A 144179-nucleotide genomic window follows, 5' to 3' on the forward strand; every position below is an offset into this window, starting at 1 on the left:
ATGCATTTTTCTTTTTATACAGATGGTAATTTTCCAATAACAGCGTTTGTGATGCCAATCACTTGAAATTTGGCTTCAACATCTTTTCCAGGGACAAAAATTATTAATCCCCTACTGAACCCACAGACTACTGCACTTTGCTGGATCTTTATCTCTTTCAGAACACCAACTGAAAATCTGAGTTAGAAAAACAAAAGATAGACAGCCTAGAAGCAAATGATTTTATGAAAATTGAGAATATAAATTACAGTGAAAAATCTTGGCTACAAACTCAGATTTTAATTTGTAGTAATTAAAAACTGAAAAGCAAAAATATGTGCTGTCTACTAGACTCTCAATTAGTAGTAAGGCCTTATTACCATCCTGCTTCTGTTACAAATTTTGTTTAGTTTCTAAAATAAGACGTTTTATACAAAACCTATTATTTAGCAATTTATATCCAAGATAGAAAAATATTTAAAATTTATAATGAAAATTTAGTCATTTATACTTTATATAGTAGTAGTATGTAGAGAAAATGGAAACTTTAGAGTTTTATCATTGAAACCCTTTTTGGGTATGAATTTTCTGTTTATCCTCAACACCAGCATGTATCTATCTGTGAGCTGTTATTTACATAACAAATACCTTGTGGTCACTTGAGGAGAATTTGGTTTTGTAGAGGTAGTTAAGTGGGTAGGAGATATGTTTTATTAAAAAAAAAATAGTCTTTTGGTCTGGGAACAAATTTAAGTGGTGTGGGAAAGGTCAACAATTACTATAGTACAAAGCATAGAGAGATATAAACTATATTGTCTCAGGTATTTTGCATATGTAGGTGTGATTCTGTTAGCATGTATAGGTCTTGTGTGCATAAAAGTTATTCTAAAGAATGCAGTCAAAGTATGCAGTTTTCCCAGTGATGTAAACTTATGAGAGTTGGTTTTTTGCATGCAAAATGGGAGTAATTGTACATCCCATTATTAAATCTGCCAAGCAGAGAAAATGCATGGTTGAAAGTTGTTCAGTGAAAGTCCATTAAAATGTAGAAAATTCAAAAGAAATGAAAAAGCTTGAAATATACAAGTCTTTTCTTTTAGATCTCATAGAGTGGAAAGAGTTTCCAAGAAAGTAAGTGTGTATGTCCTTATTCCATAGTCTGCTATGATTGTTAAAGCTAAAATCAGTGAAGTAGTGTTGGTAATAAAAGAAAATATTCAGAGAAAAATAATTAAACAAAATTGAAGCCATTCCAGAAAAAGATAACATCAACAAAATCAGAAGAAAGAGAATAACTCTTCTTGGTTTGGGTGTATTTAACTTGTACCACCTGTGAAACATTGAACAAGTAGGAAAAGCAGCAGATACATTCACAAAAGAACCAACAACAATAATATAACCTCCATAAGGGGCAATTAATGAGTTAAGACTGTTTAGGGGATTGGTGAACTCTATTGAGAGACTAGCCCTCAAAATGAGCTTTAAAAATCCTATTCCATGAGGGAGTCAAATATTTAACTTGGATTGTTGACGTTACCCACTGAGAGGGTATAATCTTTCTGAAATTATAATTTGCCTGAACAATAAACTATTGGAAAGGACAAAAAAGTGAAATGAGTAATATTGTGTTACTTCTTTTCTGCCTTCCCTATGATTTTATTTTGTCCTTATATTTAGTTTTTACTTTTTTAATGTATCGGTTTAGTCTAAGTGTATTATATTAAGCCTCTCAGGTTGGCAGTGATTTTGAATATTTAGACTAGATATTGAGCCAAGCCACGATTCCTAGTTTCACATAAATTCTAGATTCAGCATTACAGAATATAAGGAAAAATTTGATCTGCATTAATATAGACTATTCCATGACTAATTTTCAAATTAAGAGTCAAATGATACTTTTAATAAATAAAATACTCTGATAAATTTACCTTAACTCAATTGTCTTACATAAGATAATTTCACATTTGCTCTTGCAGTTTATAGAATTTGCAATATTATCATTGTCTCTTTTGGTAAGTAAACAAATATATTCATCCAATTACTATGAAATATATATATGTATTACATGTACATGTCTGCTTGTTAATTCATTGTATGGCCAAATTTTGGTTTCTCTTTCCTACTATCAATAACGATTCGATTGCCTGAGATAGTTATTAGCAGTAATAGTACTCACAAGATGCTGCTTTTGCTTATTCTGAGACTTGCTTGTGAGTTTTTGATTAAACACTTTGCCTGCAGGAGAAAATGACAGTGACATACCTCAGCTCAGGTTGTTAAAGCAGGAATTTTCCAATGAATATATATATATATATATATATATATATATATATATATATATATATCTTTTAATTTCTCCCAGATAGGTTTCAAGAAAATATTTTATGATTTGAACAATATTTAAGTTTCTAGCTTCTTTGATTTTGGCACTGGCTCTTCTGAATAACAAATTTCAATTACATTTTCCCAATAGCTAATGTGTCTAATCGTAATTTCCTAGAATTTTGTTCTTGGATTTTGTCATTTTTATTTAAAATGTAATTTTCAGATTGCAAGCTGTTAACGAAACATACAGTTGTCACATGAGTGGCATGGTCGGATGCTTTGCATTTGATTCTTAATTGCTTGTCCCCTGAGCACTTTACTGTTCTACAAGCAATGCTCATGTATACTGCATGATGCTGTGTGACCTTGCCTCCAAAATTATCTCTGACTGGCCAGTAAAAATGCCTATACCTGTGTTGGGCAGAAGAGAGGTAGGCGGAGCTAAGGCTCACAGGCTTAGAGACAGAAGGATCATGGGGGAGGGGAGGAAGAAGGAAGCAGCAGTTGTCATAGGTAAAGCATGAACTAGAAACACGTGAGCATGAGGAGCTCGCTCTGAGGATCAGTGTGATGGAGACAAACACCCTCGATCGAAACATGTGCAAATATTGATGGGATTTGGGCTGGCACTAGAAAAACATAACTTAAGGGGTTAGCTTCTGCCCAGGTCCTGTGTGTAGGCATATTAAAACTCTAGCTGGTTTCTGTGCTACTTATTTATATTATAATAGTTTAAACAACCTAACCACTATAATAATTAAATGTATTAATAGTAAATATTAATAACTATTCTACAACAACCTTTATCATGTTTCTTCTTTTTGTCCACATCATAAGTAATTCGGCTACATATATAAACACTGAGAAAGTCATGCAAGTCCAACAGTATTAACAAGGGAATATTCTTATTCGCATTTTAAGATGTTTGAATATTTTTACATGGCACTATGTGAGTCCACTGATAACTGTTGTTTCTTGAGAAACCTGGAGTAGGAAATTTCAGAAAATAACCCTGCAGAAGCAAACCTGTTCTTCAAAGGAAATCATACAGATATTTTCTGATGATGTTAGCAGAAGTCTTTTGTCCTTGCCAGACTTTTTCACTGAAAGTTAACATATTAAAGTTCCATGCCCGATTCCTTATAACGCAATCATTAGTTCTAGCCAAAATGGAAGGAAGGGGAAACTACTTCCTGGAGAAAGAAATCCTAGGGTATTTGTGAACACAAATTGAACAATCTACAGGGATCAATAGCCATAACAGTAAAAGGCTTAGATTTCAGGTCGTTATACTTCAACCATTAATCTTCATGTTCATTCAATAGCTTTTCTTTTTATTCTGAGATTATAGTTTAACTACGCCATTTCTCCCTTAAATATTCCCCTCTCAAACTCTCCCCTATCCGCTCCCTGCTTTACTTCAAATTCATAATCTCTTTTTAAAACTAATTCTTATTCCATGCACATATGTATATGTGTGGTTGTTTGATTAAGAATGAGCCTCATGGTTACATGAATATTTTTATATACATGCTTACATGTATGTTAGGGATTGGCATTAGTTGAAGAGGCTAGGAGGTGTGCCCTTGTAGTAGGAAGCATGACCTTATAGTAGGTATGGTTTTTTAAGGAGTGTGTCATTGGGCGTGGGCTTTGGAGTTGGACCAGTGTCTCTTTCTTCCTTCTGACTGAAATCTGGGTGTAGAGCTCTCAGATCCTTCTGCAGCATCATGTCTTCCCGGGTGCCACCATGCTTGTTGCCATGCTGAGGATGGACTAAACCTCATAAACTATATCAAAGGCCTAGTTAGGTCTTTTTCTTTATAAGAGTTGTCATGGTCATGGTGTCTCTTCACAGCATTAGGACATTAACTATGACAATTAAGACAATATGTATACACACACACACACACACACACACACTTTTCCTTGGGGAAAGCTAACTCTCCCATTCCCAGATATCCTCAGTTGCCTAGAGTTCCTTGCACATGGCTGAGGCCCCATGGGCTTTTCCCCCTTCCTCTTTGACATGGTTGTTGGCGTCATCATTGTTCAGATCACACTGGAACAGTTATGCGGTTGAGATTTTATGGGTGTAGCTCCTGACCTTACTAAGAGACACAATCTCACAACAAACTACTTGATCCTCTGATATTTAAAGTCTTTCCACGTCTCTTCTGCAGTGTCCCCTGGGCCTTAAATGGAGGTACGTTGTGTAGATGTCTCGATTGGGAGTGGGCTGTATCCCCCTGCATTTTGAACAGCTGTGATTTTCTGTAGTAGTCTCTGTAATGTAGCCATATGTAGCAGATGCGCAGCTTGGTCATCATGTGGGTCTCTAATGATGGGAGTTGGGGCTGTCTCTTTGTTTCTCCTAGCTGGCCTGCCTTATCGAACTCCAATGAGAGAGGATGGTTTTAGTTCTTGAGGGCCTTCTGCTCTCTGAGAAGATGGAGAGGGGGAGGGGGTATGAGGGTGGGACCGGGAGGAGAGGAGGGGGGCACTGTAATGGCTATAAAGTGATTAAATAAATATCAAATAAAAAAATCACCACTTTGATAGCAAATGCCATTGAGATTTGGCTAAAAACGACTTACTTACTAATTTTCGACTAAATAATACTCATTGACAGTTGATTAATCCTGGAATTTCTAGAAAATGTTGATTAAACATGGTCATTTCCATGGCATAGTATTACCGAATCATACATTATTTTATTATTAGATAATATACAGTGTGTCAATTTTGGTTCCTTCGGTATTACAGAGTAATATTACTTTCTTTTCAAAACTGTCAGTATAATATCCACTTATAATGAATGATTACAAAAATATAAACCTAACATCTTTCCTCTTTCAGGCATCAGAGAGAAAAAGGATAAGATAGACCCATGTAGTCAGATACCACAAAGAAAGAGAGCATTTGAAATAAAAATGAGAAAAGAGAAGAGTGTGTACAAACTAACATATCAGAAGAAAACAAGAGAGAAAGTGGCTTGAGAAATAAAAATAAAAAGCAATAATAATCATAGTTTCATACATTAGTCTTCATATTAGGGAGAAAAATCAGGCTCTGAGTAAATCATTTTAACACATTAAGCAAAACAAACAAATAAATAAATAAATAAACCTATTTTAATGAAACAGATAGTGAAAAAGAATTCTTCCACCAGACCTTCTGAGGGTCTATAAGCATAGTATTAGATTTAGTTTTCCTTTACTCTGTAGTGATTTTTGTAATGTATCATTATTGGAGACCTTTTTGCATGTAATATGTTTTTATTAGAGACAAGGTCTACGCAAGTAGCCCAGAAGGGCCTGGAATTTACTATACAGATCAGACAAGTTTAGAGTATACAGAGATTTCCACAAATCTCCCTCTTATGGGTTGGAATTAAAGATATTAATACTCTGAAATAATGAAGAACCCGTTCATATCTCATAGGAACTTGCATAGTGTGCAAGAACACACATTTAATCTCTGTGGCTGGAATATAGACACGTCCATAGTACACACCTTTAATCCCAAACAATGACATCTAATTGATGGGGCAGACAGCATGATACATCTGAGAAAACATTGACAGAATTAGTTAGAAATAAGATACATCCAACTCTCAAGCGAACAGGACAGGGAAGAGAGTTGGGCTAGCGCAGTGCGGTTTAATTCAGTTGAGCTTTGTTGAATTCATGAAATTCCATTCAGTTCCAGTCAGGGCAGTTCAGTTCTTGGAGTTCAGAGGCAGTTTTTGCAAGCTGAGCAATTCAGTCAGAAGCTGAAAGAAGCCAATTTGAAGCAGTCATCTTGGAGAGGAGACAGAAGAGTTGGGTTGAAGCAGCTAGCCAGATTTCCGAAAGAGATAGAAAGGGTGAGTTTATTCATCTGTAAATCTCTGAGACTGAAACGTTTTAGGCCTGGGTTAGCAGAGGTTGGTAGCTGAAGCCTTCAAGGTCTGGGCTTGCAGAAGATTAGATTTCTGAAGGTTAGGCCTAGGGATCGTTAGATAGGAATGCTCTGGGCTGAGCCCAAGACATGTATTTGTGAAACTTGGATATGGCTCTCCTCTCTCTCCATCATCTGTGAAATGAAAACAGTATTTACAATGGAGGGTATTTCAGTGCTCATCTCTAACTCAGAGAAACCACTAACAATTCTAAAAATACCTGTCTTCTGTTTTCTAGCATGTCATACAGTTGGATCTCGACCTTCTTATTTGGACATTGGGCCTTGGCCAAGTCCTTTCTTCGCCTGTAATTTTTAGCAGTTAAACTCTCCTCTGGTTGGATATGATTCCTTGTACTTATTTGGAACTTGAAACTTCACAATTTCTTGGATCTTTAAGTACATGTCTTTCACCACTGTGGTGGGAAATGTTACAGTTACATATTTAATTTGGGTTTTTTTTTTTCGTTCTTTTATTTTATTATTTAAGCTCCTAAGCTCCCTATCTTACTTTCCTTTTTTTTTTCCCTGAAGCACAAATTATATATTTTGAAGGCATTTCAGTTTTTGTTTTGTTTTGTTCTGGTACTTTCTCTAATCTAACATGTAAAATTCTGGGTTTGGATCCAGTGATTTTCTTAAACCTTATAAATCAGAATTTTGCTTGCTTGTTTGTTTGTTTATTGCTTAGTTTTTTCTTCTTTTTATTATTTGAGGTGTGTAGTAATATTGGATTGTATACTGCTTATATTTAAGGTTATGGTATTAGTCTTTTGTTACTGTTTTAAGTCAAAGATGTTTTTATATAAAGACCTTTTTTTTGTTGTTGTTGCCTTCATACACTCCAAGGCCACTTAGAGCACCTCTCTTCTTAGTGCCATTTTCTGCTCCTTGAGTAACACACACCATGTCTTTTACTGGAAATCTTACATTGATACATTGTTTCCTTTGGTTACTGTTGCTTGCCACTCAGTTCCTCAACATCTGGCAAGTTTAGGGGCTCATTGTTGCTGCGCACATGGCAGTGTGCCCAACAAACCTTAGGCAACTGGAAGGATCTGTTTTCCAGACTTGGGTCTATGAAATTACCCTCACTCTGCAGTTCCCTGGGGTTTGTTCCTGTTTTGTAATCTGCTATATATTCCATGCGAGTACCCTGTTTTGTAGTCAAATAACAGGGTAAAGACAAAGAAAACTCAACCGTGAAGCTCTTTGTCTCATGTGCATGGGAGGACTTGTCACAGAGCTCCTGAATTCAAAGAAACTCATCTCCATCGTGGCCAAGCCATTCCTTGGGGTGTGACAGAGAAAACACAAAATGTAGCAAGTGTGTATGACTATGAAACTCAATTCCACGAACCCCAGACCCCAGAAGAAAAAAAAGACAATTCATTTGTCTCTGTTTTCTCTTCCCTATACCTCTGGCTACTGGTGATGCTGACTCTAAGCTTTATGATACTAGTTAAAAAAAAAAAAAAAGAAAAAAAAACCTTCAACCCTCTTCAGTAGGTCAGTGATATTTCAAAGTCTGTTCTTCCCCATTTGGCTTATTTCTATGAGACATAGATATTTTTATAACTTTATTTTTAATGTATGTATGAGTGTTTGGTCTGCATGTATGCTTTTGCACCATGGAGTGAAGGGCCCATGGAGGCCAATATAGGGCAGCAGATACCTTGTGACATGGCTGAAAGCTACCATGAGGGTGTAGGAATTCAAACTTGGGTCTTCTGGAGGAGCAGCCAGCACTCTTGGCAACTTAGCCATGTCTGCAGATATGGGAATGGTTGTCTTATGAACACTGCATTGGAGATATTTGTCTTCACATAAATTTTTGAAGTCTTATTATACAAATATAGAGAATGCTGTTGATTACCTAATCATTGATTTCAGTTTGATATTCAAATTCTTAAAATTGAAATTTTGACACTTTATGAATAAAGTTTTGTTTAATCTTGTTACAGTGGTTTTTTCTTTCTTCTTCTTCTTTTGTTTGTTTGTTTGTTTGATTGGTTGGTTGGTTGGTTTAGTTTGGTTTTGGTTTTTCAAGACAGAGTTTCTCTGTGTAGCCTTAACTGTCCTGGACTTGCTTTGTAGACCAGTCTGGCCTCAAACTCACAGAGATCCACCTGCCTTTGCCTCCTTTTTACTATTTTTAACCTCGTATTTTAAATATAATTTTCTAATATTAGTGTCCATATATCTTTTTATTTCTTTTAAATATCTGGCTTCAATATAGACATTTTCTTCCTATCTGCTTTGTGGCATACACAACAATGCATTGCTCAGTCTCTTCAAAAGGACCAATTACCTGTATGAGGAATATTGTTGGACAATAATGTCCACCTTTATGTACCTGCCATAACTTCTTGAGCTCATATCATATTATTCTCAGGGAAATCTCTAATCTGGTAGCATTATAGGTATGAAGATGTTTAAAGGTTACTAAAAGTACATCACTTTTATTAGTTATTAAAGAGTGATTAAAAGGATGGATTTCTTTCACATTCACTTTGTATTATCTTCCTCACTAACTTTACATCTATCTTATCCCTTCTCCAGTAAAATGAAAAAAATGATTGTATATTTTGTATCTGAAATCATTGCTCAATGTTATAAGGTTTGATATAAAGTGATTCTTTTCGTTGCAATCTAAGTAGTTGGAAATTTCATTATTTTCATTTCACTGTGGATTTTACATTCACTGAGATGTGTTTTCCACACATTTCCAAGTAGCGTAGTTTATTTTTGGCTTTCCTTTCGTTATTAATACTTAGCACTTTGTAAGAAGAAATATGTTATAAAGCAATAAAATTGTATGTCTTGAATGTGAGAGAAATAAAAGTTTTGTTAGTTTACTAGTAGCATATATGTATGCCACTATGTATACTATATATAGTGATATAAATAATACGATATATACATATATACTTATATGTATATAAAGATTAACACACCCTTGCATGTGTGTGTTTAATTAAAGGGTGATAAAAGAAGTGTGAGAAGCATCACTTCTGTGAATGACTGAATGTGTGTCAGGAACAAACTTGCCTTTAAAAAGTAGGCTGAGTTTGAAGATCAACTGAGTATCTATCTATCTATCTATCTATCTATCTATCTATCTATCTATCTATCTAGTATGCATAAATATATGAGAAAAAAAGAAAACATAGCATGGTGAACTCGAGTCCTCATTTCTGGAGCTGAGAAACTTGTAGCTTCTTGCTTACAAGATTTGAAACTCTAAATCTTTAGGTTTTAGATGCTGGAGTTTGCCGCAATTTTCCCCTTCCAATATTATCCAACTTTCAGATTAATACTAAGCTAAGAACAGGATTTCTTGCATTCTAGTTTAAACAGGTCATATTATGGAATCTCAGAAATTATATAATCTAAATGTTACATTCCCATAATAAATATGGTCTTATAGCACCCACATATAATCTTTCTTTTATTCTTTTTTTTTCTTCTTCCCATGTACCACAATATACAGTTGTTTGTTTTTATCTGGAGGAACTTTGACAACTACACTTATATTATACTTAATGTGTGATATAGTCAGCAGAGATAGCATGTATTACCACATGAAAACTAAATCTTATCTGCGATTACATATTCTTCACAAATGTTATTTCTCATTGTACAGAACTCATGAATTTGCTAAAATAAATTTTCAGATAACTCGTCACAAAGTTAATGCACTTTAAACGTGGAGCAATTCTCATATACTTCAGGTGAACCGCTTGCAACGTCAGGACCAGCATCTTAGGGAGTCATATTTCCTCTCTGTGAGTTGATGCAAGAATGCTGTGACATATAAGAAAAAAAAAAAACTAGGGGATGAGATTTTCAAACAGGAGAGCCACAGAGCAAAAACCAAGATTCCCAGAAATAACTACATGATTTCTTTTCAGAGAATTGAAATGAATGTGGACAAAAAGACCCCCACAGATGAATTCACTTAGAATGAAAGCAGTAATCCAGCCTCTGTCTGTTACTTTCTGAGCTGTATAACACAAATCCGTTCATTTTACGTTCTTTTTTTTTTTTTTTTTTTTTTTAGTGGCACATCCACCTCTGATTTTGATGGAAATGTTTGCAGCGAGCCAGTTATCTCACAAGAAAACAAAACAAAACAAGTCAGGTTTTTTAACTGAAGAGATGAACTACAAAAAGCTTTGGCCATAGAGGCGAACGAAGGAAGCGGGTAGAACCAGAGACCCGTGGCTGAGATGTCACAGGCTCAGTTTCACTACGTATCTGTAGTGTTTGGACACAGGCGGTACAGTGGGAACCGGAGCCCTTCGCTGCTGGCAGAAACCTACTGTTGGGGCGGGGGGGGGAACCATGGCTAGACTGTTTCGTGTTTTTTTTTTAAGGGAAAGATAATAATAAAAGTAAAGCCAACTGTCTTAGATAACTCCCTGAAAAGGGTTCATGCACAGGAAACACTTAAGCATGCCGTTGTCATCATGATTCATCGAAGGGAAACAGGTCTAAGCCAAAAACGAAATCATCTCAAAAGACAAAATAATGAAAAGTTGATGGGAAAACGCACGCACTTGGTCACTGGCAATATCCAGTGCTACAACCACTTTGGAAAAGAGTCTAAAATGTTCTTCTATAATTATGTCTACACCTTCCCCAGGAGGCTACCCCTCCAATCATGGGTATTTACACAAGAACAATGAAAACATGTGTCTATAAAATATGTGTATAAGAATGTCCACAGCAACTTTACTCGTAACAGTCCAAACTGGACACATTCCACATGACTGTCAAGAGGTGAATGCATACGTATATAAGTTTAGTAAACTTAAGAAATTGAAAACCGTATAGAAATGGTAGCGACATGCAACATGTTGAGCTTCAGAGATTTATGTTATATGAAAGAGTCCATATGTCTGTCTGTCTGTCTGTCTGTCTGTCTGTCTGTCTGTCTGTCTCTCTCTCTCTCTCTCTCTCTCTCTCTCTCTCTCTCTCTCTCTCTCTCTCTCGTTTGCATGGCAAGTGCATACTTTCTGAATAAAGGCAACTCAGTTTCATCATTCAGTGCATGTGTAGCAGGAGACTGCAAAAAACAGAATATTAAAAACCTGATTGTTAATATTCTATGGCAATTTGACTAGCTAAAGAATATCATAGGAATTGAAAGAACATTATTTCTGCCCATTTCTATTAGCGTACATCCGCTAGAGAACCTTCTAGAAGAAAGATGAGATGAGCATTCCACATGCACAAGCTGTAGTAATTACTCTCTCCAATAATACCCAGTCTATTGAGCGCTTGAGTGGAGCACAAAGGTAAAGCAAGGTTAATAAGATCTAGAGCTGGGATATCCAGATTTTTCTGGATTCTAATATCATAACTCAGTTATTTTGCATTTTTGCCAAATTGGCACTTTTATCATTGGCTTGCTGACTCGCAGGCTTTTGAATTCAGATTGACTCATACCACTGACTTAGGTCTGCAGACTTCTGTATGTGTGAGAGCTCGGCCTCTGTAATTATGTGACTCCACATCCATAATTCTCTCTCTCTCCCTCTCCCTCCCTTTCTCTTTCCCTCTCTCTCTCTCTCCCTCTCTCCTTCCTTACACCCCTTGTTCTGTGTAGAAAACAGTCTTCCATCCATTATTCTTTTTTTTACAGAATCTCTTGGACGGTGATAACACTTCTAACATTATTAATTTTATAGAATAACCAGATGTATGCTTTTCTGAAACTGAGCAAGTGCAGGGAAGATAGCTCAGTTTTTAAAGTGTTATTGTTACAATAATGATCCTGAATTCTTTGCCTGAAGAAAAAAAATGGCAGCAGCAATGAACACTGAGACTGTAGATACTGGGGAGGTAGGTAAAGGTGGATATCTGGGGCTCATTGCCCAACAGGTTAACTTAGACAAAATTGTGAGTTCCACACAATGAAAGATGTTGTCCACAAGACAAAATATGGTACATAAGGATAAGGGTGTTCTCTCATCTCCATATGTACCTCTATATACAGATTAACACACACACATATACATACAAAACCACATACAAACACACTAGAGCAAACTTAAAGTTATAGTTTCTCTAAGTGAAATTTAATTAATGTGAATATTTATGCTCTTAGAGTTTTCTATTTTATAATTTATCTGAAAGTGTTTTGTGTAAATGGAGTTATAGAATTTTTACTTATTAAAATATATTATGTAGATGAGGTTTCAGAAGTATGTTGACGATAATACACTATTTTAACATCTCTCCTAGATAATTATTTCAAAAAGAGAAATCAGAGACTTCTATTTAAAAAATAAGCAGTATTTAACTTGTATACCTTTCCAGGAACTCTGGACTTTCTTTTTTTCATAGGAATATGTCTCAGTAGTTTATATGTATTTCTTTTAACACTGATGCTCAGAAAAATTAATAATTTGTTTTAGAACACATGGCTAATCATGATATTTATTTTAGTGAACATGTCTGGTTTTGAGGAAATTATAGTTTCCTCTAAAAAGCATGGGAGCATATTCACCATGTGCTGTCTATTTATCCACATATTTTAGTACACAATCATTAGTACTGAGAAAGTACACGTGAGTGGCTTCACCACAGTCTTACAGTTTAAATGAAGTTTGCCTTGCTTCATTTAAAAAGGGAGAAAGATAGAAATCCCTTTTTGAAAACTGTCTGTGCTGTAATACACAGTGCCTGCTGTTTTTCACATTCACACTCAGCATTGCTCCAAGTTGTTTGATTGGTGCTGTCTCAATCTAAAGTCTCCAAGTGCCCTGCGACTTTTCATTCCGACAAGTGAAAGCTGGGAGTTGTCAGAAACACCTAGGTCTATGCATCAGTTGAAGAAGCAGCGTCCAGTGCTCAGGTGGAACAGAGGTTAGCTTATTTTATTTTCTGTCACATATACATAAAATATTCTCCTTGGATGAAAGGCAGAATCAGGCAGTCAACTATGATAGCTAGAAGGAGTTTACAAGAAGAAATCTTTTGTGAGTGCAGCTGCATAGCAACAAGGATATTTCTGTTTCTGAAGCTAACAGAGTGCTTCACACATGCTTTGTTACTGCTTGTTCTGAATTAGACAAGTTTTTATTTTCCTCTACAACAAAATACTACTCATCAAGAATAAAATATTTCAATGTAACAACATTTTACTGAAAATTTCAATTAGTCACTTTTACTCATTCTGCAATAAATAGTCTAACATAGCCTGCCATTTGAAAAGCTTCTTCATGTTAGTTAAAAAAAAAAACAACAACAACAACAAAAAAAAAACATTTGTTACTTAAATCCAAACACTTAATCATCTTTGCATGGTGTCTGGTGTTTCAGTTCTATGTATGTATTTGGCACAAGTAATTCATAACAATATAATATCTATATCACATATATGTCTTTCAAATGGATCTCAATGTCCTAGAATAACATTGTTTTTTGTATTATGACCACTCTCCTACTGAAATACGATTTGAAGATAGCAGTTTTCAAAATGATATATCAAGACTAATGTGTGAAATCTTCCTATGATGATTGAAAACTTGGCCTAAAGAATATTTATTTATATTCTTTGATAAAAGTAGACTAGCAATTGACATGACCATGATTTGATCAACTAACAATATAATTTGTATAACTTATTTATCCTAAACAGCTTGCAATAGCACTTTCAAAGCATTGGAAGTAAACCTTTTATTATAATTGAGTTATATGGGTACAATATCTTAAATTAGAGTATATATATATATATATATATATATATATATATATATATATAATGTGTGTGAATAATGATCTTTTTAAATTTTTTATTTAAGTAATTTATTCAGATTACATCTCAATTGTTATCCCCTCACTTGTACTTTCCCATTTCCCCCTCCCTCCCTCTTTCATCCTATTCCCCTTTCCTAGGTCTGTGACAGAAGGGGACCTTGTGCCCCACTATGAGATCACAGCCTATCAAGTCTCTTCTTGTTAGCCTGCTTACTCTTCCTCTGAGTGTCACCAGGTTTCCCAATCAAGGGGAACTGGTCAAATAGGGGACACCAGAGTTCATGTCCGAGTCAATCCCTGTCTCTACATAGTTGTGGAGAATATGCTATCCATTGGCTAGATCTGGACAGGGGTTTTAGGTTTACTGCATGCATTTTCCTTGGTTGGTCAGTAGTTTGTTTGAGCTGACATGCTTGGGTCCAGATTTGCCAGCCTTAATGGTCTTTTTGTAGGTTTCTAGGAACCTCTGGATCCTTCTATTTCCCCATTTTTCTTACCACTCTCACCTAGAGTCCCAATAAAAAGTCCCAGTATCTATCCCAATCTCTTGCTGGGTGAAGACTTTCAGGGGACATCTCTGTTGGGCTAGAGTCTAATTATAAGTGAGTATATACTATGTGTATCTTTTTGGGTCTGGGTTAACTCACTCAGGAATAATAATCTTACATTTGAATTCTATACCACTGTATCTAGAATTAAACTTACTTTGCATCTATATACAAAATTTTTATGTCAGTGAATTAAAAATAACCTTGTGAGAGACAATTGAGACACTAAGTTGAGGAGTAGATTCACTAATCTACCTTTTGTTCTGTCTTCCCTATATATTTCTATATGTTAGCAAACTGTCTCTGTCATCTTCTCATTTGGAAAGCTACTAACCTGCACTCCTGGCATACTCAGGTAATCAAGGTTATTCCTTCTCAAGTCTCTGATGGAGTTGAAGACCAGGTAGCTTAGTTTTATAATGAAGCTTAGTTGTTTAGGGGTTACACTGTTGTTAGGTCTAGATAGATATTTTAAGTTGATAATTATAGGATGTGATGGAGATTGATTTACATTCAGAATTTTCAGATGCATCAAGATAGGAAAGATGTTTTCTTCAAGGCTGTCAAGTACAAATAGCTAAGACACTAAGAATGTAACATTTATAAAATTCCTAATTGTGTCATGGTTATTCTTGCAATAGGTAGTTTATTGTATATATTAGTAATAAAATAAATGAACACATAAAAATAAAATATTTAATAAAAAGTAAAAATTAAAGTTTATTATAAGTACTTATAGTAAAAATAAAATCAATGTTTGCAATGCTTTTCTAAAAAATAAAATATTACCTAGAACTAATTAGATATATAAAAGACAATCAATTTGTGATGCTTAGATGTGAAATAGTATTTGTATTATACTTTTTTGTATTTGTATTACATAATTATCACAGTCACACATTTTCAAAGTAGGGTTGTCTTTCATGTTCTTTAAGACTCTTGAGAATTCTTGTGTGTGTCATTGGTTCATGGAAGATGTGCACACCATGAATCTTTAAAATATCACTTGTATTTTCCTTCATTTGATGTTGCTTATAATGTCAGGTATACTTGTATCATCTGGTCATACATAATAACATGATATTTTTCTTTGTTTTTTTTTTGAGGCAAGTTTCTATGCAGTTTTGTTAGAACTATAGTCTCTGTGTAGCTGAGGATGGTAACCATTTATTTTCATATTCTCTTGGGTAAATTCACTGAACGTGAGAATTATAAATCTGCCTTTACCATGTTGACTAGTTTAACAAATTAATAAATGTTATTAAACGTCTTTCTTTGTAAATTTTGAAATATTTACAAATTTGAAATATTGTAAATTATGAAATTAAAGCATTTAATAAAAATATTAGAAATTATCAAGATAGAATATTAGAATTTCTATATACTATAGAATATAATATTAGAATCTATGTATATTATAGATAAATAGATACACAGTTTCATATATATGTGTGTATGTGTGTGTGTGTGTGCGTGTGTGTGTGTGTGTGTGGTGTGTGTGTGTGTGTGTGTGCGTGTGTGTGTGTGTGTGTGTGTGTGTGTGTGTGTTTTGCCAGCAGTTGAAATCACTACCTCAGGAGGTCTCTGTGAGGCTGCCTCCAGACAGGTTTTAATGCCCACGTTGAATGTGGATGTGGACAGCTCTATCTTATGGAGAGGTAGCACACACTGAATATAAAAGAGAAGATGGAGAAAGTGTTGGCACCAATATTTATCTCTCTATGTATCCTGACTGTGAGCATAAGGTAGCCAGCCATCTCAGGCTCTGGTTGTAGTGCCTTTCTTTCCAGAACAGAATGTATTCTCAAACCTGAACTAAAGTAAACTCTCACTTCCTTTCTTTGTTCCATATGTTTAGTTGTCAAGGATTTTTGTCACACTCAAAAAAACAACTACAGTATTTCAGATCTAATATAACATGATTCATTCAACTTTTATCCTTGCTTCTTTCTTTAAATTTGTTTTCTTTAAAATTTTTTATTATTAATAAAACATTTTTTAGTTTTACATATACATTTATATTTTTAACATGTTTTATTTTTTACATATATAATTATCCTATTACACATATATACAATAAACTACCTATAGTAAGAAGAATCATGGCACAATCAGGAATTATATAAATGTTACTTTCTTAGTGTTTTGGCTATTTGTATTTGACAGCTTTGAAGAAAACATCTTTCATATCTTGGTGTGTCTAAAATTCTGAATATAAATCAATATCTATCATATCTTGTTATTATCAACTTAAAACACCTATCTAGACTTAAAAACATCTTAACGCCTAAACAACTAAGTGTCATTGTAAAACTAAGCTACCTGGTCTTCGACTCCTTCAGAGACATGAGAAGGAATAAATTTGATTATCTGAGTATGCCAGGAGTGCAGGTTAGTAGCTTTCCAAAAGAGAAGATGACAGAGATAGTTTGAAACCTGAATAGTTATCCAAAACTCTCTATAATGTTGGAGCATCATCTTCAGCCTTCTGGCCCAATATATCTGACAGACATATTTGTGAGGCAGGAGCTATTGAAGACTTGCTTAACCTGTCCTTGCTTCTTATTATCTAAATTTAATGAAGGTCTTTTTTTAAGATCATGTACCATTGCTTGCTTATCAAACTATTAAAATTGAATTACACCAGTATGATGTTAGTAGATTTTTATGAAATACTGTTACAATAAGTAAATGAATAATAGGCAAGTAATATATTTGTCTTTCTTACATGTTAGTTATCCACAAACCATTAGCTCGCCATTTCAGTATGGAAGAGCAGCCACTATTTTCTTTTTAAAATTCAGACTATCTTAATTTATGCCCTTATGTATTTCTCAGCCTTTATGAGCAGGTCTATGATCACAGTTTGGAGAAATTTCCATGTCTATATTTGGCTATGTGCTATACTTGCATAAATTGTTTTTCTGGATATTTTCTTACATAGACTCTTAACACTCAGGACAAACTATCTTCAGTGGTGTTATCTCATCCAGCTAGCTCAATTTGACCCATTTTTCCAAACTCAGTATTTTTATGTTTTTCATATATTCTTAAATTAATGATGACAAAAACTTAAAAAAAATAACTAAAACTAAAATTGTAATCAGAATAGAGAATGCTGAAAAATCATAATAACAACAGTAGTATGAAGGACTTTTCTAAAAATGCTTCCTCTGTACCCACATAGCTCTCCGTGGTGTGTGCCAATAGGTGTGTGTGTGTGTGTGTGTGTGTGTGTGTGTGTGTGTGTCTGTCTGTCTGTCTGTCTGTGTTCATTTAATTTTAATAATTCCACTAATCTATTGTATTAAGCTCATATTCATTTTAAACTGGCAATTCAACATAAGCTTGCTTAAGTCTATAAAAGTTTCATATGGAATTTGTATAAATTACAATGTTATGCTTTTGAATGCCTTGTAAAAGAATTGCTCACATCTTTTCATAAGATATACGTTTTTATGTTTCCTCTTTGAAACATAGGAGTACAGAAAAAATTTTACTTAACCAGGCTGCATCCTGCTCAGAAGGGTGTCTTGGCAGGATGCTAATGCTTTCAACTTTTATAAAGTGCAGTAGACAGGCGATAGTTGGTATGATTTACAGTGGGAATTGATTTTGTCATCAAGGGATGCCTTTGTCAGCTATCATTGAATTGTTCTGGACACTAAGAATGCTCTCTTAGATTGTATACTTTGGTCAACTTCATACTAATAGGGGGAGTTCTGGATTTAGCCTTGTCGTAGGTAAATAAGGATTTAACCATAAATCAGGCAATAATTAAAAGAGCAGTAGATTGAATCTGAGTCATGTAGGGATGTGTAATAGTCTGTAGTAAGACTTTTTCTAAAGTACAGTAGACTGAGGGTAGCCTCTTACTTAAAGAGTTCTCAAAGCATAGGTCCAGGTCAACATTGTCAATGCTTAGAAACTTTCCACACCTCTATTTAACTTTCATTACATTTGACACATGTTTCTCCAGCACTGTAAGCTGGGGTTTCAGAAGCACCCCAATATTGTTAAAACATAATTGCAATCCTTAAAGCTGGACAGTTTAAAAATAAAGATTAAATTAAATATCACCACACATACAAAGAAGGATACTTAGAAAGGCAATGTAATTCCATAGACGCACATGTTACTTATTTGTATTATTTTATATGTCTTTTCCTTTGGCACTTTTCTTCTTATTTCCTGGAAATTTAGCCTCACCATGCTTCGACTAGTAATTTTAGAAACACATTATTTATCATAATGAGATTTTGTTCCTTAGCAAAAATTTTCTATGAAAGCGTCTTTCCTACTTTTTTCAGCTTAAAGGCTATGAACTAATTGTATGGGAAATTGATTATTCAAGTAGAATTTCCTTAAAGTATCAGTGAAAAGATTTGTGTTTAATTTATTTTTCATAAACCCATGCTAGTATCTTAGTAAATATCATTATGAGCTATGAAGTGAAATTCTCTTTTATGTGAATACTTTGAGGTTGCTTAGTTTATTACCACTAAACAATAAATCAAAGATATATTAAATAAATATGCTTACCATTGTTTTTCATTACTTGAAGGAAAATAAATAATGTTTTGTTGTGTCTTTTAATGAAATTTTCTGGAATGAAAAACTTGCATGCACAGCATACAATCTACAGGCTTCCAAATAAAGGAATGACCTTACAGAATGCTCATAATAACTTTGCAGAAAAATGCCAATGATCTCCTGACTGAATGAATGCCTTTTTATAAATGGGATGACCACTTGAAATATTTTAAAACAGTCATGGTATTATTTTACCACCCTCCCAACTTAAGACTATTTTAAATTTTTATCCATATTTTATAAACATAAACGGACACCTGAATTTGAGGTCTTTTATAATGTTATTATTTTTTTTTTTTGCAGTCCTTAAGTGAAGCTAAAATGTGGTTAAACTAATAAGACACTTATATGATGGAGAATAAGTATGTTATATCACAAAAGTACATTTGTACCTGGATTACCTAGTTGTGAAAATATGTTATAGTGGAGAACTCCAATTACTTAAGCAGTAGAAGGATACTGTGATGTTCATTATTGAGAGTCAACTTGGCAGATCTAGAAGTAAGTATAAAATACTCCTCTGGCATACCTCCACCTGTGGAGGATTACCTAGGTTAGGTCAGGTCCCTCTAGCATAGGAGGATTATCCTTTGTTAGTTAATGTGGTGAGACCTATCTAAATTGTGGGTAGGACAACTCCCTGAACATGTGTAAAATGGGAAAAGTAAGCAAAGCACTCACTTGATCCCACTTTGCTTTCCAACTTTGTTAAGTTGTGTTAAGTTCCTCCTGTCTGGTTTGAACTATTCTGCTTGCGCTCTCTCTCTCTCTTTCTCTCTCTCTCTCTCTCTCTCTCTCTCTCTCTCTCTCTCTCTCTCTCTCTCTCTCTCTCTGAAATGTTTCTGTGAAATTATTTTATCACTGCAACAGAGCAGAAGTTAAGGCATCCCACTTACAATTATTAATCAAGCATGGGCCTCAAATAGGAAAATCAAGTATTATTACTCAGCGATGTTAGAGCTGAAACAGTGATTGTACTGTGTTGTTGTATCAAGTCATTCTAAATCCAGTGCCTTAAACTTAATGGAAGTAAGAAAACAGAGTCATCAATCAGCTGTACTTCTAAAATCCTCCCCTTCCTCTTATGCTAAAATCCCTGAGCCTTGAGGAGAGGGATTTGATGAAGACATCCCATTTATAACTAAGGGCTCCAAAGTCTATCACTCTCTGCACAGTGCCCAGTTGTGGTGCTCCATGTTAACTTTCATCTACTGCAAGAAAAAATTTCCCTGATAGTTATGAGTGAGGAATTCATCTTTAAGAAACAGTTTTCCAGACACAACAGGACTGGTACACTCATATGTGGCAGCATGCATAGAGTCTATACAAGTTCAAACATAACAAGGCTCCAAATTGAGAGGAAGAAGTGGAAATGGGCTTCTATCCCTAAGAAAATAAAAATAAGTTTCTGGGTTTTTTTTTTCTGGTGAAGTATTACTAGATACATTAACCACACTCCAGGTATATGTATTTAACATTTACATACACACAAAAAACCCTGTATATTTGAGAGGATTATTTTTGCATTTTTTGACTTATTGCCTTTGTTTTGATTTTTTAATGTGACAAAGAGAATATGAATTTGGGTGGGTAAGGAGGTGGTAGGAACCTGGAAGGAGTTAGTGGAAAGAAAAAATAGTCAAATATATTATATAAACAATATTCACATAAACAATGAAAAGAAAAATAGGGAATGTTTGCAGGAAAAAAGGAAAAGCAGATGAACTGAACTCAGAGTATTGAGTAAATATGTTTTATTGATTTAGATAACAGCTATGTCTAATTATAATACTACTGACAGTAACGCCAGGGATCTGCTGTAGGCGGCTATACACCAACGTCTTGGCTCTCACAGCTGCTGCACCTTGAAAGCAAGAAAACGGGCAGGTGTCACTATAGTAATCTTTCCTGGCTGAGGATTATTAAAACAGCCCTTTGTATAATTTTAATTAAAAATGTAAGTGTGGAAAAAGTAAATCTGTTAAATTGGACACACTTGACCTCCATGTACTGCTATAAGAACATTTCCATGAGTTCAGTCAGTAGCATAGAAATTGCACTAATTTATCTCCATAATAGGAGGAAAGTCCGAAATTCAGGTGCTGGCAGATTTTGTTCCTATATTATGGTTTACGGTATCCTTCCTGTTTCCATCCTCACATGGTGAGAGTACCTTGGCCCCATAATAGCATAATCTTATCTATGGCATTTGTACTTTTATGATCTACTGACTTTTCCATAGGTCCCACCTCCAAATACAATTGTCATGAATGTTATGAAACGTGAATACACAACCATGACATAGAATTCTGGACCTTACTGGTGTTAGGGGACATCTTATTCCTCCACATGAGAGGCACACTCACTCTTTCCACATAGCTACTAATGCCTTGGTTACTTCCAGAATGAGCTCCAACTCCAAAGCTCAGAGCCTCTGCTAAAAGCATCTGTGTGAGAACATTGAAATTCAAAGCCACATCACCAGTATCTGTAACTTCTTATCCTATGCCTTTGATGATTAGGGTTTCAGCATGTGGTTTTGGTGGCTGATTCAAGCGACCTCACCACAGAATTTATCTCCTCTACATGGTGGCAGATAACAACTAGTCGGACATCTGTTCTTTCTAAACATGTCTTAACTTAAAATAACAAATTTTAAGTATATGAACTAATCATTTAGCGAATAGGGTGTTAGTTTGCAATGGACTCATCTTAATTTGTCGGAGTAACAGTTGTGAAGTATACGTTGCAAGGATCCATTTCTTGCTTACAATTTAGGACACGAGTGCATTGTGAATGGGGGATTTTCAGGAAGACACATCAGTTCCTGGGATTCGGAGAACACTTGTCCTTGACTATAGCATACTCTGTGGGATTTGAGTTATTTAAAGTGTAATCACGGTTTGAATTTGTATTTTATTATTGTATGTTGAACAAATGCTTACATTGCACAGGAGAGTAATTCAAATACAATTCAGTAAATCTTTCCATGTTCTCACCTGATCTTCATATAGTGTTATAAGGAGATTGATGTAGGCAAAGTAACGCAGGGCCACTTGAGTTAATTTTGTTAAAAAAAAATACCCCAAAGAAGTCAGACTTTAAAAACTAACATTCTTCAAAAATTCAGTCTTCATTACTTTTGTTAATAATCTAATAATGAAGCAAGTAGACTTTATATGTGTTTTGATAAAATAACATATTAATTAATTAAGCTGTATTTTATTACATAACATTGGTAGTAAAAATGTGAAAGGCCTGGAAAACTACAATGCTTGAATGTAAATTCCATTTTTTTGTGTATGGAAAAACAAAGAAACTGAGATGATTACTTGAAAGATGGATCATATACATGCTATTCATGTATAAAACAAATACTTTAAAAATCTCTGAATATGTGTTTTTTCATGCTGTATTTTCTGTCATTCAAAGTCATTATTTTATACAAAAATTCTTGTTTTAAAATTTTACTCTCAAAATTTCCTCTACTTTCTTTTTGATCTCTGTATAATACAAAGTGAAAAATCTAGTATAAACTAGCAATTCTAGTTAACCTTCTCTTTCTAATTTAAGATCTATCCTTTTTTTTTTTTTTGCTCTCTCCCTAATAAGTGGCAGTACTAAATGGATGAGATGGATGAGTCAGTTAGACTTTCAGATTGTGGGGACAAGCCATTACAGGCTTTAATACCCCATGAGTTAGTAAACAACATAAGGAATATATGCATACAAATTTGAGTCAGGTAATTTTTATGAGTACTATAGATAACAGGAATTCTCACATTTAAGTATAACATCAACTATCTCTCAGTTAAAAAAAAAATCAGAAGAATGTTTTCCAAAACAATGGATTGAACTGTATGTATGGGGTGACATTTTCTTATAGGCGCCAACAAGATCAAATATTGAGCACTTCATAGGACCCACTTCAGAGAGCTGTTGATGAACCTTGAGTTATTTGCCTTCTATCCACTCACCTTCTGTCCTTATTCCAGGGTAACTACTCTTCTCTGTAAATCTGTCATCCATTCAATGTGACATATGCAAAATGCTAAGGGATAACTGTATATTTTCAAAAGGGGAGCTGAATTTGAAAATATGTTTGGATAATTAACACACTCAATTCACTTATATTTTATGTGTATTTGATGTTCTGTAGAAAGTCATGCATTATGCAAATGAACGTGTTTGTTTTATTATTATGGTTTACTAAAGGAGGAAACTTATTGTAAATAGAACCAATTTAAGAAGTGATGTTGGAGACAGGAAACATCATTTCACTTTATTTTCCTTGTTTAATACTCTCGACTCTGGTTTCCCAATATAAGAACAGCATTATCAGATGCATACTGCAGATAATCGTGAGATATTCTTGATTCTCACAATATCTTATCTAATTAATTTTCTCTTGAAATTTTTGTTCTAAATTTTAGTGCAAAATTTTTATCTAAAATCCATACATTCAAGTCAATACTGTGTTACCAATATCACACAAGTGTATACATGCTTACATTCAAACATGCACATATGCTCATATGCATATAAATCAAAGATTGGTAGCCACGAATTTAATGAATGTTTTCTGTTTATCTATCATCTATCTACTTATTTATCATACATCCACCATCTTTCTACCTATCACCTAACATTTCCTGGTATTAATGGGGAGTTATTGACAAGACTGCTACCAGGATTTCAAATTTTTACTTATATTCATATTTTTAGATAAAATTGCATACATTTATACATAACCTCTATACAGACTTTTATATCCTCTCCATATTAGATATGATGTAAATGCTTTATAAATAATTGTTAACTCCATTATTTATAATAATGACAAGAATAATATCTGCGTAGTGTTTTTACAGATATAAAGTTTGAAATTACTTTCAGTTTTTATTTGGTTGAATTAATTGTATATATGTGCATTTATGCATATATAATTAAACTTAACAATTATAGCTACAGAACACAATCTTATATTTTTCAACTACAGAAGAAAACTTTGAGAATAATTGGGGCTGTGAAGTTAGATCCATTAGTAAAATATTTTTCATGTAAGTATGATTACCTGAGGCCATATCTCCATTACTCATGTTAAAAAAACAGGGGACAGACAGAAATATGTATCTGTAGCCAATTCAATGGAAAAGTAAAGACACAGAGATTTCTGGGATACATCAATGTTGTTTGCAAGATATTCTAGATAGATAAGTGGGCTTTAGGTTCAGTGAGAGTTATTATCTGAAGAAATAACCTAGACGTCAATGTCTGACAATCTCGTGCTTTTAACCTGCATACACACATGAACTCACAAATTAATATTCACAAATACATGATTCATAACCAAACATGTATAAGAATCTAACTCAACCAATTCTGCTCCCAAACTTGAAGATTTGTGCTTCCTAACAATGAAATGATACGGTCTCTTCTGCAATCAGATCTAGGGCAGCAGCATCTATTGATAACGAGAAATAGTAAAACTCCCCACTTAGTTCCTTCCCAATACTTTTGTGTATCAACATCTTTTAGATGACACATTGGTGGAGGGTTAGAGAGAAGCATACCTCTGGTCTAGCCAACCAGCCGAGCATAATTATCAAGACTCCGACTGCAGTGAGAGACAATAAGATGATAAGGTGGACAGTTCCTGCAGAATCAGGCCTGAGATTAACCTCTGGCCTCTCAGGCCACGGGCGCACGCGCACACGCACGCACACACACACACACACACACACACACACACACACACACACCCCATGTTGGACAATGACATTTCACCAGCAGGAAAATTAATTAAGTTCAGGGCTTTGGGTTGTCTGTTATGGGGACAGAATTGATTACACCATAAAATAAAAAATGCAAGCCTCTCAAGGCTTGTAACTTCCTTACTTTGCACAGCCAATGACATTGCTGCCCTTGCCTTTTTATGGGTAAAACAGAAAACCTACAAAAGCCTCATCAACACAAAGGATGTTGCAGTGTTTTCTTCCTAAGCCAGGTGCACAGACTTTATTTATGTAATTTTTTCCTTGTTTTGGCTGTGGAATGACAGCTTTAATTTTCTTCAAAAGAGAAATAAGGGACTGAACAGAGACATGGTGACAGAGGAAGGTGGCTAATTTGTAGGCAGTTACTGTTACAGAGGTGAGGATAATCTGAATTCCAACGAAAGTGAAACAATTGTGGAGAGTATTGACAAATAACTAATAATCATTGGCATCAGTTTTATGACTTAAGAAGAATGGCATTACTTAAAGTAGCTAACTGCTCTAGAAAGACTATCATTTTGAAAATGAAGAAACAAACAAACAAAAGTTAAGTGTCTGAACTTTGTGATTTCTAAAAATAATTAGATTTTCAGGTGTGAAAATATCCACAGAGTTACTTAACATGCCAACACCAGTGACAGTTTCTTTTTAGAATAGTTAACTTTCAAATAAACAAGTTTTAGATCTGATGAGGTATAAAACTCATTAGCAAAGGTTACAAACACTTAGGCTTTTGATTATTTGAATTAGTGTTTATATACTGGATGATTAATTATACTATTTTTGGGGATTAAAACCATAAAACTTCCTTTTTATTTGAGATGAAGTAGAAAATCTCAGAATATTAGAACTAACTAAGGCTCAAGAAAAACAGAGCATTAGGGGGCTGGAGAGATGGCTCAGGGGTTAGGAGCACTGACTACTCTACTCTTCCAAAGGTCCTGAGTTCAATTCCCAGCAACCACATGGTGGCTCACTACCACCTATAATGTGATTTGATGCATACTGTATACATAATAAATAAATCTTTTAAAAAAACCAGAGCATTAAATACCATTAAACAGGATACTTTCCAGGGGTAGAAATATATCTTGCTGCATTGGTACAATAAAGTGGCAGAAATTAACAGTAATTTTTACTGATTTTTGTTCTTAAGACTGAAAATTAAAATCACAAAATTAATGCTAAACATATTTCTTAATTCACATAGATCTTTTCTGCAATGTGTTTTATTTGAACCAAGATGAATAGGCCTCTTTCAAATAACTTGGAACGGGCAATGTCAGATTTGCTATGACCTTGAGTATCTGCGTTTGAGATTAATAGCTTTTGGGAGAGCAAAGGAATGACATTGAGTATATCAACCCCACTCCAGGGAAGGCCTCTTCCTCAGGAGCAGCAGGCCAACACATATTGGACCCATGGCTTTCTGTGTTTCTTTTGTTGTTGTTTTGTTTTTAAGATAGAATAAAAACATGAAGTTGATTGGGTAGGGTAGGGTGAGGATCTGGTTGGAGTTGCGTAAAAAAAAAAAAAGAATTTAATCAAATATATTGTATGAAATCCTCAAAATATAAAAATTCGAATATATAAATAAAACCACGCAATTCCCAGAATCATTACTTAAAACAGCAATGGACAAGAAATTTTGTATCTTAGAAATATAAGGAAGAGGGTTGTCTGAACAATTTAAATGAAGAATGGCTTGCACTATTCTCCTTAGAGGAGAAGCCCCCTGGGTCTAGACAACCAAGGACTGGAGGGATGACACATGGCCACCACCACCCGGAACCATGTACTCAGAGGTACTCTTTTCAAAATTGGATTGACGCTTAGCAGTTTTACTGAAGGCAGATAGAAGAAATTCTAATATATGTTATTAACATTGTTTTATAGCTTCTAAAAAGTTGAATTCATTAATTTAAAAAATGCAGTGGCAATTTAGCCACCACTAAGCTACATTCTCTATCCAAAGAGTTTACTTTTTTGTAGTAATCTCTAAATTTAGTTACAGCAGTTAAAAGGAAGATTTTTTTTTTTTGTGTGCCTCAATTCATCTCTCACTTTGACTGCTCTTGTGGATGATTTGCTGACCAGCTTAATTGGAACAAGAACTTAGTACACATTATCCATCAACCAGGGTAGAAACCCAAATGTGTGTTGTCCCAGCCTTCCCTGGGATGGAGAGATGCCCCTTCTCCATTAATGATCAATTCAATAGAATGATTTTGTGTTATTTGAGTGTTTGAAGTTTTATTTTGCTTTTAAATGTACTATGTTTTTTTTAAAAGTAATATAGCATATACTCCAATATCTATATTAAGAAATGGTGCTGTATACATGAAACACACAGGAGTTTGGCATTTGATTATTTTGTCTTCTCGTGTAATAATTTACACATAAATCAACTCATTCATATGAAAGGCGTGTCTCCTATAAACTCTCTGTTAATGAGTTTACATGGATCTGTAGCATAGTGCAAGCTAACTATCAATTAACTATAATTCTAATATAAACATTTGGCTAAATTATGACAGATTGACAAAATAAGTCTCTTCTGCTTGAATCTGTTTAATCGACTTCTGAAATCGTTCAAAAGAACGTGGGTGTAGCAAATAGTAAACTCACAGACAACAAATAGATAAAGTCTTTCTTCCCAAAGTGAAAAGTCCTGTTAGTTTGAGCCCTAGATTTTCTACTGTGGTGCTGTAGCTTAGCATTTGAAGGCATAGGGTGGCAAACTGATTATTAGCTACTTTGAAACATATGTGAAATATTTATTGTAAACTCTTTTTTATAGTTCAAAAATAGTGTTTAATTTAAACATGATTTTTAAAAATATTTTCTGCCTTCATATTTATAATATTTCTCTACTAAAATTTTTGCCAGTATTCCTATGATAATGTCTCACAATTAATAAAAGTCAATCTCCATAAGTCAGACCATGAGCCTCTGCGATTACGACTTCCACTCACTATGAGTTTTAGGCAGGACATAACTAGCCCAATAGCTTTAGTATAAAAATGGTATTTAATTCAAAAATCTGCTGCAGAGAACCAAGGTAAACAATTTTATTTTCCATTTTTGTTACTGGCCTTAATTACTGTGAAATTCTCCTCAAAACAGTAAAACTAAAACAAAAACAAACTCAAGTTTACATAATTCACTTTGCATTTTATTATATCCCATGTTTATTGCTGGAAGGCACTACTTATAGATACTTTGATTTCATAGATATTTTTTATTTCAAATTATATCATAAGCATTTTTAACAACTCAATAATTTGTTGGTTTTGCTACTTGTACTTGATAGTAGTCAAGACTGAGACTAGTTAATGCTACCTTCTCATCAAATTAGTTTTTGACCACAAGAGAAATGCTTCTCTGTCCTGTCTGGCTTTAATGGTCAACTTGAGGTAACCTAGAATCATGGGAGAAGGCGGTCCATGTGAGGGATTGCCCAGATTCTATTGCCCTGTGGGTATGTGGGGGTGTCAGTATGATTGTTTAGTGGTATATGAGGACCTAGTCCACTGTGGCCCTTCCCATTTCCTGTGCATGTCATGTGACCTGCAAAATAAATGTAGCCAACAACAGCCCAGTTTAATTGGCAACATGGAACAGAAGGAATTCCACTGGGGCCCATCAACGTGTGAAGAGTACTGGTAGTCATGGCTTCCCTAAGAACGAGAATAAGTTTCTTAGAGGAATGGGCTCACCAACAGGCTGTGCAATCTAACATGGTCAGTCCTGGACACATGAACGTATGAACAACACCCAATACACTCAGTATGTTCTATGTTGTGAATAAGTATATCTAATAATAATACTTCAGGAAAAGATCGAGGATTAGGTGGGGGGAAGGGAGGCATGTAAAAATTGGAAGGAAGGAAGACAGACCAGGAATGATTTTGGAGCAATGCTCATGTATGAAGTTCCAAACAAAATAAAATCTAAGAAAAAAAAAGAGAGAGAACAAAAATAAAAGAGAAAGAACAAAAGAAAGAAAAAAGGAATAACAAAAGAAGGAAGAGAAGAAAGGAAGAAAGAAAGCAAGCAAACAGGCAAGCAAGCAAGAAAGAAAACAGGAGTTTTAAAGCAAGGCAGCAAAAAGTGTCCTTCCATACTTTCCACTTCATGTTCTACCTTGAGTTTCTGCCCGGACTTTCCCCAACAATAGACTATGACATGTCAGCCAAAATAAACCCTCTCCTCCATTGAGCTGTGTTTAGTCATGTTCTTTGTCACAGAGTAAAACAAGGATAGCGCATAATATTTCTTTTTAGCTACCTGGATAGCCAAGAAGCTTTTTCCGACATTTTTCTTGGAGGCAGTAGCTGTGGCACTTGAGGTCCAGTGCTCAGGATTACCATAACTCGTAAATGCCTCGGGTGTGTCTACCGCTTGAGAAACAGCGTACAGTTCTTGTATGTTTTTCATTCCAGCATCTGGGGATTTTCCTTGTTCTGCTGTAAGACGTGCACTGCACATCCAAAGCTAGCTGTGTTCTCAAGGTGTTTTCTATCAGGCACTTTCTTGGCGTGTTCGCTTTTTCCGTGCTAATGGAACGGAAATCTATGTATACTTTGTGTTTTGGCAATATAATAAAAAGCAATGCTGAACTTTTAACTTTCAGTGAAAGCATACGTCTTTGAAAGGATATATGGAAATAAAATTTTAAAGTAAAATATTAGAACAAGGATATTTTTTAGCTTTCAAATATGTTTTGAGTCAATAGACATATCAAAACCTCAATAAAATGAAAAGTGTTTGCACAATATCTTTAAACTTATAGATTATTAAAGCCATTACAACTGTAAAAAGATTTCCATGAAATAAAAAAATAATTTCTAAGTAATGTAACACAAAATAAAACCTGCTTTTCTGTTTATGCAGCTGTGAGGGATAAGAAATTTTCCAAAAAAAAGAAATATTGTTGTTTGTTTGCTTCACAAGATTTTACATTCATTTATAAATGCGAGGTTGAGTAAGTAGGAATTTACTATCAAAACAGTGAAACGTCAGATACACATGCTCAATTATTGAAATGTTCTAGCTGCTCTTTTGAACATTGTCACATCGCTTCCCAGATATGCACTGTTTACTCAAGTATGGGCTCAGAGTCCATCCTTCACTTCTGAATGTGCCAAACTGACCCAAACCCTGCACTTGGATTGTTTAGTCTGTGTAGGGTGGGTATAACACATTCCTACTAAAGATCCATAGTATCCGTGTGTCTTATACCAACAGGAAGCTTCATGAACTGTTAGTGCTGAACTTTACCTTTAACTTTGTTGCAAAGTCATTCATTCTAAACTCATTTCAAATCAGTTCTACAAGCTAATTGCATCTGTTTTCCCAATTATATATCACACATTTGCTGAAATCTAACATTTTATTGGCCAATATAAAGAATAACTTTGTTTCTAAGAGAAAGAAGAAGAGTTTTTGCTTGAGACAAAAAAAAAAAAAAAAGATAATAACCCACCAAACTTCGTATAAGATTTAGAAATGGGAATATAAAACTGAGTGTAAGGAATCTTTACAAACCCCATATGGCCACAGATGGACATGATGTTTTTTCAAGACTATTTCTCCTTCTATAAAGCTTTCAGAATTATTAGTATTAATAAATGTAAGAAAGCATAAATCATTTTTAGAGCTCTAGTGTGCTATTTCATATTGTTGTGTAACCTTCTGACCCACTTAAAATGAACACGTAGGGAATCTATTTTAATAGCCTCTTCCTGTAGGCTTGAGGGATTTGATCAGGAGCACTGATCTTAAAACAAAAGTGTAGTTGGGTATTTCAACTCATTTCAAGATCTCTGTGCCAGAAAGTTTCATGTTGTATTGGCATCTCCTAGGAATACCAGTGAAGAAACAATACGGAGAGGTAAGAGAAGAGAAATATTTGTTCAACACTGCATGTTGGAACGAAGTGCAACATCATTTACAGTGGGTTTCCTCATCCCAAAGTGACAGGGTGCCATAAATCACTAATTCCTCAATTTTGAGAAAGAAGATGGAATATGGGATAAGGTCATGTTCAGTTCAGGGTATGAAAACCAAAGCGATGTGCAGGTTGAACTTTACATATTATTTTACCAACTCTCAGAAGAAGTTCAACGTGAGTATATTATTGTTGATTTCCTTTTAAAGAGATAGGAAATGAAAAACATTTTGCTGAGTCTCTAAGATATTATTGCACGACCTAGGTTAGTTTTATTTTTTGTTATTATATATAAAATATTGGTCAATTATTTTTGTTCCAAAATGAACACTTCAGCAAATAAATGTTGATAACATTTTAACATTTTCTAGTCTCCATAGTATAATGCTTCTTTTAAATCTATTTTGACAATGTCAACTTTATGCTCCCAATTTTTGTTTTAATTTTAAAACCACTTAAAAGCATGACTGGAATATGCATGTGAAAACACATGTACACATATACGTTTATATACATGAACATATATACTTATTTTGTATAGTGTGTGTGTGTGTGTGTGTGTGTGTGTGTGTGTGTGTGTGTGTAGATACTTTTAAAGCTGGCATAGTCAGTCTGTATAATAGGACCCTGGGGGAATCTAGCAGCTGTTTTCAAACAGAGAGATTGCTGTGCTAAAGAATGAAAATACATGTGTTTGAAAAGGAGTTCTTTTCTTGTTGTGATCCCAATGGGTCTCTTTTACCATCAATAAACCTCATATTTCTCTCACTACACCTAGGCAAATTATCACACAGTGGGCCACGGACAAGCATAGAGATGAACTGTCTGATAAAGAAAAATAACAACCATCACCTTATATTTCAGGTGGTGTTTAATTACCCAAAATGTCTTCCAAAATGTCCAGAAGGCTGGGGATTGGTGTTGGTTCTCTGAAAGAGCTGACATTTCACTTTTAGGTTTAGTATCCCAACAGACATTAGCAAGCCTACTGAATAGCATTATTGGATCTTTAAGAATTATAATGTCTGTTCAAGACATTTTTTCCCAATAGAATCCTTACTGTATTTTTAATTCACTTAGTGAAAAATATTTATTGTTCACTTCCTATGTTTAAACCTGCTAATCAATTCAAACGTGGCAGTGGAATTGATATTTCCTGCCTATAATGGAACTGAAAGACATGTGAAAGAGATGGATGAATTAAAATTTCAGTAGGCTAAAACCAAGAGCCTTCATCAATAAATATAAAGTGCAACACGAGAAAGAGAGGTTTAAGTGTAGGAGTCCAACAGAAGGAAATAAATATATCACTGTTATTTATGACAAAAGCTAGCTTGGAAGACAGAGCTTGCTAACCCTGCATCAAAGAAAGGAGCTTGTTTTCCCAAGCACAGACAGAGCTGGAAAACCACAAGTTTCCTCTACTGAAGTTATCCCTGTAAAATTTATAACATGGATGGACCCCCAGATTCTAAAGGAGGAAGAGCTAAGTTCAATGTCTGGCTCTTTTCCCCCCTCAATCTCTAATCAAAAACCTCACTTTTCTACCCATAAGGGAAAAATGGATAACTTGGGGAGAAAAGAGCCTTGAAGTGTTTTTCTAATAAATTCCCGCACACAGAAATAAGAAGAGTTATTATAAACAGCAGTTTACAATGGGACTTGACTGAGAATTAAGACACGGATGGCAGAGTCTCCCTGGGGACACCCGACCTGACCACTCCTTTATGAATCCACAATTTTCATTATGAAGAAAGCCTTTTTTTTTTTTTTTCGGAAGCAACTGGGACTTGATATCAAATCACTTCCCAAGAACAGCATGGAATAAAATACGATAAATAATCCTTATAACAAAAAAATACCCTAAGACTTATTTTAGCACATATTGAATTATCATTGTCATACTTCTCTTTGAGGATTTGTTATCAAATTTAAAAAGAAAAGAATTGAAGTGGAGAAAAAACCACTTCTCTTCTAGTTTTCTTATAGAGGAAATGTTCAGTTCACTCATACTCTACAGAAACTGATATAACTATATAGTTTTTCAACTTAGTAAGGACATTTTTTAGATTAATAAAAGCATACTTAAGCCTGAGTATGCTCGAACTCTTTTAATCCTCTAAATCTTTTAATCGTGTGTAAACCATGAAATAATGAAGCCACGGAAAAGGTATCTCTTTTCTTTGTTTAGTATGTATATCTCAATGTCTATATTTTAGAATAAAGTTTAATAAAACATGAATGTTATCACTTAGACTTTCATAGACAATTTTGTTGAAACCTCTGAAAAGACCACATCAAGCAGTCTCAAAGCAATAGAAAAGCAGGCCTTGGTTTAACTAAGTGTGGTTTTCAGTTTTGTGAGAATTGTAGACAAAGTTCAGCCACAAGCCTTTCTCAATAATCTCATGGTGGAGAGCAACTAACTACATTTGTGAATTTTTTAAAAAGAAAGCATGCGGTACACTTACAACTATGATGAAGAATGTTTTGTTCCTACCTATCCCTTGATTGTCAGGTTGCAAGCTTCAGTTTCATCATTTTGTGGCACACTATCAAATGAAAAATCAACAAAGATGCTGGAAATGTCCAGCAGCTATTTCTCCAACATTCTTGATTTTTCTTCGCATGAGCACTACTACATATTTAATTTGACTAAAACAGTCTCTAAGGCCACCATACTCATGTTTTATTTTCTTCTGTGTTTTATTTTGGATGTTTTCCTTTGCATTTCAGGAGATTCGGTGCTCAATTGGGTCAGGAATATAGGACATTTTATGATGGCTCACTTGAACATATTGAAAGCCTGAGAAATAATGCATTTTTTAAAACTTGGGAGTTTATACTGAGCAAGTAGTTTAATTTTGAAACATGTTTTATATGCAGCAAATTACAGACAATACATATGGGAATATATTAAATAATTTTAGAATGCCATTTAAAGCAATAGTGAGTGAAAATCATTAGAGAATTATTTTCTTGCCACTGTCCTAACTGTGTGCTGTTATAGTCAAATAGTAAGGACAGAAATATGGAGGTACAATTAGAATTCTTAGCTACCAATTTCAAGGTGGGCTGAAGAGTTCCAGCACTGGTTTAAAATGAAGGTAAAAGTAGATAAAGTAGATTACTTTGTTTACTTAGAATCCTAAGTCTACAATCTTTCTCCCATGAATCATGATTTTAGGACAGAAATCTTCTAAGAGTATGAAGGTTTCTTTTTAAACTGGAGCCAGTGAGTTTAACTTTCAACTTTGAAAATGTAAATTAATTCATAATTAAGACATTTAAAATACAGGGTCGGAGAGATGGCTCAGTGGATACAGCACTCACTAGAGTTCATGTTCCCAAAATTCACTTAAAAAAAGCAGGCAGGTATGGCTGTCCTTTGTAATCTAAGTAAGCATCTCTCTGGAGACAATGACAGGAGAACTCATAAAACAGGCTGGCAGGCTGGACTACTCTAAATTCTAAGTCCAATCAAGAGTCCCTTCTTGAAAAAAACAAATTGTTGAGTGAATGACATAAACAGTAGACTGCAAATTGGGACTCCATATGCATATCACACACCCTCCACACAATTTTATATCACATGTGCACATATATACATGCATGCATCCGATACACACACCTGCAAATAAATAAGAAAATATAAATTTAACAAAGCGAAATAAAAGAACACCTCAGTAAAAAAAAAATCCCAGCTTTTTATGAGAATACAGTTCCCAGGAGGAGCATTGCCCCCAATTGAGTCATGCTATAACCTAGAAAAGATAAATGCATGTAATTTTGCATTTCTTACTTATGTTCTATGAATGAACTTACGAAAGTGATGAAGAATGAATCAGCATCTGTAATTAGTTCACATTCACCCACTTGCTCTCTGAAGCACAAAGAGAACTAGTGGGCTTACAGTTAATTAATCATCCGACTACTCCAATACTGCTGCGTTGGAGCCATGGAAATATTTGTTCACTGGCTAATAGGTTAGAATTTGCAAAATTTCAGTGGTTACAGTTACGATTAGAAAACTCATATAAACACTGTACATCCAACTTCAGAAACAACGATAGCATTGTATGATATTGACTATGTGTCATAGAAAAAGTTAAATGATATTATGGAATATGTATATCACCAGCAGACAGATTTCTTGGAATAATTATTTGCAGACCTGGTGTTACTTCTGTATGGAAGAAAATAGTATCTGTTATATTTTTCTTAAATTACAAGTTTCAAAACACTTCTGGTAATTAGCATAAATGGAGGCAAATTCTTTGAGAAATTCAGAAAAAATACATTCAAATTATTGGTCTTGTCATAATTATCATTTCATACTTAAGTTTGCACAGTTAAAATATTTAGACCATTTATTACGCTGAATATACTAGGAATTACATGATATGCACTAGAGGAGGGGGAGTTAAAATTAGATTATGCATTTTCCTCAATAATGATTTTTTAAAATGGAGCAAAAATCTTACAACAACACACACACACACATACACGCACACGCACATGTACACACACACACCACATTTGCTGTCCCTATAATTTCCTCCTCTCTTTTATCATTCTTCTAATTTTCTTCTTGGTTTAGTCAGAAAATAAGGAAAAAATCTGCAAAAAGATAAGAGAAACATTATCCATGGACTTCCTCTCCGTGAACTCATACATAGATTTATTATACAAAATGATGACACTGTGCTCTAACTCAGACGATGTAATTGGGCACAAGCCAAGAATGGAACTTTCGGATTCTTCTTTTATTGGGAATTTTGTCAACTTGTCTGAGCCAAGTAAAAGATAAGAATTTGTTTGGGTTAGCACATCAAGAAAATGTAGTTCCCTTTGTCAGAACAGTAGTATATAGTTTTTATTCCTAGCATCAGAGACTCTTTGGAGAATGAGGTAGTGCCCGCTGATGTGGGGAAACACTTCAAGCAGAACCTGTTTCAAATGAATGCTTCCTTTTGGAGCGAGGTCTCAGGACATGCCCTTAGGTTCCTCTTGACTCTTCATGTTCCAACATGCCACTTTAACTCAGGCAGGTTCAACCAATCACATCTGTCACCCATTCCTAGGGTTGAATGAGTCTAGCTCTGCTGGCCACCTGAATCTAATTAGGCCAATCAGAAACATCTACATTCCCCAACCTGTAACAAAGAGCAGGTGAGTTCCCTGTTGGTACGGAGTTTTATGCACAAGTCATAGCTACTGGTGACTATGTCCAGTGGAAAAAGAGTAAAATAGAGAGTTGACATGGCAAAGAGGAGTGGATTCTCACACCCAGGATTTCAGAACAGGCTTGGTTGGCTTGAGTCTCCACAATATGATGTCATCTCAGGAACTCTCATGTTGATTGTCAGCAAGGTGCCTTCAACTGATTTGGTAGCAAACCTGACCTACTAAATAAAAATAGCAACTCCCTTGGGTAACAGATTTATTTATTTTGCATAACTGATTCAATCATTTTATACTTGAAAGAAATAAAATTAAAGGGCATGCAAAGTTATATGTTCCCTGAAACCTGAAAATAATCTATGGGCAGTTAAATATATCTGGTTATTATTCTTGGAACATGTTCCATGCCAGCTGAACTTGCTATTATTATATAATTCAGTGATGATAAGAAAGGAACTAGACTTTCTAGGAATTTCACATTTAGATTGGTTTTGTTAGGCTTAGTTTGAGAGATTTGATGTTCCAAGGATGATGTATTATCTTTAAATACACATATAAACATTAATTTGTTTGTTTCATTTACAATTCCAAACAGGCTTATGTGATTGCTTTTACTTTTTCTACAGAATTAAACATATTTATCTTATGAAACAAAATGGATTTAAAGGATTTATGTAAGGTTTAATTTACATTTTACAATTTACAATTTAGTGATCAATTTCTTCTTTTTTTTTTTAACTAAACTTCTTTCTGTAACATCCACGTTATGTAATGTGAAAATACTGTCCATGATACTGCAACATTAGAGTTGAATATAGCTGGTTTACAATATATCTACATTTCATTGAAAACCCACTTCCAATTCCTTCTTCACATGAAAGACCTATATCAAGTTAATATATTCTGGGAGTTATAGAATAAAAATGACACAAGATGGAGTTAAACTTTGGCGCACGCAAACACTGACCAGGTTTTTTGTCTCTACTTTTTTGCATTTATATCAGGCCTTGCTATATTTAGTAGTGACATTTAATGTTTGGATTAACAATATTGTTTCTGGCCACACAGCTGCCCTGAGGAGGACAAAGAAACAGGAACACATCGCTCTCATCCTCGCCAGACAAGTGACCTGAAGCATTATTTTTATTGGGATAGATTCAAGATTGTTCTCAACCTCATAAGATTTGCCTTGTTCCACTCTGACTTACAAATCTACATTCTTTCCTCTCATTTATTTAACTTTTTCTGAGCTCTGTTGAGTACCCTTTTCTAATTCTCCCATGGGTGTTTATTTAATGCTGATGTTCTAGCTTTCCTTATTCTACAGCAATAGATAAATAAACTCCATCTGTCTAGATGCAGAACAAGTGGTTGGCATTGCAGGAACTGGATCTTTAACTCTGAGAGTTGTAATGGGTAATTAATGTACATCTTTAAGAAAACACAAATTTTCTGGTAAAATAGCTCCCCAATAACCTACTCTACAATTATAGTGACAGAGAAAGAAAGGGGTTTAAGGGACTAAATACTAAAAAAATAAATTACTATTAGCCATTACTAAATGATTAATTCACCGTTATTATAGTTAACAATTTTCCAGATGTTCCATAGGAAAATTAGTCTATTTTGTTAGTCTATTTTGTTAGATACTACACAGGTCTATTTCAACTACTTTTTGCTTCCTATTCCGTTGCGCTCAAGTTTAGATATGTATTGTTTATTGTTTAACAATGATCACTTAAAAATCTTTGCCTTCTTTCAATTTCACTAAATTGTTTTGCAGAGAATATTATCCGATATATATTAAAATGGTCATCATTTTAAGGTTCTTATCACTTTGTATTTGTACCTTATCAGTTCTTTTTTTATTATACCACATTTCTATTATATACACACACATATATATTATATATGTATATATAATGTCATATATTATGTCATATATATGTGTGTCATGTATATATTACACACACACATATATGTCATCCCATTTCACTTTTTAGTTTTATGTTTTATTTTGTCTATCATTAGTATTTTAAAATATAATTTATTTTATTTTATTTTAGATGATCACTTTGGTAAGACACTATAGAAGGAAGAAAATAGATGAATAAGGAGACATTATTAGTGCATAGTTTAAGGTATATAGTAGGAAGACTTTAATCTCATAGTCACTGTGTGTGAGTGTGCATATGTATGCGTGTGTTGGAGAAACCAGATGGTATTTAAAAGAATGCTTACTATATGGGACATAAGTAATTACAAGATGTAAAAATAGAGTAAAAAAAAAAAGTTCTCTGGTGCTCCTGATTTAATCCCCTCCCCAGGGTAGGGAGACCAGATTGGCATACAGAGGAAGGGGAAGCAGGCTATGTTAATTAAGACCTGATAGGATATGGTCAAAAAGTGGAGGAGGAGGCTTCCCAACCCTGACCCCAGTGTCAGAGGTCCAGGGGAGGGGCAAAGGGTGGAAGGGGGAGGGGAGGGGCAAAGGGTGGAAGAGGGGGGAGGGTAGGAACAATCCAAAGGATAACAATCAGGTTGATGCCAGAGGTTTTGCTAGAGGGTTTTTTTTCCTTTTCTTTTCTTTCTTTTTTTTTCTTTTCTTTTTTCTTTCTTTCTTTCTTTCTTTTTTTTTTTTTTTGTGGATGGAGAGCCAATGGAAGGAATTTTGGCTTTGTACATTGTCAGGAACTTATTTTGCATGCATGATTCTGCGATCAAGATGTAATTTTTGGTCATGAGAAATTATCTTTTATAGAATGTTAACTGTGGGAATGAATCATGTAATACTGACAAATATTGAGGAAGTGAGAAGGAAATAGACATAAATAGTATAGGAAAGTAATTGTAAAAGTGGGCACAGGGGTGGGAGTAAGTATGTCTACCTCTTAAGGGATAGACATCCCACCACAAGGCAATCCATGTAAGAACAGTATTCTATATTGAGTTACACATGTTCTGTTTTAAACAATACAATAATTAGAGTCCGGATCAAGGTAATGATTTGAAGCAGCAATTATCAGCCACTATTACGCACGTAATTGCTGACAGAGCCTCTCAGAGTTGTACATTCTTGAACACTGTCCTTGGAGATTGCTAGTGCAAGTAGTATACTATGTAGACTAGTTCGAAATCCTTGCTTTACACTCATGCCTAGTCATTATATATGAAACTGGGAGGGAGGGAGGAATGGGAGAATACAAGGGAGGGGATAACCATTGAGATGTAATATGAATAAATTAATAAAATAAAATTTAAAAAAAGAAAAAAGTTAAAAGTGTCATTGACAGAAAATTAATTACTAAAAATATCTATTGTTATTCAGGTTTTTTTTTTTTAGTGTGTAGGGATGGGATAAAAAATCATGGTACATATGTGGAGGTTATCCCACACCTCTCGGGAGTGTATTCTCCTTTTCTGTTTGAGTTCTGGGGAGTGAACTACTGTCTCCAGATTTGTCTGGCATCCATACTAGTGCACTGAATGATCTCACCAGGGCCAGTCCTTATTCAGGTACTTTAATTGTCATAAGTGTGATAGCATTTGTAATTACTGATCCTGTGCATTTCCTTTTCATCTTTATATTTTTATGATTCAGTGAACATCTCCCACAACAACAGTAAACATAAGAGAAATTGCTAAGGTGTTCATCTCTCCACTTTCCTAATGCTTTTAGACATTTGGAGTCTTATGTATCACCACAAACATATTTTATATGTGTGTATATATACACACAGAGAGACTATGTTAATATATAAGACTAGATTAGTGGTTGAAGGCACATGTTTCTAATTATGTATATGTTATACACAAGGGGTATGTTTTCCACTTAGAAAACCACTAGGTGGCATTACAAACTGTACTGCTTAATAATGAATTGATTAAACACATAATAAAATTTTGTTGTAAAGCACCTGTTTATAATTTCTGTCAGACACTCTGAGACAGAAACACTTTGCTTTTATTTTGGATAGTAATCATGTAGGACTTGAGTTAAAATTAGTATTCATAGAAAGTTTTATAGAAAATCTATAAAGTCGTTGAAGTATGTCATAAGACTGAAGGACAACATTTGAGAGCCATTACTCTTATATTCTTACTCTCCTGAGACACCTTTAAATTCTCATAGGCTTTATAGTTCAAAAGCACACCTGTTTTTAATGTACACTGCCAAAAAACAGGATAACAATGAAAGCAGCTTAAACAATAAAACCTTTAGAACACTTTAAATAAAAGTTGGTGTGGTTAATTTGAGGGTAATATGTTACAGGAAAATTGGTTGGGTTTCTTTTTTTGCCACTTATACTTAACTTTTCACTTAGTCTCATACATAGCGGATTTATGATCTATCTCATCAGTCTGCGAAATGAATATGTACATTATTGAAAGTCCTTATGAAAGGAGATGGGAAAGAAGCTTTAGAAAATGGAGAGAAAGGCAGGAATATATGTTTGTGAAATGTATATGTTAAAGACATAATGGAAATGGCAGAATCACACTTCTCTGCTTTGGAATTACATTGTTGTTGTTGTTGTTGTTGTTGTTGTTGTTGTTGTTGTTGTTGTTGTTCTTCTTCTTCTTCTTCTTCTTCTTCTTCTTCTTCCTCTTCCTCTTCTTCTTCTTCTTCCTCTTCCTCTTCCTCTTCTTCTTCCTCAGTTGGAATTACAGGTGAGAGGGACAGATCAGGTGTCAGCTCTGCTCACTGGCCAAAATGCAATGGGAAAATTCTTTACTTTTAATCTGCTAGTATAATCAGAAAGTTGTGTTAGACATTCTTCTAATTACATGAATGTGTTATGCCTGGTTATATTAATTGTTGCTAGTAATAAATGCTGCCTAAATGTTGCCTATCTCATGTTGTCAGAAATTATGTGTTTATTAAGTATGAATAAGAATTCAGACCTAACGTTAGTTTTAACAACTGTATTCACATAGTATGCAATAAACACAATCCTACCGTAGTACCATTCTTCTTTGTCTTAAGTGACACACTGGAAATTAAAGAGAATTAAGAGGTATGGATAGGTGGTAGATTACAACCATTTCTCAGAGAGGGAATAGAGGAGATGATAATTGGGTGAACATTCATTTGTTATAAGGTTAGTAACCAATTCAGGAGACACACTAGTAATATACTATAGCAAATGAAATGTACTTCATTGCTCAAGGACAGAGCAAGCTCTTTTCTATTTAAACACAAGTGCCAATGTTAATATTCTTGATAGGATATGCTGGCAGAGAACAGTCAGAACACAAACTGTAAAATTAAATGAACTATCATGAAAGACATACATTAAAAAGTATTGCATTATAAATTTGAATTCAAAATCTAACCTGAAGAACTTAAATTCACCTTGGTGGGGCTGAAACGGTGGTTCAGCTATTAACAGCATGTACTGAATTGTGTAGGAACTGAGTTTGGTTTCTAACACCCACATTGACAACTCACAACTGCTGGTAGCATGAGGTGCTTGAACTCTAATGCCTCAGGCCTCTTTGGTAGCACCTGCTCTTATGTGCACATACTCACACACAGACCCATATAGTTTAAAAAAATCAAATAAAGTCACTTCAGAATTTATGAAATTGATAATCATAGGATTTAGAATAGACATTCTCAGGCTATTTAAAATATTCGTCTGGTATGCCTGAGGAGTGGCAACAGTGAGAACAGGAGCCTAGGAGTAAAAGCATATTGAAAACCATGAGAGATATGGACCTCTGAGCTCATACTGATAGCTGCAGAGGAAATTATATGTGCTTGAATTCTTAACACAAATTGAGACAGAACAGTAAATGAGACAGAATCTGGTATCGTAGGCAATTAGACAGTTTTGAAATATCTCTCTCCTCTCTTCTCTTTACTTTTCTGTCTCTCCCCCCCCACTCTCCACACCAAGAATATCTCTCTCTTACAAACTTTACACACAGGCCTCTATTTAACCAGCTGATATATTTTTTATTTTGATAAAATGGACAAGTTTTGAGTAACATATGCTAGAAAGAATCGGGGGATAAGAAGAGAAGAAAAAAAAACACAAAAATATGTATTTTGATATAAGCAATACCAGGCTTTTTTTTTAAAAGTACATAGTTAATATTGGCACCAAATATAGCTATTTTTATCCATTCTCAATATTCATTTCTTTTAGTGAGTGTTTCATTTAAATTTTTCCATAATATACATTTTCATCATCTTATTTCTCATTCTAAAACTCTGTCCAGATTCTTGCCATTTCTTGATCCGTATCCATGAGGATTCTATCCCAAAACAAAACAAATCAAACAAAAGAAACAATAAGAAAAAATACAAAGACAAAATTAAACAACAACAACAACAAAAAAAACAAGTACACAAGAGAGGGAGGTGGTCTATTTTGTCTTGGTCAAGTACAGCATGGCATGAGACCTACCCTGGAGTATACTTGGCATGTTTTGTCACCTCACGAAGGGCAGACATGGGGCGTTCCCCATCCCAATGTAAGAATTCACTCTAACACCGTAACTAGATAAATATCTGATAAGAAAATCGTAAGCCAGTCAAACTTAGAAATATAAAGCAAAAATACTTGACAACATATTTACAATTTTATTCTGTGACATGCTTGAATAATTATATACTGTGACAAAGTGAGACCTATTCAAAAATATGTGACTTTCAACAATTAAAATCAGCTAACGTGATCCACAAGAACAATGATATAAAAGTACTAATATATAATCACGCAGTTGGCTATAAAAAGGAATTTTTACAAACCTACCCCTTCTCATAACAAAAATCTTCCTTGATACAAGGATAGATCACAACTTCCTTTTCCTGCCAGGCTAACAGGCCAGGCTAAGGGTAACATCATAATGGAGGGCGAGAAACCAAAGTTCTCACTGATATCATAAAACGGTCAAGACACCCCTGCCACCACTCCTTTTCAATGCTGAAAGGAGAACTCCAAAGCGGTAAATGAAAGAATACATCCAGATTGGACAGAATAAATAATATTGTCTATAATTGTACAAGTGTGACAGTCTGACAGAAAGTGTAAAGAACGGACACACATACGAAGAGCAGTTCTATAACTGGTCAACTGCAGAAAAATGGAAAGATAAAAAAATTCACGAAAACATTGATTATTTTCTCTAAATAGACATGAACGATGGCCATAACTCAACCCTCAAGATGGGATTATAGTTAGTTCAGGAATTATTCTGAGACGCCGGTCTGTTTCCCTGTCATCTTACTATCGTAGACCCTCTCTATCCACATTATTGCTCTCTGGAGTTCCCCTTACTTGTTGTCAAGCTCAATCTGAAAATACTAGTTTTTATTTTGCCTCAAGACAGATCACTCTCACACAACTTTTATTGTATCATATTGTTAGTTATTTTTTCTCATATATCTTTCGTTAAAATAGATTTTTCTTACATAATATATTTTTATAATGATTCCCCTTACTCGGCACTTCCTGGTTCCTCCCCACCACCTCTTTCATATGGATGCACCCCACTTTCCACCCTCATCCTCTCATTGGAAAACAAACAGCCTTCTACGGGGAAATAATAAAATATAATAAGACAAAACAAAAAGAACCACGGGAATAGGACAAAACAAACAAAGAGAAAGCGAAGAGCCTAAGAAAAGGCAAAAGAGACAGAGACCCATTCAGAAATCCCCTAAATACGATGAACTGGAAGGTATAGTTGATATTCATAAGACCGATTAGGTAAACAACAAAATAAATTTAAGGCAGACATATCAGGATAACACCCGACTTCTCAATAGGGGAGCGAAGCTGGAATGAGAGCGTCCTTTGGAAGAAAGGACACAGGGAGCGAATACAATGAGACCCAGCTAAAATTAACAGCTGTGTAATAGCTAGTCCTGGGATTGGGTTACATCTAATTGAGATGCCCTCCAAAGGGCTCCCATAGGGACCCTCTCATTCAGCTTCGCTCCCTTATTGAGAAGTCAGGTGTTATTCTGATGTCTGCCTTAAATTTATTTTGATTGTTTACCCTTGAATCCTATAGTATTTGGTTTTTCGGTATGCTTACTGTTCTGTTATGTGCTTAGGGAATTTTTTTTTTATGGTACAATCTATTTGGGTTTTTTGTATGCTTCTTGTATTTTCATAGGCATCTCCTTCTTTAGGTTAGGGAAATTTTCTTCTATGATTTTGTTTAAAGTATTCTTTGTGCTTTTGACCTGGGCTTCTTATCCTTCCTCTAGTCTGACTATTCTTAGTTTTAGTCTTTCTAAGGTTTTCCTGACTTTTTGGATTTTTTGAGCCAAATATCTGGTTTTTTTAGATTTAATATTTTTTGACCCTTCTATCATATCTTCAAGGCCTGAGATTCTTTCTCCCATCTCTTTACTTTCATGGTGAAGCTCCCCTCTGTAGTTCTTGTTCAAGTTCGTAAATTTTTCACTTCCGGAATGTCCTCTGTTTGTGTTTCTTTATACTTTCTTTTTCCATATTTGAGTCTTGAACAGTTTTATTCCTTGCCTTCAACTGTTTCTGTTTTCTTGGGCTTCTTTAGGGGATTTCTTCCCTATTTTCTCCAGTGTTTTATTAGTGTTTTCCTATGTTTCCTTATTGGAGGAAATAATTAATATGTAATCAACAATTAATTAATTAATTCCTTGGTATTTTTTGTTTGGGTTTCTAAATATTTTATTTAGAAAAAATTAGGTTTTCTTTCTTGATCTTATTTCTCCTACAGTTTTTGGACTGCTTTATTCTTTTCTACTGCTTGTGTTTTCATAGATTACTTTAAGGGAAATATACATTTCTTCTTTAAAGATGTCTATGATATCTATGAAGGATATTTTAAAGTCTATATCTTGTGCTTAAGCTTTGTTACAATACTCAGGGCCTACTGTGCTGGATTGCTGGGTTCTTGTGGAGACATATTGTTGTATTGTACTTGCTACTGTTGATTGTATTTTTAAGGTTCAGTCTAGGAATCTGTGCTTGAGAAGATTCTAATTCTAGATTCTAGGTCAGATTCTTGTTTGTTTGTTTGTTTGTTTGTTTGTGTCCACATATCTGATTCTCAAAAGAGTGGTGAGTGTGTGTTGCCTGAAGTTCCACTGGGATTCTAATAGTGTGGTAACTGGGAGTTCAGGGTAAAATGTATTTTCTATGTATTGGGAACTGACACAAAAGAATAGGGTTTTTCTTGGGGTATGACGAGGTCCACATGAGAGAGGAGAGTCCTGTGGTCAACTAGGATATACTTAGTTTCCTGGGGATGGGGACAGAAATTAAGGAAAGGCCACAATAGATAGTCTGCTACAGAGCTGATGATAAGACTGTCAAATTGGATATGGAGGAGAAGAAGAAAAGATCTGACTCTTACCCGCTTACTAAGCTGCCTGTCCTACATGCTTCTCATGCAGCATGGCCTAGAAGGTTCTCAGAAAATATCTGCTGGATTTGGGGATGAGTATGGAGAGTGGGTTGGAGAAGAAGGGTTTGTGATCTGATGAAGTTGGGGCAGAGAGGAAGGGCAGGCAGCAGCAAGAAGTCTGCTAGATCTGACGATGAGAGCGTGGGGATGCATTGGAGGAGAGCAGGGTAGGGGAAGATTTGCAGTTAGCCTGACTGCCTCTCTGGCAGGAGTGGCCTGTGGGTTCCCAGGGAATTCCTGCTGGGGCTGAGGAATAAAGGAATAGGATGAGTTAGGGAAGGAGGTTTGAATGGGAAGATCCATGTGATCCACTAGCAGTGGGTGCAAAGAGGATGAGATCACAGAGGGATTTCATCCAAGGAGCTGGGGATGAGACTGGGTATTGGGTTAGAGGAATGGACGCAAAGGCAAAAGTGTGCAGTCAGCATACCTGCTGCTCTGTCCAGAGTGATTTCATGATCCTTAAGAGCTCCAGCCTGAAAATTATATAAGTTTCATTAATGAGAAGATTTGTGGGTTTTTACAATAACTCATCAAAAGCAAATCTGTTTGCTACTTCAATTGGTCTTTGGTAAGGAGGAAAAATCTGCCCACCATGCAATGGAACTTATAGTTATATGGATGGCATGAAATAGACTTGATTTCTTACTCTGTGTAATGGGTAAAAGACATGTTTTTCTCACAAGTCAAATTAGGTTAGGTTTATTAAGTTACTCGTTTTAATTTCATTAGTTTCATGTTGATTTGAATAGACATTGTGGCAGAACTAATGTTACCATTTACCACTTACTGTTTACCACTACAACAAAGAATTGTGTAGTTTGTTCAGTGTAGCCATAGCTGAGGTAGTAGATACGTTCAGGATCCTCTATACTAGACGCGCAACTTGTTTTGATTTTGCATCTGTTTTGAGACAAGGTATCCCTATATAGCCCTAGAGCTTGTTATGGAAAGCAGCCTGGCCTCAAACTCAAAAGATCTGCCTGCTGCTGCCTCCAATGTGCTGGAACTAAAGACTTTTTAGCATTTCACTCAGTTAGGTTTTTATAATTAGCTTATGATAGTGACTGTGCCATGACCAAGTTTGTAAGACTAACATAGACTTAATCCCAACTATCCAACCATAGAGTATGAAATATAATATTGTGAAGTTAACATTTAAGGATATTTATTTGTTGTTTTTATCATGATGGTTCATTAAGTTTTGAAGACTAACATCTTTCTTTTTATTGTATGTGCTTGGTTTGCTTTTCCAACACAAGTAAAAGTGAACTGTGGAAAAATGAGCATAAATTCTGTCCATAGGATGAATTTTATGTTTTTAAACTGGCTTTTTAAATGTAAAAATAAATACTATTTTATCTTGCTATTGATGAAACAATTATGTTGTGTGTTAGATTTCAAAGTAAAAAGAACAAGATGGCTTTAAAGAAAATAATTCTATTTCATATAAAAATAAATCCCTTGGTAACATTTTCTATCCAGGTAATATTGTGACCACAGTTTTAAATTCTGTCAAAGTTTTTTACAACTTGGTTCAGTTAAAATGATTATTTCTGTTACAGCTCCTCTGTTATACTTATAAAACTTTATTAGTTGCCAAATAAAAATTGAACATATTGAAGATGTAAAATTTAATGATTTGGGATGTATTTGCCTTGTGAAATAGAAACAGAAAGTAGATACTCAAGGCTTATTCTCCACCTTTGTGCTCTGCGCCTTGGACAGCCTGCGGCAGCCTCAGAACACCACCTACGCCCTGCCACTCTGTGGGTTCACGCATGCGTGCGTTCCCATGCTAGAATCCACATATAAAAGAAACAACACCTAATGTCTCTCTCTGTGTCTGTATTTACTTATGCTATCCTCCAATTTCATGATTATTGTCAAAACTGTCACACGTTCCTTTCTTGATAGCTTTCATTGCAGTGTTTTCTCCCTGCTTTTCCAAGAATGAACATTTGAAATGATTATTTGGATTGGTGCGAACTGTTCTGTGGTGAACATGGATGTTCTGATCCCATTTCCAATTGCCATTCTTTTTGTTGTTTTTGTTGATCCACTTTTTTGTTTGTTTGTTTGTGTGCTTGTTTTGTGTGAATGGTACACGCATTTTTTTTTCCTGGCAACAAACAATTCAAACTTTTCATCAAACACCTTTTATTCTTTGCTAAATTCAATTTCATTTATTTACATATTATTATGTCTCTGTCTGTCTGCTGTTGTCTTTGTCTCTGTCTCTGTCTCTCCCTCTCCCTCTCTCTCTCTCTCTCCCTCCCTCCCTCTGTCTCTCTGTCTCTCTCTCTCTCTCTCTCTCTCTCTCTCTCTCTATCTCCCTCTCTCCCTCCCTCCCTCCCTCCCTCCCTCCCTCTCTCTCCCTCTCCCTCTCCCTCTCCCTCTCCCTCTCCCTCTCCCTCTCCCTCTCCCTCTCCCTCTCTCTCTCTCTCTCTCTCTCTCTCTCTCTCTCTCTCTCTCTCTCTCTCCCTCTCCCTCTCCCTCTCCCTCTCCCTCTCCCTCTCTCTCTCTCTCTCTCTCTCTCTCTCTCTCTGATATGGAGAATGTGTGTTCCACAGTGACTGTGTAATGATAGTTTGCCACAGTCCCTTTCCTCTGCATAGGTTCTTGGTATTGAACTGCGGTCATCAAGCTTAATGGAGAGTACCTTTCCGTCCTGAGACATAATGTTGACACATATTTTATTTATATTTCCACTCTGACCTAAATGATCTAATATCTAGTAGGATTCCAGTTTGTATTAAATGATTAGTCATATTAAGCACACATTTTGCCATTCACTCTTTGTGCATATGGCTTGGGAAAGTGAGTTTTCAGTATTTACTTATTATGTATTAATAGTTTTTGCTGTTGAGTTTTGTGGTTTCAACACATATTTTCGTCTGTTATTTTTACTTTTTTGATGATTTCGTCTTATAAATATATATTGATTTATTTTCAAGGCATGGTAGTACACACTCTCTGTTTGTTTGCTTGTTTGATTTTATTTTTTTATTCTTCTCTTATGGAATACACCTTGGTCAGATTTAATTGTATTTACAGAAATGCTTTTGTTGTTCTTAATATCATTGATTTATCACTTATATTTATTGCACTACTTCGTTACTACCTGATGAAAAATCACGAGCAACAGCAAGGATATTTCTCCATTTTTTATCTAGGAATTTATAGCCTCAGCATGGTAATGGAAGTATAATCTATTTGAGTTAGACTTTACAAACTTCAAATTAGCTCTGCATAGACTTACTATGATTCCAGGAACTGCCTTCTGAAGAGGATTTTCTTTCACCGTTCAATATTGCTATTGAATGGTCCCAGAGTCAGCACGTTTTGCTCCTATAAATATGTGTGTATTTTGTAGTCTCTATTGCTTCACTTATATATTCATCTGTTTTTCAATCACTTTAACTATATAATTTGCAGTGTGGTTAGAGATTAGGGAATAAAATGACTTGCTTTGTGCTGCCTTTAGTTAAAATTAGTGTTCTTTTTTAAGATCTTTCTTGGTTGTACAGAAGTTTTAGTTTCTATATTTGTCAAATTCTAGTTTCATTAAATAAGTCAATTGAAATTTTATAAAATTTGAAATAAAAACTGTTATAACAATGGGTTCGTTCCTTAGGATAATATAACAATTGTGAATATATGTATTCAATTGTTTTATGTATATACACACAAAATTAGATAAATCAGTTAAAAATATATGAATGCTAACTGAATTAAAGGGAGTAGTTGTGGATGATATTAGAAAAAATTGTATTCCACTGCATAGTAAACAACATCTCATAAAAAGAGGGGATAGTATGTTTAATTTCATCGTAATCCAAATGGGCAACACTTTGCTAGAACATTCTATGCAACATAACATAAAAAAAAATATGGAACATGCATTTAATTTCTGAGTGTCAATTGTACCTAAGAATTTGCAAAAACTTACATTTACCTTGACATTTTGGACAGTCTTTTACATGAAAGAACCTTAGGTAAAAAAAAAAAAAAAAACCAAAGATAACATATATATGGCTTCATAAAATAATTTATAATAATTATGATTTTCAATTATTACAATATAACTCATTAGGCATGGATAGATGCATGTTATTCCAAAATAGATCATATCATTTCTCTGCCTGGACACATGTTTTAACTTCCACTTGGTCATATCTTTAGTCATCACTGATAAACTGTCAACAGAACAAAATTTACTTTTACAATAATTTTTCTCATCAAATCCACAACCCAACTTTTAAGAATACTGAAGTTTCAAGGGCATATCTTGCCAAAGCATAAAACCCTGTTCTCTGGCTGGTAGATATTACAGTTTCAAGGGCACTAGACAGAAAGAAAATCTGCAAGCCAGCCTGGGTAGATCGTCATGTCCCAAGCAGTGTATTATCAACTTTTAATAGTCAGGATGCTAATTGTCATTAGATTCAAGAAAAATCTCCAGGCCAAAGCCACTGAAGTTATTATTCAATTTCTAGCATAATACAATGTTTATATCTTATATATTTGTAGAAATTATTTATACATCTAATGTTAGTAATTTTTGTTCCTTGGTCATATGACACCACAGTGGCCCCATATGAGTTAACATTTTCTAAAGAAAGGGACGTCTTAATGTTTTATTCTTTTATCATTTATCAATACCTTCTTTGTCCATCACTAAAAAAAAAGGGGACTTTAATTTGATCTGCTGCCAACTTCTCTAGCCCACCGAATATTGTTTACCTGTTTAAGTTTTTATTTTGTTTTGATTATCTTGTTCTTTAGTCAGGAACAACCAGGGGCAGATGTGCCAAAGATTACCAAGTCAAAGCCTCATAGTAGGCCTCGCATAATTATTTGAGTCACAACCTCCAAGGTATAAGGAAGACCTTCAAGTAGGTCCAGAAAAGGATATCTCCCTGAAAGCGGTAGGGGTATTACAGTGAGTACATTCCTGGGCAAGCTTAGAAACAGTACTCTGGGGAAAGGGTGCCAATGCTTCATAAGAAAAATTCCATCAATCCAACATCCACAAGATGTACAAATAATAAAATCTCCCTAAGCATGCAACACATAGAGATCAAGCCCAAAACGTGAGGGACCATAGCACAGTTATTGCATCCCTAGGCTCCTATTTGTTGGCTCTTTGGCCAACAGCTGGACTGAGTTTCTGACTTTCACTGTTCCCATTAGCTATGGCTGTGCTAAGAGTGTTCATTAAGCATCTAGAGTAAAGGCTGATTATATGAGGTAATATATATAATATATAATTGTATATTATATACTATATAATATATGCATGTATATTATATAATATTATATATTATGTACGTATATATTTTATAGTCTTCAAAATTAATATATGATTGTCCTAAGAAAGGCTGAATGCACGTGGTGATGCCTAAGAAGCTGTTGTTAACCTAAGTTTGACCCTACACATCATATTTTCTTAGAAGTAATAATATTGGTAATTGATGTTACTGAGTTAATTCTAGCATGTGCAGCTCAGAGACCAGATATACAGAATAGGGTCAGTTGTGTCTGCATGTGTGTATATAAAGTTGGGTGTACACTTGCATTTAATGTGAGTATGTTAATGTGTGCACATGTGTGCTCATTTTTTAAAATTTCTTCCCTTATAGGTCAGTGATTGATGTCTTAATATTAAAAATTAAGAGGCAGTTGATTTTTATTTTGTCTTAATTTTAATAGAGATGAACCTAGTTGAATGTGTTGACAGTGTTAGGCTTTGGAGAAAGTATGAGTAACCTGTAATATTTATGTACACAGGATACTGTTGCCTTAAAAGAAATAATTCTCTATCCCTAGGTTGTTCTGGCAACTCATATCTCAAGATAAGCACACTGCATAGCCAAAACACTAAGAATATAACATTTATATGAATCTTGATTGTGTCATGGTTATTCTTGCTATAGGTAGTTTATTGTATATATGTGGAAAATATAAATGTATATGTAAAAAATAAAAAATTTAGAAAAAGAAAAATATTGTTAAGCATAAAAAAACCAAATTCTATAGTAAACTGAAAATATCATATTAAGTGTATAATAGACAATGAGAGATTATCAAGTAATTAAACATTGCTATAGAAAGTAAAGTGTCTTAGAATCTCTTATTGAGGAGGTTAATTTTAGGTTAGATTCTAAAAGTGATTGTCTAGAAATACTCTTTGCATAAAAATCCATAAGAATCTTTTCTTTTTTGGAAGTAATACTCTCCACTCACTTTTTCTCAAAAGCATATTTTTAATGTCATCTCCAGTGGGACTAGTGTTAAAAGTTTACAAATTATTCTGTCAATCAGTGGACACCTGGAAGAGAGTGAGAACTCAATGCTGTAAGATTTAGAGCATGAAGATAAACACTCTAAATGTACTTTGTTGAAAAATATAAACTCCAGCATTTAAAATGTTATTTCTATTGAAAGCAAAATTTAAATAAAGTAATATTTTTGCATGTGTTTGGTTCCTTGTCTAAGTAAAGAAGGTTAATATATTCTTGTTCTGTTCTCTCTTCCTCCTTTATAATGTTACAAGAATGTGTCTGCAGAAGTTTTTCTGTAGTCATGCCATTACCATTGAATTCACGTAATATAAATAATGGAAATAATTTAAGCTTATGTCATTGTTCCAATCTATTAAGAAAATGATAAAACTTACTCAATTAGCTTTTCATTCCATGAGGTTAATCAAAGCAACTTAGATCTATGCTTATAAAACGGCCATATGCAAAATGATTCAACATTCAAAGTAGAGGGAAAATCTTGACATGCCAGAACATACATCTACGGATCTCAGTGTCTTCATCTCCAGGGTATTTTATGAGAAAAATACTAGAGTAGATAAAAAATAACTCGTTTGAGTCATCTGGTAGCTATTGGACATTAAGTCTCATAGATATTGAACCTATTAAGAAGGGCAGTATTTCTTTGTTACCTCTAAATATAACACTACATGGTCTGATATTATTTAATGTACTCAATTAGTCATCAACTATAAAACTTTGATCTGTTTTTTTTTTTTTTTTTTTTTTTTTTTTTTTTTTTTTTTTTTTGCTTTTTCGAGACAGGGTTTCTCTGTGTAGCCTTGGCTGTCCTGGACTCGCTTTGTAGACCAGGCTGGCCTCGAACTTACAGTGATTCGCCTGCCTCTGCCTCCCGAGTGCTGGGATTAAAGGCGTGCGCCACCACCACCCGGCAAAACTTTGATCTGTTGATCAGCCACTGCTACTAACTAAGAAAAATTTTCCAATATGGGTTCTATATTAATAAAAAGCTACCATTATCTATATATAAATACTATTATTACCTATTTCTAGTAGCATACACATTCTCAAACGTTGATATTCTCTCATGTTTTTCATTAACTCTTGATTATTATTTGATTCAGAAACTTTCCTTCTGTCCGAGTGCTGATAGGTACTTCTCTGGAGATATTCATCTCTGTCATAGACAGTATCTTACTCTCCATCACAAAGTCACTTCAAAAATGGCATTCCTGCTTCTTTGATTGATTTTTGTTTGTTGGTTTTGATTTCTTGATATTTGATTGTAATGAGTCTTTTTACAAGAACATTTAATGCTATCTAATGCTCCTAAAAGTTCATTAGTACTTTGAATACATGATGATAACCTTAATAATGAATTGACATAGTATTCATTTGAACAACAACAACAAAAAAAAACAGAAAAAAAAAACGGGTTAAGCATTGTCCTGGGTATCAAATGACATTAAGCTTGCAGTGCATCAGTGAACTGAGTTAAAAAAAAAAACAAAAACAAAAACAAAAAACAAAAAACAATCCCCTGAACGTGAGCAGCAGCATACAAGAACCTGGGGGCTTTGTGGAACCAGCATGGAAAGAAGAGTCTCTTGTTTCACACATTTCAGTTTTCTTGAACAGTTTTATCTTCTTGTTGCCACTGCTCATGGCAAAAGACACTAAATTCTTCAGGTTTGAACACAAGGTTGTAGAAGCAACTCCATAAGCCGAAAACTGGAGCTTCATCACTGGTCCATGTCACTCAGAGACTGAAGGCCCGAGGAAGAACTAACAATATTTTACAGCCAGAGCAGAGAGATTTCCCTTCTGGTTTATGAGTTGACCTAGGGAATATATTCTTATAGCCATTTATTTTCTCTTCGTTCTGCTACTCTGGAGGAACCTAACTCAATGGCATATTGCACCATGCATTGTATAGTATCTTGATATTATTTCCTGAGGAAAGAACCAAATTGAGACTTTTAAAAAGTGATTTGATTAGCAATTTTCAATTTAGTAGAAATAAAATTCTGTCTACAACACTGTTCTCCTTCTTTTATTAGTGTATTAAGATTTTTGTACAATGAATTTTGATCATATTGCCCCCTAACCATCAACTCTTACCAACTCTAGTGTCCTCCCTGTCTACCCAACTTCATGTCCTTTTCAACAAAGACTTATTATAGGTACATGAATTTCAGAATCATATTTTCATTATCTCCCTGCTTTACAGTGGAGCCAGTAATAACTGGTACTTCCTGTTAAATATTTTAATCATCCTAGAAGGTCAGAGTAAGGAGCATGTAGAAATTATTTGAATGAAAAGAGCATATTAAACAGGACATCAGTAGCATAAATGGTTCACAGTCGTTTTTTTTTTTAGCAGAACTGATGACACAGTGAAATTGGATACACATTGCTAATGCTCTTTTTAGTATAAAAGAAAGAGACTGAATAGCAAAACACTGCAAAGTTTAGAAAGTAAGAATGTAGCATTATTAGTCACCAGTCGTTTCAACTGTATTGCATTAAGTAGTGTGTTAATAGAACAGCAAGGAAGAGATTTCAGATGCAGTGAAGGAAGCTCTGTTAATGACCCTGACAGAAGAAAACAACGAGGAGGAGTAAGAATAAAGTTTTAATTAAAAACACTAAGAATGTAACATTTAGATAATTCCTGATTGTGTCATGGTTCTTCTTGCTTTAGGTAGTTTATTGTATATATGTATATGTATATGTAATATGAATATATCTAAACAATTAAAAATATTTATTTAATAAAAAAACAAGGTTAGACAGCTTAAAAAACACAATAGAGTCCAAGTTTCGATAATGTTTATTTATCTATCAATGAACCAATGACTTAAAATAGAGAAGGTGCATGCCTGGAATTTAACAGAGCTTAAAAGAAGAAAGACTTGTAAATTTGCCTTTATCTGTATTTACAGCCCATACAGGTGCATTCTTATTTATTTATTTATTTATTTATTTATTTATTTATTTATTTATTTTGTGCTTTGAGGTGTGTGTGTGTGTGTGTGTGTGTGTGTGTGTGTGTGTGTGTGTGTGACATAGCATGCATGGATATCAGACAAGGAAATTACCAGAGTTGATTCTCTTTACTTTATGTATTCTGAGCCAATTCAGTTAATCATACCTGGCACTAAAAACATTTAGCCACATAACAAGTTCACTAGCCATGAGTGCACATTATATAAAAAGAAATTATGGTCAAATATAGCCATCAATCTTTTTGGTAGTATTTGCCTTTCAAGTCATGTTCATATTAAAAAATTGTCCACAATTTAAATTATTTAAATATGTATATAAATTAATTTCTATATTTAATGAGTATCTTTTAGATCATGATAATAGATAATAAAAAAAGCATACATTGAACTTGTTGTATTCCAACTTTTGTTGTTTTTGCTATGATAATAGTGATGTAATAGTTAAGAAAGAATACACTATTCAAAATTTAAAAACACTTACCAATTCAATAATTTCTATTTGCTGTTATTCATTAAATTCCTCTTATTTATATAATTGTATGGACATAATTATAAAACTTTGCAAATATGTGCTAATTTAATTGAAAACTATAATCTGTATTCAAAATGCATCAGTGATTGTTTTTTGTTTGTTGCTGTGTCCAGTGCAGAAACTGTCTTTTGTTTATCAAAATTTTAAAATAGAATCACCATAAAACACTCTGATTGACTTTAAATAATTCAGTTACTTGATTCAATCGTGTGAGTTTCCAGCTTGTTTTTTAGACTTTCTTTTTTTGTTGTTGTTATGCATTGAATTTACTACTTGCATATACATTTTCTAATCGATGTGTTCATGGTTGGAGACAAAATAATTATTTCCACTGTGTTCTATTCTTACATCTCTGTATTAACAATTTTACTTATTTTTTAACCGTTTTCTAACATTTCACCTTTAAGATTTCCACTATTATTTTCTTTACCTCACCATCACCAAATTCTATCTTCATTTCCTATTTGAATTTACATGCTATTCACAATGTATTCAAAGACTATTTTAACTCATTTCTTTGCAAATCGTTTAAATTATATGTTCTTCAGTTTTGGTATAGAAATTTCTAATTCTCTTTGTTTTAGCATCCTTTAAATGGAGGTGGATACACATCATATCCCTAGCTATGGATCTATTCCTAATTGTTAGCTACTAGGAGAGAGAGAAACAGTTTCCTCTAAAAGTATACGTTCTGGTAAGTAGATGGGGAATGGAGGTGGAACAGACAGAGGTGGGGGGTGTGAATACGAGGAAACACATATGGAACCTGAAACTACCAAAGAACTAACAAAAATTATATAATAAAAGTTTATTTTGTATACATTATTATAAACCTGTATTTTATTTTATGAGTTGTGTTATTATATCATCGTATGGTGAACAATATTTGCTTTTCCTCACTAAACAGTAAAAGTGGAGTAGATCCTTTATATGAGTTTTGCTCATTTTATAAGTTGGTATTAATATCCACACTCTTAAGTGCACAATTTAAGGAATGAATTGGTTCCCGTACATGAAATTATTTCATTCTTATTTCACTTAAATAATGGCTGGAATATATTTCTGTCTACAGAAGACATACACAAAAGTAAATTCTTGGAAAAAATGAAGTGTGATTTTCTGTTACACAGACCGTTAGTGTAACATGTAAATATCGATTTGTGAACTAATAAGAAACAATATTGTATTTTGTCCCCCATGCATTTGAGAGTGTGGCCCTAGTATATCAAAATGCAGACTAATAGTACCACAGCCAACATCTGATGTACATCTGTCTATTGATCTGTATGTCTACTTCACATTCAATCAAAACTGAAAAATTCTTTATTCATAATATTACCAAAAAATCACAAGCAATATTTTGTTCACATATCACTGGCAGTAATGCAATCATTGAGTCTTTTATATGTAGAGGCAAGCTTATGAAGTACAGTCATTGAGTTGCAATGTGCTAATCTAAAAGTGCTCTCACTGTGAACCATGCAGAGAATCAGTAATAGGAATCAGATGTTTCTCTCACACATAAAGATCTATGCTTTTCAGTTTAATCTTTGACAAAAATCTCACCCAAAAAGCTTGCTTCCATTTTTCATGCTTTACAGCATGTCATTGTCTGTTTCTATAGCAACCTTCTAACATGGTGGTTATCATACCATTGTTGTAATTAGGTAATAACTCTTTCTCTTCACTGAATTGTAGTCACCTTTAAGGAATACTTTGTTTGAACTATTATGGTTCTTCAATTACAGTAGAGTCATCAACAAGTAGTTGATGAATGTATTATGCCAATAAGGGTCCATTATAAAAAGGGCACTTAGAGCAATGTGTTTTCAACTGAATTGATTATATTGTGATAACACAAGTGTAGGGTTAATGCTGGCTTATTCCGTTCTCTTTTAAGTAATTCCTATGCATTATTTTCCTTGGTTGTTGATATTTTGTGCTAACATTATTTTTATTCCATTTCTATTTAATTATACCTAAGTGATATTGCTAGTGACTGTTCTTTATTATTTAAAAATGACTATTGCGTATTACTTTAAAAAACACTTAAGGGGCTGGAGAGATGGCTCAGAGGTTAAGAGCACTGTCCGCTCTTCCAGAGGTCATGAGTTCAATTCCCACCAACCACATGGTGGCTCACAACCATCTATAATGAGATCTGGTGCACAGTCACACATGCAGGCAGAACATTGTATACATAATAAATAAATTTTTTAAAAACCACTTTAAATATCTGCCAATTAAATTAGAACTGACCCTCTGCCCATGTGTTCACTGAATTTACATCATATGAGAATGATGCAGAACCCCGACCAAGAGAAAATAATGGATCCTCCATCTCTGCCAATATTTCAAGCATACTTCAGATATTTTCAAGAAAAGGTACAGTGTAAAGGCTCAGAAAAATGCTATATGTTGGATGAGCAAATAATTGAGAGTTCTTGACTTAAGCCTTATAATCTGATATCTACTAATGAAGGTGGGCTTACACACTCTGCTCCAATTGTGTGGCAGCCCTTGATTTCCAAACAGTGGAAAGTAGATAAGCAAATGAAGGGCAATTATCAATTTCATGTTTGGGATATTTTGCTTCTAAGTATTCCTTACTATGTGTGTTCTATTATTAAAAAGGGAAAAAAAGACAAATTCATCCTGGAAAATTGTTAGCATGAAAATACCAAAGACATAAAATATTGGAAAAAGATTCATGAAGAAGGGTACGAACACCAGCCTGTAGGAGTGAAGCTTACATTATATTAAGAAAATTAAAAATAGATAGCAATTACTATCATTATTGTAGGTTATTCTGTGAAAACACTAAATCGTGTTTCTACTGTCTGTATAAGATGAAGTAATTCTGCAGGTAAATTTGTCTTGACTACAAGCTATAATTGTAGATTATTTTTGTGTTTGAAATTATAGGTTTAATGTAGAAATGGGTCATTTCCATAAAAATGCTGAAAATTGCAGACTTTACTAACAGGTTCTTATCAGAAATCTCTGATGAGGAAGAAGAAAATTCAGACTATCAGATAGCTACAAGTCACTATTTAGTCAGTACTTTAGGGAAATTCATAATATAGACACTACACCTCGTGGAGATAGAAACTGGCAATACTTAGGTACACTCAGAAACTAATTCACACTCAGGTTTACTTATACTTTGCACCTGACTCTTCTTTAAACTGTAACTTGACTTGATAGGCATAAAAAGTAGCTGTAAAATCGGTCCCTCCGTTCTAAGTGTTTATGCACAGTAAACACAAGCTATTGCTTAGTTTCCACATAGAATTAAACGTTTCTTGATTATTTAAATTTTTCTAGAAAATGAAAATTTAAAGACATAAAAATTCAATAATTTGTACAAGTAAAAATAGGTATGTAGTTAAAAATTAAGGATCACTTTATAAAATCTAGTATTTTCATATTTGAGATTGCATGCCCTTTTTCTGAGATTTGACTCAATTAAACATTAAAACATAATGCTTAAGACATTAAAACATATATTTGGCTGCTGTAAAAGTTCAAATCTCTAAAGAGCACACTTCTTCCACATTACTCTTTTATTTATTCAATCACCATGACTACTCGCATTCAAGTGTTCACACCTGCATGTGAATCAATGCCAGTTTCTAAGATGTTTTGGTTTTCTTAACATCTTCATGGGGGGGGCGGTGGCGGTGGGGGGGGCGGCAGAGGGTGGGGGCGAGGGGGCAGGGGGAAAAGCGGGGGGGGGGGGGCGGGGGGCGGGACAAAAAAAATCACGTTCCAGTTTTGGTTGACCTTAAACCGTACTTTACATGAATTCTATCATCGGATATCTATATTATATTCTTTCCACTTATCTATTTCAGTCTCTGTGGTTCATAGCGTCCTGTAATCTCACAGAGATGAGTTGAACGGGCACAGAAACGGGCGGAATTTTTCCCGTGACTCATGCTTGTCGGCTGGTCGTATTCTAGCAAAGCATGGCATTCCATTTCTGACGTCTTACACTAGGAGGCTGAGTAATGTCCTCATGATACATTCCTGAACTGTTTAAGTAATCAAGTTTGCTGCTTTAAGTTTTATCTGAGACTAATGCACTGAAATGTGAGTTATGAGTCCTCAATTGAAAGTCTTGCTGCATTATGATACTTAATTTTCTGTCCATAAAGGTTATATGCAACCTTGTAAAAATGTGTGTGTATGAACACATGACTACTAGCTAAAATTACTGGATTCTTGTCTGATTTAACTTAAAAAGAAAGTGGAATGTGGAGTAATAATTAAATTTATAAGTGACACCATAAAGAAAATATATGATTTTTTAAAAAAGAATGAAATTTAATTGATATATAAAATAAAAAATGTGTGGTATTTGGAAGTGCATTTTAATTGCATGAATGCCCGATTATTTAAGTCTGGAACTACTGTTCATTATTCTTTTTATATTTCTAGATTTGGTTATCATATGATATGAGATTATTTTTCAAATTTCACAAATTATTCACAAATACGCTTATTCACATGTGGTTACAAGCTGTAACATCAGATGAGTCCTGATATTTGCTTTATTGTCTCTTTCCTTTTTATTAATGTTTGAAGAATAGCCAGCTGTTGTGTTTAAACAAAGGCATCTACTGCAATTATATACCTTGCAAACATTGTACTGGTCCTAAGACAGCCACTGCAGATGATGATGTTTTGGTGTTTACGAAGTTTGGCCGCTTGGGACACAGCCTAGAGTTCCCGACAGCTTGTGTATCATTGCTGCCGAAAACCCCAGTGACAGACAGTACAAGAGGAGGGAACAGGCATGGAAGTGCCAATCAGAATTGCCAAATCTAAATTCCATTAAGTTGAAAACATCCTTACTTTTATTTGTTGTCTGTGATTTATTCAAGAAGATACAGATTAAGTAATCACTGAAGAAGTCAGGAGAACAGCTTTCCAGATTTGTGTGTGCTTTAGAAGGCAGTAATATGTGGTAGGGATATAATAAATTCTTGAGAATAGCTTTCTTTATAAAATTTATCACCATGAGAAAATAGCATTTCTGAATAAAAACATAAGCTGGAAAAATGTGGTAGACAGATGCTGGGATAAATTTATCATGCTCCTAATAATAGATGTTCAGTTTATAACCTCTCCTTACATAATGCATTCTTTTATCAATTGTGATTTTCAACATAAAAGTGAGTTAGTCTAGATGGAAGCTACACATTTTTTCTTTTCTCTCTACATGAAAAAAAAGTTTGACTGCAATGTAACCATTGTTCACTTTTCTGAGAAAGTACACAGCATCATTGAAAACTAAGCAGGATGCTATGACAATTACATGTTCTGCTGGCTAATTTTATGTCAATTCGACACAAGCTTGAGTCATTTAGGAAAAGGGACTCTGAATTGAGAAAAGGCCTCTACTTTTGTTCATGTACCCAACCCCCTGCCCTGAGCTCCTGCCATGGACCCCTTTCACTCATTGACTTATAAGCTGTAAGGTTAAATAAATTCTTTTCTCCCTAAATTTCTTTTGGACATGTAGCTTTACTACAGTAGGAAAAAAACAAAGCTCTGAGACACCTGTCCTGCCTACCATTTGATTTATTTAATGGTCAAAATATTGTATTTGCCACAAAAGAATGTAGTTATGAAAGGATACTATAAATTTCTATTAATCTAATTTATTTTGAAATTTTTAACATTCTTTCTACAATGTGGCTTTTAGTATAAAATTAAGATTGTCAGTCTTGATGGCACGTCTTTATTCACTGAGCCGTTCGGCCAGTCCCACTTAATTTAGTTTTAAACTGCAGGTTCTGCTTAAGGCAAATGTGCACAATTGTCGCTATTCATCAATACCCCTTAAAAATGCTTTTCTGAATAACTGAATTTTGTGTTTGATGAGCATGAGATGTTTCAGTATCACAGTGCTGAAATATATAGCTTTACTTCTTTCGATTTATATTTTATTAGATGCTTCGTTGCTTATGTTAATAAGATACATTCAAAACAATAATTTTATCTTTAAAACCTTTTTTGTAAGCTAAATAATGTTGTAGATATTAAACAATAGTTTATTAATACAATTTACGTTTTTCATACTTTATAACATCATTTTTATAGGCTTTAAGGTTAAATTTTATGTTTTATGCATAAGATATGTAATGAAACGGTTTGTGGGTTTTGTTTCAGAGGTACAATACAATTCTGTAATACATGCACACACTGAGGAACAATTATCACAACTGAAGTCAATTAACATTTCCAACCATTGATTCCTCACTTATTGCCGGCCTTTCACAGATCCCGCATGAGGTTTAGTACTTAAGACACGGATGTGGCTACACAGTGTAAGGCTTTTGCTGGGGCAGTCCTTCAGCTAAACTCTGACTTAGCAGGACTTCTCTGCAATTGCATCTCTCTAAGTGGTTCTCACAGCATGCTCCCCAGCTCTGTCCTGTCTCCCTTCTGTCTTCCCTCTGTGGTTTTTTTTTTTTAAGTGTGATACGATTTTACCATTTATTAAAGGCAAAAACAAATTTACATCCTAATGGGATGGATATTTTTTTATACAAATTACTAACTCGTGGCCAAACATTTGTTACTGCAGGCCATAGAGTCTCTTCAGTGAATTTCAGAGTTAACCAATATTAATTTAATTTTAGAAACTGTTTTTTTTTTCAGTGCTCGGAGTACTATGAATATCCCCCACCACAGGTCCCTTTCTGTCAGAGGTCTAGGGGAGCAGAATAGGGAGAAAGGAGGGGGCAGGGGGAGAACAGGAAGATACAAGTGAGGGGATGACAATCCGGATGTAATCTGAATAAAAATATTTTTTTAAAAAGTCAAGTCAAGTTAATCAGCACATCCACCATCTTCCTTCTGTGTTTTTCTGCACTTGGTACATATCACTGTAGCAAATTAAAAGTACAATAAGCTTTAATGGTTCAAATCCTCTAAAATTTCTGCTCAAGCTAATAAGCCATAGTTCTTAAAGATAAGGGCTTTTCTTTTTATTAAAGAATACGTACTATTCATCAACTTTAAGCACATTGTGATATCAATAAAATAAATCAAATTTAATATAGAATTTCTTTAATCCCTATTGAAAAACAAAATGAATGCCAAGCATAAAGGCAGAATGATGATGACTGAACGTTCGTTTTATGCTACTTGTTTTCTTGGATGTTATTTCAGTCATTCTTTTATTGATTTCCTCGATGATTTATCCACATTCTCATAATTTCAAAAGCCTAATTGCTCCTGAAATCAGATGGCCTAATAAGTAAATGTTTTTTAATTCCTAAAAATTACCAATTTTAATAACTTGAATAAATTTGCACATGCGTTTAGGGCTCATCCATGCGTGTACATTTGCTTGCAGGTATGTGGGAGCACATGTATGTGCAGACGTGTAAACATTTGCATGGGAAAGCATGTGGTCGAGTCATTCTAGGCTGTTCTGTATCTTATATACTGAGGCTGAGTCTTTTGGTTGCATCCAGAGGTCATCAGTATGGGTAGTCTAGTTAGTCAGTTTGGTCCAAGGTTTCTTTGGCTTTGTCTGCTATATGGAAGAATTACATCACATCATATGGAAAAATTACAGGGAGACTACCACATCCACCTAGAATTTAAATAGGTGCTGGAATTCCAAATGATGCTCTTCACCTCTGAATGTCAACCTTTTACCCACTGTCTGCTGAGCCATCTCCCTGTCCAGATATCTTCTCTTCCAAGTAAAATCCAACAAATACATATAACATTCTTTTAATTACTATTTTTAATTACTTTCATTCTAATAGAAGATCTACTTTCAAATCTGTCTATTTAGAAATCAGTTGATAAGGACGAGATATGGTAGGTATTGATTTACATTCAAAATCTTAGATACAGCAAGATAGGAGAGATGTTTTCTTCAAGGCTGCCAAATACAAATAGCCAAAACACTGTGGATGTGACATTTATATAATTCCTTAATGTTTCATGGTTCTTCTTGCTGTAGGTAGTTTATTTTATACGTGTGTAATAATATAAATGTACATATCAAAAAAGAAAAATTAAAAAATAAACAAATAATAAAAATCGAAATCAATTTAAATTTTTTAAATGATAATGGTCTAGCTGTAATTTAAAATGAAAAATCCTCCTCAAAAGCATTGTCTTACACATTACACAATGCTACTTTTGTTGGGCTTTTTAAAGGCACAGGTGGTTTTTTTATTCCTTTCTTTATCGTCTTATTTTTTCTGTTGTGTTATATGATTCATGGTTGCAGAAAATTAAAACAGAACAAGAATGAAACATCCCCTTCCTATTTGTTAGTTGTCTTCTCATGCTTATTTTAGTGCTATCACACCATGTGTATGGGTATTTGTTCTGTCAGTCTATAGGACACTTACACCATTCTTCTCAAGCAGTTTTTATGAAAACTTTATGGAATTTTCTAACTACAAATTTCAGAATATAAGGAGTTTTTATATACATAAAAACAATTTATAGAATATCCTCAGTGGCAACTGTTACTTCAAGGTTCTAGGTTAAAAAAAATCTATACTGGAACTTCTTTGCACAGGTAAAAATATCACAAAGTGGTCGCATATGCCTTTAATCCCAGCACTCAGGAGGTAGAGCCAGGTGGATCGCTGTGAGTTCAAACCCAGCCTGGTCTATAAGGCAAGTCTAGGACAGCCAAGGCTACCCAAAGAACCTCTGTGTCAAAAAACAAAAACAAAACAAAACAAAATCACAAAAAAGTCTATTCAGCTGTTAAAAATCCATAGAATGATCATTTTCAAAGCTTGTCTAAGTCTTTTGGGTTTGTGTTCCATGTTTCCCTGTTGGCCACAGTGAAGGTAAGAGTTTTCATTACACATATCCTGCTTATTTCCTGGGACTAAGAATATTGGCATGTGCAAATCTCTAAATATATGTTCGCCTTTTTCATGCTTTAATCTTCACAGATCTCAATAAGGGTTTATTTTATAATGAGAAGTCTAAAGTGATATATTTATTCTGATAAGCCTTTCAGATATGCTATAAAGGGGCAAATAAATAAATTATTACTAGCAGTATTAATAACTCCATAGGAAAAATCAAGAAGAGCCTAAGAATTAAATGCTTTGAGTACTACTCTCACAACAAATTTCCTTTAAAATTTTATCCCTTATAGCCCTTTTTTCCTCAGTGAATAATCTTTTGTATGCATTTTTCTTTTCTTTCTATTCTATATTAAAGAGTAGTTATTTTTACTTCATGCATATACACTTTAATTAAAAAACCAGGGATCAGAGAGGATGATTAATATTCAATAAATAGGATAATAAAATCAGATTCTTTTTCTTTTCTTTCTTTCTTTCTTTCTTTCTTTCTTTCTTTCTTTCTTTCTTTCTTTCTTTCTTTCTTTCTTGAGTCAGGGTCTCTCTGTTTAGCTCTGGCTATCCTGGAACTCACTTCGTAGACCAGGCTGGCATCGAACTACTAGTGATCCACCAGCCTCTGTCTCCTGAGTGCTGGGTTAGAGGCAAAATCAGATTTCTAAAATTTGAGTCTGATCGATATGCAAACTATTGCCTGTACTATTCTTAACAACTTATTTAATACTCCTTAATGGTTTCCCCATATCAAGTATTCAAAATAGCATTGTTATGCCAGAATAACATGGTGAGGTTTAATCTAGTACTCCTAAGTCCTTACAGTGTCCCAAAAGATAAATTTCATTTCCAATTCTCTCTTTTGACATTGGCAGCTACTCTTTCTGTGAAGAGATTATAACTTGACCTTGACTATTGTTCATACCAAGTCTAATACTCTATTCCACCTACACAGCCTAATATTTTCTAATAATCAGAGCCAGATTTTGCCATCAGATAACCTTTGGTAAAAACTAATGAAGTCCTTCATCAACTTCACAGATTGAGGAAATTTATTACCCTTTTTAAATACAATATTCCTTGTATCTCAGTACAAGGATATTGGTTGTAACTACACAGCTGTCATTTTTTAATTTGTGTCAACATTTTTTTTTGCAAACCCATGAAAATGCAAGCTCTAAAACATATTGATGACTGTTTTCCTCTCTAACACAACAAATGGGGTCCATTTTTCCAAATTTATATCATATTAATATGTACGTTGTGACGCAGCCTATGATAATGTAAATCCTAAAAGAAACACTTTTTTAGTGTAATAAGATTAATCCAAAGATGTTCCATATAAACTACTCCAATTATGTTTCATTCTTTTACATTTGTAGCCTACTGTAATTTAAAAAATATTGAGTCTGTTTTTTTATTGTTTGATTAATGTATAGAGGGGTTTTTAATTTTTCACAAACCTAATCTTTAACATAACAGGCCTTTCCTTTTTTTCTATTTTTCATTTTCTATACTTATTAAATTTTCACAAATAATATATTTTGTCTAGAGTTTTCCCTCCCTTTTCTCTTCCCAGTACCTTCCCATATCTTTCCTAATCTAGGTCTGATCTCTTCCTCTCATTAGAATAAAAACAGGCTTCTATGGGATAATAATAAACAAATAAACAGATAGATAAACTAAAACTAAAACTAACACAGCGCAATTGGACAAAACAATCAAACAGAAGCTGAAAAGGGGCAAGAGAAGGCACACACACACACACAAAAAACCCCTGAGATTCATTTGGGCACTCAGGACCCCATAGAAACACCAAGCTGGAAGCATAACACAAAGGCTTGGTGCAGGTCTGCGCAGGCCCTGTGCATGCTACTTCTGTCTTTGTGGGTTAATATGAGATTTGCTCATATTAAACTAGCAGAACCTGTAGACAGGACACCATGGTAGATGACAGAGTTTGTGGAAGGTTTGGTGTTTAACTTGTGTATCTGTCTGTCTGTGTGTGTGTGTGTGTGTGTGTGTGTGTGTGTGTGTGTGTGTGTGCGCGTGTTATGCCAAGTAGCTCCTTGGCTACTTGGAGGCACTGACAAATAGGGATAAAGTCTGGTGTATGGGCACCAGTTCAACTTCTCAATGTTCAGTCAGTTGTGTAGATGTTGTCTTCAGCAATGGAGCCTTGCAGCTGATTTGTGGAGAACAACTTATATTCTTGGGAACCACTTGGATGGTACGGGGATTCCCATAGAATCCATTTGGCAAAAAACTCAATTACAAGTTACCCAATCCCAGGACTGGAAGTTTCATTTGATGACAAGAGATAGCCTTTTGGGCTCTGTGTTCCCCGTTATTTGACAATTTTATTTAGATCATCATAATATATGTATATGTATATCCTTGTGTTGAGATACAAGGAATACTGTATTCAAAAAGGGTAGTTAGTTTCCTCAATCTGTGAAGTTGATGAAGGACTTCATTAGTTTTTATCAAAGGCTATCTGATGGCAAGAAGTTTCTAATATATTAGGTGTGCATAATACCCCTCAATTGGCCATTAACTTTAGTTGTCTAACCCTGTAGTTCCTCCTGTACCCCCTCTTTCTTCTCAGCCCCGACTTGATCATCCTATTCACACCTCCATCATCCATAACTATCCATTCTATTTTCCTTTCCTAAGGATACTTATCTATACCCTATGTCCATTGCCCTTTCCCTAAGACCTGTACTCTATGAGTTGAAGCTAGTTATCATTGATTTAACAGCTTATATCCACATAAGGAAATACATAGCATATTCCTATTTCTGGGTCTGGGTTAAGTCACTCAGGATGATGTTTCTGGTCCCATCCATAGCCCTGAAAATTTCATGATTTCATGTTTTTAAGGGCTAAGTAATACTCCACTGAGTAAATGTACTACATTTTTCTTTACTCATTCTTCTGTCGACAGACATGTAGGTTTTTTCCAAGTTCTGGTCATCAGGAATAGAGCAGTAATGAACATGGTTAAGCAAGTGTTTCTGTGGTAAGATTAAGTGGCCTTTGGATGCGTATGTATGTTCAAGAGTGGCATAGATGGAACTTGATGTAAATTAATTCCCACTTTCCTGAGGAACTTCCACACTGACTTCCATAGTGCTGCCAAATGAGAAACCTCCTTCCTATAGACTGTCTTACAGTGTACTGGATGAGCTATGCAATCTGAAAAGAGAGATAGCAATCAATATTCCTATCCAGCTAAAGGCTTCTTTATCACAATGATCAGAATGGCAATATATTACCAAAGGCAAATAGTGAGACATATCTTGGGGTAACTAACAGCCTCATAGTTGAACTTATGGTCCATATCTGGCATGGTAAACCTAGACCACTACTGTGTGCCAGTGAGATCTTTACAGAGAGTTACAACTGGTTTAAATACAGATCACAACTGATAGTGTGGAGCTTATCTTCAATTGATATATTTATAATAAAATTCCTACACCTAAACTCTAGGAAACTCAGGAAGAGGTGTAAGAAAGATTATAAGAGATACAGGACCAGGGTATCCCAATTCAAGAAAGTCTCTTCTGTAAACAAACCAAAATGAAACAAAGTAAAAATGCCAGGGAATAGGGCATGGATTTGGATTGAGTTGGAAGATGAAACGGGAGGTGAATATGATCAAAATAAGTTGTATGAAATAACAAACAATTATAAAGATATATTTTTTTTAAAAATCTGGTTTCTACCAGTGGTCAGGTTCTGGACTAAAGGTTTTCATCTTATTTTCCAAGGACTAAAACAGACAAACAGATTCACAAAACAAGAATGCCAACTGTAGTCAAAGAAAAGTGATAATATAGATCAGACATACATGGTCCATGTTGGCAGTGAATAAGAATGTTTTTAAGGACTTCAATTCTTTTCTTTTCTCTTTATATGGGTCAAGAAAAAATAAATAAAAACTAGGTTATGAGAGGCGCAGTTTGTTAGTTCGCTATTCTGATTGACACTAAGTTAAATCATGATTTTTTTCTACTGGAAATCTCCCTTCCAATAATGCATTTGATATTTAATCATATGTGTTTCAAATTATATATAGGTATAGGTGGTAAATAGGCAATCCTTTCTAAAAGTTCACTTGGAAGTTTGCTTTATTGTGCAGTACTCAAAATGACCCTACGTTAGTTAGTTTCTCTCTCCTACCTTTGCACCGAGACATACATGAAAGAAAATTGATTTAGAATTTGTCTAAGATCAATCATCATTAAATGGAAGTAAAATTTGCTCCAGTGTTTATAGAGATGTGTACAAGCAGCTGGATCAAAAGGGGAATCCTAGATTGCTAATAGGTTGCCAGATGCATTGTTCAAAGTGGAGTGGACGTGCCTGGTTTTTGCAAGTAAAGGTCTTTAGTTGCTAGGTGACTGTTAGAAGGGTGTTTGCAAAGCCCATGCCAAATGGAGTGCTCTGTTGCTAAACTGTTCTCTGTGCTTGCCTACCCACAGTTGTGACCATTTACCCACAAGCTAAAAGAATAGGCATGAGAAAATAATGACTATGCTACCATGACCTTAGTCATCAGAGTTACCAACCATGAGACTTAGGAAAATTATCAGTTTGTTCTTCCATGTCCTGCAAAAGTATGTTTAACTGTCACAAAAAATTATTCATGTGCACTTGGTTTCAAGGGAAACTCCACATCATATATTTTTAGTTTTCTAAATTCTCCAGCAAGTAGGAGGAAGGAATGCATAATTATCATTCTAAATACTTACCCTCCTCTTGCAGATTTCCACTTTAAACTTACAAGACAAGCTTCAGCATGCTTTTTAATCACAGATTCAGAAACTGTCTAGAAGATTTGGGGGTTGCACAGTATGTATGTACTATGTGGAGAGAGAAAATCATATTAGGAATAAAAATATCTAAACACCACAGTACCTGTTTTAAAAGTAAGTTTCATCCCTAATTTTCTATTTTTACTTCTGTATTTTTTTTTAAAAGTTTACTTAATTGTGTTGAGTTCAAGCTTCTTGAGGCCTGTTTCTCAAATAGGCATGATGTTGTCAACAATTGCCTCAAAATTACAGAATGAGGTCTAGGTGTATGATCTACATCTGAGAGAGCTTAGAATGCAGAGAGAGAGAGAGTGTAGACTATTGATTTTTTTTGAGCCTCTTTAAATGTAAAAGAAGTCTCTTAAACTGAAGAGTTTTGTCCTGGAGGGAGTAGTAGCAAGCCTCCAAAGGATCACAAAATTTACCCACCAAATGGACCCTCCCTGATACTATATAAGCTGTAAATAATTGCAAGAGGAGAGAACTCTCTTGCAGTGTAGCAGCTGCCAAGTTGTGCAGGCGAAGTCGGGGATACAGCTTTTGTGAGTGATCGCCCATGTCACACACGCTTTTTGGTGATGCAGCTATTCAAGTCACTCTTGCTCCCATAAGGACCACAAATGGGCTCACTGCTTCACGGAGCTGGACTTGTTCGGAATCATTTGTTTGCTTTCTCATTACCCTCTCTCTGCCTGGGGTCAATAGAAATAGTATTTACAGGAAGTTGTGCAATGGTAAGTGCTGATAGAAGAAAGACCCAAAGAATGATCTTTGAGACACTCAAACAAATGTTAGAATTCCTACGGAACACTGTATGAGAATTATTGTATTTCGGATGACTAGGGACTGGGAAATGACCCGGAAACAAAACACAAAAGCAGTGGGATGGGAGAGGCAGGTAAGAAGTGTGACAGCATAGATTCCAAATGGAAGTAGAGATTCCAAATGTCCTTAGGGGAAAAGTGATCAGCCATGCAACATGCTGGTTGCTATCATTAACATCAATGCTGACTTCAATAAACAAGTCCAAAATCAGCGTTACATATATGGTATACAATGCAGTCTTCTAGGCATGTTAGATATATTAAACCCAACCCACGTAACAATACCAGAAGGTAACAACTACGTGTCTCTCAATTTGTAAATTAGTATTCTAAACCCCACAGGGATTAAGTGGCATGTCCAAAAACCACTGTGCTGCCTCACGTTTTGTCAACCTGACATAAGCCAGTGTCAGGGAAGCACAAGGGTTAATTGGAAAAATGCCTCCATTGGAGTAGCTTCTAGATTAGCTTTTAGACATGTCTGTGGGAGCATTTTCTTGGGTAGGGATTGGTGTGGAAAGGCATAGTTCACTGTGGGCAGTGCCACCCCTTGGCAGATTGTAATGGGGCATATAAGAAAGAAAACTGAGCAAGGATACAGAAGCAAGCCAATGAGTGACATTTCTCTACAGCCTCTGCTTTGGGGCCTGCCCTGGGTTTCCTGCCTTGAGTATCTCCACTGAATGCCCTTCATGCAGGGCTACAACAATAAGCGCCATGTAGCCGGGTCAGAATATGTGAGAAGAGATGGGAAGAGGTTTATAGTAAAGGTGTGGCCCAGTGGCAGTGGAGACCCCAACATTATGCAAATACAAATCCCATGAGGATGACCATCAAGGGACAGGCAACAGCTTAGAGTAGAGTAAGTCTGATACAAGTTGTATCCTGCAGATAACAGAGTTGTGCTAAGGCCTTTTGGAAATCAAAGGATTACATACAGGTCACAGATATCAAGAACTGAACTCCAAACTGTTGGTCTTTGGCTTCGATTTGATTTGATTGTGACTGTGCCAGAGTTCTTCTCTCATGAAATAAGAAAATATTTGACCTATTTTATGATTTTACAAGAGCCCACAGTTAAGAAAACTTTGAACTTTTAAAGAGACTTCAGATATTTTAAAGAGACTGAGCATATGCCTGTAATTGCAATACTCAGGGAGGCAGAGACAAGCAGATCTCTATGATTTCAGTCTGGTCTACAAACTGAGCCTAAAATAGCCAAGGCTCACAGAAAAAAACATGTCAGAGAGACAGAGAGAGAGAGAGAGAGAGAGAGAGAGAGAGAGAGAGAGAGAGAGAGAGAGAGAGAGAGATATTTTTAAAGACTGAGACTTTTAAAGTTACATTCTTTTATATCTAATAAAGTTATATTATAAATTATATTTTGATATTTTATTAGCATTAAAATGACAGCCTGTGAACAAATAAAAAAACAAAATCTTTTAGTTGAATAGTGATGTGTTTTGTATGTCAACTTGACAAGGAGTCTGTTGTGCTGTTTAGTTATTTTTGCCAACTTGACACAAGCCAGCGTCATCTGGAAGAGAGAACACTAGAATAGATAACAGGCAAGTGTGACAAGAATTGTCCTGACCAGTAATTGATTTAGAAGCTCTCAATCTACTTGAGGTGGTGCCATCCTTGGGCAGTGGGTCATAGGACACAGAAGAAAGCCAAGTTTGTTGGCATAGAGAAGCAATCCGTTAAGAAGCACTTTTTCATTGCCTCTACAATTACTATTTCTGGGATCCTGCTTTGAGTTCCTGTCCTGACTTTTCCTTCACATGTGACTACCACTGTAAACTGAAATAAACCCTCTTCTTCTCAGATTGTTTTTGGTCATGATGTTTTCACACAACAGAAACCTAAGTAAGGCATTCACACAGCTTTTAGAGGTGTCAGGAAGTACATGCAGGATAGCTGCCTCCAGAGTCTACGGGCACTCCTTTATTATTTTTCAGTGTTTTAGCAATGAAAGCATTTCTGTATTCTTTCCCATGAATGTATAATGAGCTTGGCCAGTGACTATTTTAGACTAGAATGTGTTTGTTGTTCATAGGAATTTACTTGTTCAGGACCATCATATTCAATTAATATATCTTAAACATTAATAGCTTGCATGAAATCACTAAGTGTGTCTATCCCATAGAGAGTTTTGAATACAAAACTGTACCCCTATAGTGCTTTCTAACCACAAGGATGTCCAGAATTCCATTATAGTCACATATTAGAATTGTGATTTTTCTGACATATTACTCTGACTAGGACACAAATTGAGTTGTTGGGGAAAGTTTCAGCCCACCTGTTTCTAATTAAGAGATGGCAACAGCTGCTAAGTCCTTTGTCTATGTTACAAGGGCTCTGGAGACCATGTCATATTTTTATCCTCTGAGTTACTCCAGAACCAGTCAGGAGGGAGTGTCTTCAGCCAGCTTGCAACAGAGTCTCCTAGCAGGGAATCACACCCTTCAACAGAGCCCAAACCATAATTGAGATTTCCTGGCAAAGTCCTTCTGTGGAGACTCAAACCCTGAGAAACCCTGCAGGAGAGAATTTCCATTGATTTCAGATGTTCTTAATTCTCTGTAAAAGTTGAGAGAAGGTAGTTAAATTGGCTAGTATGTTAAGGCAGTCTCCTATGAGATGGGATCAATTGTTGGTAGGGAAATAACCTATGCTGTATTTTTTAAGTGAAAGAAAGTATCTGTCCTTCATGCCACTTTAGATGCCTGTGACGAAACAGAGAGACATTCAGGCAGGAGTGCGGAAATTCTTTTTTTTTTTTTTTTCTGTGAGTTTGTTTTAGTGTAGCAAATCTGAGCTCTTTTGGGTGATAGAAACAGACACAGAAAGATTGGGAATCAGACACCCTAAAATTATTCAGTGGGAACTGTGTGATGCAATTTGACAGTGTGTCAGTACTGCCTACGGTAAGATCTGTATTTACAAGCAGAGTTCGCCGGGTTTGTTGCAGGGGGAGACTTGTAACAAATCCAGTACTAGATGCCCTTAGCAAGAATTGCATTCACTCATCTCCCTTCGTAAATATTCTCTGAAAGATTTTAAATCAGAGTAAAGAACTATAGTAATCTTTGAATAGAAAGCTGAACTAAATTATTAAATAGAGTCCAGAAGATTTTTTTTTGAAATACTGGAAATATCATCAGGAGGGCTAGGAGCTTATAGTATGTCTGTTTCAAAAAACTCATGAAGGAGAAAAACATACTCCGAAGCCACACAGGTTTGTGCAATAAACACTTAATATAAGATGAACAGAACATTTTTAAGAACAAGAAATAAAAGACCCCACCATAGCCAAATAATCATGAGTATTAGAAGCAACAGTGAGGACCACATGCAGCTGATGTGCAGAGGCAGCATTCTAAACAAGGCGTGCCTTCATATCAGATTTCCTCATCACAAAGGCGTCCTTAAGCGGGGCAAATTCACCATGAGCCCTTTTCTATCACTGATAATAATTTTCTTTCAGTGTCAAAAGAATATATAGGCATTCAGTCAACTTAGAGAAAAGTTTTATTCCCATAACATGTATTTGGTAGGTTATTTTTGGAAAGACCACACACTTCAGCCACTAAATAATTCTATTTATGATTGTTCTCTGTTTCTGAACCCACATGTTTGGAGAAGACAACATTTCACGTAAGACACATTATATTGATAGGAATAGAATAGTAAAAGCAAATAGAAACTATACTGTTTGTTGTTCTGTAGTTGAAAACCAAGATCATTTATCTAGAATTAATTTAATAATATAAAAAGCTGTGTCACATATATTACACATAGACTATACACATTTTGGTCATTAGTTTGTCTTGGAAATATGAACTTCTAAAATTTGATATATGTGAATATGTGTTTGTCTTTAACATATAAACATATACTACTTAACAAGAAAAAAGACAAATTCAGAGAGGGGAGATAGGAAATAGCTTCCAGTAAACTTTCTCTTTCTGTTTCCACACTTGTATTGTTTTAGGCTGGTTAATTATTCCACATAACACCCAGTTGCTTTGCATAAAATATTTGAAAAGTTGATATTCATTCAACCGAGAGTTTATTGGATGTGGTGAAAATGTGTGCTTTATAAAGGGCCACAATGATGACATAGCTGATATTGGACCTTTGCTTGTAGAAAAGAATTATAAGTATAAGTTTAAGAGCCATTTATTCTCTCATGGGGTGTGTGTTTGTGTGTGTGTGCGTGTGCGTGTGTGTGTGTGTGTGTGCGTGTGTGTGTGTGTGTGTGTGTGTTTGTGTGTTACATAGTGTGTGTTGGAGTTGCCTGTGGAGGCCAGAGTTCAAATTGAAGTTTCTTTTATCTCAAGCCGTTCACCACGGTTTATGAGCTAGGGTCTCAGTAACTTAAGATTTTTCAAGCAGACTAAAGCAGCTCTCCAGGGAGCCCCAGGGATATTCACGTATCTGTCTCTTTAGGACCTGGGATGATAGGAATATACTGAACTATGAGCTTCTGGTCCCATCCTTTCAGCATCTCGTTAAGGCATAACCTCAGCTTCACACATTTGTTTTAAAAAGTCTAATTTAATATATGCTGCTAGTTTGTTAACGTTGAACTTGTGTCCCTTCGCAATACAAATCACACCTGGATGGAGCTTATTTAACAAATACATATTCTCTACACTAGGTGATGCAGAGTGGCTGTTTACTGCTTCGCAGACACAGTTAAATCGAAAACGATGCTTCATTTGCATTTTAAGCAGCAAAGTCACCTAGAATACACATAAAACAAAGTCAGTGTTGCACTGGATATCACCGTTGTGGCATGAGATGGGTATCCGGAAGGAACAGTTTCTGTTTTCCATGTCAGGGGGAAATGTCTCAGGCAACTAAAAATGTCTTTATAACTTCACAAATATGATAGCAACCATAAAAGCGGCATAAATATTGACTTTTCCAGTTGCAAAGAAGTAGATTTTAAATATATAATCCATGAGAAAATTAAATATATTACATTTACCTTGCAGTTATATTTCCAATAGACAGTTCTACCGGAATCCAAGGGAACTTGATTATGCTTTTAAGTTTTTGAATATTATGACTATCAAAAGCATATCCAGAAAGAATGTTAAAAATGTGCTCCACTGCTTTATCCTTACTATAGCATTAGGTACAAATTTGGATAAGGGTTTCAGACTGATTTCTGTTCCCTAGAACTATATCTTGAGGAAAGTTTTTCTTTCAGTAGGATTCTCTACATTATGAAAAACAATGTCAGCACCAGCTACAGCAAATAGACATTTTTCAATTTTATTTTCCTGGTTACAAAATTCATATTCCTGTTACAAGAAATTATACGAATACTATAGCTTTGGTTCTCTCATTCTAGATTTTCCTCAGTTTGTGCTTTTCAGGAGACCACTAAAGCCAGTGGATCTGGATCCAGGGGGGCCTGTACAAACTGTTGCACCAACCAAAAGCAATGCATGCAATGAATCTAGAGCCCCTGTTCAGATCTAGCCAATGGACAGCTCATTTTCCATGGTGTGGGGAGAGCAGGGACTGCCTCTGACATGAACTCTGGTGCCCCTGATTTGATCACTTCCCCTTGGTGGAGAGGCACACAGAAGAAGGGGAAGCAGGCTGGTAGGCTCTGGTCATATGGTGGGGGAGGTGGCCCTTCTGTCAGAGGTCTAGGGGAGGGGGTTAGGATGGAATAGGGAGGGAGGGTGGGACTGGGAAGATAAAAACTGAGGAGATAACAATTGGGATGTAATCTGAATAAATTATAATAAATTTTAAAAAATTTTAAGTCTATATATGTTTACCTAATTCAATGTCTCCTTGTAGCTTGTACTGAATCTGCATTTGGGAAAGCTTTCCTCCAGGGAACAATAGCATGTGGTTTAGCTCTCTGTGACTCTTTCAGTCATGGAAACAGCACAGATGTTAGAGAACACGAAGCAGCATAAGGACAAGACATCCTGTGATGACAGAGTGCAGAGCCATGTTCCTAGAGGGAATGCTAACAAGAAGAACATCTTTTTGTTTGCTGATTAATTAATTTTTGTGAGTGATTTAAGATTGGCACCTTAATTACCAAACCATTGCTTTCTGTCTATGTGAAGGCTTTAAAGTGGAGAAATTGATCAAGCAGAGAGTTTTTGACAATTTCTAAATTTGGTGAAAGATGTGATGAGACACATCCAAAAAAAAAAAAAAACTTTCAGTTTTGTAAAATCATCATCACTTAAATATTATCCAAACCTGAATATTCAAAGCCATATTGCATTTGATGTTTGGGCTGTTTCCTCCATACTATAAAAAGTTCAAAGCCCTAATTTGAAACTAACTACATTTAACTTTCTTTGACTTGTTCAATGTTTATGAGTATGTATACCTACATATATGTTTGTGTACTATGTGCATGACGGGTGCCCAGGAGGCCAGAAGATGGCCTTGGAACCCCTGGAATTGTACATGGACAGGGTTTTGAGGCACAAGCTATTGACATGAACTGACCCTAGATCTTTTGCAAGAACAGTCAGTTCTCGTAACCACCAATGATCTCGTAGTATAGAGAAACAAGCAATATTTAGGTGTTAAGTAGCAATGTGCTGGTTGGTGTTCACTTCTCATCTCCCCAGACACAAAACTTCAGAACACTTATGAATGTTAGCATTTGGAAAATTTTATGATGTAAATATCACATTAAATTAAAGCTGTCAACATATCAGGTAAAGTGAAAAGTACATGGAAGAATAAATAGGCAAAATAAGCTGTGGTGAACAAGGCAACCCTGACTCCAGCTCACCACTGTTTGTTTATATTTCTGAACAGTTATTTTCATGAAGTCAAAATTTCACCAATCAATTGCTCAAATTATGCTTTTAAGGCATATAACCTATTTTGTATTTGTGTATTTCCTTTCAAGCAAACAAAAGTTAATATTCTTGGAGGTTAATTGATATTTATTTTTATATGTTATTAATTCTCTGAGGATTTCATAAATTATATTTTAATATTTTATTTTAATATTCACTACCCTTTTCCAAGTCTTCTGAGGTCTACTCCTGTCTCCTTCCATACTCATCCTACATAATGTCCTTATATTGTTTTAAGCCTTGGATTCCAATCAGTAGAGCTTATGTACTCTTAGGTGAGTAATCATCCACTCGAATGTGCTTTATCCAAGAGGGTCATATCCTTAAAGAAAACTAACTCCCCATTTCCAGTATGCTATCAATTTCCAATAGTTCCATATCCGTGGACTGTATTTCATGCCCATCTATATTTGTAATAAGATTTAGTGTACCTTGAACTTGTGCAGTATTGTGTGTGCTCACATTATCAGAAGTGCTGTGTTTCTGTAGAGAACTGCCCATCTGTTTCTGGGAAACTGTGCTTCCTTGTAGTCTTCCAATTCTTATGGTTCTTTCTCCCTTTCTTCTCCTTTTCTACAGTGACCCATGAACCTGAGGAGAAGGGGGTGTGATATAGCTGTCTGTCTTAGTTAGTGTTTCCATTGATGTGAAGAGAAAATTATGGCCAAAGTGACTCTTATAAATTAAAACATTTAATTGGATCTAGCTTGCAGTTTCAGATATTTTGTCCATTATCATCAATGGTGGGAAGCATGACAGCATCCAGGTGTACATGGTGCTGGAGAAGGAGGTGAGAGTTCTACATCTTGATCCACAGGCAGTGGAAGGAGACAGTGTGCTACACAGAGCTTAGCTTAAGCACATAGGAGACATCAAAGCCTGCACTTCCTCCCACAAGGCCACACCTCCTAATAGTGCCACTCCCTATGGTCTAAGCATTTAAACTCATGAGTCTATCAGAGCCATACCTACTCAAACCACTACACTGTCCCATTCGGGACTGAGCGTCATTTACTTGTGCACCATGACCATTTGTGGGTCATTGTTAATTGCCCTCTACTATAAAATAAACCTCTCTGATATTAAAAGCTCCACTATTCCATGGGCATAAAGTCATTGGGAGTCACATTAACATTATGCCACTTTAGCAGAACAATGGTCATATGTTATTCTCTAAGTCCTACGTCCTCTCTAGCCACAGGTTCTTCTTGACCCTAATGACAGTGCAGCCCTGCATTCCATCTTGTGAATCTGGCCTGAAATCTAATCAGAAAGTAGAGGTTAAATTAGTTCAGGAGCCATGGGAGAAGAGGGCTTTTAAGGGAGAGATGATAGATCACAGTCATCCAAAGGGGGTGGAGAAAAATGGAACTGGAAGACTTAAACGATTTGGGAGGATGGGAAGGCAGGATAAATGAGAAAGTATGAGGAAGGGCGCCGTTTTAGTTACTTTTCTATCACCACAATAGACATCGTGACCTGGCAATATATAGAAGAACGAGCTTGCTTACAGTTTCAGAGGGAGAGGTGGTTACCATTATAACAGAGAACAGGGCAGCAGACAGGCATGGTATTGGATCAGTGGTAAGGATCTTAAATCCTGACTTTTAACCACGAAGCAGAGAGAGCTGAGACTGGCATAGACTTTTGAAATCTCAAGTCCACCCACAAAGACACTCCTCCTTCAACAAGGCTACACCTTCTAACGTCCCCAAACAATTTCACCAACTGGAGACGAAGTATTCAACTATATGTGCCTATCTATAGGAGCCATTCTCATCCAAACTGTCATAGATTCCTAATACTGAAGACACTCTATAAAAAGTTCTATAAAAATAGTATTGCAGGATTTTATAAATTAGAAACGTATATAAGAAAGCATTTAAATACAGATACCGTATGACTTTAATGCCTCATTTACATACTACAGGCTAAAAAATAGAAATTCCAGTGCCAGGAACTAGTCACCTCTTGTGCAGTTGTTGGTCAGTCAAATGACACAGACAACCAAATATCTTAGTATATTATGATTGCTCTTCGTTGCCCTCCAGAACTTAGTGGTGGAACCCTGCTGCTGAAGACACCACATATTTGAGGCATAGAAAACGAAAAGAGAATCAAACTAATAATGATATATGGAAAGTTCATCCCTACTGGCTAGCTTTCAAAAGTTTGGAAGATGCTGTTCACACTACAGGCAGAGAAAAAAATCCTATTTTAACCAGCTATGAACACTATAAATTGCAACAATGACCTACCTAGCAAAATATACGCATCCTGCATCCAATAGTAACACTATATTAGGAACATATTTTCTTTATTGTTTGTGAAGATTTTTTATCATTATTAAGATATTGTAAATATTCTGTATCTTAAATGAAACTCATCATTAGAAGCATTTGTTGTGACATATGAATGCTTACTCTTTCAGCTCCATTATATATCTAGCTTGAAGGACTAAGTTTAAAGATCAATCTTTTTATTCCTGCTATAAGTCTTTCAAATGAAAAATCACACACACACACACACACACACACACACACACAATCTACAAATTTGCCCAGAGGTTTCTACAGTCACAACTTCCCTTAATCAATACCATCTCCCCTCCTGCTTATTCCCCATAGTTCCCTTTCAGGAAGACATACTATGCTTGCTTAACAATTCTGACTTCACAGATCACAGATGTTTCTTGTAGTCGAGAGTTATCCTCAAAAATTTATCTCTAGTATTCCTGAGCAAGTGTTTGCTCAAATATTGACTTTCTAAAAACCTAAACATTCTATTTTGTAATACATTTTTAACAGAAAAATGTATAATATAACATCAAGTGTTCCTCTGTACTCCTTGAAGTTGGTTTTCTGACATGATGGCATCTGGTGGGTTTTGGTACATTAAAAAAAAATAAGGTAGCATTTATCGTTATCTTTAAATAAATTCCTAGAAAATATTCTATTCTTATTAAATTCCTTTTGTTTCCTGGATACCTAAGTCAAGACTGCCATTACATTTGGTTGTTATGAGTCCTTATTTTCCTCTAATGAGGTCAATTCTTTTTTTATTTTTTTCCATTTTAAAATTTTCTTAAAGTAGATTTTCTTTTCCTAAAATATAATCCAGAGATTCTCTTGTCTCTTCTTCCCCAGAGCTTGATTACAGGCACATTCTGACATGGGTTCTGGGGCTCAAACACCAAGTTTGAGGCTTGTTTCTCAGTGAATGTAGGGTCAGTATTTTCCCCACCCATTATTTTTTCTTATCTTTCAGTCTGTGTTAGCTATTACTTGGATTTTCTCTTTTCTTCACTTCCAATGAATGCATTTATGTCTTTGACTCTTGGGAGGATTGTATGTCTTAGTTGAGTGAAGGGAAAACAATGGAAGAAGAATGTAGTATGATTTTTTTTCAAACTGATTTGTATTTGGAAATAATATAGTATTGTTTCTATTCATTTCAAGGTAAAAAGTATTTAGTGCACTACCCAAAATGAAATGACTTTATTGGATGTGCTAGCTAAATAGCTTGGTCAGTATAGCACAAACAATGGTCATTTGGCCATAAGGAACCTCAATTCAGAAAAGGCGTCTATCAAGTTAGCCTGTATGTAAGTCTGTGCAGCATTGTCTTGATCGGTTACTGATGTAGACAAGCTTAGCTCATTGAGTTCGGTGCCAACTCTGGTCAAGTGGTACTGGACTGTATAAGAAAGCATGCTGAGCCAGCCATGTAAAATAAGCCATACATAGCTCCATTCTATGACCCCTGCTTCTGTTTCAATCTCCAGATTTCTGCCATGATTTTCTGTTCTTGGTGAGGAACTATAACCTGGAACTTGTAAACAGAATAAACCTTAATTCACCAAATTGATTTCAGTGATGTACTACAACAATAGAAAGCAGACTGTGACACTGAATGCTTACTTAAAATTACTTTTGCATATAGTCTCACCTTAATATGAATTTTTACAAAAATATTTTTCTTCACTATATATAAAATTAAATTTTGACTTTTTGTACACATTCCAAACATGAAAAAACCCAAAATTATATTTTATTATATTTCTGACAGCAATAATATACCTTTTATAATTTCAGTGATTTCCTAAAACATCTTGTGTCTTACGGTCATCTCAAACTCAAATTTAATTTTTCTGTTGTGTTATAATGGCTTTCTCTAATGCTCAAATTGCATCATGTTCTAAAGCTTGCATTATGGAGTCAGACACCAACTCCAAATAATTACATATGAAGTAGCTTCACAGTTTTTAAGACTATACTGTTATGTCACCAGAAAGAAACTGTACAAGGAACATTCACTAACAGTACCACCCTGTTTGCAATAGTGAACAGAAGATGTGGGGGCCAATACATTGCTATTTTGCTCTCTCCCTCTTTTCAAAGCACCACCCTTTTACTCTACTTAAATGTTCTTGTTTCTTTTTATTTTTAATCATGAATTGTGTCGTGTTTGCATTTTTTTCTACTCTTTTATTTGGTACCAAATGTGAAGTCATTATATACATATTGAAAACTAATCTAAATATCAGTTAAACAAAAAGGTAGTTCTTTTATAATATATACCTATTTAGAATCTGATGTGTGTGTAATTAATTAATTATGGTAACATTTCAAGTATCCACACAGTCTCAGATATTTATAAAACTGATTTTCATTATTTAATCACATAGTTATATTTTTAAAAATAGTCTAAAGTAGTCCATCACTCATCTTTGCACTTTGACTCTGAATAATGTTTTATTCATATATAAAATTTCTTTAAGCTATAGTTTAGAAGTTTAAAGTACATTAGACTGTTTAATACAATATATCCTAGATATAATAACTGTTAAATATTTTTGTGTGGTGGCTTACTAAAACTAACAATTAGTAGACAGTAGAAAATGTCCATAAGCCATATGAAGTTTGGAGTCTTTAAAACTGATATTCCATGCAGCAAAAAGATAAGGGGAAATTCAAGAAGATACGCTTTACAAAGCTCATATGACATTTAACACAGGCCCCATTAGGAGGTCTATGATCTCATGGAGTGTTTGATGACATAATTGATAAACAGGACCAGCTGTGGTGCTGTGTGACTCTGTTCTCTGCACTCTGAAGGGGGAAGTAGGATGACTGGGAGTCCTGATGCCAATTCGGACTACAGGGCAAGATCTAGTCTCAAAAATAAGCAATAGGCACACAAAATCTCATTTCAGGCAAATAGAAGGGGAAAGAGAGTAATAAGCTACTTCATTTTTCTATAAAAACAGAGGTGGAGTCTTTATTCTCAGCACTCAGAAGGTTGAAACAGGAGAGTCGCTATGAGTTCAACTAACTCTTGGCTAGGTAGGATGATTACATCACTCTGAACTATAGAGTGGGATTCTGTTACCACAACTATATCTAATAATGATGATGGTCCTCTTTATCGTCATGATAATAATATAAATGAGGAACATTGCAAAGGAGGAGTATATTAATTTTTCTAGCGTGTGAAAGGCTATTCTCTTAAAGGCATCATGATAATTTGTTTTTCTCAAAGCATGATGGCTAAGATGAATCATAAACAGCAAGTGCAGCATGATTAATATATAAATGCTCAGTCTATTTAGGCTAACATTTCTACACTTTTATGGCACTCATAAAATATGTGTTGTGCAGTTTTAGGACAACTGTCAAGTTGATGATTATAGCGAATTAGTAATAGTGATTATATTGGCTGGCTTTTCTTTGTTTTATTTCCATTTTATGTATGTGAGTGTTTCCTTAAATATGTGAGTGCACTATGTATGTGCGTTTCCCAAAGACATCAGTGGAGGGCATTGGATTCCTGTGAGTTGCAGTTACATACAGCTGTGAGAGGCCTGTTGGTGCTAGGAGACAAATTTGGCTCCTTGGAAAGAGTTGCATGTTTTCTTAACCACTGAGCTTTTTCTCACCTTTCTCAGAAGGATTTCATGTTTTCCCTAAATCATCTAATCTGTGCAATGTGTCTATAGTTATGGTGACATCTAAATGGCCTGTACTTATCAATGTTCATTCAACTTCTCTTCCAAAAGCACTTACAAATGGTCACAGTTTATAAGATTGTAAGTGTTGTTTAAAAAGGTAGATATGTTAAGAAAAGTCAAATTATGTTGCAAAGAACATCTCCTTGACTCACAGAATAAAATTCTCATGGGAAAGGGACTTTGTAAGTAAAATATAAAACTTATGTCCAACATATCTATTGAAACATTAAAAATATTATTGTATATATTTTGGGAATTTCATTGTAGGTTTCATTCACTGCAAAAAAGTAGTTTTGAAACTTTGCAATATACATAAAGAAAATATGTTGTAATCATTCTAGAAACAAAATGGAGTTTTACATTTTTTCCCTCAAGTCAGATAGAAAATATACTTCTGGTGGTACAGTACAGTAATGTACTTATTAGAAAATGCATATGAAAATACTATATTTCCTAATGCATGTGAAGAAAATTTGCCTTTATTAAGGTATTAGGTATAATTATAAATATGTCACAGATTTAGTGTATATATACATATACACACATATAAGATACACATAAATATAAACATATGTCCATGTAAAACACATTTTCTTTTAAGGTCAGAATTTAAAAGGATAAACTGAATTTACTATGAAATAAATTAATTAAAAGCATCCGTTATTTGTTGTGGGTTCAATCAACTGGAATAACATATGATACCAAAAATCCCAGAGAATAATCTAATGACATGAGTTGATCAAATGTTGGCATTAATCACTAAAAGATGTTTGAGAGACCAAATCAGTCTAGATGTGCTCATAAGAATCTACGTGATTGACATGAACCTTGCTTCACGTTTCAATAAACTGCTGCTCTGATCTCTGTGATGCGGTTAAGCCAGGAAGCACAATGGAGCATAGAGGAACATAATTCTGACGGAGAATGCCATCATTCATAAGGACTCTAATTAGAGCCCTCCCATCACTTCCTTTTTTCTCATCTGTATCTTATCAATGGGTCAGACAAGCAAGACCTTTGTCTCAATGGTCATTGCACATTATCTGCCTCATTCAGAATGTATATGATAAAACGTGAAGCTAAAACCTTTATCCACGTTTAAGTACACACAAAATTTTAATGACCCAGTATTATGAAGTCACTGTAATTCCTAATATAGACACATTTACTGTTAAAAATGCATCAAAGTTATTATACACTTAATACCGACATAATTATTAAAAATGTAAAAATTATCACTAGATGCACAAATACTGGTCTTACTTTAAAAAAGGTTCTGAGTTGAGTGTTTGGAGACAGGCTTGTTTCCAGTACTCAGAGACTGAGGCAAGAAGATCATGATTTCAAGACCAATCGGGGGCTACACAAACAGGCACAGCACACTTACAGATTCATAAGCATGTGTGCAAGCTCATACACAAAGAATCACTGTACGCAATTACATTTCTTTACACACTGAAAGTTGAAAGCACATATAGATTCAGGGACCAGGAGATTGACAGATATGAGAGTAAAAGCACTGGATGGAGAATAAGAACGCAGAGCCAAAGCTTATCAAGAAAGAATTATTTTTGTCCAGCCTTAGTAATTGTGGCCAGAAGAGAATTCATGTCTGGATCTGCCAAGTGTGTCATTTCAAGCTAAATCAACATTTTCTATTAGAGCTCAAGTTTCATTAAACTGGAAACTGCTACATTTTTTTTTTAATTCTAGTGTAGGAAACTCAGTGTATCCAAGCTCTTTCTATATTTCCATCACCAACTACATTATATAATGAAGGCACAACTTTCATCCAGAAATCTCTGCAAGCAAGGATATTTAAAGTATTTCATCATATGCATTAGCTTGTTAAATAATTATCTTTACATTGTAAGGAATTAGGTGGGTTATGTTTTAGTCGTGTACCAAAATTCAAATAGCCTTTGTCAAACTATGAGAACCAGCCATGCAGGCTCTAATGTAATGCAAACACATTCAAAATGACATTGCTTAAAACCAGGAATACCACATATTCCTTCCGATGTTTATTTATTACAACAAAACTCAAATATTTTTGAAACATGAACATGTGTTTTCCTTAAGTTTCTAGGTAGGAGTAAAATGTTTTAAAATTAATCAGTAGTTTGACATTTGGAGTTGTCAAGGTTACAATTACCATTTACCATGAGGAACTAATGATGACAGAATAAATAAAATGTAAAAAAAAATTCATTTTATTACCATGATTTATAATAGTTGACTAAGAAACCTCCTTAAATAACTTTAAAGTTACGTAGCAAAAATGATTGAGCGGAGCTCTCAGTCTCTGATGGGTTTTTCTATGGAAAATTTCCTCACTATCACTCCCTTACAGCAGACAACTTTTACAGTTGTTACAATAGACAAAGCTACACAGAAGAATCATTATTATCATAAGTCCATCATTGCCTTAGTCTTCACTTTGTGTGTGTGTGTGTGTTTTTTATTATGGATCCAAGCAACTTATTTCTTCATAATGTCCATAGTTCTAACATTTCTGCAGTGGGCTGTAGTTACAATAACATGTAATGGCCATTTCAGGTTAGATACTCTGGCTTCCTAATTACATTTTATTTTCCTCCCTGGCAACATAATTTAATCTGTTTTGTTCAATACATAGTGGAGAGAAATCTCTTTTGTACCTGGAGAGCAACTATGAAGGAAAGAAATCCACATGTATTTTTTAAACAAAATATTAGAAATAAAAGCTTTCCTCAAGTTCATAACACCATATATTAAGTCAATGAATATCATATGCACATAAAACCAATTATTTCAGTATATCTGTGATGAATATTAAGCATAGACTTCATTAAAAATTATTCTAGGCTAAGGATTCTAGATCAAGTGTGCATGGATACTTCCAGAATTATTTGACATAATGCCAAAAAATTAATTTTATGCAACTCATTTATTAAGATTTAATTACTGAGCCTATCAGAAGCATACCAGAAAAATAGGAAGTGTCTAGAAAGAGAAAAGGAACTATAGAAGTGGTGCCTACTATAGAACAGACAGTTCTGTGTTACCACTGCCATTGGTAAGCTCTTATATAAGTTAAGGAGAGAAGACTGTTTCTATTTTTATACTTCAAAAATAATTAAAATGGCAGGCATGAATGTTATGGAAATGAAAAATTAAATTAAAAAATCTTTATGCTTACCTTGCTAGTAAATCAGAGCTTTTCTGCTCTAGCTCTTATTCAGTTTCTACTTGTAATTCTTTCCCCCACTCCTGCAATTAGTATACCAATATTAAATATTTTCCCATCCCAATAGTGTTTATGTTGGACATGTCACAATCTGTTTTTTAAACCTCATGATACAGAAAATGCAAAAAATAAATATTTAAGTGATTTGCCAAACAATATAAAGTTGGAATCCTTTGTTGTCTTTCAGGGACTGAAAGTTTGCCCCTATTGCAGGGAATATAACACTTGTGAGGCCTATAACCCACCATCACTGAGCTGGATCAGACCTGAAAGCTTCTTTCCTGAAGTCTAGCTTTCATGTTTCCAGGAAACGCTTTGAAAGCTGCCAATGGAAGCAGTTAGGCAGCCCTGCCCAGCTGTGATACCTATGAACCACAACACTTACCATCCTGGCAAGGTATGCATGAAGGTGCAGGAAGTGACAGTCACGTGGCAGTGGCAACCAAAAGCTTTCTGTGTGGATTAATGTTCTCTCAGCAGGAGGAAGATCACACCGGTCTCTAGAATCCTAGCCAGGTTCCCGGAGCTGTGGGCATAGACCTTAGAAAAGGATCCACTACCACCTGCATGATTATGTTAGATTAGCATACTTGATATCTAAATGACATGTCTTCTTCTCATACCCACAACATGTTTAGCGACCACCCCTATCATGGCTTGAAGAAAAATATTTTTTTAATTGTACATATATATCTGTTTGTATGAGAAAAAAATACAATTTCCAAGCAAAATATCTCATGAAACTTCAGAAGACAACTGCCTTCAGAGAGTCTTATAAACCAGGAGTGGGGTTGTACTTTCAGTTGTCCATTGTACATTCAGTAGTAAATGTGGGGTGTTGAATTCTTTTGATTTGGCCGATTTGGCATCTCATATTGCTAAGGTTCCCTAGCTGCACACTTTGGCAGTTTTATAAGCATGCAACCCCCTTTCCCTCTGAGAGCCCTCAGTGATTGCTGTTTTGAGAGAACCAGCCCATTCACTGAGTACAAGGCAGTGCTATCTATTTGGAAGCTGGACAAATTTTTGAAACCTTTACACTTAAGCTTTATCTTGACGGATTACTCGTTTCCAGATTAACTCAAATACCCTTTATAAGCACCCACCGTGTGTGAAGATACACTGCCTGTTTAAATGGATGGGAATATATACAAAAATATGCTTTTTTTTTTTTTGCTCTGGAAGAATGTGAATACAAACATGAGGATGATCATTACCTAGGAACAAAGCGTGCAAAATAATACATGGCACCATAAGAATCTCCCTCCAGTATTATAAAATATGTAATTTAGTAGAAGGATAGGTTAACTTTGACTCCTGGATGATGTTCATAGAACAGAAAAATTTGTGATAATAAATTAGGGCGGTGGAGATATAGCTGAGCAGTTCAGAGTGCTTGCTCTAGACCTGAGTCAGATTCTCAGCAAGCAGTTCACAACTGCCTGGAACTCCAGCTCCAGAGGATCCACCACCTTTTCTTCCCTCTTAGTGCACTTGTGCACACATTCGCATATACATATGTATGTTGAATATTTAAAAACTCTAATTTAATGTTAATGAAGATGGAAGGCTATTATAAAGAAGAGATAATGAAGATAACGATGTTTGACTTTGGCTGCTGGAAAGACAGCTTGGTGCTTAAGAGCACCTGCTCTGCCTCTGAGGATTCAGACTTGGTTCACGGCACTCACATGGTGGCTCTTAACTTCGTGTAACTCCAGTACCAAGGGACCCACGGCCTTCCTCTGACCTCTCTGGGTAGTAGAGGCTCACAAATGTGGTGAGCATACATGCACCTAGGCAAACATGCTTACACATACAATTTTAAAATAAAAAAAAATCATTTTCAAAGTTTTACTAGTTATGACAATAAATGATACAGTAAATGGGTTTTTACCTTGAGGTATAAGCAAAACAGACTATGACAAATGTATAACAATAAGGCAAGAATATTTTGTATATCCATTGTCTATTTTGAACACTGGTTCCACATTAAGATTCCCTTGATTTATTTGCTACAGGCTTGAAAACTGAAAAAAGATATGGAAAGCCATTAAGTAGTAATTATCCTGTGTAAGACGTGATTGTTTTTTATGCAGTTTTAAATAAAGCCATAGTCCTCAGCAGTACTGAGATGGTTCTTCAGAAGTAAATGGCTGTCTCTTCCTCATTTCAGCATCAACTGCAGTGGACATCCTCTGGATGTGATTCAGGAAAGGCTGTGATAAATCGCTAGGCAAATTTATTGCCAGAATACGTAAGAGTTTGGTTGTATTATCTAATATGAAACACATGGGTATAATTGATAATTGTTGTGGGCCAATCTCACCAGGAAATGACTTCATTGAGGTCAGCCTGACCATTCCCTGATTTTCCTCTTAAACACTACCAAGTGGATTTTTTTTTTTTTTTTTTTTTTTTTTTACTTTTTTCCCCTGACTTTCCAGAATTAATTTGTGCTTGGGAAGTCCTGTGGAAGAGTGAGAATGGTGGACAGAAAGACCTGAAGAGGGACAAGATGTTGTAAGAAAACCAATAGAGTCAACTAACTTAGGCGCAAAGGGGCTTACAGAGATGGAAACACCAACAAATGAGCATGCATGGGCAGGGTCTAGGCCCCCTACACATAAGTAACTGATGGGCAGTTTGATCTTCATGATGGTCCCAAGTAAGTAGAGCAGGTGCTGTCTATGACATGGACTCTGCGGCCTCCTTTTGAGCACTTCACTCTAAGGGGTTTGCCTAGCCTGGCCTCAGAAGATGAGGAAGAGCTCAGTCATGATGCAACTTGATGTTCTGGGGTGGGTTGGGGGGTCACCCCTTTTCTCAGGACAAGAGGAGGCTGAATAGGGGAAACAGGGTGGGAGAGATGAATCAGAAGAGGAGGGGGGAACTATGATTGGGAGATGATTGGCTAGTTGGTAAGATTCAAACTTTGGCACATAAGATTAATCAGCAAGTGTCTTAACTGTTAGTCATCTTATCATCCTAGTAAGGGAAATTTCCTATACAGAGCATATTGCTTTTATTTTAATGAAATCCGACATATAAATTTTACTTATCACAGGTTAGTTTTTTTGGCATCATATTTTATTCAACGACAAAAACCAAAGACATACAGATTCTTATTTCCTTCTAACTTACAGTTTCATCAAAGTTTAGGACTATAGTTTATAACATGATTGTCATTTACTTAACAACTAATATCCACTTACAAGTTAATACAGACTGTATCTGTCTTTCTGGATCTGGTTACTTCACTCAGGATGGTTCTTTTCTAGTTACATCTGTTTGACTGCAAATTTCATGATGTTATTTTCTTACATATCTGACTAATAGCTCATTGTATAAATATACCACATTTTCTTTATCTATTCCTTTATTGAAGGACATCTAGGTTGCTTCAAATCATTGACTATGATGAATAAAGCCAGAATGAACAGAGTTAAGCAAGTACCCTTGTGGTAAGATGGAGAGTTAATAAGTATATACCTAAGAGAGGAATAGCTGGGTCTTGATGTGTATTGATACCAAATTTTCTCAGGAGCCACCATATTGACATCCATAGCGACTGTAAAAATTTTTTATTCCCACCAACAATGGAGGAGTGTTTCCCTTGTTCCAGATCCTTGCCAGCATGAGCTGTCTCTTGTGTTATTTATTAGCAAATTGACAGAAATATGATGAAATTTCAAGTTTATTATTATTTGAATTTCTCTGATGGCTAAACATGTTGAATATTTCCTTTAATGCTTCTTAGTCATTTGAAATTCCTCTATTGAGAATTTTCTGTTTAGATCTGAAACCCATTTTTATATTAGCGTATTTGTTTTTTTGATATTTTTTCCTTGAGTTCTTTATATATTTTGGATATAAGATCTCTATCATATGTGGAATTAGAAAAAAATATTTTCCAATTCTGTGGACTGCCACTTTGTCTGAACGACAAAGTTCTTTGCCCTATAGAATCTTTTTAGGTTCATGAGGTCCCATTTATTAATTGTTGTTATTAATGCCTGAGCTGTTGGTATTTTGTTCAGGAAGATGTTTTTTCCTGGGCCAATGTCTTCAAAGTTATCACCCATTTTAACTTTAATTGTGTTCAGTGTGTCTATTTTTACATTGAGGTCTTTGATCCACTTGGACTTGAGTTTTGTTCAGGGTGAATGATACGAAACTATTTGCATCCTTTTATACACAAACCTCCAATTAGACCTGCACCATCTGTGGAAGATGCTTTCTTTTTACCAGTGTGCATTTATGGCTTCTTTATAAACAAACAAACAAACAAACAAAAAAACCAAAAAATACGTGTTCATTGTTGTTTGGATTTATGTCCGCATATTCAATTGTTGCTTTAATTGAAAATCCCAGAGCGTTCTATTTTGCCAATAAAGACTCGGGAACAAGATGTTGTGGTGAAGAACCTGCTAGCTCAGGGAGACAGAGAAGGCACCAAGCTGACTTTCCAACTCAGCTCATGTCACATTGAAAAGGCTCAAAAGACTCACTAGCTCAGCTGATAGCTCAAGAGGAAAAGGGGAAAAAACACCAAGGTCAAAGGCTTGCTAGCTCAAAGCCCAAAAAGGCCAAGGAGCTGAGGAGCTCAAGCTAGAGATCTATGCTAAAATTTCAAGACCAAAGAAGCACCAAGGACCCTTGTACTTCTACAAGCTGACTTAAATATCTGTCAATTCAAGGTCCCTCGTACTCCTTAATTCCTGTTTCTTGTTCCATCTCTTGACCTACAGTTAACTTTATTAATCCTGTGTCAGAAAACTCAGAGGAAGGACAGCAGGCTACCAAGAAGAGACCTGATACCCTAGGAGCATATACAGGGGGAGGTAATCCCCCTCAGGCACAGTCATAGGGGAGGGGAATAAGGAGAAAATGGGAGGGAGGGAAGAATGGGAAGATACAAGGGATGGGATAACCATTGAGATGTAACAAGAATAAATTAATAAAGGAGAAAAAAAACAAAGAAAAAAAAAAGGATGTGTGTTATGGCTCAACCACGCCAAACAAAAGACAGGTTTTTACAGTTCACAATCTCAAGGATCACACGGGGATCAAATACCTTGCAACATTCAATTCTACATTTTTTTGTCAACATGATTTTTTTATGCCAATGCCATGCAGTTTTTATTAATGTATGCCCGTGGTATAATTTGTAATCTGAAATAGTGAGGTCTACAGCATTATTTTACGGTTCATGTTTTATCTCTCCTACTTTTTGTTTTTCCATATGAAGCTCAGAATTGTCCTTTCAAGCTCTGCAGAGTTGTGTTGGAATTTTCATGGGAAGTGCATTGACTCTATAGACTGCTCTTGGTAGAACGGCCACTTTTATTATGTTTATTCTACTGATACATTACCATGGGGGATCTTCCCATCTTCTGATAATCTGTTCAATTTATTTCATCAAAAACTTGGAAGATTTTATCATACACATCTTTCACTTGTTTCATTAGAGTTACCTCAACAGATTTCATATTATTTGAAGCTATTATGAAAGGTTTTGTTTCCCTGATTTCTTTCTCTCCGTCTCTCATTTATATGTAGGAGAGCTACTGAATTTTTTTTTTTGAGTCAGTCCTGCATCTGGCCTCTTTGTTGAAAGTGTTTTTCAGCTGTAGAAGTTCCATAGACTTACGACTGCTCATGACCTTTTTTTTTTTTTTTTTTTTTGAAAGCTGTCTTTGCTTGGGTAATACTTTGATTCTTTTGCCAGGGGTTCATTCATTAGTGAAAGTTGTAACTTGTCAAGATCAGCTATCATTCTGTAACCGTGATCCATCTCCCTTTCACTCACAAAACCCACATACATCTTGTTTGCTGAACTTCAGTTGTAAGTGCTGAATTCCTGAGTGCCGTTTCTTTACAGAGCAGATGACTAATATAATTATATTATTATTACATCTTGCACACTTGCTGTAATTTCTAAGTATATCCAAGGGCTATTTTTTGGTTAGTTTTTCAGATCTTCTTAATTTTCTAACAAGATGATGGCATCACCTTTATAATTCATTGTGTTGGATCATTTATTATCCAAACAGGTGCACCTTATCATTTTTCCTTTCTTAATAATGTCTTCAATATGATATCAAAAGAGAGTATAAAGGGGATAAATTCACTTTGTTCTTCACCTTGTTTGATGTAAAAACTTGTCACTATTATGTATGCTACGAGCTGCATATTTTGTAGGTATTTCTTATCAATTTGAAGACATTCTAAAACTACTGTATTGAACTTTTTGAGCATGAATAATTTATAACTATCTTATTTCTACTGCTGTAGCTATTGATACTAAAGTACAGGGGTTTTTCCTCTTTAGTTTGTCCATGTGATGGCTTATATAATTAATTAATTTAAACATTTTTAAAATAGTGAACTTTTAAATCTAGAGCATATTCCACTTAATTAATATGTATCACAAATACTTTAAATACAATTGTGGCTCTGGCACGACTTTATCAATAATTTTTAAATATTTTTATAAAGAAAATACTGGTTTATAATATCTCCTTTTACAAAGGGCTTCTTTTAAAACAATTATTGCTATGTAGAATGAAATACAAAAGATTTCTTCCACTTTTACCTTTTTCAAAAAGATTATGGAGAGTTTGTGAACTATGTGTGACTGAAAAATTATAAAGCCTTGACACTAGGAATCACCTTAAACCTGAGGCTGGTGAATTCTGATTTAGAACTTAACTACATTTGTTCAACTATCTTCATAGCATCTTTATTCATAATAATCCGAATCTGGAAACAACCTACATGTCCATCAACCGAAGAATGGATAAAGAAACTTTGGTACAGTTACAGAATGGAATAATACTTAGCTATCAAAAACTAGGAAATCTTGAAATGTGCAGGCAAATGGTTGGAACTAAAATAGATCATCCTGAGTGAGTTAACCCAGACCCAGAAAGACATGCATGGTATATCATCACTTATAAGTAGATATTAGCCCAATATAGATGTCCTCTGAGAGACTCCTCCTAGCAAGAGTTCAGGAGAGATACTGGGACTTTCTGTTGGACTCTGGTTGGAGCAATGAGAGTGTGATGAAAGAATGGGGGGATGGAAGGACTCTGAGGATTCAGGACCCTTACAAGGAGACCATCAAGGCTGGCAGATCTCAATTCAGGGGGGCCTGCACAAACTGCACCAACCAAAGACAATGCATGCAGAAACCTAGACCCCCTGTTTAGATCTAGCCAACGGAGAGCTCATTCCCCACATTGGGAAGTGAGGGGTTTGAGTGGGGCCTGCCTCTGTCAGGAGCTCTGGTGCTGGTGATTTGGTTTCTGCCCCTTGGTGTATTGGCCTTCTGGGAACATATAGGAAGGGGATGCAGGTTATCTAGATGAGACCTGATAGCTGTGATCAGAAGGTGAGGACGGAGGTCTAGAGAAGGGGAATAGGATGAAAGAGGGATGGATGGTGGGAACAGGAAAGTAAGAGTGAGAGGATTACAATCAGAACTCAATGTGAAAAAATTATAATAAAATAAAATTTAAAAAGAAAGAACATAAAAAAGAACTTCGCTATTTAGTGCTTCAGTTATTTTCCTATCTGTTGGTATAATTAAATTCTCTTTTTAAATTTGAGTTGTAATAACTTTTGTTTATGGATAAACACATATTATTTAGGTATTAAATACACAGTTAACCTTATTATTCATCCATTGTTTCTATTATGGTATCTGTAGTCATGTCTGCAATTGATCTCTGATGTTAACATGTCATATGCTTTTTCTTTCTTATTATTCTGCATAACTAATAATCTCCTATTTGTCATTTCAAAGAAATAGTATTTGGTGTCACTGATAATTCTCAGTTGATATGGTTTCAATTTCACTGACTTCTGCAAGAATTTGTATTTACTTTTCTCCTTATCTTGTGTTTATTTGAATTTGCTTTTTTAAGTTTCCTGAGGTAGAAGCTGAGAGTTTTGATTTCAGCTATTTCAACATTTGTAATAAATGCTTTCAATGCTACGATGATTCTTCAATAACTGCTATTGCTATCCCATGAATACTGAGGTTTTCATTTAGTTATTTTTGTTTGATTTGTGAGACTTTGGATATGAGTAAAGCAGTTTTTACAAGTGTGTTGTTTAATTTCCACAGACTTCCAGATGTCTTCATTTTTTTTTTTTTTTGCTGTTTGTATTAGAATCTAATCACTCCATGCTCCAGAAAAAAAGTATGAAATCTATTTTTAAAAAATATTGAGGAAGTTATTATAACCAGAAGTGAGGTTGCTCTTGGAAACACCTCCAGTCCTAAGAAGAAAATATCAATCTAGTACATTCTTTTAAGAAGAATGATTAGTGTGCATGGAGAGACAAGAACTCAACTGCTATTCACAAGATCTGGAGTTTGGCTCCCTGAATCAACATTGGACAACTCACAACTGTTTATAATTCATGGTCTATGGGATCCTATGCCTTCTTAGGGCCTCCTTGGATACCTCATATGTCTGAAATAAATACACACACATACCCCTAAACATATAAATAAAAATAAAATATAAACACAGATTATGACAAGGTTATTGTCACAACCCCACCAGTGAAGTCTGTGTGACAAATAAAGCACAGGCCTGAAGCTACGACCCCAAACCAGGGAGAGTTTCCTGGACTGGGGCTGATGTCCCTGACAAGACAAATTTGACTGCAGTTTTTCCTTCCCTCATTTCTCTGACATCTCTGTCTTTATCACATTTTTAAAAACTTCATTTCTTAAACTTCTGCCCCAGATCAGGACCTTATTCAGGTACGTAGTTGCTATGAGACATTGCTAACATGGGACTACAGCCAGAGACCATTCAAGTTTAAATTTCATCATCAAGCTCCGCTGGTCTTTTCCACGTATCAAAGAAACATAGCTAAGAGTTAGCCATTTGGTACTATCTTGTGACATTTACCAAGAAACAGAGTGTTTCAAAAAAATACCTTGATTCCTGTAACCTCAGCACCAGGTGCTGCTGGGCAAAACTTTAGTAAGGGAACGTTGACCTTTGACAAGGAAAGCATCTGTGTATTATACCAAGCCAAATGCTTAAGAATGATCACATCTTTTTTTTCCAAGACATATATTATTTTATTAATTTATTCTTGTTACATCTCAATGGTTATCTCATCCCTTGTATCCTCCCATTCTTCCCTCCCTCCCATTTCCCCCTTATTCCCCTCCCCTATGACTGTTCCTGAGGGAGATTTCCTCCCCCTGAATATGCTCATAGGGTATCAAGTCTCTTCTTGGTAACCTGCTGTCCTTCCTCTGAGTGCCACCAGGTCTCCCCCTCCAGGGAAAATGGTCAAATGTGCATTCTGTACCCTGTATTGCTTCTTTTACAGTTGTAATTCAAATTATGATAACATTATCTGTACCCTGTACTGTGTATGCTTGATTGCTCATTGAGCCCCTTGAACCTACTCCATGGAAACTGTAACCACCACAAAGCCCCTCTGCTTTTGAAATGAATATTTAAAAACTTAGACTGCTTAACTGCAAAATACACTCAGACGCAAACTCATATGTGTGCTTGTGTCTGTCACATGCCTTTTCTCTGTTCACCGACACTTTGAGGACCCCCTTTTCCAAGGACCTATACCCAGCTGAGCCGGTCTGTGGCAGGTTATAATCATTTACATAGTACTAGATAATCAAATTACATGGTTGTTTAATAGTGCTAAATATATTAAATAACACAGGATAATTTTCTAGCTGTGCTTGTAGTGTGAGTCAAAGTTTAGAAAATGTGAGTGAATAGTACATAATTTCAAGAATAAGAGACAAGGAAAGACATAAATATGTAGAGCATTAGTGGAATTGTTAACTTTAATAAGTGCAATGTCAGTGGTCATTAAGACTTTTTTTTTTGAAGTACACACCATTTGAATGAGTAAAAATAATCTAAACTTAGTTATATATTCAGTTTGCCGGAACAAAAATGAATAAATGGATTTTAATATATATGCTCTAAATTTTTAGGAACTTATTTTCATGATAGCTGAGCAATAATCTATTATAATTTAATATTAATATTACTGTTAAGTTCTTTGCATTTTATGTTTATCATCAAACTCAAATATTTATCTTTGTAATTTGAAAATGATTACAACTACAATTTAATTGATTAAAAAATATTCTTTGAGTTGGTTTAAAAACAGCAATTAAGTGAAAAATCAACAGTAAAGGGCGGTATTGGAGGCTGAATGTATGTATAATCATTGAATGTCCCAGAACCAAGATGAAAGAGACACCATGGCAGGCAAAGCAGATGAGTTGTGAGTGGCATAATGCTTGCAAAGAAGTGTTCATCACTACAGAAATCAGTGTATTTGGTATTATGACCTTTTAACATAACAGCATATATATTAATTTCTGCAATTGACATCTTGGTATTAACCTACCTTTAACTACTTTCTTGAGATTATTCATATGCTCTAAATTATTAAATATAAAATATTTCAACTATTTGTTAATAATGTTTCTACCCAGTAGTCCTAATTAATTTCAGTTCAGCTGAAATATCCTTGTCATTGAGATGAAACAATATTTAAAGTAATTTTCAACATGGTTGTTTTAATGGCTAAATGAGACTTGGCAGTTATTAGTTTACTTATGTGATTCCTTAGGGATTCATTGGCTTTCTGTATCTTTGATAGCATTTTACCATAAAGAGAATCAGTTTCTGAATGGCACTCCCTGGGAATTACTCACAAACATTCTGTAATGAAGTGACTCTCACAAAGGAGTGAAATCAAATTTTGTTTTTACTAATTGTTTTCTTCTTTCCCAGAAAAGAGATTTAATTGGGGTTTTCATTTAACTTCAAACTACACTTTCTAGACAAATGGTATTTGTATAAAACTAAGATTTGAGGGTTCCAATAAAGGGGAATATTTCTCAGCTACAAATTATTTATGCATTTTGAGCAGAAGGCGGAAAACAGATGTGTGAACTTCCTCAGGGTTTAGAAAACAAATGTTCATTGTGACCTTTTGTTATCTAAAACAAAAGGAAACAATCAGGAGGAACATAAGAAATTACCAAGGGGACTTGTCATAGGCTTCACAACTTACAGGCAGGACAGTATGGTAATTTCATTTACTAAACAAATGGATAAACTTTGGAAAACTAAAGTATGTCTACATATTCGATGAAAATATTTGTAGGTTTTAAACAAGTATTAGATGTGAAGATATTATATCACTGTGGAACCAATGAGCACTAGTTTGAACTACCAAACACATGGTGTGTTGGTTTTTGTTTTTTTTTTTCCCCTAGGCTGTTCTGGTTTTCCCTCTTTTTTCCCCTCACAGAGTCAGGTATGGCCAGCCTGAACTCAGGGCAGATAATTTGGAGGACATTTTAAAGCCAACATACCTGGATCTGGAGCAGAAGGGTTAAATTCTAACTCCAGATCCAGCCTTCCCAGTAGAATAAAGCAGTATGAAACTTTCTTCTTCTTCTTCTTCTTCTTCTTCTTCTTCTTCTTCTTCTTCTTCTTCTTCTTCTTCTTCTTCTTCTTACATGGAAGACATTTGGATTTCTGTCAGACTGAACCCAGAGACCTACGTATCCAAATCCAGTTTGTGCATATGTCTGTAGACGAGAGCAAATAACATGGAATGCTTCTTCTCTTGGCTGCTGAAGATACGTCAGGATTTTCTATATTTGGAGGGGTGGAAACACAAGTACGCCAGAAACATAAGGTAAATGAGGAATAAGACAAAGGCTTCTATGCTGCTGCAGTTAGGAATAGATACAAATGTGGGGGCTGAACAGAAACAGAGAGTATTGTGGCCTGGGCGTGACTGTAAGCCAGAGACTTGAGAAAGATGTAAGTGAGCTGGGAGTTTCATGAGGGCTGAGTCCTAGGACTACACTGGCATCCAACTTAGGGAGTCGCCTAAATCACTTTAGGTATTAGAAATGCAACGTTCCATGTGTGGACCATCAGTGCTCATTTGTCCAGGGCATAGTGAGGCCACATTGGAAAGCAGGATGAGGTCTCACCAATGGAGCTTTTTAGATTAGCCTGAAGCCAAGGCTGAGGGTATTGTACTTTGGGATAGAGAATTTGGAACTCATGGCTGGGCTCTCACTGAGGTAAAGACAGCGATCAATATCCTGTTGCTTCGAGTGTTCTGAAGAGACCAAATGCTCCCAGAACATAAGACACATCACCAGCACATATAATTGCAGGGTAAAGCAGCCACAGGGTCAGTGGAAGGTCGTCAAAGCTTTCAGCTGATGGAGTTGTGGGTGAGGGGAGAATTGAGAATGGAGAATTCTCCACCAAACACTCTCACAGCTGGAGGAAAGTCTCCTATTCCTTCAGCTGAGATGGCCTTAAGAAAACTGGTGATCCTCAAAACCTTAGTAGGGCACCTCTGAGTTAGGTCCACATTACCTTGTCCCGCAAATTTGCTATGATCTGATTGAAACAGGGCTTTCCACCTAGGTCAGGTTGTGTGAGAATAGTAAGATAAAAAAAAAAGAAAGAAAGAAAGAAAAGATAAGAAAAGAAAAGAAAGCAGAGATCATGAACTCTGGTGCCACATATTTGACCACATGCTCTGGATGGGGAAGCCTGGTGGCACTCAGAGGAAGGATAGCAGGTTACCAAGAAGAGACCCGATACCCTATGAGCATATTCAGGGGGAAGAGGTCCCCCTCAGTCACAGTCATAGGGGAAGGGAGTAAGGGGAAAATGAGAGGGAGGGAGGAAGGAATGGGAGGATACAAGGGATGGGATAACCATTGAGATGTAATATGAATAAATTAATACCATATATATTTAAAGGTTAAAAAAAAAAGACACCAGGCGTCGCGGCACACACCTTTAATTCCAGCACTCAGGAGGCAGAGGACGGTGTTTCGCTCTGAGTTCGAGCCCAGACTGGCCTACAAAGGGAGTCCAAGACAGGCAAGACTACACAGAGAAACCCTTTCTCGAAAAACCAAAACCAACAAACCAAACCAAACCAAACAAAACAAAACAAAAAGACAAACAGACTGCCAAAGAGAAGTGGGTGACACAGCCAGCTGTTGCAGGCTGGAGCCAAGGAGCTTATGAGACCCAGGAAGGTTGGTCCATGTGTGGACTTAAGCTACTAGTTGGCTCAGATTTCCCACCTCAGGTTCAAAATCATGTTCGATTATTTAAAAGGCAGCTTTAGAGAAACAGAAAAGAAGAAAAAGCTTGATCTGACCTTAAGGTGGATCGTGTTTAATCACAGCAATGGGGAAATTTTATCACCCACATGTGCAGATAGCCAAAAGACCTATTGAGAAAGCTGTGAGGTGGCCCCTTAAAGGTGTTCAAATGACTTCTTTAGTTCACAAAGGTAGCGGGAAAATGTATAATTTAAACAGAAAACTATCAGAAACTGATATAGAAATGTATAATTGGTCAAAAGGAAGAAAACCAGTGACTGTGGGTTTCCTAGTCCAAATATACATAACAATCTCTATATGTAAAGGTCAAGAAGTATCAAAGAAGTGGGGAAAACTAAAGGGCCAGAGAACCAGAGCATCTGCTATAAGATAGAGTCATCTATATGTGACAAGGAAGCTGCGTCCATTAAGTCTAAAAATATATTCACCTAAACAGGAACAGCACAGTAACAACCCTCATCATGTCAATGAAGTTAGGGAAATCTCAAAAACCGAAAGCCTCATTTTTTTAATCTACTTGATGGCAATTAATGACTACAGAGAGAGGGTCTCCTCCAGGAACAAGTCTCTTGGAAATTCTTAACACCTAGTGCCAGATCTTAACACCTAGTGTGTGTGTGTGTGTGTGTGTGTGTGTGTGTGTGTGTGTGTGTGTGTGTAGCAATAAGGAAGAAGCCATAAATTTTTTTCCTCCTTTATTAATTTATTCTTGTTACATCTCAATGGTTATCCCATCCCTTGTATCCTCCCATTCTTCCCTCCCTCCCAATTTCCCCTTATTCCCCTCCCCTATGACTGTTCCTGAGGGGGATTACCTCCCCCTCTATATGATCATAGGGTATCAAGTCTCTTCTTGGTAACCTGCTGTCCTTCCTCTGATTGCCACCAGGTCTCCCCGTCCAGGGGACATGGTCAAGGTGAGACACCAGAGTATGTGAGAAAGTAATATCCCACTCTCCACTCTACTGTGGAGAGTGTTCTGTCCATTGGCTAGATCTGGGTAGGGGCTTAAGGTTTACCACCTGTATTGTCCTTGGCTGGTGCCTTAGTTTGAGCGGGACCCCTGTGTCCAAATCTGCCTATCATAAATTTAAAAGGACCGGGAAAGAGACAAAGGAGAATTTGGACGAGGAAGAAAAAAGTTGAGAATGTTATAAATCATATTTTTTAAAAGACTTTTTTTAGTTACTATTGAAAAGCAACAATTTTTAATTTTTGAGGACTTTGACTTTTCTAATTAGAAAACAACTAAAAATGTAGTTAGTGACAGCTGGTCGCAAGTGGGGATGGTTGCAATCAACAGGAATTGGATTGCCTGTTTCCTGGCTTCCTGTTTTTAAGGAAGAGGGAGTGAAGACTGCCCAAATGACTCTGACTGTGCATCCTTCATTCCAAGGGAGAAGGTTAGTGGGGATAGTCCCCGTGACTGGAGTCTCCACCTCACTCATGTCTACACTATTTTTGGAGCTTGACACCTATTCCAGATCCAGCAGTAAAAATAGTGACAAACTTCATGGTGCCCTTAGATCAGCCTTCAAACATGTGAAGCTCACAAGGTGTGTTAACTATGTGGGAAAAGTAGCTGTGATTTGGACTCTCTTGGAGCTTCCTATGTTCTGGTTTCAATAAAATCATGAAGATTTCTTTTAAAAAAAATAATAAACCTTAAAATGCTATCTTTTAAAATGTCTACACCCTCACTTAGACTTGGTGTGAAGCTCTAAAGTAAGTACGTGGAAAAGGTAAAACTAAATCTACACAATATTTTGACACAATACGGGGAAAAAAACACATTTGTGATAGCTTTAGTATGGGCCACATCCAACTAATCCTATAAAGGGATTTCAGCTGTGATCCTGCTTATGGTGTGTGTGTGCATTCATTTATACAATATGCTCAGTGAGTAGCCTTTAACACAGGTTGGAATCATTAACATCGTAACAGAGTATAGAAACATGAGATAAAATGATAATATGGAAATATTAATTAAAGTGTATGTTGTGAATTAAGAAAATGGGAAATTAAGTAAATTTTTTAAGGTCATAACATAGTAAAAGAAGAGGCATATGTTTACACTAAACAAAGATGCATATATTTATGCTAAACTATGTGATTGCAGAGTCTACTTTTACTTGCTGTATATGAAATTTTTCTTTTATAATTAAGCTTTTCATTCAGAATTGTTTTCTATATTGCTTAAGAAATGTGACGTGCAGATTGGTGAGATGACTTAGTGAGGAAAGTATCAGTTGCACAAGCAGAAGGCTGTGAATTTGAGCTCTCAGAACCAGTTGACAACAGTGGCCTGTGTCTGTAATCCCATAACTCTTAGAGGAAAATGACAGTCAGAGATTGGGAAGTCCCTGGAAGCTCACTCACGAGTAAACTTGGCATGCACAGCAGAAAAGAACAAATAGTCAGCCATATCTCAAAAAGTGTGAAAGTTGAGACCATACTTGAGCTTGTTTCCTGATCTTCACATCTATTCTGTGCATTAACACACACACATCATACATACATGAAAAAATCATAAATGGATATTTTAATTTCTGTGAATATTGTCTGTAGAGGAATGTTAATCCAGCAACATGGCTGCTCTGATCACATCCAAAGACCATCTAGGTCTGTGTGGTCCAGCTGGAAAGCAGATTTGTCACATACCTTTACTCCTTTGGCTGGAATACAAACATCCCCTTAGCACACATTTTTAATCCCAAACAATGATGTCTACTTGAGAAGAAAAAGTGAGGAATCTGAGAAAAAAATTGACAGGATACACCCCACACACAAGAGAACAGTACAGGAGAGAGGCAATTTAAGAGGGATTTAAGAGACACAGAGCGAGGCAGCTAAGTTGAGTTGAAATCAGTCAAGGAGTGAGCCAGTTGGAAGTCAGTGCAGTGGGGATGAGTCCTTCAGCAATTCAGTTGAGTTCAACTGGGTGGTGTTCAGTTCAGTGCAGTTCAGTCTGAGTGAATGCAACAGAGTTGGCTTTCATTTCTGTTTATTTCAGAGAGAAGGCAGTTTTACTGCAACAGTTTTACAAAGACTGGTTGTAGACAAGACAAGCTAGACATAGGTGAAGACAGACCAAGTCAGAGAATAAGAAGGAGCCTGAAGATTAGAACAGATTTCTAAAGTTATTATAAGGCCAAGCAGAACAATTCAGTGACACGCTGAGAGTAACCAGTTTGAATCAGTCAGCTTTGAACGGAGTTTGAGCCAGAACAGTTGAGTTGAACCAGCCAGCCAGAGTTCAGAAAGAACTAGAAAGGGTGAGATTATTCACCAGTAAGCCTCCGAGATGACAATTACATCAGGAAAATAAAAGTTACTTTTTTATCCTACATCTTTTACTATATCATTTTTAAAAAATCTTATTAGACTTATTCCTTCTTTGAGAACTCAGATTGTTACTGTGTTTACATTAATTTATTAAGTTAGTTTTAATTTCATAACTCCACACTGTACTAGAGCCCCATTTCAAACATTTTACTGTGATGTAACATTTGAGATTATGTGCGCATATTCCTAAAAGTTTTGGCTTATATTTTAAGTTTAATATGTAGATTGCAATCATTTGATTAAACAGATTTGGATATATTTTCCTGTGGTTAATCATTTCTTTCAAACTTTTGTTAAGGTCCATGTTTTGACTTTCTCCCATGAGCAAAACGGTTTTAATGGCACATAGCAGAAGTAAACCCTTTCCAAAATGTTTTAAATTTCCTGTGCTTAGATCCATCAAATAAATAATTGTCTACAGCTATAGCATTTTACAAAAGACATTTTTAAATACTATTTATGTCTTAAGTTCCTATTCATTACATTAGCTGTGGAGTGGTTGTGTTTTAGCAGGTATGAAATTATCAGCCTGATCAAGCATCTGTCATGACTTATGAAGGAGCCAGGTGTTCATCAGTGATGAGCAGTATTTTGAAAGATATTTTTCTTTCTTGTCTGAAAAGTATACTCTAACTTTTGGCTTATAAATAGAATATTCAGCATAATATACTCTGACCAAATTGTTTATACTCTAAAGAGTTATTTTGTTTTGTCTTGTTTTTGCATAGAACACAGAGTAGATTTAATGAAATGTATTATATTTTTCTGAAATTAAAATACAATTAGATCATTGCCACCTTTCTCTGTTCTCTATTTAACCCTTAACAGGTACTTTCTTGCTCCTTTGAACCTCATGGCATCTATTTCCTTAATTATTGTTACATGTTCCTAAATACATAAATACAACATGCTTAGTCTGTAAAATGTTACTTGTGTTTATAGTAATGTATTAAAGGTTTTCAAGTTACTAGAAGAATAGGTCAACTCTTGAATCTACTTAGATATTAGGTGTTTCAGCCACTAACAATATTTTAAAATGCCATTGAATCCCCCCCCAAATATCATGAACAAATATAAACAAAAATGAATAGTATAAACAGTCTTACTTACGGCATCACTTACATATCTCTGAAACAATATTGTTTTAAGAATAGAGGCTTCCAAACAAAATTCACTAATGTTTAATTTTTCATGTAAATAACAGGCCTTATACATTAATAAGCACTGTGGCTTTTGGTTTCAAGTCAAAACATATTTGTATAAAGTAATAATGTTGAGTCAGTTAAATGGTGTTCTTTTTTATACCATTAATTATCAATTATCTTATGTTTTCCCTATTTTTCAGTTTCTAGCATTAAAATTTTTAATACTGTCATTTCCCAAATGGCAAATTTTAAATGGTGCTGTGAAATATGCTTCTGTAAGCTCAACTGAGAGCAGCTGTGCACCTCCTTCAGTTAAGGATAGAAATAGCACTTGGCAAAAAGAATGTCCAGATCCCAAGCTCAAATGATTTCTGTTACATAAAGAAATCGTGGAATAATTCATTGCTGGACTAGGCACTTTGAACCTGACACATTTTACACATTTTGAATCAGAGTCTATGTGATTCCCTGCCGATGAGGCTTGGAAGACTCTATGCATTAAAACTATTTTATGGCACATGCAGAAATCTGGAAACTCATGGGATGAATAAGGCTGAAAATGCCACATTATTTACACAAGGATATAGAGAAGGTTAAAAATTGTATAGGTGTCTATAAATTGTTCATGATCCTATGGGTATCCCTTTATTAATTTAGTGCATAGCAAGCTGAACTTGATTAGCATGTCTTCCTTAGTCTAACACTGGTCTTTTCTTCTAACGTAAAAAGCAACAGACCACCAGTGTAGCACCATACAAAACGTAGTGGCAGAATAGAAAAATATTTTCCAAATGGAAAAATAGTGAACTTAGCATTAGATATTTTTAAAAACATTTACTTCCCAACTTTGATATATTTTCTGTAATCTACATGTACAAAACTAAAACTACCAACATACAATGAAATATACATAGTCTTTTAGGAATAATCATCAAGTACATTTTTAGGAATTTGAGTTCAGAATCTGATACTTTGTAGTGAAGTTACTTAAATTCCATACATTTGAATTATGAATAATAGGGACAGGACAGTGTCTCAGTGGTTTAGAATGTATACTGCTGTTGCAAAAGAGCCCAGATCATCCAGTTTCTACCACTGACATCAGGAATATTCACAACCACCGGTAACCTCAGCACCAGGGAATCTAACACCTTCTTCTGGCCTCCTGTATACTTGTATTCACAATGCACAAACACACCCCTCCAAAGCAAAACACACACATTATTAAAACAAAAACTTAAAAAGGGAATATAGGTAACGAGCAGTAAAATAGATGACAAACATTCATTTACTTATTCCCTGGAAGAATGCACGCTCTCTCTTTGATAATGCTTTGACATAGCTGGCATATTGATTATCTTTCCTCATGGAATATTTTCTTAAGACAGTAAAGAACATGACATTTTAAAAAAGCTCCTTTTTTCTCTGGCATTGATTTCTTGTCAGTTTCTCAGCAATCCTTGACAACTCTAGAAATATGTAACCATTTCAGAGAGCTTTCACCTGGACTACCTATTGGCTGCCTTTATATTGCTCTATGAACTGTGTTCAGGTAGGAAATTTTTCATCTCCCTGAAGGAACATATACTATCAGGAGGCCTTGTGGCATTTTTTTTTTACTGTTTATCTAAAATGGCACTTTATTATTTTTAATTTCCACAGTCAATATCACTTATCTGAATTTATTAGTATATGAGAATATTTTTGCATAAATAGCCATAGAACATTAAAATAATAACAGTAGGAAATCACCTGCAATATTCCCTTGCCAAATAGTTTGAATTCCTAGACTTATACTTTTATAAGAATTGTTCTTTTCCAGGAATGGTGGTGCATGCACGCATTTAATTGTAACACTATGTAGTCCAAGGAAGAATGTCCTGAGGTTGAAAGGAGCTTTACCCACAGATTCTATACAGCCTGGTCTACATAGTGAAATCTTTCCTACAAAAAGAAAAGCTTCACTTTTTAAAAATTAGCCCGACGTATAGTCTATGTACTTTTATGATACAGTTTGTACTCCTGACAAAGGTAAATAAAGCGAACTCTTTGTGATTTCGAACTAATTTCCCTAGGCCAAAATAAATGAGGAGTGACTTCCTTTTACAAAGGAGTTTAAAAGGAAGAATGAGGAATATAGACATATATAAGGATTATAGGACAAAAGTAGATTATTGAATCTACTTTTCATTTAAGGCATTAATTGTTACAAGATTATTCTTAATTCATTGGTATAGAAATTAGTGTATTGATGCAAAATAGATTTAATTATGATATATTTGTATAGAATTCAAATTCAAGATTATTCTTCATACATTATATATATATATTCTACTCTAATATGAAGTGTTGAACCCATAATACTCAAGTAGCATACATGGTTTAACTCCAATACTTTGAAAGTGCTATTGCAGGATGTTTAGGGTAACTAAGTAATACAAGATGATTGTTAATTGATCAAATCATTGTCATGTCAATTACTAGTCTATTGTTATCACAAGAATATACATCTTAGGTATAACAGATATACATGATTCTACAGAATGATATGGTAAAATAATTAGATAAGGTCTTCAATAACATCAGAGACTTAAGGAATATGCCATTTAAAGACGTCTTTACTATTTTAAAGATTCATTGACAACAAGACAAATTAACTCCTGGCAACACCAAGCATTCTTCAAAGAAGATGATGAGCATCAATGAACCTTCTTATGGAGATGGCTTCAAATGTGGTAAATGAGCTACTAGGCAAAATGTCCTCATTTCTGCCACTGATAGAATTTTGTCTAAAAATAGGCAAGCTTGGATGCAGACAGAGTCAAAGGCCAAACTCTGCCAAGACAAGGAAAGCAAATCCTCAATAGTTTCTGCCTCACAAATACGTCTGTCAGATATATTGGGCCAGAAGACTGAAGATGATGCTCCAACCTTATAGAGAGTTTTGGGTGACTATTAAGGCAGCAAACTGTTTCTGCATTTTTTTCCAATTTGGAAACTGCTAACTGCACTTCCTGTTTACTCAAATAATTAATTTTATTCCTTCTCAAGTCTCTGATGAGGTTTAAGTCCAGATAGATAGTTTAGTGTTATAATTATGCTGCCATTTTTTTTCATATAGCCAGACAAAAACATGGAACCTTAATTATTGTAGTCAAAATAGTAATTGCCAGTAATATGCATGTACTTGCCAAAGATGTCCTCACTATTCATATGGTTTCTCAATAGTTGGTTTTTAACGAAGGAAATCATCAGTTCATGTTTTTCTACTCTTCCCTTTATAAACATGTTGGAGCATTTTATGCTGCACAAATGTTTTCTTCACTGGTATCCGTCTTTGTTAGGGTTTTATCACTGTGAAAGGACACCATGACCAAGGCGACTCTTATAAAAGAAAACATTTCATTGTTGCTGGCTTACAGTTTTAGACCTTAAAGCCCCTGCCGCCACAATGACATATGTCCTCCAACACAGCCACACCCACTTCAACAAGGTCACAACTCCTAACAGTGTCGCTCTCTATGGACCAATGAGTCACAAATATAAGTCTAAGGGCACCATGCCTATTCACACCACCACGGTTTCTCATTACTTTTTCTGACAATTTCTTTTACCAACAATTAATATTCATGGCTTAAAACGCCAACTCAAAATATATTTCCTTTATCACTTCTCTCTAACGATATCATTCTATCTTTAGCTATCAATCATCACTTCTTATTATCTGTAGGCTTATGTGCAATATATACCTATAACTATTTGTAGATATTCATTTGTCATTCTCCAGATCTAAAACAAACTATATATTATTTTCTAAGTTTCACATCACGTCCACCAAAAGTATCTTTGTAACATAAGAGAGTAAAAACTTGTTGCCAAAAAAATTAATGCCTGACTAAGAAAGTGACATTTGAGAGAACTGAGATACAGAATACGGGGGAAAATAATAGCAGCTACTTGGTAGTATCCCAGTGTTTCCCTATAATAACTCACATTACCAGCTGAGCTGACAAGGAGAAGAAAACATGTACTCATGCAATCTCAGACTCTCTAAGACCATAACAATAAAATCAATGTATTTGAGTAGAAAGCTCCCGTGTGGCATATGGTCTGTCAGAGTTTAAGCTCACTTTGCCTGTTAGCAGGCTCTGCTTCCACCGTGTCTGGGTGTCTTCCAGGTTAAATTGTCTGAACCTGGACTGTATTAGTGTTTCTGTAGGAACAAAATTGCATCTGGAGACGGTGCATATGCTTTCCTTCTGTATTTCTTTCCAATTTTCACATGGATGTATTTATTGAACTTACAGAAGTGCTAAGTGAGCCATGGTGAGCCGACTGTTAGGTGAAAGTGCCATACAATCTGGTGGAGTTCAGATGAATACTCTTTGGATGCGAAAATAAGTGGGAGCAAGCAACTTTGCTATTTTGTCATTGTATATGTAACCAGTAAAATAGATATGTTAGGTGAATAAATGTGTAGTTTTTTTTTTCCAGTTTATGTGGGAAGGCCCCTTTCAACCCCACCATTTTAACACACTCTGTAAGCTTCTAAAATGGCTCTATGTGTTTGTAGGTACTGTTTGCTCCTTCTTAGCTAATTATTTCTAAATGTTCATATAAATTGGTAGGAAACCAGTCCATCTGCCAGATTTTGCAAAAGAGGAAAGTGGTAATTGAGCAAATCAAGTACCTGAGGGCTTTAGATACAGGGGATTTCATTATGAAATTTAAAGTTGTACTGAAAAATCATAAAGTGACTTGCAAGTTTGTTAAGTGGTAACTTTTACACACTATGCTTGTCATTTTCTGACGCATGAACTCTAACCTTTCTAATTGTTATATACATGTACACACATATATATATGTATATTTTTTCTTTTGAGTTATTTAAACATTGGTTTCAATTACTTTAATAAGTGATTTCTGGTGTGGTGAAAACATTTGACCACACTGGGTACTTTTACATGCTCAGGAGATGACTTGTTTTTGGAACTGGATAGATTGAGACAAGAGATAAGTACTATGCCATTACCCATAAAATCGTCTGAAGCAAATTATCAATCATCTCAGGTTGTCCTGGAAAGAAGTAAAATATTTGACCCTGTAAATTGTTTTTAACTAGAGATCACATGTTTCTGAGGTCCTGAGGGTCTATTCTAACACTAAAGGAAGTGATTAGCTGTGTCACAGACAAAGATGCTGTTTTTCTGCTAACCCACTACCTCACACTGATAAGAACTGCTTGCTCTTCCTGCCCCATTTTTATGCAAGCGGCGATGACAGTTCATGAGGAGAATCACTGCTTCTGCTGGCTGTTACTTCTAATCCACACAGTTAACCAAGGCTAAAGGAATTTTGGAAAGTCTATCACTGTATTGTCTTCTCCTTTAGTAAACAACATCTAAATACATGATTTTATCAGTAATAGTATTGACAACAATGACTCACTTTTGTCAAACATGTACACTTTATAGAATGTCTTACTAGTGATGATTTCCATATTTCTTTCATATCATGGAGGCAGATTAAAGGAATGGAGTGGATATTACGGATCTTCGGATCTTCTATGGTGTGGTCAAATCTGTATCTAATAGATGCTCATCATTTTCTTTCATCTTTCAAGAATGATACCCTACACTTCCTATCTTTATGTTACTTTCTTATTATCTATATATATTTTTTAATTTGTTCACTTTATATCCCAACTGTGGCCCCTCCCCTGTCACCTCCCAATCCCACCCTCTCACCCTCATCCACTCCCCCTCCCTCCCCTAGTCCTCAGAAAGTGGGAGCCCTCTTTCCCTAACATCTGATCTCAGTCTATCAAGTCTCATCTGCACTACCTGTATTCTCTTCCTCTTTGGCCCTGCAAGGCTGTCCGGCCAGGAGGAAATGATCAACATTGGGGTTACAGAGTCTGTCTATGTCAGAAGTAATCCCTACTCCCAATATTGTGGGACCCACAAGGAGACTATGCTGCCTATCTACTACATCCAAGCAGAGGGTCTAGGTCCACATCATGCATGGTTCTTGGTTGGTGCATCAGTCTCTGTTGTTAATCTGTGTGGTTAATCTGTGTTATGTAGCTAATATCTGCTTATGAGTGATTATATACTATGTGTGTCTGTCTGGGTCTGGGTTGCCTCACTTAGGATGGTCATTTCTAGTTCCATCCATTTGCCTGTACATTTCATTATTTTCCTGTTTGTGGTAGTTGAAATGTATTTCATTGCGAATGTACCATAATTTCTGTATCCATTTCTCAGATGAGGGACATCTAGGTTGTTTCCAGATTCTGGCGATTATGAATAAAGCTACTGTAAACATACTTGAGCAAATGTCCTTGTTGTATGGTGAACCATCTTTCGGAGTATGCCCAGGAGTGGTACGGCTGGGTCTTGAGGTAGCGTTATTCCCAATTTTCTGAGAAAGGGCCAGATTGATTTCCAAAGTGGTTGTACAAATTTGCACTCCCACCAGCAATGGAGGAGTGCTCCTTATTCTCCACATCCTTGCTGGCATGTGTTGTTGCTTGAGTTTTTTTTTTAATCTTGGCCATTCTGATGGGTGTAAGATGGAATCTCGGCGTAGTTTTGATTCTCGTTTCCCTGATGACTAGGGACATTGAACATTCCTTGAAGTGTTTCTCACCCATTCTATATTCCTCTGCTGAAAATTCTGTTTAGTTCTGTACCCCATTTTTAATTGGAGTATTTGTGTTGGTGATATTTAATTTCTTGAGTTCTTCATGTATTTTGGATACTAGCCTTCTGTCAGATGTAGGGTTGGTGAAATATTTTCCCGTTCTGTAGGCTGCTGCTTTGTTCAGTTGACAGTGCCCTTTGTTTTACAGAAGCTTTTCGGTTTCATGAGGTTCCATTTATCAATTGTTGACCTTAGAGTCTGAGCTATTCGAGTTCCGCTTAGAAAGATGCCTCTTGTGAAAATGAGCTCAAGGCTCTTCCTTACTTTTTCTTCTAAGAAATATGTGTCTGCTTTTTATGATCTGTGCAATTTAAATGATCCTTTGTAATGAGAACTTCTTGGTTTTCATTCCCTCTTTTCCTCCAGAAAAGACTAACATTCAGAAGTGATCATATGAGAAAACAGAGACTCGAAGAGATGAAGATTAAAAAAAAAACCAGAAGAAATATGCATTACTAAATTTTCTGATTTTTTTTTCTCTGCTTATTTGAGGCAGGATTTCTCTTGTAGTCTTTTCTGTCCTGGACTCACTTTGTAGACCAGGCTGGCCTCTAACTCACAGAGATCCACCTGCCTCTGTCTTCCAAGTGCTGGAATTAAAGGCGTGCACCACAATGCCTGGCTAAATTTTCTGATTTTTATTAATACACTCTGCTAGCTTCCCATTCCTCAAAGAGCTGCCACTTTTTACAATCTTATTTATGAAATAATTGATTTATTTTATTTTTGAGATCCTAATAAAATGCAACTATACTATTTCTCCATTCTCCTCCCTCCTTCTCTCCAAATATTATGCTGCTCCTTGCCCTTCTCCAAACCTTTCATCACTTGCTCTTACATGCTGTACCACTAAGGATCACTTGAGCATGTGTATAGTGCTACGAGAACACAGGCCCCAGGGCTGGACCATTGGGCACTGGTGTGTTTCTGCCTGAAGAAGACCATTTATGTCACTCTCAACATTTCTTTGTTGTCTGCAGTTTTTGTATATGCTTGAGGTCTTGTAGTCTCATAGTCTCTTTATAATAATCAATGCTTTTTCCAGCCAAGCATGTGGAACAAAATTTAGGCCCCAAACTCCAGAAACAGATGCAGGAGCATCTCCCTGAGTTCCTGGCTTGTCTAGTCTACAACATCTTGAGCACCAGACCACCCAGAGATGCATAGGAAACCATGTTTCAAAAATATTTCTTCCACTTAGTAAGAACAAGCAACACCTCTGAACTCTAGAAAGCCAAACACAGCTCATTTTAACAATTTCCACTTTCTTTAATAGAAGTGATGCGGAAAAAAAATTCATCCTCACTATATAAGTATACAGTAAACAGGATACCATATTTTTAATGCACGGAAAAAAAATTTATAGACTCAGAAAGCTGAAATTAAAGATTCAACTCCTGGATTTACTATGTGACCATCCAAGTACCTTAGTTTCCTCACACTTCCTTTACAAGGTCATTTATCACACTCCCTATCTCATAAAACATATGAAGACTACATAAATAATACAAAATAGAAGACATTTCTCATAAATGTGGCTTATTATTCTTTATTACATCCTTATACCCAAGGCTTTTACATTACTTGCCTTGTTTTCTACCCACTCTCTTCTCCCATTAATATATGCCTACACTTTTAACAAATATATTTACAGATATTACATGATTATGTAGCTTGGGCTACTCTGTAGTAAATAATCTCCGTGTTTCAGATTACCAAGTGTTCTGATTACACACATCCATCGCAGCACCTTGGCTGTTCCCACTGTTTGGGCACACATTGAAAATTGAAATGTGTTGGAAAAAAAGATGCAGATGCTAAGATTTGTAATTACTCCATTCTGATTCTAATGAATTATAATCATCATAACTATAATGGTGTGTTAAATCAAATATGTAATTAGCAACTCAGACAAACCATCAGGAAATGTAAAGGATGCAAATCTTCCTTTTACCTAGGTTAAAGATCTTGACATTAGGCCCCCCCCACCCCACATATGTAACTTCTCAATGAAAACTATATAAAATGAGAGGAAAATAATTTCCACATGAGGCAAATCAAATCATCCTGTCTTAATATCACTGTCGCTTGAATAGATGTAAGAGAAACAGCATCTTGAGATTATGTATAAAGTCAGTGCTGATAAAATGCACATATATCTATGTTAAAGTTGTGGGAAGAACATCTTTGAAAGCCTATACCTTTTATGGGAGGTAATATGTTGGCTTGGCTTTTAACAAAAATGGAAAGTGATTTGAGTTATTTTCATGTAGAGACTTTGTGTTCTGGTACGAGTCTCGATACATCATTTGTGAGTAAACAAGCAAATACTATCCAGAAGAGACCTGATAGGAGGTGGTCAGATGTTGGGGGAGGAGGATCTCCCCTGTCAGAGGTCTAGTGGAAGGGGACAGAATGGAAAAAGGAGGGAAGATGGGAAGAGGAAGATAAGAGCAAGGGATTACAATCAGGATATAATATGAATAAATTATAATAATAATAAATTTTTTTTAATTCATATGTCAGGCTGACACAATGGAAGTTTATTCAGCACAGTAGTAGAGTTCTGGCTTACAAAGTCAATTCCCTTTAATAAATACTAAAAGTAGTAATAGTGATAATAACTGTATTTACCCAGATATGCTATAGCTATAATTGTCCTAGTCATATACTAGAATATATATATCGCAGTATGTATTTATATATATTCTAGTATATGAATATTTATTCTAGTATTTAAATATATATACATATTTCCTTTTCATTCATGCACAAGAATAAAGGTACTTCTTGCATTTAAACTACAACTAGTTTCAGGTTTGTTTGGGTCAACTCTTAGTCTTTCTTATTATGAATCTGCACTCAAGTCCTTAGTATATGGAGTACAATTAAAACTATACATGGTCTCTATAATACACTGGCTTTCAATTCTATTTTCTTTTTTGTTTTTAGTTTGATGCTAAGTACCACATCTTGTTGCTTATGTGTACTTTTTTTTTCCTTGAAATCCCGGATAATACACTTTCTCTCAGTTGTCTCAACATACAGTCCCCTCCATCTCTCTCAGGCACTCTTAAACTGTGGTTCTTATTTCTTGATTTTCCCCAACTTCACCACCTATTATGATTTTAGAAGATATAAGTTTTTAAATTAAGAACATGTTCTCCTAACTTCGCCCATCACTTGTGTGTTCCTGATCTATTCCAATGTATTATCTATGTGTTGGGATAAGGATATAGCTCAATAGTACAGTGGATCTCTAGAAAGTACAGAGTTTAGGTTTATTATCAAATCATCATCACCAAATAACCATACACATTTCCTTTTGCTATAATTGTTTCACTAATACTGGAGACAAATAAAAGTTCACATGACTTGCATAGGATGGGTCTGTAATTATTTTGCCATGCCTGAGGGAAGGGTTCACAAGATCTAACCACCAGTGGGCATTTAAATGTTTATTTTTATTTGTTAGTTTGTGAGTGTGTGCACATGAATGCAGGTGCTCATGGAGGCTGGTGATAGCAGATGTCTCAAAGCTGCAGGTATAGGGTGTTTTGAGACAACTAATGTGGGTTTTGCAAAGCAAATTTGGGTTTCTGGAAAAGCAGTACACACTCTTAAGAGAAGAGCAATCTCTCCAAGGTCTGAACACAGATTTGATGGAGGTAAATAGTTCTATAAAAGAATAGGAAACAAGGCTACCATCTCTTTCAGGGGAAATTTATCAGCTAATTGTTATTGGGTCAAGGGGAAATATTTTGTTCATGGAGTAGCCACTGGTAAAATCCATGTGACTCACTGGTAATCTATGTGATTCTGTAACACACCTCAATCCACAGTTCTACAAGCAATCCTGGTTAAACTTATTAACTAACCCTGAAAACAAAGACATGGAACCAGAAGGAAATCACTGGGAAGAAGAGGGGTATTCATAGGAATGGAACTGGCAATAAAGAGGAAAGGGATGAAAATGATCGGTACACACACACACACACACACACACACACACACACACACACACACACACACATGAAAACATAACAAGGAATAAAAGCAGAAAGCAAATATTAACATAGAGATCCTACTCTAGCTGTTCCATAGGGAGATCTTAATACAGATGCAGGCAGCTCACTATGTCATAACTGCCTGGTGATCTGCTCTTTTCTGGTGGAAGCAGTGAAGCCTATTCTGATCTAGGCTTTGTGGGAAGCCCAAATTCTGGGGTTTATCTACAGTTTCTCTTCTTTTATTTTTGTATTGAAACAATAACCATTGTTTTCTTCATTCTCCCTTCCTTCTCTAATCTTACTTATTTTCTAGAACAATCACCTCCAATAAGAGAAATTTCCCTTAATTTTAGCAGATATTTCCTTTACATGTTTCTTTTTCACCTTTTCATCCTTCACGTTTTCAGAATATTCTTTCTAACAACATGACAGCACCTTTCTTTACAGTTTTTCTTCAGTTGAAAAATCTATTTCAAACCTCACGTTTGACAAAGCACTTGCAATCTTGTCACAATATCCTTTTTCAAATCTCTTTCAATGACCCTCATTACATCGCCCTCATTCTTGTTAGCTCAAACATGTTGGAGACCCTTCACTGTCCCACGTTTTTTGTGACATTTAAATACCTCCTGTAAGCCACTTCAACTCGCGATTCTCTTCTAATTTAGTTGTTCTAACTTGCTTAATACCCCCTTCACTTCAAGGGCTGCCTTAGATTATGTAGTATGTTTCACAGCCCAGTCAGATTCTCTAAGAACCCTCGTCTCTTCAGACGCACTATCACTGCTTTGCTTGAATGACTGTCCTTCTCATCCCCTCAAGCAGAAATCTGTCATTTGAACAGAATTAAGTGGTAGGAAATTTAAGGGGGACAGTTTGTAACTATTTCCTGAATAAAGTAATACTAGTATTACCAGTAAGGGATTTTCTATCAAAAGGAGATTATTCCTCTTTCCTCACTCCATTCTTTCCTCCCTCCCTCCCCCTTCCTCTCTGTCTCTCTGTCTCTCTCTCTCTCTCTCTGTCTCTCTCTCTCTCTCTCTCTCTCTCTCTCTCTCTCTCTCTCTCTCTCTCTCTCTCTCTCTCTCTCTCTCCCCCTCCCTCTCTATCTCCATCTGAGTGTAAGTTTATGTGTACCTGTCTGTCTGTCTCTGTCTCTTTTTCTTCTTTTTACTATCAGGTGGTAGCAGAGCAAAATATGTCTTGCCAGATTTAGCCACCCAATTTGGGACATCTTAGCATATAAACCTATAAATAATATGCTTGTGTACTTTATGAATTACCCAATATGTGATTCTTCACTTTGGAAGAACAAAAGAGATTAAGACAAACACTGTACATTCTCTATTAATCTATGTATATCTGCTAGTAAATTAGATTCTCATGAGGTGCTACTATCTTGTCAAATAGTTCTTGATATTATGAGTGAATCCTTCCAAATACTTCTTTAGAGTTGGATGCACTGGGAGCAACATTGGAAATAAAAATATGTGTATATATTACACAAGCATTTGTGTGCCTCATTTATTTTTCTTTTAAAATCAGTATTCTCTATTTAGTTGAGTAGTTAAGGAAAACAAATGCTGTGCTAACTGAGTAATGCAACCATACACATAGAAAGGAAGTACTCAACAGATATTAGCTATTAATGGCAATAGCAGTATTAATGTAGAAAAATGATAATATTAAATAAAATAGAAGCACTTAGGAAGAACATATCTGCAAAATTAGTCATGACATAGACTACATTATTGTTTTGCATGAACACTAACCAGTATGTAGAAATAGTTTTTCATGTAGTCTTAGAAGGATTTATCTAGGACAACGTCAGCAAATTCTACCTACTGCATGGCAAGATTGTTACTATGTTATTATAATTTAACAGGACTGAACAATTTTATGAGGAACAGTAAAATTTCCAAATATGTTTCTGTTTCAAATGATTGTTTTATGTATTATTATGAAATAAATAATCTTCCAAAAATATAGGTAGAAATTATTGGATTTCCTACAAATCTTGAGATTTCTTTCTCTGTACTGGCCAGAAACTCCAGCACTGCCGGGGCATCATCTCCTTAAAGGACACACTCAAGCAGACTTACAGGGTGTTCTTCATTGACTATTAATTTATTTTATGAAGTGCCTACTGGTCCAGGTTGTGAGTTGTTGTCTCATACAGGAAAGGTATTGATGTAGGCAAATGTGTTTTTGTCCATTGTCTGTCCTGTTTCTATTTTGATAAAGAAAGCCATTAGCTACACTAGCTAAGAGAGCAGTGATTAGGTCAGAGATGGGTCTGATTATGTCTGCTGTCAGGCGAGATAGAAGATATAGCACACACACACACACACACACACACATACACACACACACACACACACACTAGGAGGGGGAAGCCACACAATAATTAACCCAAAGTATTATGAGGACTCACAAATTGAAAGAAGATGAGAACCTTCCCATGACACACATGCTTAACAAGTACATATTTTGGAATTGATAGAGGAAGTGCACTTCAAAATTGATATCATTTCAGGCCAACTTTCTTGTGATGACAAGAAATTAAATTTCTGCGGATTTAACCATAGTCACCACGTATGCTAGTAGGTCACAAAGTGAATGAATGTCTCTAGCATATCTGTATAGGCCATGCTAAGCATGCATATTAATGGGGTGGGTGAACAGATGTGCCATAGGTAGTTGGTCTCTAAGAGCTGGGTGTATAAGCAGATGTTGTGAATGGACACCACGAGAAAGTGTTTACGTAGAGAACTGTAGAGTGTCCAGGGAATGGACACCCTCCATTTGGAATGAGGAAATCCAACTTCTATTCAAGGTTGAATGTGAAGAAACAAAGCGATAAGACCTGATGGCATGACTGTCACCTAAGGGGCTTCACCTCGCAGCAGACAGGAAAGATTGATGGAACTAGAGAGGTCCAGGGCACCACAAGAAAATCTACAGAATCAACTAACCTGGGACCACAGGGGCTCACAGATACGGTACCACCGACCACGGAGGGGATAGGAAAGGACCAAGGCCCCCTACACGTATGTAACAGGTATGCAGCTTGGTCTTCATGGGTGACCCCTAACAACAGGAGCAGAGGCTGTCTTTGACTGTGATGCCTGCCTTTGGATCTTTCCCCCCCCTAACTGGGTTGCCTTGTCTAGCTCAAGTAGAAGAAAATGTACCTAGTCCACTCCAGCTATATGCCGAGGTGGGTTGATATCCACAGGAGATCTCCCCTTCTCTGAGGATTAAGAGTGGGAAGATGGGAGCAAAGAAGAGGAGGAGGAGGGACCAGGAAGAGGGAGGAGAGGGAGGAGAGGGGGGTAACTCTGATTGGGAAGTAAAGCAAATGAAAACCATAAAAAACAAAACAAACAAAAAAAAAGAATTTATGGGAGGTAATTTTTATTCTTATCAGACTTCTTACCTTCTTCCATCAACTTACTGTGACTACAAATTTATAGTCTTTTTATATCTTCTCTACTCTAATTAACACCCAACTCTCTCCATAAATCTTAGATAATCATTTTACAACAACTGCTCAGAATTAGCTAAGACTTCCTAGAGAATAACAGATGTTTCATGATTTTTCCTGTCGATTCCCTGCTACATTGGTAGCAACCTAAATACACATATTCTTGCAAATCTTCAGAAACATTCCCAATACAGCCATCTGATGATCATGTAGGCCCTGACCTTTTATGTATTAAAATAATTCGATATACCAATGCTCAACATTTGATTTTTTCATTCATATTTAATGTCTGCTTCTCTAAAGATATTATTCATTTTGTTTTTTCCAGACTTGATTTCTTTCCAATAATCAATTGTCACATTTTCTAATGAGTATGGGTGACTGAGTGAAAGAAGTCAAATCTGTAAATGTGTTGATCTCCTGTTACATACTCTCCTTGATGGGATAGGGAAAATTTGAAATATGAATACAAGAATTTAGGATCTAAAGAAGTAAGCACAACATGACATAGAAATTTTAAATATATTATCATTAAATTATATAGAATTGAATATAGATAAGGAACAAGTGTTGATGGTTAATGCTGATGACCAATTATATAATTATATCAAATATTAGATTAAAAAGATATCATTTGTCCCATTTCTTTATTAGTTTTTCTGTCCTTTGGTTATAGTCTTTAGAACAATGGGTAATATTCAGTAGATATAAAATATGTATTTAAAAAAACTAAGTGCCACCTATAGAAGAGAATAATTAAATAGGATCTGGAATTTGATATGACCCTCAGACAATAACAAAGATCTACATCTACTTATGGAAAAGTGGAAAATTCTAGGTTCATTAGAAGCTGAAAACGATGACACTTCCTAATCAGACTTTCCACTCACTATTGAAGAAAAGTAATAAAGTAAAATACAGTCTATTTTTATTATCACTGGGGAGCTTGGGAATGCAGAGCAACAAGTGAAACAACTTAACTAATACGCAGATGTAATATTTATTCATTCATCCAGAATTGCAAAATAGCAATATTTACAAAAATAATGGGTTTTGAAGCATGTTTTGTCATTATATTTAACTCAGCACTCTGGAGTCTTATTAAAGAAAGGGAAATATGTATGAGCATAAATGAATTGGGTCAAAATGAGATTCTTCATATTTCAGAAGCACTTCACCTCCGTGCTCTAAAACTAAAATATAGATTTAATCATTTCCACATTGCAAATCTATTTGCTGAGCCATCTATTAAGGATAAGCTGCTATAGCGTGAAAATATTTCTATTAGCCTTTCAACAAGCATTAGAAAGAAGACTAAACTTTCACTGAGTTTACTAAGAATTTCTTCATAAACCAGCCAACACTGTATGATACTGAACATGGATAATTTCCATCAAGTCTGTTCCAGGGAAAATGAATTCAAGAGAGTGAAACTTGAAGATATTTGGAGAGAGCAGTATAGATATAGTAAAAGCTATGCTAGTAGCTTTTCCATATGTTAATTTTACATTTTCCCCTTAAAAGCTAAGTACTACATCACCTTGGTTGTATCATGTACTGTTTTATTTAAACATACTGTTTTTTAAACACACACACACATACACACACAAACTCCTACATTTTCCTTAAATATATACCTAACATCTTCCTCTGATAGGCTGCAATGTTTTATTGTCTTGGAGGTCCTTGGCCACTGAAATTCCACATAAATCTTAGAACAAGTTTAAATTTTCAAGCTAAAAATACTTTCTGGTACTGATTACATTGTCTAGAATTTGTAGGCTAATTTAGAAAGAAATAACACCTCATAATTATCAGACATCACCACAATGTAGTACAGCTTTTTATTTGATTCAGTTTTATTTTAAATTACACATTATAATTATAATTATGCCCATAATTATATTGCCTTTTTCTCTTATTACTCAGAAGCAAAACATACCAGTACTATTTTATAGTATTTTATAATTGTATCTTCTATCCAATTGTTCCTTTGCTTATGTTAATAATGTTTTATTTATTTCTTTGCTACTGTTGTGGTATTAAGGATTACGTTTCCAGAAAAACACTCACCATTAAAATAACCCCAGGGTATATTTATTAATTTGAGTATATTCATTGAGTATGTTCATGAACCATTATCAAAGATGGCTTGCTCCTGTGGACCTCCTTGACAATAACCTAAGTGTGTAGATTTGTTATTCATATTGCTTAAGGTCCACAGCTCTTATTCTTACTCATTGCCTGTGCAACCTTTACAGTTATGGGACTAAATTACTACTAATAAGACAAAATGGGTACACAAATACTATAGTTAAAGCAGAACAGAATTTTCCTACTAAACTGACAACTCAAATTTCCTTTATTTAGCACCACTTGCCACTGGAATCTCTAGTCTAAGAAAGGAAAACTTGTTATTTTTAATATTTACTTTAGTGCCCAACATATTTTATTATTTTACAAATATCTTTATTTATGCTTTGAAATCATAAAAATTATTTGTCCTGTTACCTTTCACAATTTATTTTCATCTCTTTTCAGAGGATGACTTTTTTTTAATTTTTAATTTTTAAAAATTTTGTACATATACATTTATATTATTACACATATATACAATAGATTACCTATGGCAAGAAGAACCATGACACAACCAAGAATTATATAAATGTTACATTCTTAGTGTTTTGGCTATTTGTATTTGACAGCCTTGAAGATGACATCTTTCCTATCTTGGTGCATCTAAATTTCTGAATGTAAATCAATCTCCATCACATATATTGTCATTATCAACTTAGAACACATATCTAGACCTAAAAACATTTTAACCCGTAAACAATTAAGGTTCATTGTAAAACTAAGTTACCTGGTCTTCAAGTCCCTCAGAGACTTGAGAAGGAATAAACTTGATAATCTGAGTATGCCAGGAGTGCAGGTTAGTAGCTTTCCAAATGAAAAGATGACAGAGACATTTTCTACCTGAATAGTCACCCAAAACTCTCTATAACATTGGAACATCTTAAGATTATTCTTCACACACATTTTACATATACTTTCTCTCTCTCTCTCTCTCTCTCTCTCTCTCTCTCTCTCTCTCTCTCTCTCTCTCTGAGCTACTTTTCCCACATAACTCAATTATAATACAAGGTTTACTTCCAATGCTTTGAAAGTACTATCAAGCTGTTTAGGAGAAATAAGTTATACAAATTAAATGTTAGTAGATTATATCATGATCATGTCAATTGCTAGTCCACTTTTATCACAAGAATATACATTTTAAGTACAGCAGATAGATATGACTCTATAGAAAGACAAGGTCTTTAAAAACCCCAGAGACATGAAGAATATGGCATTTAAAAAGGTTTTTTATTACTTTAAAGATTCATTGACAATGAGACAGGTTAACTCCTGGCAACACCCAGCCTACCTCAAAGAAGATGGTGAGCATCAAAGAACCTCCTAGTGGAGCTGGCTTCAAATGTGGCAAATGAGCCACTGGGCAAAAGGTCCTCATTTATACCACAGACAGAATTGTGCCTAAAAAAAAAAGAGCAAGCTTGGATGCAGGCAGAGTTGATGGCCAAACTCTGCCAAGACAGGGTAAGCAAGTCCTCAGTAGTTCCTGCCTCACAGAGGATGAAATTTAAACGATGTATATGTTATGCCTGAAAAGCCGTTTATTCAGAAATATGTTTGTAATAAATAAAATTCTCTTCGCTCTAATTGGGAAATCTTTACTAAACCCCTCCCCTCAAGGCTCATGGATCTTTAAGGAAGTAGAAGCAGAAAGATAGTAAGAGCTAGAGGTGATAGATGATTTCCAAGTAAACAGTAGTTTCCAGACTCAACAGGGCTGATGTACATAGGCAATCACAGAGACTTGGGCAGTGTGCAGAAGACCTCCAAGAGCCTGACAAACTCCCAGCATGGAGAAGAGGACTTAAGCATAGAGTCCCGTGCTTAACCAAGTACCGATCTGTAATTTGTAGCTTCTCTTCCAAGAGAGGGCAAACCCATTTTTTTTCAATGAAATAGCACTGGGTATACGAGTATATCAACTGCACATCGGGGAAATCCTCATGCTCAAGAGGAACTGGCCAACAAAAAACACACTTAAGTGTGTGTGTGTGAATGTGTACACTAATTTTTCTTTCTTTCTTTCCTTCCTTGTTTTCTTTCTTCCTCCCTCCCTTCCTTCCTTTATTCATTTTTTTTTCTCCCAAGTTACAGAGGGTTTTGTTTGAAAGATAAGAGGGAGGCCACATACAGCTTTCTGCAAGTAAAATTCTGTTTGCCTTACTCAGGTCTGGAAAGAGTTGGCCAAGCAGCCAAAAAGAGAGTAGGAAAGATCACTTCATCTTCTCATGTCATCTTCAAACTCTCTCTCCAGAGTTTGGAAACTTTTTTTCAAACAAGTCCTTCACTCTCTTGGTTAGAGTAACTCCTAAATATTTTATATTGCTTTTGGCCAATGTGAAGGGTGTAGTTTTCCTAATTTCTTCCTCTGCATGACTTTTATTTGTATATAGGAAGGCTATTGACTTTTTTTTGAGTAATTTTGGAACCAGCCAATTTGCTGAAAGTGTTTATCAGCTGTAGGAGTTCTCTGGTGGAATTTTGGGGGTCACGTATGTATGGACACTATCGTATCCTCTGAAAATAGGGATAATTTGATTTCCTCCTTTCCCATTTGAATACCCTTGATCCTCTTTTGTTGTCTTATTGCTCTGGCTAGAACTTCCAGTATTATATTGAAGAGATATGGAGAGAGTGGGCAGCCTTGCCTTGTTCCCGATTTTAGAGGAATTTCCTTGAGTATCTCACCATTTAATTTGATTTTGGCTATTGGCTTGCTGTATATAGCCTTTATTATATTGAGGTATGTGCCTTGTATCCCTGATCTCTCCAAAACTTTAAACATGAATGGGTGTTGGATTTTATCAAATGCTTTCTCTGCATCTAAGGAGATGATCATGTGTTTTTTTTTTTATTTTCAATTTGTTTATATGGTGGATTACATTGTGGGGACTGACTTTCACAGGAATTCTGGTGCCCCATATTTGATCATGTCCCCTGGATGGGGAGGCCTGGTGGCACTCAGAGAAAGGATAGCAGGGTTTCAAGAAGAGACCTGATACCCTATGAGCATATACAGGGAGAGGAGGTCCCCCTCAGTCACAGTCATAGGGGAGGGGAATAAGGGGAAATGGGAGGGAGGGAGGAATGGGAGGATACAAGGGATGTGATAACAATTTAGATGTAATATGAATAAATTAATAAAACATATTTTAAAAAAGAGAGTAGGAAAAAGTCATGATGACCTTTTGGCTGTCCCCTCCTGGGATGATATTGTGTTGAAGCTATGGGGTTTAAACTCTTTTTTGTTACAGAATAATTGAGTTTTTAAGCAGGGATTCCTCTCCTCCCAGTCCTACCCCCCTTTCTTTCCCTATTCCCTCTCCTCTATGCCTTAGAAAAGGGAAGCTCCCCCTACCCACCTACCGCAGCTTGTCAAGTCCCATCAGGACTGAGAGTGTTCTCTTCCCCTGTTGTCAGGCACAACAGTCCTGTCATGGGGGACTGATCAAAAATGCATATTCTAATAAAAATAAGAAACTATAAAATAAAGTTTAGAAGAAGAATGCCTTAAGTACACTTAAACAAAACTATAAATAAAAAGATTTAGAAATTTTAGAGAAGACACAGTTGTCAAACATGTTTCCTTGAGTTCCAGTTAGAGTGGTATACATCATGAATGTTTTTTTACTGCTTTAATATTATAAGTGAGGTCTTATACGAAATATGATAGCTACATATTTTAGGTTGGAAATGACAGTTATTTAACTTCACTTGAAGATATTATCCGAGTTGTAGTAAAAAAGCCAATAGAAATTTTCAGCAGTGATGAAAATTATAGCTGAGAGGTTACAATGAATGTTACTATAATCAGATGTTCTATAAATTGTCTCATTGAAGATACCATACTTAATATTTAGAATGTTGAGTTTTAATTTAATATTAGATGTGAATATGACAATTTGAGAAAACTGAGAAATGTGGACAAAGGATGTGGATAGTCATGAAATAGTCAAAGATTTGTTATATACTGAGTTGGCTATACTGAGTCTGGCAATTGGCCAGTTGGGAAGGTAATAGAATCTAATGGTCACCTGTCAGGTCCCAGCCCGCGGGATAAATCGAATCAGGGTTCACCTGAAAGAGAGAGTGGGGATTGAAAGTAGGATACAGAGACGCAAGAAATAACGAATCAAGTCAGTAAATTTCTGATCAAGATTCACTTTATTGCCAACTAGCAGGAACATATATAGGGCAAGGTCAATAGGATCTATTCTTATCTCACTCACCTTAGCCCCCAGGCAAGAGTGCAGTAGCCTAAATCTCTCCAGGTAGAACTTCCTAGTTTTTTGAGTAGTTCTTTGTAAGAACTTCCTAGATCCTCTGGGTGGTCCCAAGTTGAGACTTCTCTACTTCTTTCAAAGGTAAAAAGTCTAAGGATAGCCTAGAACTCAAGACCTCCTGGTGAGGTAAAGGTCAGCAACTCGAAGGTCACAGCATACAGCCTAAGCACAGGATTTCTGACACGGCAGAATTTGGCATGGGTCCCCACAGTCACCTTCAAATGCTTCAGAAGCAGACTAAAATGAATGCAGTATGTTCCATCTCTGGTTCCCTGCCCCTCCTCTACCTGGTCTGTTAAATCCCAAACTTTCTCTGATCTTGCTCCCTGGAGGGAAAGCCTCTGCAGAAATTAGCATTCCTGGGGATGCCCAACCCCCTCCCTGGAGCCACTGGTTCCCCAAGTCCATCAGGTGGCAGACAGGTCATCTTCCTTCACCTGCAATCCTTAAACACCCCTGCCTGCCATAGTCCAGTCCGGGTGTGACTCCCTCTGGCCTTGTACCTTGCGGCTGCCCAGGACCTTCAGTTCCCAATTAAACCTGCCCTTCTATACATTTAGCCTGGCTTCAGTTGGCTTATTTTGCTCGCAGAAATAACCTGTCGGAGTGAAAGGCAGCTGTCAGATCTCATCAATAAAAGGACTTATAGTTTTCATATAAACCAATGATTCATTTTCCATTTGTTTACTGTTCAGAGTAGAGGAAAACAAATGGTGATTTCAGAGGATTGTCTAACAGAAATCAGGCCTTGGCGATGGAATTTAACATTAGAAAGTTAGTGTTTCTTATGATCTCATCTTTTCCTGAATGCAATAAAGACTTGGAAAAAGAATAGGTGATATTTTACCCCATATTTGTTCTGTGTGAAATGGTGCAATAGACTTGCTCTCCCTTTACATCAGCTACAACTACAATGTCCTTGGGTTGGTCATTAATCTTTTCAGCTGTGCTGTAACTCTGACATCTCAAAAGGGTTCTTTTGTGTTCACAGAGTCCACGTCTTATCTACCATATTTGAAAGTGAATTCGCTATCACATGGTGAAAACCGTTCTTTCCTATTTCATTAAAATGGAGCTTTGAAATCTGTTCCAATGAATTTTCCCTGTGCCTAAGTGTTATGGCCTTTCTTCTGTAACAAAGAAAGGGTCTTAACATAAGGAAGAAATCGCACACAAAAAAAACCTTGAACAAGATTTTATTATTGAAGATATAAACTTGAACCTATCCTGGATACTGGCAAGGTTATCAGGCAAGTACTGCACTCATCTGGGAACCTTCCTGTATAGTGGTCCACCCTGCCATTGTGTAGTTGCTTTGCATTCATGCAAGCCGGTGGCAGCTAAAGCAAGTAACCAGTATCCAGTGGTCTTTTCATAGTACCTTCATCCAAGGATGCATACAGAATTGGTGCTGCTGACACTCCTCTGGGCAGATAAGGATGATAGCAAGTCAGCCTTATCACTGGATCCTTCAGATATGCTAGTACCCATGTGCCTGCTCTGTCTTTAACTTTCTTTCTAGGGAAAAACATAAAGGTCAGCTTCAGAGTGTCATATATCATGAGGAAATCATGAAAAATCAAAAGGGCACTGAGCTATCATTTCCATCTCTGAGCTACTAGAGTGTCCTCAGGCTTTCCCAGGACTCAGTGTACTGGAACAGGATTTCTGTCCCTTTATTGTTGTGAATTCATGTGTTCACTTTTTCTGCTACACCATTATCCAATGTTGTATCTAATGAAATGCAAAGGCATGCCTAATACTTATTTTTACATGCAAACAATAAGCCCCTTTTGTGTACATAATAACACACTCAGAATCAGTAATGGAAATGAAATAATCACAGAGAATGAGATTCATGTTTTATAGGACTTTAAAGAATATACTCTACTTATGGTGAGCTGCTTACCAAAGCAGGTTGATAATTTTTACACAATTATAATATAAGGTTTACTTCCAATACTTTGAATGTACTATTGCAGACTGTTTAGGATTACTAAGTTATACAAGTTAATTGTTAGTTGACCAAATCAAGGTCATATCAACTACTAGTCTATTTTTATCATAAGAATATGCATGTTAGGTGCAACAGATATATATGATTCTATAGAAAGATAAGGTAAAATAGATAAGGTCTTCAAAAACCTCAGAGATATACAGAATATGGCATATAGAAATGTTTTCATTATTTTAAAGATTCACTGACAATGAGACAGGTTAACTCCTGGCAACACCCAGCTTAACTCAAAGAGGATGATGATCATCAAAGAACCTCCTTATAGAGATGGCTTCAAATGTGACAAACAAGCCACTGGGAAAAATGTCCTTTTTTTCTGCCACAGACAGAATTCTGCCTTAAAAAAGGCAAGCTTGGATGCAGGCAGAATCAATGGCTAAACTCTGCCAGACAGGGTAAGCAAGTCCTCAATAGCTCCTGCCTCACAAATAATGTCTGTCAGATATATTGAGCCAGAAATCTAAAGATGATGGTCCAATGTTATAGAGAGTTTTGGAGACTGCTCAGGAAATCAATCTGGTGCTTTCTCAGAAAATTAGAAAAATTAAGAATAATTCTAACTCAAAACCCAGCCATACCATTTCTGGGTATGTACATGAAAGGTGCTCCACCATACAACATGGACATCTGCTCAACTATATTCACAGCAGCTTTATTCATGATAGCCAGAATCTGGAAACAACCTAGATGTCCCTCAACCGATTAATAGATAAGAAACTATGGTACAGTTACATAGTAAAATACTACTTAGCTATTAAAGTAATAGCTTTGTAGTTTGTTTGTAGGCTAATGGATGGAACTAGAAAAGATCATCCTGAGCTAACCCAGACCCAGAAAGACACACATGATATACTCATAAGAAGATATTAGCCACATAATATAGGATCACCACACTGCAACTGAGACTGATGCATCAACCAAGGACCATATATGACCTGGTCCTAGATCCTCTGCTCAGATGTAGTCTAGGCAGTATATTCTCCTTGTGGGTCTCACAATATTGGGAGTAGGGACTGCTTCTGACATACACAGACTCTCTAACCCCCATGTTGATCACTTCCTCCTGCAGGGCGGCCTTTCAGGGCCGCAGAGGAAGAGGATACGGTTAGTGCAGATGACACTTGATAGGCTGAGGTCAGATGTTAGGGAAGGAAGGCTCCACTTTCTGAGGACTTGGGGTGGGTAGGAGAGTGTATGAGGGAGGGAGAGTGGGATTGGGGGGGTGGTGGTGACGAGGGAGAAGGCTACAATCAGAATGTAAAATGAACAAATCAAAAAATTTTAAAGCATTATTTAGTTGCAGAAGTAAATGCTATTATTACTAGCTTAGAAAACTAACACATCAGTGGTAGTGTCCAGGGCCACAGCATGGGGTGACAGGAGTGCAACTTGACTTAACTGACATGTAAGCTAGTGTTCCTAATGCCCAGCAACACAGTTTTTACAATGTTTACAGGATACTCTAAGAAGCTGTTTGACTTTCATGAAACCTCAAATGTTAAATTTCAGTACACTAAAGTAGCACCTCACAGTTCAAACCCACTTTCTCCATATACAGCCTTTCCTTTCCAGCAGTAAAACATGTTAGCCTTCTACGTTTTAAAGCTATCTTTTTTGTTTGTTTGTTTTATTTTAGAAGTACCTCATTAGGTGTAAGGCTATATAGTGGTTTCATCAGATAGTCATTACATTTTCAGGTTTTTTTTTTCCTCACGAAATATTTAACATACTGTTGAATAAAAGCAATGTTTTTTTTTTCTATTAAAAACATTGCGGCAGGACAAGGTGTATATAGTTCCTCCATGTAAGAGACTTACTATCAAAGAGAATCAAGCAATTTGGGCCAGCCTGGGCTCCACAGCATGAGGCTTTCTTGTGAGACAAAACAGAAGTCCCTCATTAAAGAGCCTAATAGAATGGCATAAACTTCTTTAAATGCTGCTTAAAAGCTGAGTCCTCTGCTTCCCTGGCTAGGTAGCAACTAGAGCACTTCTGTCAACTATGTATTCTGGCAGGGTAGATTTTTATTTTTAATCATTGTTATAAAAATGAAGCAGCAATAACTATTAAGATCATATAAGCATAGGCATATATATGTGAAATTTTTAACTAGTTTCTCCTCATAAGTTGTTTAAACTACATTATTATATAGTTGTAAACAAAAGAAAGTGAAAAACTAGTTTTTTTTTAATTTAATGTGTGTCATGGAAGTGTACATCTATAAAATATAAGCAAGATCAGCAGCTTCTTTCAGGAGCCTAAATAACAATTCAAAACTATCTTGAGTTGTCTCAAAAAATAATGAATGTGTACAGAAAGTATGAATATTATCTGCAATGAAGAAAATATTGAAAATCGAGAACTTGGACTCCCCTGGGTCAACAGATGCAAGAACAAACAAAAATGGCTTTCCATGTAGGCTTCCTCCATGTGGTCTACTGAAACTTGGATCTTATTTAAAAGGCATCTCTGATTGATTTATATGCAGACACATGCCTCTGAGAAATTAAAATCTGTTACCCATACTTAAAATAAAATCCCAAAACAAAACAAAAAAGAAAAAAAAATTAGAGAAAACTTCTCTCTCTCTCTCTCTCTCTCTCTCTCTCTCTCTCTCTCTCTCTCTCTCTTTGTGTGTGTGTGTGTGTGTGTGTGTGTGTGTGTGTGTGTGTGTGTGTGTATAAAAGGGGGAAGTAGGGATGAGAAAGGATAATAGGGAATGGGATATAATGAAAGTACATGATATATATTTGTGATATAGCCTAATGAAACCCAGCATCTTCTATGCTAAATATATTCATGGATGTGTATGTGCCTGTGCATTACAAGACTGGCACAGATTCAGTTCCTAGGACACAATGTAAGCACATAAAAAGTTTACAAAATGTACACGGAAGGGCTCTTTTAAAGAAGGACACCGAAAGAGGAAAGATGGGGAAAAAATCAGAAATTCTGGCTATAATAGTGTTGATAGTGAAGATTAAAGTTCTTTCATTTGTCTTGAAAAATAGCTTCAGTTACATTCTTGTAGCATGGTTTTTGGAGAATTTTGTTCTTTCAGAGGATTTAAAATAGAGTGGAAAATGGTTGTGATAAATCACTGGGAAGACAACACATTCTGGGTATTTTATGGACCTCAAATGTACAAACAAGAATGGAATGTCACAGAAAACAGTAACTTAGAATAGATCCATTGTATTAGTGCAAAAAGTGTACTTTTCATTTTCTGGTGTTTTTCCAATTTATCTCTATATTCTGGGGCACATGATACATCAATACACCAATGCCTGTATTATATTTTAGCTCAGAAAAGTGTTTTTAGGTTTAGTGTACACATTACAGCAAAGACTTCTCTAAGCCCATGAGCACTGCTTTGATACTTTATTCTAAAATGTGCATCTGAAGGCCTTCAATTTTGTAAATGTGTAGCAAGCCAAAAAGTATTTCCTCTTTCACTTGAATTAGTAATGTTAGTGCTTTGGGAATAACTTAAGAATTATGGATGTGTTCTGTAGTCCAAGTACATTAAATTTATTAGATAAGATTTTTGATTCAAAGAAGTATTCTAAACTGCTGTTAAATCCCTTAGCACTTTTAATATTAACATCCTTTGGAGAAAGTTCATAAAGTAACTCAACAGAAAACCATTTAAATAAAACTATCTAAACAGCAGCCTCAGCTTTCTATCTATAATTCTTTTCCATATCTGACATTATTTAATTAATAATGCGAATGCAAATTTTTCTTTTGTCTGCAATTATTTTTATATTAGTACACTCCAAGGTGAACAAACAAAATAAATGGTTTACTTTTTTGTTGCTTAAAATATGGAGGTTGTTTGTACTCATGGTTTCTTAGTCATTTTAACTTGATATTTTATTAGTACTCCAGTAAATTCTGACTTGAGAGATGAGCTAATTTATTCTTAGAACTTCACTTCATTCTTAAAGATATAGAGAAGCCATCACAGCATGAGTTTCAGCATCATAGTGTGCTGAGATCCTTCTTCCACTAATGACAGCCTTGGTCCCTAGACTATCCCTTACTTTGGACCAGTTAGTACAGGAACTGTAAGTACAGTCCAACACAAGGGTCAAATCTTGATGCTTTTCAGTTACTACGTGTGAACCGAGTGATGTGCTTCTGTGAAAGACAAAGGTCTTATGCTTTTATCAGCTGACCACAGTGCACAGCTAGGGGAGAGGAAGACTGCAAAATGCATCCATCAATCAGTTGATGCTTTGGGGCTTTCCTTGCTCTGCCAGTATCACAGGTGAATGCAGCATTGAAAGGGAAACATCAATCCAAGCAGCAGACCAGGGATCACTGTAGTATGACAAGGTCAACACTGAGATGTCAGTATCTTTAGAAGCATTTTTAACTTTGTTTTGGTGGTGGTGATGGGGTGACACCATAATTATCATTCAATGTTTCTACTGAAGGTACAAATTTTGTGATCAATACAAATATCAAGGATACTTTTTCTCTCCATCTTTGCTTTCCGAATATTTGTATTTTGATTTATTTTCTTTTGTTTGTCTTTTCTTCTGACAGTCAGACTACAAGGCAAGTGTTCATGACAACCCGCAAACCCGCACTGATGTAATTGGTAAGAGTATTTTTCACTTGAGCAAGCCAAATGTTCTCTGCTTAGTTAACTTCTGAATAAACAGGTTTGGCTAGACAATCTTATCTGACATTTTTTTAAAATTAGGAAACACTGTTTTCATCCATAAAAAGTACATACAGCTTTCTTATAATGCAAACCTTTCATTATCATATTTGTCTCATATTATTAATTTTTGGTAACTCCTAATCCTAAATTATAATTTTGTAAATGTTCTCAGATTTACAAACACTGAAACTCCCTTGAGGCCCAATGACATATTTCCATCACAGATTCTTCTTAAGAAAGTACTTCAGGCCACTTCTTACCAAAGACAAGTAAGGAGTTTGTCCTGCTTCTATCTGGAGTGCCTCACCTATTCCTAAAATGCCTCCATTCCACTTTCTCAGGGAACAGTGTTTGACTTTCTTTAAAGGTTATAATATTCTTTACCAGATGCTCCTCTGCCCACAAGTTTTAGCATCCTAATTTTCTCATCCTAAGAACTCTTAAAATTCTGCTCTACTTTTGCTTTGCCTTCATTTTTCATTTTCAGTGTTTTACCTTCTGTCTTTTTTTTTCCAGTGCAAACTAGGCTAAAAGCAACCAGGAAAAAGCCGTAATCACAGCTAAATTGATACACTATCTTGAATTTCCTCTGCCCATTATGTTTGAGTTCAGAACCTCACAAATATTCAGGACATGGGAAAAACCAATTTTCAGTGTAAACTTATTAAAAGCCTGTAATACCCACGCCAACATCATAATGCTATCCTACCTTAAAATTATCTAAGTTAAATTTACCTTTTTAAAACTTTCAGCGTTAGTCCCAGTTTTCAAGGCATGGACAAAACCTAGACAAATTATTTGCCAGAAAATAATACAGCTAATCTGTTTTCAATTCACAATAAAATTTTTTTTTCCTATTTGAAACATCATGAGTACAGCCCTTCATATCTGCATTTTAAGTAACATAAAGGTATACTCAATGCCCAACAGTACAGGTCATTAAGCCCTACCTACAGCACTAATGGAGTACATTTGGCCCACATCTTCAGCATTTTGAAATTGCTATACAAACTAGTTTCAAAGACCCAAGTGACCCATGGTCAGGTTTATTCACAGCTCTGACCTCATTTCTCACGCAATATCTTTCTATTACTCAGCTCTGCACCAAGATGACACAATAACTCCAAGAATAAAAATTTTAATAAGTTCGCAGTTTAAGGGGACCTGAGGGGATTATAGTTTGGAAGGGGACAGTCAATGGCCAGTGAACTCAGGGCACTATGTTGTCAGTAGCAGGCGGCACAGGCAGTTCCATCATGGAATGACAGGGTAAGGTCACAAGAACAGAATTCTGTGTTGGATGAAAGATTCAAAGTCCTGTGTCTACTGAGCCACTTCTGCAGCTCGTTCATGCTCAGTATGATTTAGGAGCCTCCAAACAGTACTAAATAACTGGGAACCAAACGATCAAATAAGTGTATAAATGAATTGACATCTACTGAACTCTACTTGTCTTGCTGCTCTTTGAAGATATATTATGACCTCTGCACTTTGTAATGGCTTACAGGTTTATGTCCTGTTCTGTGATGATAGCTTGCCTAGTTGTTTTTGTCACTAGTTCTAATTTCATGTATAGTAATATTCATTCTATTGTGGTAAAGAAAAATTTGGTCAAGCAGTTCATTGAGGTGGGTATAGGGGAGGAAAAGGAAAAAATAATCCTTAAATCTTTGAGTTTGAAACTTGTACCTTTTCCAGAGAAGTAGTACATTAATTAGTGAATCCCATAAGACTCATTGTATTGAAAGGCCCAACTCGGGGCTGCTAACTGTGAGTTTGTACAGCCAATGTTTCTGCTCATCCTTTTATCTCTGCTGAACCCGCATGTGTTTCTCCACCTCCCTGAAATGTGGGGGCTGTGACAACAAACCTTGTGTGATCTTCCAGTTGGCCCCTGTTAGGCTCTGCCAAATGAGGTGGTAGATGGAGCCTGAGAGTCCGGAAGATGAAGAATGTTCCACCTGTTTTCTTCCTGATGTCTGGACAGCAACACTTCTTCATCTTGTCAGCTACAACTTGTTTTACCTGGAAACCCAGCCTTGTCTTACCCCTCTGATGACCCCACGATTCAATCTAAGCCAAGCACTGCTCGTCTCTCACAGATCCACACCACAGGGATGCCTCTAATCTCCTCCAGCTTCTCACAGTGTAAGTATGAATCCATCCTTTCCAATAAGGGTGGAATTTTAACCATGGTGATGGCCTCTTTTATTTTTTTCCAGAATTCTATAGAATATTTTGTAGTACACATCCTGTGTTAAACCATTTTTTTTTCCCAAGGGGGAAGCTATAAAGATGGCGCATTGGATAAGAAGTTTTGCTGCTCTTACAGAGTTCCAAGTTCAGTTTCCAGGTCTCTTGTTGGGTATCACATAATTGAATGTGATTCCAGCCTCAGGAGGTCTAATGACCTCCTCTGTCCTCTACAGACACCCACACAAATGTTCATGGGCAGGCAAACACACATACACATAGATAATAATAAAAATAAACCTTCAAGTGATTTTCTCTTCCTTTTAAAAAGAGCATTAAAAGGCTGGTGAGAGTTCCTTTCCACAGTTGTTCTTACAAAAGTCACAGATGAACTACCCTGAAGAAGAAGGCTAAGGATAGAAATGTGGCTTCATTTTCTTTCAGGAGGAGAAAACCGAACACAGTGTTTGGGCCATAATGAAAAGTGTCCACTGGTGTTGGTCCTGAGGAAACCAATCATGGTAGAAACGGAAGTGATCAAATATTCCAGAAGGTACTCTCTGACTTCCCACATGTCCTTACAGGGATCTATCAACTGTTGATATCAGAGACAAGTATGGAGTATCTTGGCCTGCAGAAGTTAGATATTCCATGTACTGGCTTTGTTCTAGCAGCTACACACTTAGCTTATTGCCCACCTTATCTTTCTAATAATTAACTTATGGCCTGAATAGAAATGCCTTCATTCAGAATCTCAACTGAGACACATTGTAGCACTCTGTTGACAGTACATTTTTCTCTGGATGCCACCCTCGTTTAACCGGAGATAGAGTTTCAATACATTATTACGCGTGGGGCTGATAAATACTCACAATGCCATTTCAAGACTGTCACCAGATATAGGCAGAATAAAGAAACACACCTAACTGCACCATTCTTCAAACATGTCACAGATGTAGTCTGATAACGGCTGACATTTTTCCTCAAGATACTACATCAGAACTCTCTGCAGGTGAACAGTACTCACATATACTTGTCAACATATTGATAGTTACTATAATTTTTCAAACTTTAATATTCGGTATGCAAAGACTAATCAATATATTTAATCGAACTTCACACAGATGATATTCAAGCATGAAAATGTTCAGGTAGACTCCAGAAAGAACATCTTCAATATCAGATCATGGTTGTTAATCAGATAAACATAACTGACAGATTTTAAATTTTGATTTATTTCTCCTGAATCTGTTCTCTCTTGCAAACCCTTCAACCTCTCCAGTCCTCATTATCAGTACAAAGCTTTGTTCACCACATGCTTGAGGAGGTCATGCTTTTTTCTTGCCTGTTTTTAAAGGCTGACAAGTTTTTAGTTTCTCCAAAGACCAATGGTATAATTTCTGACTAATGAAACAGAAAATTTCATGGATGATGATGCATACCCTAGTGAAAACAAAATGCATTTTCTATTTTAAATAATGGTGATTGCAGGAAAGTGCTTTAAATTATTCTGACTCTTGGAGTTTTTTGTGCTTTAAGTGTAATTGCAACGTATGATGATGGTTTGTTTAAACAGAAAACTTCAGCTTTCAGAATAAAGTTTCAATGTTCGCGTAACTCCTTTATAAAAGCTGAAGATATCTTAACAGATTAAAAGTACCAGTATAAAACTTCATGTGAAACATTCAATTCGGTTGAAAACATTTCAGCTTCAATATGCAGATAATTAATTATGACTTATTTTCAATTTTATGGATAACATAAAGTATCTTTGACTGCAATGGTCATATCAAACAAGTTCTAGGTGTTGTTTTGCATTTATGTGGATATATTTCCTGTGTACATATTCATGGGTACACAAACTCTCTTTGTAAGGATGTGCATATGTGTATGTTTGTATTTTTGCATAGGTATACATTCATGCATACGAGCACAGTCACGTATGTGTTCAAGTGTATCTCAGAAGTCAGAAATTAAAAGTCAACTGGCTTCTTTAATCACTCCACTGCTTGTTTCTTGAGACAGGATCCTTCTATGAACCCAGGTTTGTCAGTTATACTAGACTGTATTGCTCTCAAGTCCCAGTGATCTCCCCATTAGTCTCTCTCCAGTACTGAGATTTTCCATGCTTGTGTCCATACTTAGCTTTTTTATATGGTGAGATGGGAGATGGCAGATTTTACTAGAGACTCGTATTTACACTCTAAGCACTTTGTGGTTAAACCACCTTTGGAGCCCCACATATTCTTTTTTCTTATTTAAACCCTGAGATTTAGCTTGCTTAAGGTGAAAATACGGAGACAAAGAAAACAACTCACCCCAGAAATTCAAATGGCTACTCAGGAGTAAATCAGATAAATTGAAGACTATTGTTATTTTTCTGGGCTGTAAGAGTAGCGATTAACTGGCCCCTTCAACTCCTGTGGCAATGTATTAGCTAGGAGGTTGACATTTTTTGAAATACTAAGAATTAAGTGGGTTTTAGAAATGGATTGATGCCAAAATTTTCAAATCACTAGCTTCTTCAGACTTTAAGAATGTTTTCTCTTTCACTTCTCTGCATTTGTGAGTGTTTATTATTGTCTATAGTTGTCACTTAACAAGAAGTAGAGTTAGACACCAGAAAGATTAATACAGTTTTGGGAAAAAATGATGTGAAACTAGACATAGATTTTGAAAAACAATTACACATATATGTGGTTTAACTAAGGAATTACTGTTATTTTTACTCTTCAGTTAAAATAAGTCGATAAATGGCATATGCGTTTGCCATATATTTATGTAATCATAATATACAGTTCATTAGTATTTCTCTATTGATTAATATCTATATTGTTTACATATTGGTTAGAATTTTAAATATAGTATCCATATAAATAGTTTCTAAATGGCAAAATTCTTTATAGAACCTCATCTTACAGCATTACAAATCATTTATTAGCTGTAATTTGTTTGATTTCTTTTCTCTTACATAGAATTTTTTCACTCACATAAAATAGTAAGTATCTCAGGCTTTTATCTGAGAGATGTGTTTCGTCCACTCACTGCACGTAAAGATTGAATATTTTAGCCTGCTTTGCCTAACTAGATCAAGAGACCCAGAAACACAACTGGAATAGCAGTGGAGGAAAAGATGGAGGTGGAGGAAGTGAAGAAGGTTTGGGGAGAGACTCCCAGGAAAGTGCAGTCCGTGAGTTCCTGTTCTCTCACAGACTTTTCTGCTTGTGGGAGTTGGACAATGGACGGAGGTGTCTTACCTTATGATTGAAACCCCTAGAAGTCTTTTTATTATTATTAGTAGTATTAGTATTAGTATTAGTATTAGTATTAGTAGTAGTAGTAGTAGTAGTATTAGTATTATTATTAGTATTAGTATTATTATCTTATCTATTTACATCACATATCTACAGTGATTCCCTTACCTCCCAGCCCTTCCTCCCACACCAGTCTCACTTCTCCATCCACTCCTCCTCCATTTATTTTTAGAAAGTGGGTGGGGAGAAGCTCCAATGCATACCAACCAGCCCTTGCATACCAAGTTGCAGTAAGACTAGGGCACATCCTCTCCTATTGATCTAGAAGAGGCAGCCGAGTAGGTGGAAAGGGTCCCAAAGGCAGGCAACAGAGTCAGGGACAGCTCCTGCTTCCCACCCTTAGGAGTTGCACTCAAAGACCAAGCTACACAACTGGAACGTACATGCATAGGGTCTAGGACAGTTGCATGCAGTTCAGTCTCTGTGCACCCTATGGGCCCATGGTTAGTTGATTCTGTAGGTATTCTTATGGTGTCTTTGACCTCTCTGGCTCCTTCCTCCCCCTCTTCCACAGGATCCCCCAAGCTCTGCCTAATGCTAGGCTGTGGGTCTCTGCATCTGTTTCCATAAGCTGCTAGGTGAAGCCTTTCTGATGAATGTGATGCTAAGCTTCTGTTGGCAAGTAGAGAAGAATATCATGAGCAGTGTCAGGGCAGGGCTCCCATTCCGACATGGTTCTCAGGCTGGACCAGTCTTTGGCTGGCAAGCCCTTCAATTTCTGTCTCATCTTTACCTCTGCACATCTTGCAGGCAGGACAAAGTATAGATAGAAGGTTTTATGGGTACATTGGTGTCCCAATTCCTCCATTGGGAGTCTTGTCTAGTTACGGAAGATGGCCGGTTCAGGCTCCACGTACTCCAATTTCTAGGAGTCTTATATAGGTTTACTCATAGATTCCCAGGAATGGACAATATCTCCCATCATACCTTGTCCCATACCCCCCCCAAAAAGAAAGAAAGAAAGAAAGAAAGAAAAAGAAAAAACTACAAAAATACTTACTGTGGTAATAAATAAAGGATAAAGATACAACTCTGAACTAATATAGAGAGAAAAGCAGCTGAGCGTGGTCCTTCACACTTATAAGCCTATTATTATAGAGCTTGGGGCAGAAGAGTTGTGAATTTTAGGGTATCCTCAATCACTTTGGAGGTTCCTATTTAAGAAAGAAAAGATAAGAAGAAATAGAGAGGGAAAAAGGAAGAAAGAAACAAAGAAACAAAGAAAGAAAGAAACAAAGAAACAAAAAAGAAACAAAGAAAGAAACAAAGAAAGAAAGAAATTCCTGCCCCTCATACCTAAGATAGCCAAGGTGATGTTGCTTGCCAATTCACCAGTAGTTTTGTCCTCCATAAGACAGGGGACTGTTACTCAACATACTATATCCCCAAGACCTAAGTACTTCAGTATTTCTTAATATAGACACTGTGAAATGTAACTTGCATCCTGAGCACCTCAGCACTTTCTTCATCTTGCCTCTGCCTTAGTTATGATTTTTTTCAGACCTCTGTACACATAATATCATTTTTATAACATTTCAGATGTAAATCTTTTTAAAAAGTCTCTTGCTAGTTTGCAGGCATGTTGTTTTCTTTCTTAAACATCTATGGGCTCTGCCTTCCATAGGATCTATTTATGAGCCCCAGAGAAGATAGATAGTGTCTCTGTTCCAAGCTCAGCAGGAGAGATGCAGCCTAACTGTGCTTAGGTCATCTGCATCTGAGGCATGACATGACCTCAGTCATGAATATAAACCTCTCCAGTGGGTATAGACATTTACCAAACAAACAGTGCATGACCCCCACATTGCAAGCAAGATTTACAATGGCTTGTACTCTTTGTCTTGTGAAGGACTAGTTTGGAACTGTCTTCCCTATTGGAACAGACTTCAATTGTCTTTCTTATTAGCACAACTAGGCCAGGGATCATTCAGTTTGGCAATTTCAACCCACAATGAAAATCTATTCTTTGAAATGGAGACAAAGAACATATATTTAAAAATACCAAGTGGGGGCTGGAGAGATGGATCAGAGGATAAGAGCACTGACTGCTCCTCAGGAGGTCCTGAGTTCAGTTTCCAGCAACCACATGGTGGCTCACAACTCTATAATGTGATATAATGCCCTCTTCTGGCTTGCAAGTGTACACGCAGGCAGAGCACTGTATACATAATAATAAATAAATAAATCTTTAAAAAATAAAAATAAAACTACCAAGAGTTGAATGCCACTTGGTAAAAAGAAATATTTTTTCCAGTTCTGTGTCTCTACTTGTGAAATGAGAGTCATAACAAAAACAGAGAATCTTAGGCATCAGGTACATAATACCTTTTCACCTAATTTGTATATATTCATAATTCAGCCTTATTGTTTATATTCTGTCTCCATTCTGTGCAATAGGAACATTTTTCCTTACATTTAGCTGACTTAACAGCCTCTGACATGAACTCTGGTGCCTGTGATTTGATCGCTGCACCTTGGCAGAGAAGGCCCTGTGAGAACACAGAGGAAGGGGATGCAGAATATCAAGATAAGACCATATAGGCTGTAGTCATAAGATGGAGGAGGGGGACCCCCCCCCATGTCAGAGTTCTAGGAGAGGGGAATAGGGCAGAAGAAGGAGGGAGGGTGGGAACAGGAAGACAAGAGTGAGAGGATTACAATCAAGATGTAAATAAATTATAATAAAAATAAAAAGAATAAAATTCATACATCTAAGTAGTTAAATACATATACAAAAGTATAAATTTCAAACTATATTTAAAGATTAAAGTATGGCTTTAATCAATTCTCCTTTTAGTTTTACTTTTAAAGATTATCTGACAAATTTCAGGAAGACTATTATTTTTATATTTTTGATTCTCTAAATATTTGGTAAATATTTACCAGTGCTTTGTTTTATTTGGCTATATGAGGTTATACATGACTATTGCTCCTGCTGAAACCTGCCTATTAATAACAATTCTTTGTCCTTTAGATTCCTCCCAGTTTTTAAAATAAAATAATATTTATTTAACTCATAATTTAAAAAATAATATGTATGCATGTGTATGTCTGTATGTGATTATGTGTTCGTGAGTGTAGGTGCCTGCAGAAGCCAGAAAAAGAAGCATTGGATCATCTAGAACTAAAATTATAGGCCATAGTGAGCCATTATAGAACAATATGTCCTCATAACCAGCCCTTCTCCAAGGCTCTTAGGACAAAAAGTATGCAAATGAATGTAAAGTATTATTGGAAGTCCCATATTGTTAAAGACACCAACCAAATCCAAATATTCAAAAATGAAAACCACAGTGAAATTATACTGGAATTTTTAAGCTTATCAGAATTTAAGTGTATAGACTCATGGACACAACATTTAAAATTTTCCCCACTGGCATTTTTTTCCCTTTAAAACATCTTGAAATGCACAGACCAATTCTACTTTCAAATCATTCCCTCCTTTATATAACTATGGAATTTATTTTGATAGTATTGGCTCGAGTAGATATTTATGGTACAATTTATGAGCATCTATTAAAGTGAAATGAGAACATAAGGAAGTTGCTATGTACACATATTTATATTTCATTTTTTCCACATATTGAACTTTGTTATACAAATCATAGCTGAACTGGAGCAGAATTAACTAGGGACAAATTACTTTATCATTACTGCATTGACTGCTTTTGTTCGTAGTGGTTTCCATGAGGAGTTTGACAGGTTCCATAGAGTAATTTGTTTTACTTTAAGTTATTTCTTATTTTATATGTTTGAGTGTTTTTTTCTTGTTTGCATGCATATGTACCATGTGAATGCCTGGGAGGCCAGAAGAAGGTGTCATATCCCCTATGACCAGATATGCAGACAGTTGTTACCTGCCATGTACGTATAATAAATGAAACACAGGGCCTGTTTAAGAGCATCAAGTGCACTGCTTGCAGAGCAATCTCTACAGCCCTCACCTTGCAAAGAAAAATAAGTTGAATCCACAGAGAGATCTGAACACTTTTAGCTCAAACATATCTTATTAAGTTAGAAGTCATTCTTGTTTTGAATATATTCATCCTTAAATGCATGGTATCTCCTGACATACTTGGAAAGATTAATGAAATAGGCTATGCATTTTCAAATGTCACATGCTTTTATTCATAGTGATTATATAAAACTATACAAGTGTTAGTGTATACAATGCTAAAAACTAAAATATAAAAAAGTGTCTGTGATACATATTTCACTACATACTTTTTGGCACAGTAGCAACACCGTATATTCTCCATTTCACTATGGGATAGTAAAAGAAACATAACAAATATTTAATTTTAGTATTAAAATTAATTAATGAATTAATGTGTGTGTGTGTGTGTGTGTGTGTGTGTGTGTGTGTGTGTGTGTGTGAACATGACTTTTGGAAATCAGTTCTTACCTTGCCCCATGTGAATCTTGGGGACTAATTGAAGCTGTCATACCTGGTGATACACATCTTTACCTGCTGAGTCTCCTCACTGTCTTTTACCTAATTTGAAATTGTCATGCTATCTCCATCACAAACAAGACAAACTTAATATTGGAGTTATGGATACTTTCGGTACCCTTTGACTTATAGGGCCATATGATTGACCCATAGGGAAAAATGCAGTAATGCAGTTTCCTCTCATCTTTTTTTTCTGCTGTGTGAAGTGGGAGGATGTAATATAGAAAGGCTATAGACACCATGGCCAAGAGAGAGTATTCAGATAGAGTATACTATGGGATATCCTGTATGCTCTTTCAGCCACTCCAATAAAACAACTTTCACCAAAAGCTTCTTTACTCTGGAGAATTAATTTTTCTTCCTTGAACAGTAATCAAAATAACATGAAGCATTCGTTTTTCCTGATTGATTTTTTTAAATCTTGAAACATACCTATTCTTTTTATATTTTTTCCTGTAAAGTACTCTGTTTTGGTTTTAATTTTTCCCTTCAGCTTTCCTTCCCTGACCCTCAAGACTTTTTCTCTCACTATATCGTATATTTGGTTTGATCAGTTTTTAAATAATATTAATGTATATATTTGAAATTATGTTTAAAGTCCATCTTCTTTAGAGGTTACAGAAATACTTGTGGACTGGATCACATTTAATTGTGTTTTTGCTGGGCAGTGAAGTGTTTAGTAGGTATTAGAAGAAACAGCAATTTTTAAAGTTGAATTTAGAAAACAATGCATGTTGGTAGGGTGTGTGTAAGCTGTGCAGTAACTACTATCACTAAGACATGTATGGTGATAAATGGGTAGTTTGAGGATGCACACTGAATTGAAAAAATTGAGAGCTTCTGTAATCATACCAAAAATTTAGTTGCACTATCTAAATAGCAAAAGATGGGCTAAGAATTTAAATTAGTTTCTAGCTATCTTGAGCTCCTGTGAAGTAGACATTTGGCCATCTTTGCCCCTGCCTTTCATTAGATTGAGGTAAAGGGTTTATTTTACTTAATAGTAATCAGTAGTAATTGAAAGATAATAATTATTAGAGAAGTCCTGATTAACAATTGACCCAAATATTTTTTAAGAATGGATTTTGACAAACAGAATTAAAGAAAAAAAATTTAAATTTGTTCTGAAAAATCATTTTCAGACCTTTAATATTCACTTTAAGCAAATTCTAATTTTCATTTCTTTTAACATCTGCTTTCACTTCCTAGTACCAGTCATCTTATATCAATTAAAATCTACCTTATTGAATTTTCCCTTTGTATAAGGAAGTGAACTCATCCACCAGTATTGCTTATTTAATTTACCTCTTCCTATAATCATGTCAAATATTACAAAGGTATTACAAAATTAAAATTGATTGCCCTCTCTGATGATGAATAGATGTTTCCTATTGACTGGAATCTTCCATTTCAGATCAGTCTCATCTAGAGCATACCCATGTAAGCACAGATATGAAATTTTATCACACACACTAGAATCAGTTTGAAATAATACTCTCATCTTTAGCCTCCATGGAATCCCACAAATACAAATTTTTAGTTATTGGCTGAGATAAAACATGTCAAAAGGTTGAGAAAGTATGTGGAGTGTTAACTAGTAATCAATCATCTTACTGATTATACTGATGAATTGGTTTTGAAAGATTCTAATTTAAACTACTTTAAATTACTTCTAAAACATATAATCATCACAGATTATTAAGGAATTAATTTTATTCTCATTGTAGTTTTAAACTTTAAAATTATATCATTTAATACAGTTATTTTATGCAATTTATTATCATTGACCTAATTGCACTGGAAATGTTAAATGTATGTAAATGAATACTCAGAAATGAGATTAAATTACATAACAAAACTGGAGAACAATTTAAAATATATTTTTAGTAATAAAATAGATTTCTGAATAACTTTGGGATCAGATCTACATAGAACAGGGCATTAATCTTTATTTTGCCTTTGAGTAAGTATCATTACTTTTTTGTAGTAAAAGCTTTTTGAAAGGGAAAAGTATAGGAGTTTTGATTTTATTTTTACTTAATGTTTAATTGAACTTCTAATTTTATCCTAATTTTCTATTGTAACATAGATTTACATGAGAGCATATGCTCTCATAGGATAACATTTAAAAAAATAAGCTTGCTTTCTGATGCCACATTTATGATATAGTTCAAAACTGATTGTATCAGAAGCATGCAACACTATGTTCAACCACTAGAAAGACACGTTGCACACTGCAAGAGAAAATAAAGAGTTTTAATGGAACCTCTGCCAACCCAGGAGGAGGCTGCTCCTGCTGCACCACAGGCGAATAGCATGCACTGCAGCAAAGATTTTATTTAAGCCTTATCGTGGGTTTGAGGTGAGCCTAATGATCATAAGTAGTTTTTCCAAATGCTCTATAAACCTGCATTCTTGTGAATATAATTTAGTGCTTTATATTAAAAAACATGGTCTCAATTTTTATTTTTAATTTTCTAACAGTAGAATGAAGTAAGCATCGACCTGGTATTACCTTAAATTTTTTAATTGATTTGGTTATAATAAGTCACCAGTGTATCTTCCTCCAATCTCCTACACATTGTATTCCGAAGTTAACAGGTGTGCATAGCTTTCTTTGTTTTGTTTATTTTTCTTTATAATTAGCAACAATAGGCTATGGGATCTATAAAACTCCATTTTTCCTCTATACACCATTAAAATACTCTTTTGGAGTCTATTATTTTACTTTATTTATACCATCTACTTCCCATAGGTTATCTGTATTCTTGAAGGTCATTTTTATTTTTCACACAAAATATGGTTTATAGGCAATTACCAAGGAATAAAATTAAATTAATAATGTTAAGCATAAAGCATTTCATTTTAACAACAGAAAAGTATATTCATTTTCAGTAGACAAACCTAAGGAGTTATTGAGTTATTTCTCACTGCATGTTCTCCAATTGTGTATCCGCATTTGAAGGATGGATATGCTGCCAGTGGGTACAAAACCAGATTTTAAATCTTAGCCTTAGATGTTTACACAAGGAGCCAAGAAGAAGTAACTAAGGTAACGGCATCCAGCAGAGTACGTCTCTGAATTACCATATGGCTGCCCTTGGCATTGGTCCTCAGACTTCTTTGTTCGATCACACATTCTACAGTCATTAATATGTTTAACAGTCTGCTTGTGAACTGGTAATAAATAAATTTCACACTGCAATATGTTATGAAAAAAACAGCTCCACCTAAATATTTTTGTCTGAAAGAATATGGGTGTGTCAGGTATAGCCATCCAACCCTCACCCTAAGTCTGATTC

The 144179-nt window shown here is 35.5% G+C and overlaps 1 long non-coding RNA gene across 1 annotated transcript; it reads left to right on the forward strand.

Annotated features, from left to right (window-relative positions):
* Positions 1-5984: 5984 nt before the first annotated feature.
* On the forward strand, positions 5985-106365 carry LOC311605102. The gene is made up of 5 exons (XR_014781793.1): positions 5985-6172; positions 86104-86313; positions 88093-88173; positions 97475-97649; positions 106240-106365. It is a non-coding gene; the product is annotated as an uncharacterized lncRNA (long non-coding RNA).
* Positions 106366-144179: the final 37814 nt, after the last annotated feature.

This window comes from Acomys minous (assembly GCF_964271855.1).
Source record: "Acomys minous genome assembly, chromosome: 9".
NCBI classification, from domain to species: Eukaryota; Metazoa; Chordata; class Mammalia; order Rodentia; family Muridae; genus Acomys; species Acomys minous.